The sequence below is a fragment of the Eschscholzia californica genome, unplaced genomic scaffold, assembly GCF_041429995.1.
Source record: "Eschscholzia californica isolate CP2 unplaced genomic scaffold, dmEscCali1.0.p SCAF_5, whole genome shotgun sequence".
NCBI lineage: Eukaryota > Viridiplantae > Streptophyta > Magnoliopsida > Ranunculales > Papaveraceae > Eschscholzia > Eschscholzia californica.
This window is the reverse complement of record NW_028238472.1, coordinates 43,456,166-43,568,507: the sequence shown is the minus strand read 5'-3', so window position 1 is coordinate 43,568,507 and position 112,342 is coordinate 43,456,166. Positions and strand designations below refer to the sequence as shown.

Genomic DNA, 112,342 nt, shown 5'->3' with positions numbered 1-112,342 from the left:
TTTGGATCTCACAATAACTATACTTTCTAAATTAATTTTATTTATAAAACGTTTTTTTATAAATCATCTAATGTTTACTTCTCAGAAAGTCAAATTTTCTGTTGAATGTAAATTTATATAGATCTTTACTTAAGAAGCCTATTATATTTTTATTTGATAATCATATTATGTAAGATAACCTTTAAAACATCAATAACATGTTTCATAAAAAAGTTACTTATGTGGTCTCTCAGTGTTTGATAGAATCTTATTTACGTATTACAAAAGACGCAGATTATTTAGGTAACTATTATATAAAACATGTAACATGTTACATGCTTCATATAGTAGTTGTCCATATACACTTCGCGTATATGTCAGCAATGCAAAAATATCACCTTAAACTTTTTGTATATATTTATAAGTTTATAAAGAATATTAGTAAGATTCTCGCCAAGTGCCAGACCAAGACTACTTAGGTAACTATTATATAAAACACGTTGTTAAAGTTGTTAGAGTTAAAATAATAAAAACATGTACTACGCTTCTTAAAATTAGTTTTTAGTAATAACAACTTTTTAATAAACAAAAATATACAAATAGTTAAGAAAAATATCTAAATAAACATACATTAAAAAAAAAATTAGCGTACAACAGGAATAAAAAGTAAGAAAACCTTTTGAATAAATAAAAAATAAGTTAAAAAAAACTCTTCTGCTACTAGCACTTAAAAGTTTTTATAAATATAAAATATATTAATAGAAAACTTCTTATCCTGTACAATAGGAAGTCAATACAAAACATCCAAGTTTTCTCACTTATATTTGATTAAACAAACTAGGAAATAACTAATTTCACGTTTGTGAACCTTTTCCTATTTACTTGTCGAGGAAGATATATCCATCAATATACAAATTTTTAAACCTAACTAAGTCGTTTTTTAAAGTCGTAGAAAGTATACGAAAAAAAGTTTATAAACATGAAATTTGTCATCTCCTATTTCACATATTTAATATAGGATAGAAAAGATATATAGTGATTGTTATTAGATCATCTTTTTTGTCGACTTTTTGCAACCATTTATAAGATCTCAATACTTGACAAAATGTTTTATAGGTTTAAATGTTTTAAAGATATCTTTGGTGAATGGATATAATTTAACTAGAGGTTAAAAGTTAAAATATCATTATTACCAAATAAGTTATAACTATCTTGTATTCGAAAAATCAAACATAATACAAATCATAAAAAATACAACGGAATACTAATCACAAAAAAAAATCAAACCGAATACTAATCACAAAAAAATCCAACCTAATACTAATCATAAAGTATTAGAAATTTGAAAAACAAATCTCCTTTTTTACTTTGTCAAATAGTTTTTTTTATAGTGAAAATATTGTATGCCCAACAAATTTTTTTTATAGAGAACTAATCCAACAATATTATTTGTTTCTATCCGAACTCAAATGATATAGCAAGATAATCAATCATATAATTTAGATATATAACAAATAACTAATCATTACTAAATACTAATCAACCATTTAAGGAGACATGCCCAACAAATAGGCAATACCTCGTCATCTTGGACTTGTTGACAACCTCAATACCTCTGCCACAGTGTGGTATGCTTGAAATTTTACCCGTAATAGGAGTTCCATATAAAGAAGGATGAGGTAACACGTAAGAAATGATTTTTGTTTAAGCTGAAGGAGAGAGGAAAACGAGAGACTTCGAGAGAATATAACGATTAGAATTGTAATCTAAGTTAAACTAGGGAAGCCATTAGAAAATTCCTCCTTATCTTCTCACTTGTAAGCTTAATGATAACTTTATAAAGAAGAACAAATCAAAAAATAGTTTGAATCCCTATAAAGAGTAATCAATATAGAGAGAGGTTAGTTTAGGCGAATGGTAAGGGGAGCTAAGGATTGTTGTTGGGGAACTATTATGGTTGGGGAGCTGCCAAGATTAGTAAAGGGAGATGTAAGCTTTGAGTTATTATTTTAAAGACCTTCTAAGATTCACAATTTAAGGGACTCAAGTGTAATATATCGAAATATACTAGAATTAAAGAAAGGCAAAAAACGATGCCTTCTTCTTTCACTCTATCTCTCTTCAAATTGTCTCTCCTAATCTCTGTCCAACTTCTCTTCAATCTTTTTCGGTCATCAACTACAAAATCCCGGCTAATTCTATCCAAGTATTTTCTCTAATGAAGAAGACATCAATTAAAATCTTGTGAGTTGTTCTTCCCCTTTTAATTTCTAGGGTTTTTCTAAGTTTTATATCTAGGATTTTAGTGAGTTTTACTTCTAGGGTTTTGCTGAGAATTTGTCATAAGATGATATTAGTAGCTTATTTCCTTTCCCCCTTTTGTTATACTTAAGATTGTTGTGTTAGCTTCAAAACTTTATCTAGGATTTTTGTGGGAATTTATCACAACTTCTATCATGTAATTTCTGTATAATTTCTAGGTTCTTTGATTATCTTCACCTTCATCACTTGTACTATGTTCTTTGATTTTGCTCTGGTACTTAGGCGTTTGGTAAGCTAAATCTTTTATCAACTACTGTAAACAAATGTGAGTACTACAACATGTTATGCACTTAGAATTTTTATGTTTGTATTTTGCAGAACAAGCGAATTAGTAAACTTTTAGATAACATGAAAGCTTGTGGTGGCGGAGACACAAACAAACCGATAAATCCGAAATCGAGGAAGAAAATGCAAGACACCTTCGAAAGCATATATCAAGATTCTGCTGAAAACGGAAATCAAGTCTCAGACGAAGAAGATGAGGGTGATACAATCGATGGCGGCGATTCAAGCGATGGGATGAAGATTATGAGTAATTCTAGCAATAGTATAATTTGATGAATCTTTTTGTGACTATTTTGTAAAGAGAATTGATATGTTATATCTCTAATGTAATCATACTATTCACCAAATTTCAGAAATGGGGAGAAACTTTAGTAATGTAGCTAGTTTTTTCATTTTTTGAGATTCTGTTATTACAATGACGAAATCATGAATATGTGGTTCCCTAGGTGTTTTCACCTTTTTTTTTGTCTAATTTCCCTCAACTGGGGGAAATTTGTTAAAAAAAAAATCATGAATATGTGGTTCCCTGGGGAAAACTTATTGTTTTCACCTTTGTTTGCATAATTTCCCTTAGCTGGGGGGGAAATGTTTCAAAAATTTCCCCACGGTAATATCTGAACGAACCGAACGGTTCTGCCTCTTTTAGGGCAAATTTTTAAAGTTGAAGGAAGAAAGAAAAATAAAATTTAACCGAAAATATTTGTCTTGAGAATTTCTTACATCTTGAGGTAGATCTTGATTTATAATAACACTGTTTGATTGAGTTGGTGGTTGTTGGTTCAATTGAAAATATGTTCTTGCTCCATTAAAGAAGCAACATTATAAATATCGTGAGACATAATAATTGTTGGTATTCAATAGAGAAGAGAGTGAGAATTAATAAACTAGTTGCTTATCAGTAATGGTTCTTGTATAACTTGATTGTGGAGAAGAAAGAGAGGTATAATTGTTTTTTCTAATCCATCTATATTTCATTACTTAGTTTCAGATAAAAAAAAAATAGCTCCTAATACCAAATTGGTATTGGGAGCTGTAATACAAAAAATTGATTTTGTACTACAGCTCCCCAACAACAATCTCCAGCTCCCCTTAGCAATCGCCTTAGTTTAAGGTCTTTGGTACATGGACTCGTCTCTTGTCTACTTACTATTTCTTTTTAGTAAGTAGACATTTTCTGAAAAAACTTATAAATCATCATATATTCACTTTAAATGATTATATTGAAAATACATATATATTTGAAATCAACCCATTACAAGAGAAAACATTTTAAACAGTTGAAGATCTCTTTCTCTATCTAAAAGCTCTGAACAAATGGATGAATATAAAAAAATTTGAAGGAAAGATTTCAGAAAAACTAATATAAATACGTCAAAATTTTGGATAACTATGGTCGAAATATATCAACCACAATGGCCGAAATATTTCGTCTCAACTAATAAAAAGTGGCTGAAATTCTGGCGATAAAGAAAATAAGTAACTATAGAAGTCGAAATTTTCTACTTTTGAGACAAATCTTCACCTACATTTTTATTAATAGGGTGAAATGGTATGAAATTGTAAAGTAGTAAATAATGATTTTTCATGGGTGAAGAAGCATCGTCTTCCATTTAGGAAGCATCATTTTTACACTTAGAAATTATATAGGCAGTGCGTAGGAAAGAGATGAGAAGAACTTAGTGAGTACATAAGATATGGTGTCTATAAGTGGTGGTTGTTTTGAAAAAAGAGGTTAAAAATAGAGCTTATGTTAGAATTTGTGGATCTAAGGAAGAAAAACAAGATCATAACCAAGCTGTTGGCTGAACGTTTCAAACACACCTTAAACCCTATTATCTCTCCCTTTCAAGCAGCTTACGTCCCAGGTCGACAGATAACCGACAACATCATTATGGGACAGGAAATTATCCACTCCTTCAAGAAGATGAAAGGTTCCGCTGGATATTTTGGTCTTAAGTTAGACATGTCCAAAGCGTTCGATAGAATAGAATGGAAAGTTCTAACAGACATCATGAGAAAACTAGGCTACGACGAACATTGGATTAAGATGATCTATACTTGCATCTCGACTTCATCAATGTCAGTGCTTATTAATGGTCGACCAGGTAAAGCTTTTTATCCTTCTAGAGGTATTCGGCAAGGTGACCCGCTTTCACCGTTTCTCTTCACTTTAGCTATGGAAGGCCTAAGTCGTAAGTTGATGTTGAATAATAATCAAGATAGGTATTTGGGTTTTCCTACTTATCATGCAGACTTTGAGATCTCCCACCTCCTATTCGCCGACGATTGCATCATTTTTGGTAAAAACACAATAGACAACATCCACATCCTCAAAAAAATTCTTCAGGACTTCTGTGATAGCTCGGGTCAAATGATTAATTATGCTAAATCCAACATCTTCTACTCTAAGAATTCACACCCCAAGTTCAAAAGACTGATTATGCGCACTCTGAAAGTTAAATATGCCTCCGCCTCAAAGAAATACCTGGGAGCCCAGCTGTTCATCGGAGCACAAAAAACCAAAGTATTCAAGGATATCCTGGAGCACATCAAGAATAAGCTCAACAAGTGGAACCACTCGTTCCTATCCCAAGCTGGTCGCACTGTGGTCATCTCAGCCATAGCGGCGGCCGTACCCCGATACCAGATGCAGTGCTTTGCAATTCCTAAAGGAATAAGCAAAAGCATCAAGGCCGTTCAACGGAGTTTCTGGTGGGGTAAGTCGAAAGGTATTTGCACCAAAGCATGGTCTTATATCTGCACTCCTAAAAAACTTGGAGGGCTAGGGCTTCATCTGCCTGATCTGGATAATACAGCTCTCCTTTTTAAGATGGCATGGCAGCTCAAGACTGAACCAGAAGCAATATGGGTCAAACTCCTTAAAGTCAAGTATTTCCCGCACTCCAACACCCCAGGCCCAGATAAATCTCATCACTCCTGGAATTGGAAGACGATCAGAAAGCACTATAGCCTTCTTGATGATCTATCAACTTGGGAAGTGCAATCGGGTAATGACATAAACATCTGGATTGACAATTGGATCCCTGAAATCAATGGAACTATTCAGAACACCAATCAATCCGATCTTACCAAAGTAGCTCAACTTATCTCGAACAACAACTGGAATAATGAAGTGCTCAGAGCCAACTTCGACGTTAATACTCAGAATCTTATCAAAACTATACCGGTGAACAGCGAAGGTAAGGACCAGCTCAAATGGAAACTTACCAAATCGGGTAAATTCACGGTTGCTTCCATGTATCAGCACCTCAGCAATAATAACAATAATTACAACCCTAACAACCATAACTGGAATTTCATCTGGTCTCTCCCGACCGTTCCGCGCATCAAAATGTTCATCTGGAAAATCTGCACCAAAGCTCTCCCTGTTAGGGAAAGAATCGGAAAATACATCGACAATAATACCACTTGTCCCAACTGCACTAGTATAGAATCTATTGAACATGCTCTTTTACACTGCGCTTTGGCTAAAAACATCTGGTTTAACTACTATATTATATCTGAAAATATTACATCCATATCTGACTGGATCTTCTCTTGGGAAAATCATATTCATCTTTGCTATACCAGAGAAAATATTCACTTTTCGACCATTTTATGGATTTTATGGAAAGTGAGGTGTGACCATTGTTTTCAATATGAAATCAATGACCTGAATAAAATAATCAGAATGATCGAAAACTTCCCAAGAATCAATATGAAACAGGAGAAAATCAAACATACTTCTAGTGAGAAATGGCAACCCCCGCCCCAGAATTTTATTAAGGTGAATGTTGATGCATCTTTTACTAATATAACATCCAATGTGGGAATTAGCTTGATTGTTCACAATGCAGAATCGAAATTCATAGAAGCGAAAGTAAAATCCACTAGAGCCAGAAACAGTGAAGAAGGAGAGGCGATGGCAATCTTACTCATCAAATCAAGAATATAATTGTAGAAAGCGACAATATCAATCTCATCAAACATCTTCATAATAAACATCACATGATACACTGGCAATCTTTAATCCACATCCGGAGAATTCGAGAAAGCAGAAAAGAATTCGAAGTGGTGAAATTCAAGTATATTAAAAGAGAACTCAATTCCAGCGCAGACAAATTAGCTAAATGGGCAAGGAAGAAAAATGCGAGCAAAGAGTGGAAGAATGTACCTTGTATTTTAGTTAATAAGTATTGTAATAACGTTGTTATTTAATCTATGTAAGCTAGTTCAACAAAAAAAAAAAAAGATATTTGTATTATTTTAATTCTTAGTTTTTATGGCAATAAAAGTAAATTTATTCAATTTCAATCTCAACAACATCTATTTTCTACTTAGAGCATCTCCAATGGGACACTCAATCTCTAACACTTAGAGTGCCACATAGACTTTTTGGAGTTTTTGTTAAAAAATCATCTCCAATGGAACACTTTATTAGACACTCTAATATGAGGTGGACACATTTATTATAGAGTGTCTAGAGAGAGAAACTCTAAAATGAGAGTGTCTACTTGAGACTCTCTAAGTGTTACTTTTAATTTTCAACCAATAGAAAATCTTGCTTTTCAACTACTTTTTATCTATTGAATTGAAGAAGGACATGTGTATTAAGTATAAACACTTTAGAGATCTCCATTGGAGACCAACAACAATTAGAGTGTCTCTATATTGACATTTAGGAAAGAGAATCTCTATTGGCCCTTGACAACTAGAATTTTTAGAGTGTTTGTTAGAGTGTCCCATTGGAGATGCTCTTAGTAGAGGGGGCTTCATATCTAAAAAGATGACATGTGGACCATGTCCCGGTACCATTTAGCCGGGTCCCGCTATTAGTGACCTAGTTTTACTTCATGGTATAGACATTGTCTTGATGAGTAACGACACACTACTCATCAACCAAGGACACTAATTTTCTCCGGGTCAAATGGTTAGAGAATCATATGGTTATTAAAGGCCAGCGCTTTGGGGAAAGCTAAATAGTTTCCGGGGTGTGAAGACTTGGTCAAAAATTGGTCAATTTTGTTTGACAATTTCACTCTCTCTCTCTCTCTCTAGAAACTCCGGCGAAGAGGTTTCCCTTCGCCAGATCGGTCTGTTGAAGAACAGACCGGAACTCCGCGAAGGGAAACCCCTTCGCCGGAGTTTCTAGAGAGAGAGAGAGAGTGAATTTTTTTTTTTTTCATGGTTGCCGGCCAGAAAATTTTCCGGCCGGCGACCCAATCAGAGAAGACAGAGAGGTGAGGTGGAGAGAGAGTGAGGTGAGGTGGAGTTTTTTTTTTTTTTATTTCTTCTTAAAATTTAATTCCCCGAAAAATTTCTAAAATTCTACATAGTCCATTTAAAATTTCACACCCCGGAAACTATTTTGCTTTCCCCAAAGCGCTGGCCTTATTAAAGGGATGTCCAAATAGTCACAAATCAAGGGCATGTCTAAATATTCACATTCCAAGTAGAGATAATGAGGTGATACCAGAATCACCGTTGACAATTCAAAAGTCTGGCGCCAAACTTCAAACATGTTGTTTTTGTATAAAAATGTGAGAGTTGAAAAAAATTTAAGTGAAAAATAATAAACAAAAATTTGAAATGATTTAATTATAAAAGAAATATTTAGTGAATTTAAGCTCAATGTATGATGTTAATATGTTATTTATGATTGCAATAACATTTTTCATGTCAAACTTCTCTAGTTTGACTTGTCTTTTACTTTTCCAAAACACTATTTTGGAACTCAAGAAATGAAAGTTAAAGTATGAGAATAAAGAAGTAACACCTCAGTTATGACTCTCAACAAAAAAGAAAACACCTCAGTTATGTTGGTTTTTTCCACGGAGACCAAATTATTTGGGAGATTTTGACATTGACCCCCACTTTTATCTCAATATCAGGACTGCACTCCCGTTTTTAAAAAAATTTTGATTTACACCCCCACGTATACGGAAACTGTCAACTTGGAGTTAAGTTTCAAGTGTGTGAATTGCACATATGAGTTAGGACAAAAATATCCTTATTTGAATTTTTATTTCCATCTCAGATCTATCTTCTTCCTTTTTTGCCATTAATCAGCTTCATCAACCATGGCTACTCTATCTTCACCGACCACCACCGCCACCATCTTCATCTTCTCTACGTAACACAACCACCGCCATCGTCTTCATGAAAGAGATGAAGATCACTCTGATTTTTCTGAAAAGAAACGAAGAGATTGTCTTCTTTTGTTGATGATTCCCATTACTCAAATCAATCAACTATTTCTTTTAGATGGTTGCGTGTTTATTAATTTGTGTTTTCTCTCTTTAATCTCTCAGCTCTCTCTCTCTCTCTGAACCACATAAATAGCAGCAATTCAACAAAACCCCAGACTTCTCCAAAACTATCTACCCACCTTGAAATCAAAGTCATCTTTTGCTTTTCGATTCTACTCCAATTTCACAAATACTCATAAACTCAAAACCAAACTTCAATTTTTTGTTCTGGGTTCTATTTTCTCTCTCTCTCTCTCTCTCTCTCTCTCTCTCTCTCTCTCACTCTCTATCTATCTCTCTCTCTATCTGTCTTTCTGTTTGTGATTAAGGGTTGCTTCAAATACATGTTTATCAACTTCTATTTTAATTGAATAGGACTTTAATTTATTGATTTTGACTCCAGATTAGACCAAATCCTGTTTCAGTATGTTAAGTTCAACTTTAATTTTCATTCCTCATTGTTGTTCTGTATAAACAAATTTTCTAGTGAGAGAAAGTAGTGGTTAGCCATTAAAACTCTGTTTTACCCAAGAATCAGTTTCATCTTTTTAAGTTTTCGAAATAGTTTGGATTTTGTTTTAAAACTCAATATCACGGAAGAAAAGGGTAAAACTCAAAGTAATAATTGTCTTGAAAGTAATCAAATGAAGCCAGTGTTTGAAGAGTCATCCATTTCACCATGAAAACCAGGAAATGAGTACTGGGTATGTACCTTGTGAAAAAGGACTTACAAAAAGTTCTGAATTTGTTTGGGGTGATACGGAGGAAGATTTGTTTAATTCAATTCAAGTTGGTGTGGTCTGACTAGTCCTGTTTGGGATGATATTCTTACAATTCCTCACCCTTTTCAATCAATCAATCTGATCATTCTTAATTTCAAAATTCTCATTTTTAATATTCCGATTTTCATTCTAATCAAGGAAACTCTGGTGAAATTTCTGTTTCTTCTTCTTCCTCCTCTTTTTATCCCATGCAAATGTTTTTTTTGGCATGATTGAGATTAAACATCTTCCAGCTTCACTTTGAATTTTTTTTGGCTCTTACTTAGCCAAATATTAGGTGGGGAAGAAGTCTCTCTCTCTCTCTCTCTCTCGTTAGTTTAGATCACATCCACTGCAGAAAGAAGAGGATGACAGAGTTGGAAATCAAAATTCCAATAAGGGCAAAAATGTCCTAACTCACATGTGTAATTCACACACTTGAAATTTAACTCCAAGTTGGCGGTTTCCGTTTACGTTGGGGTGTAAATCAAAAATTTTAGAAAAATAGAGGTGTAGTCTTAATATTGATATAAAAGTGGTAGTTATGTCAAAATCTATATATATATATATATATATATATACACAGAGGGGAGGGGAGGGGAGGGGAGGGTCAAAAGCAAGAGGAAAAAAACAAATTTTGAAGATAGATATATAAGCTAAAGACTAGAAAGGGATTTGTGATTTGCTGCCCTTCATCCTTATTTGATGTTTAAATGATATACAAACTAAAACAACGATGTTAAATACAATGACTTAAAATAAATGTGGGATAATCAGATAGCATGCATAACAATATTTTCGAATATAAGAAATGAAAATTGAACAATGCGAATAAAAAATTAACATCTTCGCTTTATTGACTTTTTTTCCTGAAGAAGATTTTTTTTGCCGCGATTTTGAGACATAAAGAAAAATCTTCTGAGCATAAAGACTTAGTCAAGCAATATTGACTTTGGGGGCATATCTCTCTTCTACCCCAAAAGTTTATTTGATTGGGAATTTCCTTAATCTTCATCCTCTCCACCTCCAAAATTTCCGACCAATACTTTCATTTCTGACCACCGATCACCTCATACACTTTCTCGCTGATGTGCGTGAAAATGCCACATTTGATTCATTCAACTTCGACGAAGTAGTTTTTTTCGAGTTTTATTTCTAATAATTTATGTGTCTTTCTTGTTAGGTAACTTATTTGAAGTTAGACGCTTAATTCGAAATAAAAAAGAGCAAATCATCACATTTTCATGTCATATGGAAGAGAAGGGAACTAGGGGCATTTTAGTCATTTTCAAAATCAGAGGTCAAATGACAAATACTTTATAGTTTTTCCCACAATACTTTATATTTTTTATTATTTTCAGTCACTGCAGCATGTGTGATTTTGAAAAAACAATGAACAAGTGAAATATCTTCATCTTGTGTACACGGTACCCGCAAAGCTTTTTTAATTGATGTCGTGTCTTCTTGTGCATAAGAATCATCAAAAAAGTCATCAAATATCGAGGGAATGTGTGGTAATGTTTCTTCGGTGTCATCTTTCCCTATTCTAACAGACCGAAAATTAGGAGACAACAATTCCACAAAATTTTGGTTGGACATTTGTTGAACATCTCGGAGTTCCATTATCTGAACAAAGAAATTAGAGAATGATAAACAAATTGAAAGTGGATGGGAGAGATAGAAAGAAATTACGAGAGAATTAGAGAGAATTGAGAGATAAATTGAGAGTGATGAGGAGAAAGAATAGGTTCAACCTCTATTTATAGGGGTTGAACCCATTTATGCCCGTTGGATTTGCTCAAACGACCAAATTTAGTCTCAAACATGACCGTTGGAGAGTCACCCTTGATAAATATTACAGACCTTTTGTAAAGCTATTCATTAAAAAGCATGGCTCAAAGCGACATGCCTCGCAAAAGTATTTGTCACTCATGTTCTCTAGCTAAGAGCAAATCTTAGTCTTTCTCTACTTTAGGTAGCTTTACAAAGACTACTTTGTACCTAATACACTGTGATATGTGGGGTCATGGACCTATACTTAGTCGTTGTCACTCTTGTTCTTTAGCTAAGAGCAAAATCCTCCACAGAGGAAGAGTATAAAGTCATTTCAGTAATTATGGTCGAAATGCTTTGGATTTCTTTCATCCTTGCTGAGCTCAATCAGTATATTACCCATCCTTTTGTTGTATACTGTGACAACACAAACAATATAGTGGCCAACGGTACATGTCATGCTGGAACTAAACACCAGGGGTGGCCCGTGACCAAAGCCACCAAAGCGGTCGATTTGGGCCACAAATAATCAAGGGCCCCATGTTTCACATTTCGTATGTAATTTTCGAAAAACTAATTATATTTTAAATCAATTTCAAACACAATTTAAGTTGTAGCTTGGTGGTAAAGGGTTTAGATCTTAAATGAAAGATCAAGGGTTCGATTCCTACCATTTGCATTGTTTAAATCCCCCGATATACTAGGGCCGGCCCTGCTAAACACATTAAAGTGGATTACCACTTCATTCGTCATTTAGTTGCAGCAGGAAGACTCCAGATTGGTCACATTCTCACAATTAAACAACCATTAGATCTGCTTACTAAGGGACTTCTGAATGACTTGTTCTTAAGACGTGGGGACAAACTTCTGGTCATCTTATGCCCATTAGCTTGAGGGGACATGTAAACTGAAGAAGAAAGTGGGACAAGAGTGTAAATTATAAAATGAAAAACAATTTAATGAGTGTGGTGCCTATAGAGTTGAGGGTGCCTTTAGAGAATAACAAAAAAGTTTTTCAAGTGATGGAATTTTGTTACTCTCTCTCTCTCTATGATTGCCTAACAGTGACTTGTAATTGGGATTGATCAAATGAATAAGAAAATCTTTCTCTCGTTCTAACTTTGACTTCTAACAATTCTGAGCCTTCTTTTATGGTCAAGAGAGGAGAAGATCCAACTCAAATTAAATTTTCTTACGGCAAAGTAAAATGTGTATGGTCTCTTATTTGAGAGGATCACCCCTCAATTCATTACTCTATCGTTCTTTGGTACATATAGCTCGTTGCAACCGATGTTTAGAACACATTATCACCTCGCCATCACAAATAATTCAACAAATATTGACATTTCTGATTATTGGCTCAAGCCTCACTAAAACTTCTAAACATGTATTACCGTCATCGAACCATTGGATACCTGCAGGACATCCTTATATTAAAATCAAAACTGATGTCTCATTTCTTCACAGGGAAACCCAATTGGTATAAGCATAATTGTCCATAAATTTCAGACAACATTCATACCAGTAAAAACAGTTCAAACTAGAGTCAGATCTATAGATGAAAGCCAAATCAAAATAACAGTATCGGCAATTTTATAGGCGAAGTAACACAACTACAAATATGTCAAAGTTGAAAGCAATAACTAAGGAATCACCAGATATCTCCAAAGGATGTCAAATCGAAAAACATTGGCAACAATTCAAACTAGAGTCAGGTCTAAAGATGAAAGTGAAATCAAAACAACAGTATCGACAATTTTATGGGCGAAGTAACACAATTACAAATAGGGGAAATTTGGCCAAAACACCTTGTAGAGCCTTGCAAACACTTTGCAGAGCCTTGCGAACACCTTGCATAATTTTTTTAATCACCTTGCATAGTCTTGTAAACACCTTGCGGAGTCTTGCAAACACCTTGCAAACGCCTTGCAAAGTCTTGTAAACACCTTGCATGGTTTTTGCAAACGCCTTGGATAGTCTTGCAAACACCTTGCACTGCCTTGCATACACCTTGCAGAGCCTTGCAAACACTTTGCAAAGCCTTGCGAACACCTTGCATGACTTTTGCAACCACCTTGCATAGCCTTGCAAACACCTTGCAAACATCTTATAGAGCCTTGCACTTAAGTTGCAGTTGCAGCTTCAGCTGATGCCACAATGGTCTCAAGTTCATCTACTGTCACAATCAATTACGTAAACATAACTCATAAAAAAAATGAAGACAATAGCAAGAGAAGACATAATGAGAACTAACATTTATCAAACAACTTTCTAGCCATTTCAACAAACCCAAATCTTGTATAACCAACTAACATTGCAGTCCAAGCAGCATCTCTTTCAAGCATTTTATCAAACACATTCCTTGCATTAACTATACTTCCACAACTTGTCATTCAAAACTCATGATTATCATTCATAACTCATAATATATTGTTCAATGAAACTAAAGCAATGAAGAAGTTAGATTATACCTTGAAACTGTACCTGATTCTCCTTCCATTGAGAGTATATAAAACTTTTAAAACCCTAGCAAATTATGAATGAAATTGAAACTTTCTCTCTCTAGAATTCTTCACCAAACACTAACTCAAAACCCTTAAAATCATCTTCAAACAATAACCAAGTAGATTAAATCACCAAAACCTAAAATAGATCAACCTATCTTATAGAAAAAAATCGATTTCAAACCCTCGAGATTCAGCTCGGCTTTCTCCAAGTTCCCTAGCTCGTCCATTTCATTCGTTAAGAAAACTTCCTCTTTTTTAAATTGTGTTTCCAGGTATTTTCAATTAATTAAAGGGTAATTTTGACCCTTAAAAAGTGAGTGTCTGTAAAAATGTCCTTCGAGAACATTTTAAAAAGTTATTTGAGCCCTAGCATGTTAAAAAGATATGTTGTCTTTTTAACAAAAAAAAAAAACTGTTACAAATATGTCAAAGTTGAAAGCAATAACTAAGAAATCACCAGATATCTCCCAGGACATCAAATCGAGCAACATTGGCAAGTACCTCCCTATATACGGACCATCAAACTACTAGTTCTATTTTTTTCACAACATCAAGATTTTGTCACATAGGGCGCAACAATAATATTCCAACAAATTCTCTAACTAAATGGACAAAGAAATGAGGGAGATTTGTTGTTTGGACTCCCTTTCATATAATCGACTTGCTGTTTGGACTCCCTTTTTCCAGAGTTGTATTTTGGACTCCCTTTTTCCAGAGTTGTATTTTGGACTCCCTTTTGACGGAATCTCTTAGGAATATTCCGTTTCTAAAGTCATACTTTGAGCAATTCCCACTTTACTCTTATATTATCAATATAGACCCTCCTAATTTATTTAACTCATGATTACTTAGATTTGAATCTTTTTTGTGGTTTCTTTTATTCTCAAAATTATTTGAAATGGTTTTTAATATTAGTAGAAGTAATTAAAATCTATTAACAATTATCATGGGTACTTGTGGGTTACCTACTAAGGTTGGATTAGGTTAACTAGAGGGTAAAAGGATAAATGGTTGTTTAGGTCATTATATTATTAATAATAACTAAAAAAGCATGTAACATTTGCTATTAACTAAAGATTACCTAAATATTGTGGATAATGATGCAAAAGGTTGAACATAATATAGAAAATTATCAATCAGGTCATTTTTGAAAAAAAATCTTCCCGCAACACCCTTACCAATTAAACTCATTTTCTCTCCACAAACACTCATAAGATTTTAGGTTTTTTTCATTCTTCATCTTCTTCCCGATTCATCTTCTTCTAAACAACTTCAAAACCCTAATCACAACTGAGAAACAAGTTCAGAGAGAGAGAAAGAGCTCGACGCTTCTCCGATTCTTCTTCTTCTCCAATTCTTCTTCTCTCCGATTCTTCTTCTTTGATGGTTCCCGCTCTCGGACTTCTTCGTCTTCTTGATTCGACAAAATTTATTCAGGTTCGTGTTATATAATATGCCAGATTCATCTTATAACACATTAAAGAATCCTCAAAATACAAAATTTTGTTAATTTCTTCGTCATCCGGTCACATTCACTAATTCCGGCGGTGGATTTCCATCTCGTCTGGTCCTCTCTTTTCCTAATCAAATTAGGGGATTAGGGTTGTCTTCAGCCGATCAACATGTTCATATGATGAGACCACCCACTTTACCGTCTTCCCGATTTGAATCTCGTTCTGTGGGTGCAGTTGATTCTGGTCCTACAAAGATTATTCATTCAAAGGTTTGATCTTTTTTGTGCCCTACCAATTACTCCTGAGGTTTTTTTTTCTTTAATTTTTAGACAGTCATTGTTAGTCTAAGATTTGGGCTATTGAGGGTTTGTAATAGAATGGTTGCATCCTTTTATTTGTCTGTGAAATGATTGATTTATAATGTTGTGTCATATAATTCAATTATAGCAGCTTATAGTTACCAGCATAATGAAGAAGATGATGAGCTTGTTGTAGGAGATTGAAATCTTTTTACCCAAATGTTGGGTTTGGGATTAAAACCCACCCAGTTTACCTTTGGTAGTCTTTTGTCTTCCTCTTCATTACATGTTATTCAAGGTTTGCAATTGCAATCTTTAATTTTGAAGTCTGGGTTGTTTTTTGTTGGTGCTTCTTATGGTACTGCATTTTTGGGTTTTTTGGGAGGTTGGGAAGATTAAGTGATGCTCAAGTTGTTCGATGAAATGCCAAAAAGAAACTTGATGACTTGGAATTCCTTAATTTCTTCGCTGGGAGAACATGGGTACATGGAGGACTCCGTGAATTTGTTTCGTGCGACTAATCTCATTATAGATAATCGTTTATTATGCTTCTGATCTTATATAGACAGGAAGGACGGTGATAACGACAATTCACCAGCCCTCAAGTAGAATGTTTCACATGTTTGACAAGCTTATGTTATTATCAGAAGGTTACCCAGTTTACTATGGGAAAGCTAGAGAATCCATGGAGTATTTTTCATCTTTAAAGTTCGCACCTGAAATTGCTATGAACCCAGCAGAGTTTCTATTAGATCTAGCAACTGGTCATGTCAATGACATTAGTGTCCATAAAGATTGACGAATATCGCGAGGAACTCCTGAATTCTAACGAGACGTTCTTAAAGTAAGTAATTCTTCACTTACTCAAATTCATTAGTGTTTTCTCATTATAAGCGACTAACGATTTTCTTCTATGAGTTACTTGTCAGTATTTACAGCAAAAATACAAAGTTGTAATCGAACCTAGAGAAAAATAAATCCAACGAACAACAACTACACCAACGAATCTTCAATCAGCTATTCAAGTTAAGAAAGATTGGACCTTATCTTGGTTTGAGCAATTCATGATACTACTAAAAAGAACATATAGAGAGCGGCGAAGAGATTAGTTAGACAAACTAAGACTAGTACAATCACTTGGAGTTGTTGTTTTACTTGGCCTTCTTTGGTGGAAATCTCAAACAGCAACCGAAGCACAACTTAGAGATCAAGTAACTACCCATCTACGTATATATTACACGAAATTGGTCTTCGAATTCATGAAATTTTGGTTTGGGTGCTCTATATATGATTTTGTATGTCTAAAATGCAGGTTGGGTTGTTGTTTTATATTTGCATTTTTTTGGACAACGACATCGATATTTGGGGCAGTATATGTATTCCCATCCGAGAAGGCTTACTTGGTGAAAGAACGAAAAGCCGATATGTATAGGCTAAGCGCTTATTATATATCAAGTACTCTATGTGATATGGTGGTTCATATTTTCTACCCAACTGCATTCATGCTTATTTTGTATTTCATGGTTGGATTTAAGAGGACCGCTCCTTACTTCTTCTTGATATTATCTGCTATACTTTTAATTGTCATTACAAGCCAAGTAAGTCATCTAAAACAAATAAACAAAAAAGTTAATTCAATGGGGTTCATGGGTAGTTCTCGTAATCTCAAACGGTAAAGACGAACGTTGGGCGTATAAGTACGGGCCTAGTTCTCGTAAGTGGATAGGTACAAGACATTATATTGTTTCCCACGAGACTTCTCCTGGCCCATGTGGGACTATTTTCATAGGTAGTTTTCGTTTACCTAAAACATGTATAATCATATTTTTTTCTGCGTTTAGGGAGCAGGAGAACTCTTCGGGGCAGTCGTTTTAAGTATAAAGAGAGCAGGAATGTTGGCTTCTCTTGTACTTATGTTGTTTCTTTTGACTGGAGGATATTATGTGCAGGTATGAACTCGAAGAATATAATTTATGCTTGCATTCAGATGTTCAAAGTCTTTGAAAACTTGCATGTTATCTACCGATAGACGTTCCTAATGGTTATCTTTATGTCGTTTTTCAGCATATACCATTTTTCATGCAATGGTTGAAGTATCTGTCAGTTATATACTATGGATTTCGATTACTTTTGAAAGTGCAATACTCGGGAGATGAATTATAAGAATGTGGAAGTGTTAGAGCATGTCGAAATTTGCAGAGTTCACCTCCCTTCGAAACTGTGAATTTGGGCGGAGGCTTACAAGAAGTATGGGTTATTGCTGGCAATGGCTTTAACTTATAGAATTTGTGCTTAAATTTGTCTTCGAAGAACATTAAGAGTTTGTAATCTTTGATTATTATCGATACTAGTTGCTAAATCGTCTATTATATTGTGTTTATCATTTAAGGAAGTAATTGAAAAAGAAGACGGGTTTCATATTGGAAATCTATCTTGAGTTAATGGCATATGATATTAGTTGCATCTAAAATAGTATAAATAGAAAGTGAAGGTTGTACAATTTTTTTATGCCAAATAAGTGAGTTTGCAATGTCGCAAATGCAAACTCAGTTTGCATTGTCGCACATGCAAACACATATTTGTAGTTTACATTATGCGAACACATGTTTACATAACAGATTGTTGCAAACACGTTTGCATAACAGATTGTTGCAAACACGTTTGCATAACAGATTGTTGCAAACACGTTTGCAGAAAAACGTAAAGGAAAAAAACGTCGTTTTCTTCTGGATTTTTTTTTTTTGAAAAAAAGTATTGAAAGTGGATCTTGTTAGAAAGCTAATGAAAAATCATTTCTAAATATATAATGTTTATAGAAATCCGACATCTCAAACAAAAGTTATATCGATTTAAAATTTAAAGAAAAATAAAAGAATTTAGTTACACAAAATGACAAAAAGGGGTATTTTAGTATTTACACACTTTTTGACCTGAATAATAATTTTCAAATGTTTTGTGTTTTTCTACTTATTTTCAATATTATTTTGAACTTTCTAGAAATTACCCTAGGGTAAAATAATATTTTTCTCTCTTGAAAAGTTAGATTTTAATTTTTTTTTTTTAAAAAGGAGTGAGAGTTTTTTTTTGAAAAAGGGAGTGGGAGTCCAAACAGCAAGTGATTATACGAAAGGAGGTCCAAACAGCAAATCTCAAATGGAAGTGTAATCGCATGGGATCTTACATTAGTCCATCTATCTATCATTTGTCTACTCATCGTACTCTTATTTATTAATTTTAGATCTTCCTTTCGTTTCTCTCAGTTGCTTTCCGTTCTTTTTCTTTCGCACTCCTCCAATGGAACAACAGGCCTTTATAATCTCCAAACTTCCAAATCTCTCACTCAAAAGCTGAAATTTGATGAACTTTTGTTGTTTTCTCTTCCTTATACGATTTGGGTTTGCTTCAAAATCCAATCTTTCCTGTAAAAACAATGTCCTCTAATATATTTTCTATATCTAATTATGTTCTTCCCCCTTTGTCTGGGTTTCCTTCAAAACCTAATCTTCAAATCAATTCTGGATGTACGAGCTCATCAATTCCAATCAGAAGAAGATTGGGTTCTTCTTTAATAGAGAGAAAGATTGTCTCTGCTTGTTTGGCACCATCCAGGAGATTCAGTGACGACCTTTCTGAAACCAAAAGTAATGTAAGTTCATCAAAACCTACCATTATTTCCCTTAATTGCGAAATTCAGCTTCATCTGTAATTATTTCTTGATGGGTAGTCTGTAATTTTGCCGTTTTAATGTAATTCATCACTAATGTGGAACTTGTTCTTGGGAAATTTGGATCAAGATGACAGATTTGAAGAAATAGTATACTACCCTCAAACGAACTGTAATTACTTAGAGAAAAATCATTAAGTTTTGGTTAGACATTGATTAACTTAGATTGATTTTCTGAATGTTAAATACTTGTTAGAATCTAAACCATAGAAGACAGCATTTTTGTTAAGAATTTCTATTTGTTTGGTTTTTGATCAGTTTCACCTTAAGATTTTCGAGTACAAAATAGAAGTTCTTTATAGTTTGATCTCTTTTTGTATAATAAAGCACGAGAAACATCTTTCTTATCGATATTTTTTAGGATTCATCTTTGGCAGAGGATTTGAGCTCGGGTAGAGAGGTAGATGATGATTCTGATGTCCTTATTGAATGTCGAGATGTTTATAAATCATTTGGGGAGAAACATATCTTGAATGGTGTGAGCTTTAAGGTGAATACTTCATCATTTCTCTTTTTGACTAATTTGAGTTAATTTCTTAGCTTTAGGAATTTTCAGTTATTGATTGTGCTAATACTTATTTGGGAAACATATATAAGATCATGGACTTCCATAGATACTTTTACACGGAGCTAAATTTGGTTCTCGGTTTCTCATTTGTCACTGACTCAACTTCTCGATTGAGTCAATGAGAAACGAGGGAATAATGGCTGTATGGGCTACACAGTTGAGAAAAAAGAACCTAGGTTGTTGGAGTTGGACCAAGTTCCAAGAAGAATAAAAGAGAAAGCGGGTTCAGTGGCCACGTATAGTCTGATGAAGAATTCTGCCCCAAGTTGTTGGAGTTAGACATATAATTAACTACCCTTGTGGCCTAAAATATAGTGTTATACTCAAATAAAGATATGCTTTTAATGTGAAATGAGAAACTGGGAGTAAGTGTATCTGACCTTTAACTACAGTAAGACCGTGCATTTCAGTTGAAGCATAGACTCTTCTACAAAACTTGAAGTAAACCTCAATTGAAGCTTCTGAGTTCTGCCAATTAAGTTTTTCTTCAGCTGAAGACTTCCAAATTTTAGCTAGACGGGGCTTCAGTTTTCTCACTCTTTTGATTGTTATCTTTGCCAATTAAACAGATTAGACATGGAGAAGCTGTAGGAATAATTGGGCCTTCTGGCACTGGGAAATCTACAGTGCTGAAGATTATTGCAGGGCTTCTTGCTCCAGACAAGGTATATTATCTGATTCAGTTTTCGTAACGGATTCATCTTTAGTACCAGTCATTGGCAACTTCTTATAGTTCAATAAGTCTTGATCTCTTTTATAAATGGTACCTACTACCCAACAGGGAGAGGTTTTCATTCGGGGAAGAAAGAGGCATGGTTTAATAAGTGATGATGAAATATCTGGTCTTCGGATTGGCTTGGTATGTTCTTTTCCTGTGCCTAGGATATACGGTGAAGGAATAGGGTTTATCTTTTAGTAAACCGTGTCGTTTTTTTTTTCTTTTGATGTTTTGCAGGTATTTCAGAGTGCTGCACTTTTCGATTCCTTGACTGTTCGTGAAAATGTTGGTTTCCTTCTGTGAGTGATATCTTTCTTCATCAAGTTTGATTTACTCTCTTTCATTACCTGGTTAGGAATTGAGACTGTAATCAATTCAAGTATGCATCATTTTTGTGCTTATCTTCATGCAACCTTTTGTCTTACTGCGAAGATATGAGAATTCCAACATGTCTGAGGATCAAATATCAGAGCTTGTGACAGAGAATTTGGCGGCTGTTGGTCTAAAGGTATTGGTATAATTCGATATCGAGAAATTGAAACCAATAAATTGAATATATAGCTTACCAGTTGAGAAAAATTAACACAATTTTCATGCAGGGAGTAGAGGAGCGAATGCCTTCCGAGTTATCTGGTGGAATGAAGAAAAGAGTGGCATTAGCTAGATCCATAATAGTTGACAACACAGAGAAGGCATTAGAACCAGAGGTACTATACATCTAATTCACCACCTCGTATGAGTTGTTAAGGAATAGATCGTTATTTATAGAATCTTCAAATCATGCATAATGCCTAATATATGATACGGTTGTACGCCGTTGCTTCAAGAGCTAAAGATACTAGTTGGTTACCTTTCGTGAATAGTCTTTTTTAGTTAGATAACCAACATTAGTTATATAAGTATTGGATAGGAAGGCGAAAACATGTCTAGGACTCTACGGGCTCAGGTGGATATGGGACTTTTGTTCTTTCGGAGGAAGTATATAAAATAGTATTCGTAGCTAAATTTGTAAATTGAGTTTTCTACTTCTTATAGCAGATTTTGTAGGAAATGTGATGTGACTAGATTTCGATTTGTTAATATAATAACCTTTTCTGGCTAAAAATTTTTGCATGGAATTGGTATTTCATGTGCAAAGTGGTTATACACCCGAGTATTAGGCTATTAGCTATGCCCCGAAAGAGTTATATTGATGCCTTTGGAGGTTTTTATGGTAATCTTCTGAGGATTGGCGATGTATTGCTCAGCACAAACATTCACGATGTATTCCTCAACAGGAACATTCGTGTCCTGGAGTAAAACTCAATTTGGTCATGATTGGTATGAGGAGTTGTGATATCATGGATGTTTTTGCCTCTCAAGAGGAGGTATTGAGTGATTGCGTTTATGCTAATTGGTGGTATGCGTGAAACGATTGACTATCTCCTTGGTTGAAGCTAGAATTCACGAGGCAAACAGCCTCACTCGATCTAATAAAGAAGTTGGACCAACTTATGCACCCATTTGATACACCCCTTGAGTGTTTTATATACCAAAATTCTGATCTCTTCCGTGGTCAGTGGTATTGGATTCGATGTGCAAACTTAGAGATACATGAAGTCATCAGAGTAATTTACTTGAAAAATGGTAAAATGTCGAAATGTTAGTTAGGCGGATTATATTATACCACACTTAACTTGTGCCGCATCTGAAAAGAGTATCCATCTTTTTTGTTTATCCTGAGCAGGTTCTCTTGTATGATGAACCAACTGCGGGACTTGATCCGATTGCTTCAACTGTAGTTGAAGATCTTATCCGCTCTGTCCATCTAAATGGTGAAGATGGATGTGCAAAGCCCGGAAATATTTCCTCTTATATTGTTGTTACTCATCAACATAGTACCATAAGAAGAGCTGTTGACAGGTAACAAATTTATCATCCGTAATGTTCTAATACTCTTAGATTGGCCTTTTTTTCGAACATACTAACCGAGGAACTTCCGATATAGATTGTTGTTTCTCCATGAAGGGAAAATTGTCTGGCAGGGAATGACTAATGAATTCACCTCATCAAAGAATCCCATCGTTAGCCAGGTACTGTTTCGTGTTTGCATATTTTGCCTAATAAACCGATTTCATCGAGAAATAGTTCATTTTCAGTTCAACGGTTTGATAGCAAAATCTTGAATCAACTTATTAGTTTCATTATATATCTGAATCTAATGTTCTTATTTAGTTGAAGATAGATACTTGATACTTCCTTTAAAAGCCAAGAATACTTTTATAGCAAAAAACTCGAATAAATTTGGATATTTGCATCTCAAGTAAGGTTGTTGTTATCTTTGTTACTTACCTTAGTTTGAAGTATTAAAATCTGCAACCACAAAAGGTTGGATCTTTCTAACATATTTACATTTTTATGCAGTTCGCATCGGGGAGCTTAGATGGCCCAATTCAATATATATGATACAGCTCTTCTTGATTGCTTTGAGCAATACGACCGAGGATATACCCATATTCGGCCTTTTTGCCCTCAATTTTAAAAAGTTTTAAGCGATCTTTTCAGCAGAAACCGGGTAACTGATCATCAAGGCGAAAATGGTAGCTAGGCTTAACAGAGATTAGCCTCATCGAGGATATTGTGCAGGAAACGATACTGATGCTCTAACATGATTCTTCTATCGTCAATTTTTTTTCCTTCAATATTTAACTTTTGGGAGGTTTTTTTCGGTAGACCCCAACTGTAGTTATATTATAAAGAAAATCTGTAATAGATGCAATCTCTGTTCTTATATATATCTGCAAGTAACATACTTAAATAAACCTTTCCTGTTCTTTCTTTTTAGTAAATTTTGGTAACATCTCTCCAAATCGAAGATGTTATTCTGCTGCAATGTGTATTCACCACCCACCCCGCAACCCACCACCAAACTAAGCACCACTGCCACCCACCCTCAAACTAAGCACGACCATGACCCACCCTCAAACTCAGCAGTCAGCACCACCACCATCTCCAAGCCAAGCAATTATCGATTAACACACTGCGGTTATTCATGCACACCACCCAAACTCATTTACTATTGATATACACACTTCTTCCCGATTTTGGCGGTAACTGACCAATGAACACAATCTGCTCTTGTTGTGTCTCTTAAATCTCTCCCTAATCATCATATGTAAGACCATAGAAAAACAAAATGAAAAACTAAAAAATACCCCAAACACCAGTACACCACCCACCCCTTTTCTCCGAATCACCTTTTACACTCTTCACTGAAAAACAAGAAACCCAATATATGGACATTGTCTCGACCATGCCCAAGCCAAACGGGTGTGAGGTATTGTTCTGGTGTAGGCTGTACGAGTCCACCTAACAGACCTTGACACTTGAGGTTGTACCTATAAACTGGGCTCCGGACGCTCTCCCAAACCGTGTTGGACTATCATATATCCCCACCCTCGGAGAAGAGCCGTCTTCGGCTCCGATACCCCCTATTTTAACAAGCAGTTATAGATATTCTTCATGGTTTAGACACTCGGGCCCAAGCCAAATAGTATGGGATTTTTTTCTGTGCGAAGACTTAACGAGCACATCAAAAAGCCTCATAAACACTACGCTTGAAATCGCACCTATAGCCCTCGGCGTGGGACTGTTACCTCATTCTGGCACCACCACCCTACTACCTCATCCCCTTTCAATCATTTGATACTTCAAAGTATGAGGATATAATAATATCAAACTCATGATGTTTTAGAGGCTCTTGCCCAAGAAGAATTAGAAGGAACCATTTAAACATGTTAATCTATTTATAATGGAAAAACTCAACACTAGTCCATATGGTACAATAAGATTTCATCTACAAATTATGTTTAGCTTACAACATCAGAGATTCTGACCACATAGGCCGGAAACAAGTTTCCAGTCAGTACTCTAAGGATGACGATGACTTCATTGGCCGTAAAATGAAATTCCTCGATGAAGGAATACAGAAGAGTGCAATCAAACCAGCATAAAAACTAACCAAAGCACTAATTGTATATGCCCAAACTGATATTAACCCTTCTCCTCTATCTCCTTCAAGTAACTCCCCTGGAGTCACAGGAAACTTCGCTTTCCGACACCCGTCCCCTGATACCTCCACACACAAATCAGGGTTCCCGGCAAAAGCTCCTGGAAATTTCCCAAACCTCTGTTTTCCCGGCACGAATCCAGACAAATGGTTGTAAGAAAGATTGAATGACTTCAACTCTTCAAGGCTAGATATGTTAGCCGGAATCTGACCCGATAGAGAATTATGTGATAAATCCAATGATTTCAAACTCCACATCTTCTCTAAACTCGCCGGTATTTGACCCACAAGAAAATTATATGATAAGTTCAAGTACTCTAAGTCATGTAAAGTGAATAACCCTTCTGGGATTCCTCCAGTTAATGAATTCCCTGATAAATCGATTCCAGCAGAAGATAACAGATGGTAATCGAAACCCATTTGATTGTTTCCAAGTAGGCTGAATGAGACCCTAATCTCCCAAGTTCTTGGGATTGATGATGACAGCTTGAAACTACTGCTGCTGATCAATTCTCTATTGTTCAAGCTTGAGCTGATATTGAAATCTCCATCTGGTATGAACCCAGAGAAATTGTTGTAAGAAAGATCAAGTGATTGCATTTGCTTAAATGAGAACAACCAGTTTGGTAGATCGCCATTAAAGTTGTTTTGAGCTAAAGAAAGATATCTTAGGTTCACCCATTTGAGAATCGATTCGTTTATTTGCCCTGTGAGATTATTGAAACTAAGATCGACGATTTCGAGCGACCTGCAACCTGCCAAAGTAAGTGGGATTTCACCATAGAATCTGTTGTTACTAATATCAAAAATCTTCAATCCATCTAAAGCATCGAGCTCAGGTTGAATTACACCAGAGAGATTGTTGTTGTTGAGTTTCAATTCCAGTAGCTGAAAACATGCAACAATGTTCATAGGAATTGAACCTGATAACCAATTATTCGAGAGATCAATTGCTTGAAGATAGGTTAAATTCCCAATCCTAGCAGGGATTTCTCCAGTAAGATGATTGTGAGAAAGAATCAATCCTTGCAAGTTCTTCAACTCCGTGATGCCTAAAGGGATTTCACCCGAGAATTGGTTATGTGAAAGATCAAGAAGAATAAGCCCGGATTTTTCTGGTATTTCAGAAACTATACTTGGGATAGGACCAGAAAGATCATTGTTACTGAAATCCAAAACAAGAAGCTTATCAGAGAAAATCAATCTCGGTGAAATCTTATATCTAAGCTCATTGAAGGACAGATTTAACTGTGTTAAAGCTTTAAGGGAAGAAATGCAGGTGGGTATTCCTCCAGTAATGGAGTTGTTAGCGAGATTGAAGATTGTCAGAGATTTGGCAGCTGCCGAGAAACAAGGAAGAGTACCAGAGAGTTTATTCGAAGCGAGATTGAGAAAAACAATTGGTTGATAGAAATCATGAAGGATTCCTGATAACAAATTGTTAGAAAGATCAAGATATTTCAATGATTTCAAGTAAAACAAACTCTCAGGAATCTCTCCTTCAAACGAGTTATATGAAAGATCAAGCTTTTCAAGATTAAAAGAAAAATTGGGAGGAATTGGACCTCCTAACCCTAGATTATCACGCAGAGTTATCTCTTTTAACTGTGGAAGAATCATTAATTCAAAAGGAACATCACCTTGAAGCCTATTGTTTCCAAGATCTAGGGTTTTTAAATACCTAAACTTACCAAAACAAGATGGAATCAAACCAGAGAGATTATTTTGAGAAATAATTAGGGTTTGGAGCATGGGTAGTTTACATAAACTAGGGTTTATTAATCCAGATAAATTCAAGCTTTTTAATTGGACCGAAACAACTCGACCAGTTCTGTTATTGCAGGTAATTCCAGTCCAATTACTACACTTGGAACTAAAACCCCAACTAGGTAAGATCTGTTGAGAATTATTTAACCAAGATTTAAAGTTCAGAAGTGAATCTCTGTCATTACCATTAAAATCGAGCTCAATTTCTTCAGTAGAAACAGAAGTGAAGAACCACAGTGACAGTAGCAGAAGAAGTAATAAATTCACTGACAAACGAAGTATCTGATTAGGGTTTTTACAGGTTAATGAAGTAAATGAAATCCCTCTAGTTTCCATTAATGAGGTTTAAGTATATCACTAACTAAAGAAGAAGAAAAACCCTAGAATTATAAACTAAGAAAGAGAAAATTAAGAAGATAAAAGAAGGGTATAAAGAAGAACTGAAGAACCTGAAAATGAATACGTCTAGGGCATTAAGACGAGCTTGGAACAGTCTTTCTCTCTCTCTCTCACTACAGAAGAAAATATATTCTCTCTCAAAATTCGCCATTAAAAGTAAAACCCAACGTTCTTTTTTGCTTTTTTCCTTTTTCACTTTAATTTTGGGGTTTTCTTTAAAAAAATCGATTCTCCTTTTTTATCTGACAATAATATCACTGGGATCTAAGATCCTACGGCCTATCTTTGTCTACTGCGTATCTCGAGGAGTACAACTATGTTTGTCTCAACCCAACTTTTAAAGACAACTTGTTGTTTCGGTTGAATAAGAAAACTTTCCGAGAAACAAAATTTTAAGTGTTCTACCTCCTTTTTATGTTTTCATTTCCTTCTTCACCAATCTTCCTTCCCAGCACCATGACCTTCGTCTGGCAGAACCAGACTGCTTCACCTAAATTTATACTTCAGGTCCAGACGAAGGATTTACTGTTGTATGGTTGATTGGCGATTACTAGTGATTCTGGTTTCATGCAGGTGAGTTGTAGCCTGTAATCCGAACTAAGAACAGGTTTTGGGGATTAACTCACCCTCGCGGGATCGCGACCCTTTATCCAGGCCATAATCCTTCTTTCGTCTAATTTTCCAAACAAAGGGTTTCGGCGAAGGGACAATTCCCTTCGCCGAAACTTAGAGATAAAAGAGAGAGCAAGAGAGAATACAATGATATGTTGCCAGCCTCCGTCCGACGACTTTAAAGTGTGTTTGGCGATCTCTTTTGAGTTCTCCATTCTATTCCTCATAAATTTTTCTTGTTTCTCAGAAATTCCAACCTCTATTAATAAGTAAGAAGCAAAATTCAATGGAATAACATGGTTTGTTGAAAAAATGCGAGTTAGTCCAATGAAATCAAGGATATACTAATAAATCGTTTGGTTGACAGTTGTACTTGGGATCAAGAAAGTCTGAAAGATATGATGTACCAGATGGGGTACAAATTGACATGGGAACCGAGCATTGCACTTGTTCTAAGTACAAGTGGGAGCCTGAAGGAGATGTCCTTCGTCCAAAGATGCAATGCGAGTAATTTGTCGGATAAGACAATCGATGAAGAAGATCATCAAGTTTGGACGATTTAGGGATCGTAGTGTTTAGCTCGAAACCAACTACAATCGTCGGCTTACAAAGTAATTTGCGGCTAAGTTCATTCGGATCCTACATCGTGCTACACTAAAGAGTGTCTACTTGATCGAAAGATATGGCTAGAGGGATGAGACATATATACACGGATTAGATCCGGAAATATGTCCAAAAGGCCTAGAGAAAGTCAAGACAAACATAATACGAAGGCCTGAATAAAGGGGTATTTGGGTCGGGGACTTAAAAGAGCTTTAAGCTTTAAGGGCCTATTAGTGGGTCGGCCATCCCTTGCTCTAAGCAGGTGACATGAGCGAAGGCAGGAATGAAATGTATCGACTAAGCAAGTGCTTTGCTCTGAAAAATAATTGAAGACAAACTCGCAGAGCAATGCATCACTTGCTTTGTCCAAGGTATGGCTTACCCCTTTAAGTTTGAATTATTGATAACATGATTAGTGCTGATGACTAACCTTGACTAGAAAAGGAGTTAAGTAATTAACCCGAGAGGCACGTGTGAGATCCCTAAATACGCACGAGCGATGCCTTGACTAAGCCAACATAGAGGTAGGTCTAATAGAGCTCTGCCACCTGAGCCCTGACATATATAGGAAGTCGACACAAGTCTCCTGGGTTCTTTTAGCTCTATCATGACCTAAAGCCTACAGAAGGGTGGACGGATTTAACTCTGCATCCTGGAGTGCTAGAAAAGGAAATCTGCAAAAGTATGTTTGGTTTCTTGATCTCTACTTCCCTGAGAGAAATATCGGTTACGCGGGAGGTCAGATAGCGGCGAAAATTTGCTTGCCTTATCTCAAGATACGACCGCATCCCCTAAAGAAAGATTCTATTAGCGGCCCTCCCACATGGCATCCACAAGGCCGTGCTTGGGCCTGTGCCGGCAGGGGGGCCGCACAGGGCCCCCCACCGACAAGGGCCCATTTGCAATAATATCCTTATAGCTATTATTTATAAAATATAGATATAGGCACATACATAAAACATCTCTTAGCCTTGTTGGTTGGAAGTGGCTGATTCCACCCGTTTGGTGAGGGTTCGAAACCCACTGCTTGCAAATTAACTCTTTATCTCGTTTTGTAATTAAGTTCATGGTACATTGCTAATTGACTCTTTATTTTTTTTACTTTGTTACACTTCTTTTTACCATTTTGTTACGTATTTGGGTTCATTTTTTGAAGTATTTTTAAAAATAGATATCTAAAATTCGTAAAAAAAAAAACTCGAAGGTATGTATGTGAAAATCATGATACAAAAATGCTACATCCAAAAATCCACTTTTAGATTCTATACTATATCTTGTACAAAGAAATAATACATTTTAACAAAGAAAGTATACTTTGTTCAAATTTTGTTTGTAGTCTTTTTTTTCTAAAAGACTCAGATTCAAATTTCGCACAGGGCCCTTAAACTCTCAGTGATGTAGAGGAATTGGCTGAGAAATACATGGATGAGATCGAAGCGGCCAAATACAAGGGTGACAGACTAAAACGGCCAAAATCGAAGCTATGGGTGTCGGAATTGGACGAAATTTTGAGGGATGGTGCGAAATAGCGTTCCGGTCATTCGTTGTCGCTTCGCCACCCTTTTAATGCTTTAATTATACTTTGATAATCAAATGGATCCGATTGAAAAACTCTCAAATTCTTATTTTCACAATTCAGTCGCTTCGCCACAACGGGCCCACTTTGAGGGGCAAATTCCATCGTTTAGGGCTTCAAAACAGACTTTTACTAGTTTTTTTCTATTTTTGGTAATTGTTTTCAGTTTAGGATTTCTACTATTCTAGTATTTTATTTTATTTTTAGGAGTTTCTATTGGAGTTTGACCAAGATTAGGAAACCCTAAGTCTATATAATAAGGGCTTCGAAGTTGTTTCAGTCATTCATTCAATCAATAAAATTCAGTATTTTAGTATTCTTGTTATCAATTTCGGTTCAATAGTCTTTAGACGGAGTTCTAAGGCTTTTTTATCAGTTTTCCGCTGCGTCACTCAGGCACGGTCCTGGGCATCCATTAAGCCGGTTATTCACCACTACCATGCAAACATATATAAAACAACACAGTTTTGCTCTGAAAAGGAATCTGATATTGCCCTTTGATCACTTGATTTTCCAACCTGCAACACTGAGCGTCAGAGTGGGGGAGGGGGGTTGCAAAGACACTCCGACACTCATTGTTGCAGGTTGGAAAATCAAGTTATCGAATGATAACTAGTTGTTGTTGGGGTCAGCATAAGTTTGCCATATGTAAAGGGAATATCAAAAATTGATGCCTGCTACCAACTTAAGAATACGAAAAAACAAGGTGGATTAAACTCAAGATGATTGATTTCAATGGTTTACCAACTCAAGTGACCTTCGTTATATTCTATACTTACGATATTTAAAGAATAAACCCGAATTCTTAATCTGCTCATCAAAAAAAATTTATTTGAAACCTAAAACTGCCCCTTTAGTGATTTGAGCCTGAGTTTCAGTTTTGTTGTAGTTTGCTATTGTCTAAGTCTTGATACAGGTAGCAAATTTGTACATACTTTTTCTAATTCTCTTTGTGCACATGTGAGACAGAAAACCCTTATATTGGACATATGACTCGGATACTATATCTTAATTGGCTTAATTAATGGTTGAAGTTATTTTATTGCTAGTTGGTGATACCTAGGACTAAATATTTAAACAAAATCCAGCCAAGTGACATTTATGTATTAGCCACATAAACTAATATGCAAGTCATGGAGGAAGCATACCCTGTCATTTTACTTCATAATCAATTGACCTTTCGAGGCTAGTTACTACTCAACAATGAAAGAGGAAAAACCTAATTGACTCCCATTTGTTCGATCCGATTTAAGGTTGAGTGAGCCATAATCCCATTTTCGTAGTTAGACCTTAAGAGGACTCTAAATTGAAAAATCCAAACTGCGAATTTCATTTGTTTTAAGTAAAATACATAAAATAAATATACAATCGGACCAACCCATAAAGTTACTAGTCAAGATTAATTTTTGTCGATGGATTAAGGTAACTGCTTAGAGTTTCTCATTGAGCAGAGGAGAGAAACCTTAAAGTGTGAGAGGTCCCATCTGTAATTCGAAAACCTACGACATTTTTACCGAGAGCCTCCCAATCTTAAATTGGAGTCTCCTTTGGTGGCAGCCACCAAGACTTGTTCATGTTGAAAAGTATTAGTACTAGATAGTATTTGTTTTTATTATGTAGGTGGGAACACTAAATGTAGGTCTAAATACTGACAGACGTGCTGTAAACTCAATAATTAAAAAGAGTCCGTGGTAATAATACTATAAAAAAAAATTGACTCTAAACTCTCCATGTAACTGGATAAAGATGTCAACTCTCTCCCTATATAAATTAGGGTTTGGGAGATTTTATAGGGCCTCCCTATTTTTGTTAAAAGGCCCCCCCTCAATGATTATTTCTCAAGTGAAATAGTTCATGGGGAGGCCTTTTAACAAAAATGGGGAGGCCCTATAAAACTTCCCTTAGGGTTTTTAAGAGTTGCTGACATGATAAGATGAGGTAGAAGTTGATTGAATCAATGGATGGTATCTCTTGTCAAAACCTCGTGGTCAAATTTGTTCTTCTGTTTCACAAATGGACTCAAATATTGTATTGTATTTTTTATTTGGATTTTAAATTTAACTTAGAAGTATATATGAGATTCATCGATCAAGGAAATTTTAAAAACTACAAAATTTATTTAAAAACGAACAGATAAAAGATCGTATCTTAAAGTTTCTTGGGATATTCAAGACTAGCGAGATTTTCGCTTAAGGTCTGTATTGTAACAACAAAATAGAAGCTAAACCCTAATTAGTTATTTCTTGGTTAAATAGAATAATCTTTTGTGGATGAGCTTTAGCTTTACCAAGGATTAAGACATAAATACATGGTCCCAAGTCTTACATATCCAAGTAATTAATAATTCTTAATCTGCCCCTTCGAGGGATTAGAAGCTTAGACATCCCTATCATTTGGAGTATGAAGTAAATAAAACAAAATTGAAAAAGAAATGGATATGTCAATCTCGACCCTTAACCGTTGGATATTTGTTGATATCGTGTTCTTTGACGCGGCTGAGAGTCAAAATAGTTGGACCAACCCTAGATTCCTAATCCGACGTGTTCTTTGAAGCTGAGTGAAGGTCAAATAAAGTGCCAAATGACTAAATTCATTGTACCATATTATTTTATAAAAATGATTGTCGTGACAAAGATCTAGTCGACTGTCTAAAGATCCTGACCATCCAATCTGATTTCGACCCTGCCACTATTATTGTATATTATAGTGTTTAAGGTTACTATCAATGTTTAAGTCAGAAAATTATTTATGTATTGCTCACCTTTTATAATGGAAACATAGTACAGATAGTACTATTGGAAAGTGGTAGAAATAATAAAAACATATAAAGAAAGACTTGCCAAAAAGACTATTACATGACTAACTTCATTGTTGAAATTGAAAAAGTAAGTTGTGGTAACAACTTTTTTCCCTTTAAATACTAGGTTTCCTTTTTGTCCTACGAATGCGGCATATCCCTCTTTGCTAACGCCGTAACATTCTCAAATTCTTTGTACAAATTAACAACTTCAATAATAATTTTAGAGAAGAGAGAGTTGTAGAGAACAGATGAGAGAGAGAAATATAATCGTATGTCTCTGGTTGAGGGCAAGTGATTTATGTAGTTTAGGATTATTATAACTGATTTAGTGGAGATATCCTAACAGACTAATTTAGTAGGAAGATTTGTTGAAGAAACCGTGAGAGAAAAAAGTTGACTGAGAAGAAAGTGGTGCAATAGTTACAATAACCAATTTTAGAGAAAAGTAGAAAGACAATATTACCTTTCTCTTTTGTAATAGATTGTCTCAATCTTTTCATACATGAGCCTAAATTCTATTGTTGGGGAAGGTAGTCCACAACTTGTCTAAAAAAAACCTTGGCATTTACTACTTTGAATTCGCAGATATAATCTGCAAACTAATATTCATATCATCTCTCAAAACAATATATGACTACAGTTATTACAGTTTTTCTTTGAGAAATCGATTACAATCTATGTTAGCCATTCAGACATTGATACATCATCAAGATATGATAAGCACGATAATCGTCTAAGTTAAACCAATAATTAAAGGGGCCTAAATTCCAACGACATAAAGCCTAAAGTTCAACAGACTTATTATTATTATTATTTATACCTTTAGTAATCTAATTTCAATAACCATGGATTCCACTTCCTGTAAGGATCGAACCTGAAACCTCCAGAATTTTAGAGTTTATGTCAACGCTATGAACCACCTGGAAGACTAAGCCTAGACAACGGTTATTATAATCGAGGATCAAAATTTCTGAAAAATAGTAATGAAAGAGCTTGTAACTGGAAATGCATGTTATGTATGTTTCAACAGTTATATGTTATGTATCTATTCAAATACAGTACAATAACATTAGTTGGATGAGTTGAATTCGACGTCAAACTGAAAGGATTGAGCAGATGACCTCGAATTTAAAATGTTATTGTGTATATAGATGTGCATCAACCTATTAGAGTCGTCGGGATCTAAGAGCATCTCCAATGCAACACTCAAACTCTAAATCTTAGAGTGCCACATAAGATTTTTTCGAGTTTTTCTCCAAAATCCATCTCCAATGCAAAACTCAACATGAATCTCTAAAGTGATGTGTCAAGATTCATTTTAGAGATCCTTAAGAGGACATTCTAAGTTTAGAGTGTCCTCTTGAGTTTCACTAAGTGCCACATAAGCAAATCAATTAGTTTTAAACTAAGATATAGGTTTTTAGAATTTCTCTTAAGTGTTGCATTGGAGATGGTTTTGAAATAGAGTGTCTCTAAATGGCCAAATAGGAAAGAGACCATTTAGAGATTCATTTTTCACACTTGACACATGGAATTTTTAGAGTTTTCTTGAGTCTTGCATTGGAGATGCTCTAAGGGATACTAACAAAATTATTCTGTCTTTTTTAATATCATGAACTCTAAACGATTGGATAATATGTTTTGAATGGCATTTGACTCGAATCTTAAAACCATAATTACAGTATTAACCTATTGGGTGGACTAATTAATTGATGAGTGTAATTGAAGGAAATAGTCTCTTAGGATACTAGATTAATACCCCTAACTTGAGCTATAGAGATCTTTGGATTAAAGTAAAATTGGACTGCTTGGTTTTTCGTAAAACATTTCTGTCTCTGTAACGATTTTCTCAGTCCTCAAAACATCAAATTTCTCCTTTCCTCTAATGTCTCGATCTTACTCTTATAAATCATCTGAATTTGATTTGTTTTGGTTAAGAGCATCTCCAGTGCAAAACTCAAGAAAAACTCTAAAAATTCTACGCGTCAAGTGTGAAAAGTGTATCTCTAAATGATCTCTTTCCTATTTGGTCATTTCTATTGGAAAGCCTTCTCCAATGCAACAATCAAGAGAAACTTTAAAAACCTATATTTTGGTATAAAATTGTTTATGTGACACTTAGAGATCCTCAAGAAGACACTCTAAATTCTAAAATAAATCTTGGCAGATCACTTAAAGATTCATGTTGAGTTTTGCATTAGAGATGGATAAAAAAAAAATTCAAAAAATTTCTATATAACACTCTAAAATTTAGAGTTTGAGTGTTGCACTGGAGATGCTCTAAGGATACGACAGTCAAATGACTCAAAATTATATTAGACCACAACAATTTAACTCGTATAGTCGTATGTGTTTTAATTATGGAGAAAGGTCCAACTTCAATGGCTAATTATCTGTTTAGTCAGACATCACAAGGTCAGTAAAAACTAGTCCTCTAAAATTCAACTCAGATTTCATATTTGACAAAAACAAACACCTTCATAAATCATTTACAAAAAGTCAGATATCCAAATAGGAAGGGTATAATAGGAATAAAAACTGGATAAAATAGCATATGTTCTATCCATATTTGTGGGACAGACCAACTGAATTCTACACCTATTAAATATTCCCACTCATTTTCCACTTTTACCCTTCCCTCCTCTTCTTCTCTCCCTCTATATATCTGTCTCCCTCTCTCATTCTCTTCAACCATCTTCTCCTCTTTTTCTCCTTCAATCCCACAACTAAGAGTTACTAAAATCATGGATTCTTCTTTAAATCACAGACAGGGTCAATCCGGGTTGACTCGGTATGAATCAGCACCAGGTTCACTTCTAGCTAGAATTGCCGATTCAGTGATCGAATCCCATGATGAATTCTCAAACGTCGGATCACAATCTCTAATGGGTCATCATCATAACAATAGTAATACTACTACATATTTCTCTGGCGATTCATCTTCACTCAACTCCGATTCGGGTTATAAACGATCTAATAACAACGGGTTGCCCGATTTTAAACAGGTTTATCAAAATCAAAATGAACTAGTTGGTAATGGTTCTGCTCCGTCACTCCAGAGATCCTCCTATGGGTTGAATCAGACACCGCCTCGTGAGTTTCCGACGGCAAGTAGTCTGAGATGCAACGGCGGTGGTGGCGCCGCCGTTGGTGGTGGTGGAACGTCGTTGACTCGTCATAGTAGCTCTCCTGCTGGGTTTTTTGACCATCTCATGATTGACAGTGGTTAGTTATCTTTCTCTTTTTTTTATTTTTATACCCCTAAATATTTCATTCTTTTCAATTAAATTGAAATGGTGAAATTTGTCTTTATGTAACTTAAGTTGGGTAATTTTGTCCTTTTCTTTTCTTCTCATCGTGAACTTTTCTTTGGGAAATAATTGGACATTTTTTCAAAACACTTTTTCTTTTTCTTTTTGGTATGCACCAATCAGGCTTCCCTCTTTTTAGAAATTGAAATTCTAAATACAGTGTCTGTACATACAATCATCAGAAGACCATCGACAGGTTAACTCCGGATTCGCACTTGTGAACGACCCATCAGAAACCCTATTATGTGAGAGAGTCGTATGTACAGATATGCGACCTATTTGTTATATTATTAACATCACTTAGTAAGTAGTCTGGTTGTACCATTAATAGTTTGTTTGTGACCGCTCTATCGGAACGAGTTTGGGCAACCTGTATAGTAAGCGAGCTGAGAAACAACTTTTCATAGAACTCCCCGTTAGCTCCTCAACGACTTCATCTAGAACTATGAATTTAAAAACTTCGTCCGAATCAACTCCATGAATGTTTCATTAAAAAAAAAAAAGACAGGCTCTCTGAGTTGGTAAGAATGAATTTGGAATTTTAAGGGGTTGATTTGATGATTTGTAACAGGAGGTTTTTCTATTACAAATGGAATGGGAGGCCAGAACTCCAAACCAGGAAATACAAATGTTGTTGGCAAAGGAAGGTTGCATTCTCAATTGAGTTTCACAGGACAAGACTCTCTTTCTCAAATCTCCGAACTCACCGAGAACTTCAGCGGAGTTAGCAGTTCTGATGAAGGGTTTACGATGGGATCTTGGGAAGATACAAAAACGATAACATTTTCCAATCGGCCAAATAAACGATTTAAGAACGACAGTGATTCTGAACTCCTAAACTGTCTAAATGACATGGAATCTCAATCTATGGTACTTTATTATTTATCTTATATTTATGCACTTATATGTTGCTAGTTACAAGTGACATTAGCCATATTTGACCTGATTTTACAGTTTGGTATGCCTAAGAATTCAGCAGAGATGGATAATAATAATACAGTCCGTTGCAAACTCCGTGCTAAGCGTGGTTTTGCTACTCATCCACGAAGTATCGCTGAGAGGGTAAATTTATTCGTCAATTAAAAATAAACATAAGATTCTAGTCGCAAAACTATCTCTCTATTCCGACTTCCCCAGAGCCTCCGGATTCTCTACCCCTGCGGGATGGAGCGACAGAAGTTTTGAAAATCCAAGAGAAGTTTATGAATGTGATTCATGGGTATAAATTGTTTTTTTTTTCATTTTTATTTTGGGCAGGAGAGAAGAGGAAGGATAACAAATAATTTGGGGAAACTATTGGAGGTTACCCCTAATGTGGATAAGGTAATCCTTGTCACATTATTCCTAGGTGTTTGATGTTTCTTACCATATTGGGTGGAAATATTCAATTTTTATCAAATGTGTATTCAAACCCTGAACTTTTATTGAATCAATGGAGCAGCAAACAAGTACTTCTGACATGATAGAGATGGCAGTACAACACATGATAGCCCTCCAAAATGAAGTTGAGGTATGTTCCAAAAGGAAAAATGTTGAATAATTTGGATTTCCAACTCATGAGTTTTCTAGTTATTAATTTTGTTTTTGACATTGTAGAAATTGAAGAGAGATGCTGCGAGTTGCACTTGTGGATGTAGCATCGAAGCAAGTACATCAAATAAACAAGAACGAAGCGGATAAAAAGTAGGGAGAAAGAATGTTACATGTACAACTAAATTTTGTACAACTAGGAAGTTGTGTGTATGATGAAATCTAGGGAGTTGCATAAGTTGGACTAGGTTTGTGCTTTTCTAAATAGGTCACCTTTAAATGTAGGCAACTTTTGTGCTCAATTTGATTGTATTAATAGGCTTTCTATGTATATAGATCAACTTTTAATAGTACACCCAGAGTTGATAGAAGCTGTTATTTGGTCTCAGATTCCTTCTTTATTGAAAATTTGGGACTTGCGATCACAATATCATAATATCGATAACTGTTGAGGTTTGGGACGTTACAAATGGCATCAAAGCCAAGGACGAGTCTCGGCTCTCTTCGCTGAGAATGGGAGATTATGATAGTCTCACATCGCTCACGAGAGTGTCCGGAGCCTAAGCTGTAGGTGTACGCTCAAGCTTGGTAAGTGTCGAGGCATCCCGTTGTGGAACGAAACCTCACACCACAATGGGTGGTGGCTAAGTGAGGACAAAATCGTACATGTGGGTGGGCCACGGTGTCCCTGCACACTCTGATGGTAGGGCTAATCGTGTATCTTCGTCAATGTCGAGGCCTTTTTGGGGGTTCGTGGAGCCTTCGCCAAGAACAAAACCCCGATGGGTTGGGGTGTCACATAGAAGCTATTATTTGGTCTCAGATTCGTTCTTTATTGAAAATTTGGGACTTCGCGATCCCCATTTACATCTAATTTTTTCTCTATCGGATGCCTTTTTCCTATCAGATGGGAATGGTTATTGCACAAAATGTACTTCTAAATAATTACCCCACCTTCTAAACAATTTGTATGAATCTCTATATGAAGAAGAAATAATGTAAGCAACGACATTCTTGTTTGTACAAATGGTTCTTCGGCTCCGAACAAGCATACCTCTTTTCACACGATATTATTTGAAAATTTAAATACAATTAGGTTCTAAATTAGGTATCACATGGAGAGGTGCACATTTTACAACCAAATATGACTGAGCGAGGACAGCCTTCCCTTGAAGGAGAAGGCTTAAATTATTTTTGTTAACAATCTTTTCGAATGAATCTAAACGGAGAAGATGCAAAAACTGGCGAAAACGAAGTAATCTGCAACAGGCCCAAAATGTATTTTATTATTTGTAAAAGAATAGAATGTCATAATTACAAGGAATTATACAAAAATAATGGGAGAATTCTCAACTTAGCTAAATCTGCAATAAAGTTAAAAAACCATATTTCTAAACCAACTCCCACAAAAATTATCTAATCCAGTATATGATCTTTCTTCGTATATTTTTGTATACCAACCTTTCACCTAGTAAATGGTTCCGCTTTGATTACTATGTTTTCGTATAATCTGGCTTGGCGGGCTGTGGATACGGGTCGATCCAACACTTATCCTCACTCACAGCTTTTTTCCATCTCTTCTTGAAGATCTCCAATTCAATAAATGACTGCTTCCTCACCTGCAGAATAGAAATAGAACCGGAAAAAAAAAATCGTTATGATATATCCAGAGAAATCAATTGTTTAACGTATACAAACCAAGGGATTCCTAAGTCTTGGCTTCGGCCTACAGGATTAAAACCAATATTTTGATATATTTCTTTTTCTAGATAGTTTTCTCAAGAAATACAAAAATGTGGATTAATGAAGTTTTTGGAAAAACGAAACACAGTGCTATTTTTGTTCACCAACATCAACAACGGTAACTAGAATGGAATTCTTATTACGAAATCACGATTCCATGCTAAGGATAAGAAACGAGACACTACCATCTCAACGGGAGTGATTTTATGAAGTCGTGTTTAATGGTAATATATAGCAACTATAAATGATTGATCAAATTTTGTTAAGATAGCGTTGAGACACTTACATAAGATCGAGCATCATAATATCCATGAACCACATTTGGAGTCTGCATTTTTAAAGATTACGATGGTTACAGTTGAACAAATAGGAACATAATATGTGATAGGAAGAAATGATGGGTTCAGAATCCTACCACTGATCCCACGTTTGACAAGCTCTTTTCTGCAGCGAGGGAATTTGCCTGTACAAATAGGAAGAAAGTACCAATGAGTATCTACTAAGTGCAAAAGTCTCAACAGACAAAGAGGACAGATTAATGTGTTCTTGAAGAAATTTCAACTCCAGGAATTTCTAAATGATGTTTCAAGTAAATTTTAAGTGAGGCTAAGGAAATATCTCAAAGTCATCCACGTAAAAATTCGTACAGATTATTAAACAGTCAAGATCAATAAGTTTTATATCCTTATAAACTGGCTAAGCCAATCAAACGACCAAGATGAAACTAGTGTCGACGGATCAAAAAAATGACAAGCCTTAGAGTTGAACTCGGGGTCTCCTTCTAAGAGTGATAGAAAGAGAGTTACCTTCTTTTCATCCACTCTTCCAAGTGTAGGGAGACCGTGATGAACAATGTATTCAGAATCGACCACCCCGATATTTTTGGTTCGATCACCCTGACAACAAAATTCTTTAAATATCGCAAAATGTGACTTAGATCTGTGGAAAAAATGGGTTTGAGGAGTTGAAATTTACCTGAGCACAGTAACCTAGCTGGATGTCCAGGCCCCACGCATGTATCAAATCATTCTGCAAGAAGAACCGGGAAGCGATTAGTGTAATACCTACAAACTAGGGAAACTGATTGGATGGAATAAGAACACAAGAACTTTATCAGACATTGTTATTTTATCAATAACTACAATGCCACAAGGACAATTTAGAAGGTATGTATAAATATATACAAGTCCAAATGGTACAATAGTGTAAATATGGATTGATATTTAACCCGCAAAAGCGACCCGAAAAACCGTTTATTCGTCCGCCCCCGGGCCAAAATTTTGGTCCGACCTGTTTACTTATGTTTTCCCTAGTCTTATGAAGGGCAGTTATCGACGGAAGGGGCTTCTCTTTCAGAGAGTGAAAGGAAGCAGAGTGCTAGAGTTTTAGTGAGCTACAATACTAGAAACCTTCCAGAAATCTCTGTAATATTGTTCTTCATTAATAGTGAAAATTATTGCGCCATTGTTCACCGTAGAGTAAGTCTCGCCAACATTTACTTTCACTGTTGCTTTCCTCAGTTTGCTTGTTGTTAATCCAAAGAGCCTTACTAGGTTTGCCTTACTAGGGTTTGTGTTAGAACGAATATCGCTATAACCTCTACGTTAATATATTGTCCGTGTAAACAGAGTAAATTTCATGAGAAGTAATTATGTGTGTGTTGGCGCATCTCCATGTCCTTTTTCATCTCATCAAGTCCCACGCCGACTTACATACCCATAACATTGTTACGTTATCAGACTATTTTCGACTCTAATGACATAATTACATAACTCCTCAGATCCACAGAAGCTTGAGTTTATTGGGACCAAATATACATGGATTACAAAATTAATCCTCAAAAGTATTTTGCACGGATCAGATAGTGATAGTCTGGAGAAGTTTGTACCTGGATCATATACCAAGCACAACGCCAAGCTGCTCTTGAGAATACAGGTGCCATCATCTCGATCCATCTGATAACATATAAAAATTTATGAAATTCTCCTTTGGTTGCGAGTGATACATTGTTAACAACTCAAACATAATAATAAACAGGACTAGCTGATGATTACTTCATACCCCGTGCATGGAGGAGCTTTACTGTTTTCATCACACTTGTTCCCGCCACTTGACTTGTAAATCCTTCTGTTTACCGCAACAACAAAAGAAATGAGTGGAAGTACTAAGTACTAACTTCCAACATGCACATTTACAGTTTAGTTAACCAGTAAAGGAAGTCAACGAACAGAATATCTTGTATATATATATATATATATATATATATATATATATATATATATATATATATATGTGTGTAGGTGTATGGACATTGAAACCATCTTTTTATCAACATAGACGAAATGTTGCAAGAGCCCAAGGTTAGCCCCTGGGAGATCAAATATTGGACTCGTTCCGACAGTAAAGAAGTATCACTCAGGTAGTTAAATCATCTGATCATGTTAATTTCCCAGCCAGAATCTCTGGTCAGTGGACATGTTGAGCGATGGATGAGTTTTAACATCAAAGCAACATAAGTTTTCGTACAATATTTCAAGATATTCTTTCGGTCTCCATAAAACCAAAACAAACATTGCATATCCATACACGAGAACAAAATAACCTGTGCACTTTTCTTCTCCTCCCACGTGCAGTGATTTGATGATGCACCTCTGACTTCGCAGTATCCAGTGCCGGCTGAGATATTTCTAATCCTTCTTCTTTAACAATTGTAAGGTAACTGTACCATTCAAATTACCAGCCAACATAAATGTTAAACAAGCTAGTGGCAATACTAATAGAAAATTGTTATGTATCCTCATCATCTATTCGACTCCATGCAAATTTTATTATGCTCCTATATTAGCTATGATCGTTATTCCACTTGGAAAAAAAGCATTTACTACGACATTGCTCCACACTTTTTTTTTAGCCCTATTCCGGTCAACCATACACGTCATTGCCAATACCTTATTAGTACGTCCACAACCCCAAAAAATCCCTAGTCTATCATTTCTTACTCGTATGTTTCACGCCTATACATGGCAAGCCTAGGCTACATCAGACCAATTTATATTTCTACCTTTCGTGATGCGTCATTACCCCTTAAACTCTACAAAGTTATGCTTGCTAAGGTTGGTATCTAATCTGACATTTATCATGGAAAGTTTAATTGTTAAATCACCTATCATTTTCATGACCATAGCTCAAATGTTTTTCTCAAGAATCTCAACAATTATCTAATTAGGGAAAACTAGAAGAACAAAATTCAAGATGCACAAAAGATTTAATATGTGATGCTAACTTTCGAAGTAAAAAAGATGCCCAATTTGTACATACCGTCCAGGATGAAAATGTTCAACTCCAAGGTCCTCATCCCAGAGAAAAATATAATTGTAGTCTGCAACTATATCTGGGTGTAAGAAACGTTTGGCGAACCACCTGCACCACATGAAGTCGTTTTTGTTTAACTTTGCCATATCTAACAGAAGTCAAACAGTATATTATGGAACTATACGGTTAGAACTTAAACCATTACCACTTTGTCTGATTTGCTGCAGAGACATGTATTGCTCGTTCATTCCAATGCAAATCACTCCACTGATCAACAATTCCATCATAATGGAAGAGCATAATTGCAAAATCACGTAAAGGAAACTGTAATATGCAACGAAAACAGCAAAATCAACCACAGCCACAAAGCCGAAATTATATGCAGGAAACGCTAACATGTCAAGCAATTACCTTTTTAACCATTTGGTTAACATTTTCCTTTTGCTTTATTCCTACTGCAATTGCCAACAGGCTAAGTGATCTCCCGGGCTTCTGGTTAAGAAAAACAGGAAACAAATGCACATTGAGACGAGCTAAGCAATCATACAATATAACAGGATTTGCTAATCTGGGTGATTAAGAAATTTCTTTTCTGTACAGCAGCGTCGTTATAGAATGCTTCTACTTTTTGTTTCTTGAAGTACTCGTATACGGTATGGAATACATTACTTCTTCAACATTTCTCTTCAAGAACTTTTTCCAAAACATTCTTCTTTAACACAATTTCCTTTTAAATATTCTCTTAAATACTATTTCTTCAAATGGTACATACCTAGAATTTAAAATTTTGTGGATTCCAATATGTCATACACTAGAAAGAGAGTCTATCCCGGGAACTGTTTCAAAGTGAGCAGAAATCTTCTCTTTTATGCATCAGTAACTGGGGTGAACGGAATTTCCAAAACAACGAGCAGAAGTGAGAGGATAAATGAGGGGCAATCCTTTAAATTCTATAAAGATTAAATTTTCTTGAAATTTGGACCACTTTACCAGTTAAGAATGCCAGATTAATCATGTTTAGCACCGCCGAAATTAAACTCGTATGCTTTAATACTTCAGAATCTAGATTGAGGGGAAATTTCCCAAAAAAAATTGTCGGAAGAGCACCAATAACATAACTAGCAAATGGAAGTGGAAGAGAACTTAGGTTCAAATACCTTTTGCTTCGGGGAACCCCATAATGGTCGCATTTCCAAATTAGAAGTCTCGGAAATAATACCTCTGGGTAATGCTTCGGTCCCATTAGATTTGTATTGATTCTAGAAACAAAAGAGTAATTAACAGAGGCTCCGAGTTAGATATATGAGAAGAACTAGGATAAAGCACAAATTTGCTGCTAAGAATCTTGTGAAGTACCGAGCAATTATTTGTTTGGCTACTCTCAAAGGAATCAGGCCTTTCCCATCTTGAAAGTCTCTGCAACAAGACAGGAAAAAGTGAATGGCCTTGTTATTTTTGCAACAAGACATGGTTAAAGAATGCAAAAGGAGTAAGCAGATACTCACGTCTTCATAATCTGTAGCTACAAATGCACTCCCAATGAAGAACACCAAAATAAGCAAACAAGCAGTTGGAATTAGACTGCAGAGACATGATCTCCTACTTTTAGGGTCGGATAGTAGAGAAACCTGTGGAAAAAAGGAGAAGAGCATGAGACACAATTCAAGTGGGTTGAGGGATGCTTCTCATATGCAAATTGAAAACCACATAATGCAAAGAAGATAGAAATCGCAACTGAGTTTGACCAACTTCACCAAATTAAAAAAAAAATTAATAATAATATATTTTTCACAGAAGCAGGCAAAGGATATTGGATGATTTACTAATTTAAAATATAAATTACCAACAACCCTCAAGGTTGTAGCTTGCAGCCTTGAAATGATATAACTGGGGATGTTAATTTGAGACTTACGCAGTAATGCTTAAATAATAACACTGGGGATGTTAATTTCCCTATTAATGCCTATGCAGTATCTGCTACTAGTGATCGTCTATCAATCTTGTATTGCCACAAAAACCTAACCTATCGGTTCTTATCCCCCGTACAGCCAAATTTAATCTCGATGCTTTTATACGAGATTGAACACGGTAGACTTTGAGACATACTCTGAAAGGAAGTTACTACTAGAGACAGATTCATAATGGATTGAACAAACATAGTTTTGCAACTCACTATTGCATGACCTAGACAACTACATCAATCTTTGAATTAATCAATGCTCTTCCATTTTGACCAACTGAGCAAAGTCGAACGGTACTAAGTTTATTTGGAATCATGTACAATTGACAGTTCTATGCAGTTCGGCGTGATCATGCAAGCGCCAACCACCTTGGGCTCAACTCAATCCGTAATTTGTTCAACCAAGGTTTATGTTTAGATCTTGAATCAAATTTCAAACACCAACCTCTAAACAACAATACCCTAATCCAAAATCATATACTTATATTCAAAATCTACCCTTTCGCAGTTGCATTTCAGGTCTCTCTCTCTTCCTCTAGTCAAGTTTTTCCATAATAAATCATTAGATCATCATATTTGCAATACTTTCAAACCATAACAATACCATCAAACTCAAACTAAGTAAAAGTAATAAGTACCTTAAAATTACTCACAGATTTAAGATCAAATTATTCAAAAGGCCATAGGAACATCTAATTAAACAATCGAACGGATAAAACATGAGTAAATAGTAAAGTTACAGTGAGAGAGAGAGAGAGAGTCACGATTGACCTAATTAAAACAGAAATATCAACATCCAAGTCATGAAAGAGGAAGACAAATAAATAATATAGAGGCAGTGAAAATGGTGATTGAATCTTACAAAACTTGATAGATTCATCTTTCACAAAATATAAAAGCATCAATAGAGTAAACTCATCGCCATCGCCATTAAACCTGCAAAAACAAAAAAAACATGAAATTTAAAATTCCTCTTTTACAACATCACTTTAAAATAACAGCGAAAAATTAGAGAAGAAATCAAAAAATGCAAATCACCAGAGAGAAAGTTGAAGTTGAAACCGAAGAGAGAATCCAAAAAAGAGAGAAACGACGAACGAACTATTCAAGTAGAGAGCAGTTTGTATCAGAAAACTGATATATCCGTTTCAGGATAAGTATTCTTCGATTTCAACTTTCCTCTTTGATCGTCAATCCGAATTCAGATGAATCACATGAGAGAGATAGAGAGAGAGAGAGAGTTCAGAAGGCGGAAAGTAAAGAGAGAAGATGAAGACTAGAGAGAGAAAGATTACTGATAGAGAGATTTAGAGAGAGAAAGTTAAAAATCGTGGGGGGGTTTTAGAACTTCGTACTTGAGGGATTAAACACTGGTGTTGATTTTGAGGTCTCGTAATCGTTAATGATAAATGGCTGAGATCATGTTTAGTACTTGACTTGACACGTGTTGGTTGGATGAAGTGAAAACACAGTTTATAGGTATTAGTGTTGATATATTAAAAAGATACTAACAACCTTAGGCGTTATTCGATAAAACATAGCAGAGATCTTGCAACCCTTAAAAACCGCCTTGTGCTTCAAATTTCGGATGCTATGTGAATTTATAGAATTGCCCCGTCCAAGCATGTGCTCTTCTTTTTTTTATTTGTTCATTGAATCAACCTTGACCAAGACACCAAGTAGTTGAAAGTGCTCCATTAACTTCAAAATCAGAGGAGTCTCCGGTTCGATTTCAAGAGGAAGTGGAATTCATGGTTTATTAAACTTGATTATGTATAAATAATGTAATTAGATGGTTTTTAGGCTGTGTATTTCGTTGGACTTTAGGCCAGTAGTTTAATTGAACTTTAAGTGTGTTTGTTTTTCAAGGTTTAACTCGGCATTTTATCGTGTTTGTTACATTTTTGGTGTATCAAGTGTCATTGTAATGACTTCCATAGTCTTTTTTTTTTTGTTGAAATTAATGACTTCCGTAGTCACTTTTCAAAAACAAAAAATATGGTCCATTTCCAACCTAAACAAATAAAACAACCAAATGGTCTATTATTAATCTCAACCGTTGGAGATAAAGTTGGGCCATTTAATCTTAGCCATTAATACTAAGAGCATCTCTAATGCAAGACTCAATAAAAACTCTAAAAATCCTATGTGTCAAGTGTGAAAAATGGATCTCTAAATGGTCTCTTTCTTATTTGTCCATTTAGAGACACTCTATGCAAAACCTTCTCCAATGCAACACTCAAGAGAAACTCTAAAAGCCTTTATTTTAGTTGAAAACTAATTGATTTGCTTATGTGGCACTTAGAGTTCCTGAAGGGGACACTCTAAATTTAGAGTGTCTTCTTAAGGATCTCTAAAATAAATCTTGACACATTACTTTAGAGATTCATGTTGAGTTTTGCATTGGAGATGAATTTTAAGGAAAAACTCTAAAATATCCTATGTGACACTCTAAGATTTAGAGTTTGAGTGTTGCATTGGAGATGCTCTAAGTTAAGAAGGTATGATCTAAACCTTTGAAGATAAGTTTGCCAGTTTGGGAGGTGTAATCATAGTCATTGAAGATGAAGGTGTATCGTAAAGAAAGATACTCCCCTCCCTTATTATATAAATAAATTAACATTCTTTAGAAAAATATTGATTCAAATGGTATGCACTCATTTAAAAACCTAAGAGTTTATGGACCTACATGGAGACTACCGTTGGATTAGGGAGTCTCCTAATGTTCGAAGCAGAATTTCAAATGTCTAATAGGTCTAACACTAGCTTCTCAGGATCTCATGCATAAACTAATAATGAACTAGTTCTGTTAGAATTATACCTGAAACACTTTCTCGCGAAGTAAACTGATTACTTTATCCGAAGATGAAGAGCTTCAAATTGCAGTTCCTCTACTTGAGACAACCGAGCAATCGGCTTTATCTCCCTCTTTTGGAGCCAGCTAGGGTCTTATTCAGAGGTTAAGACGAGTAATAATTTTTTTTAGACTAGATAGATAACTTGGGAGCTTTTCCTCTCTCTCTCTCTCTCTCTCTCTCTCTCTCTCTCTCTCTCTTTCTCTCTACTTAATGCGGCAGAGATAGAAATTCTCTTAAGAAAAAGTCACATTTTTTATGTTCTAATAAGCTCCTTATTTAGAAACTCTAAAGTCAGAATCTCAGTCGAAATAAGATTCAATAAAGATTATAGAAAATTAAGACTCTAAGTCCCACTTTAAGAAGAATTCCCAGACTTAAGACCAGATCGGTCTGTTCAAGAATAGACCGACTCCGGCGAAGGGAAACCCCTTTCGCCGGAGTGTTTAGAGAGAGAGAGAGATCAGAGAAAAAAAGATTGTTTGAAGGTCGCCGGCCGGAAAATTTCCGGCCGGCGGCTTTCGTCGGAAAACACAATGGTGAGTCGGAGAGAGAGAGAGGGGTGAGTTGGAGAGAGAGAGGTGAGTTGGGAAGAGAGGTGACGTGGAGAGAGATGTGTGGTGGAGAGGAAAGTGGGGTGGAATTCATGTTTTATTTTTAATTTTATTTTGAAAAAAATATTTAAAGTAAGGGTAGTTAGGACACTTACATAAAAAAAGGGGTCATATTTGAATTTACAGAAAATAGGGGGTCATATTTGAATTTATAGAAAATATGGGTCATAAAGGAAGCTAGTCACAAAGTAGGGGCCAAATAGGAATTAACTCTATTGATAATCTCAACCGTTGGAGATGTAATCTTTGAATTTAATCTTAGCCATTTAACTTAAGTTAAGGAACTATAATCTCAACCTTTCAAGATAAGTTTGGGAGGTGTAATCTTAGTCATTGAAGATGAAGATGTATCGTAAAAAGAAAGATATTATCTTCCTTTTTTATATAAATAAATAAACATTTATCAGAAAAATATTGATCCAAATGGTACACACTCATTTAAAACCTAAGAGTTTATGGACCTACATGGAGACTACTGTTGGATTATGGAGTCTCCTATTGTTCAAACCAGAATCAAATGGATGATACGTCTAACACTAGTTTCTCAGGATCTCATGCATAAACTAATAATGAACTAGTTCGGTTTGAATTATACCAGAAACGTTTTCCCGCGAACTAAATTGATTACTTTATCTAAAGATGAAGAGCTCCAAATTGCAGCTCCTCTAGTTGAGACACCCCGAGCAATCGACTTGATCTGGCTCATTTGGAGTCAATTATGGTCTTCTTCAGAGGTTAAAACGAATAACAATATTTTTAGACTAGATAGATAGCTTGGGAGCATTTCTTCTCTCTCTCTCTGCTTAACGTGACAGAGATATAAATTATTTTGAGAAAAATCCACACTTTTTATGTTCTAATAAAGTCCTTATTTAAAAACTCTAAAGTCAAAATCTCGGTCGAAATAAGATTCAATAAGGACCATCGAAATTAAGACTTAAAGTCCTACTCTGAGAAGAATTCCCAGACTTTGTCCCATCTGGGATTCCTTAGGTCTGGCTGACCAGGCCACCCTATGGGCCGACATGCTCTGGTTCTGGCCTTTTATAAGGTTGACCTTAGCGTGGCCCAGGCCATGGGCCCGACCAGCTTTTTGGCACTTTTGTCTATCTTTTGCTTTCGTTGTTCGGGCTTCTTCTGAATCTTTTTGGACACTTTTAGGCGCATCTAGTTAGAGCCCTTTCACCGTATTCTCTCTAGTCATATCTTTCAGATCAAGACGTCACTCTTTGGTGTAACCCGTTGTAGGGACCGGTCGAAATTAGCAGCAAATCATAAATGTGATTCGACGATCGTAGTTCGCTTCTAGCTAAGCATTATGATCCCTAAATCAACTTAAGTCGATGATTTTCTGTATAAGGCCATCATTTGTACTACTCGAAAAATTGAGCATTGTCATCTTTATCGAAGGACATTTCCTTCGACTGCAACTTCTCCTCGAGCAATATTCTATGTAATATGGAAGTAGAAGGATGTAACATATGTTTGTCGGGCACAGACAGTTTTATCAAATGCGTTTAGAGATAAATTTAGGAGGAGTTGATGTGGCGTTAAAATACCACATTGAGATCACTTAACTTAGATGAGTTAGTTCGTTTCGGGTTTTATTTCTAATAATTTATGTATTTTTCTTGTTAGGAAGCTTATTTGGAGTTTGACATTACATCCGGAATAAAACGAAGCAATTCGTCACATTTTCATCTCATGTGGAAGAGATCGGAAGGAAAGAGAGACCAGGGGTATTTTGGTCATTTTGGCAGAGATCAGAGGTTAAGTGGCAAGTGGAGTCGATGGTGAATTCGACGGCGAAAACGGAAGTCTGATCGGAATTCGTACGAAGAAGTTATGAAATAAAGAAGCCAAGGAGCATTAGAGAAATCTATAGGCACCCCTTTGTTTTCTTAATGAGAAGCAACAGCCCAAACCCAAGTCCATGAGTCTAAAGAAGAAGGACCAAGTAAAAATTCTGTGAGCACCTCCTCTCTAAAGGGTTTGTAGTTGGGGGTCCATGAGAAAAGAAAGAAATCTGATTGGGGGGACCATCATCTTCTCAATTGTGATTTAGGGTTGGTAAAAAAAAGTTGAGAGAGAGAGTGGGAGAAAGAAGCCGGCCAGCAGCTCGGCCGGCACGGCAGAGAGAGCACACACCAGCTCGGGTTCTCCATTGGAGTAGCTCGGGAACAGCAGCAGCCACGGGAAGCACGGGACTGAGGCAGCACGGTATAGCCGAGAAGAAGTATCAGCTCGGGATCTCCATCGGAGTTAGGGCACGAGAAGAACAGCAGCTGTTAGGGTCTTGGCCGGCTCGAGTTGCTTCAAGCGAAGACAGGGGTTGTATTTCCGTAGGCCGACAGCAGCTCGGGACTTACAGATTTGGCCGGAATCTTCACCTTTGTTCGGCCGGCGTTTGAAGCTTTCTTTGTGCCGGATTTTGGAGCAATTTTTGAAGAAGATGATACTGACCGATAAGGGGAGGTCAAGTTTTGCTGAGAGGACACCCATTGTATACTGTTAAGGGGACCCCTGCATTCTTTTACAGGGAGATCGACAACACTTCAAGACATATATTTCTCGTCGATCTTAGTCTCGCGCCTCATCGAATAGGGAGATTCTCATCTTAACTCGTGTCTTTCTTTATTTTCTTCTCGTTTGTTATGTGCTCTACCATGCCTAGCTAGCTTTTGTGGTCGGATACTCGTGATACATGTTTTGATGTGACAAGAGTTTATTGCTTTTAATGATAAAATCTTCCGGATTTTCAGACCGTTCATGGACTGGAATCTGAGTTAAACCAAGAGTTCCCATCCAAGTAAATGGGTGAAGTTAACTAACTTTTCATGCTTATAGATCATTAGTACTAGTCACTATCGACTTTGTGGATCGAAGTATCCTCCTCACTTTATTCTTGGTCGACCATTTTTCCCCAATCTCTCTCACCTCTCACTTTTAGATTAGATCGTTTTATTTGTTTATTTATTATAAATCAATCAAAAATCCCAATTATCACCTTTTATTTAGTCTAAGATAGTGAGTGACACCTAGACCGGTGGCTAGACTCTCTCGATATCCGAATTACCTCTCTATCCTTGAGGATCGATCCCGGTCTTACCGGGTTATTACTTGACGCCCGTATACTTGCGGGTGGAGACCTATTTAGGAAACTTTTTAGGCCCATCAAGTTTTTGGCGCCGCTGCCGGGGATAGGTTTAGTAGTTTGGATATTGTTTGTTCGTTTTGTTCATTAGTTTAGTGTTATTTGTTAACTTAGACGTTTTTGTTTATTTTCGTAGTTTCTGACTCTTTCTTATTTTCAGGAACTACTCTAAGGAAAAAGCCGAAAAAAAAAGAACATAGGAGCGAAGGAAAAGAAAGGAATCAGAAGGAAGAACGAAACGAGAGGAGCATTCGCTAGTATCGTATTCTATCTATTTCTTTCTACTTGTGTGTAATTGGTTGGTAGTTTACATTTATAGCTTGTGTGTTGTTCCTTGAACATTGTGAGATCATGGCACGGTATTCTAACGGTTGGTCATTCCATGATGATGATGATGACCTTGAGCAGAAGAGTTCCATCATTACCCGACCTGATATGACCTTAAGAGAATACCAACAGTTGCGTAGAGCTGAGCTTAACCAACGTGGTATGACCCTAGGAGAATACCGACGGGTTAATGAGGGGAATAGGTCAATTGAGCCTAATCGACCTGGTATGACCTTCGGAGATTATCAACGAATGTGTAGAGATGATCCGATTAGTGAGAGGAATAGACCATCTGAACCTGATCGATCTCGTATGACACTAGCAGAATACCGACAGATGTATAAAGATGGTCAGATTAGTGATGGATATCGTCCGACACCAAATATGTATGAGAGACCTTATATTCCACACTATTCTGAGACCAATGACTTTAGAGGCAGGTATGATCCTAGTATATACGGAGGGAGTTATTATCAAGAGTCTTCATTTTATTACACTGGTGAGCCTTGTTATGAGGAGACTCTTGAAGATAGATCTCGATCAGAGTCCGAGAGTCGTCTTATTGAGATGATGTCACAATTTGCTACTCAAACGAAGCAGAGGATTGAGTCCTTAACTCAAAAGATAGAGACGCTCGAGTCACAGTCATTTGTCGACGAGGAAGGGGTTTCACCACCCCAAACTCAAGAGGGTACTAGGTACGATGACGAGGGTAATACGTCTAACCCTAGTACTAAGTTAAATGTCGATAAATCTACTGAGAGGACCCAAGAGCCCGAAAATATTGATGACCTTGTTTCGTCTTTACCTCAACTTTTATCGTCTCATTATGATAGGACTATACCAGACTTTGATGTTCAGGATGATGGCTCTATGAGCAAGTTTGAGGATGACATGATTATGAACTATCCGATTTTTGACACATGTAAGGAGTCAGTCTTAGATGCAATGCTAGGAAGGCCTGATATTATAACTGACTGCGAGGCTCCAGATGCCTTTGAGGATGTTGATGACATAGTAGTTAGAGACATGTTGGATAGTTTGTCAGACTATTTACCTAAGGAAACCATGGACCTTGACTTGGTCCCCGAGCATACTGCCTTACCCTTAGAGTCTAGTTCGACTTTCCACATGATCTCAAACTCGGTTGTTGATCCCTTTTGGGACATTTCAGACGTCTTTCCAAAGACGTCTATGGACATAGTGGATATTCTGTCCACTAAGCTTCCAGATGATTTTTTGCCTTCGACTGATATTTTGACCCTTCACGTGTACGTCGATCCTTTTGATGATTTCTTTGTTGTCGTTCCTTCTATTTATACCTACTTAGTGGACTGTGCACCCACTAAGTTTGGGGATGGCTTGTTTTCTTGTATCGTCTCACGTGCACTTCGTATTCTTTATCTTTTTGTGAGACGATTAGCACCGGCATATAGCTTCCTTTGGGTTGACCCCCAAAATTTCCGTCTCTTATTGTATGATCTTTGACTGATTGAGATGGGTCTTGATGTTTGTGGGTATCATCTCTGGAAACCCTCCACGAGACAGAACTCGTGCTCTTGCGAAAGCAAGAGAATCAACGGCTAATTGCATAGCTCAATGCAATCGTGTGTACCCGCGTTAGTGGTCATTTTTATGGTCATGATCTCATGTGCTTCATTCTAATATTGCTTGTTGATCATAGGAGCATTTCTTACTTGTTTTGCTTCTGAGGCATAGTTTGTTCCAAGTTTGGGGATGGCGATGAGCTCGACATCAACTTGGAACCTGTTCATACACGAGTCTCGGTAGTAGTATCTTTTATCTCCTCCGGCTATGGTAATATCTTTCCATTCTTCTCTTTAAATTAATATGTCTTATCTTTTGGTGAGTATATGGTTGAAACATTGAGGACAATGTTAGTTTTAAGTTTGGGGATGGGGTATGACTTTCAGCCATGACCATGGGGTTTCAAAAGACAAGAGGGTTCAATAATTCGACCAAATTTGAAAAAAATTTGGGTAGATTTGATATGACTTTAGTGGTATGCTTAAGTATGTTGATGCATATGTTTCAATTTTGGTGAATGTTATGCATGTTCTTAGTCTTTTTCATGAATGTTAAGTCCTTTAGTGTTTGTTTTCTGATCATATGAGTAGCATCCTAAGGAAAAAGAAACATTTCTGAGGGACCTATACTAGTCATTAGTGGAGACTTAAACCCATGTGAGATATCTGAGCCTTTATATTGTTTTCGAGTGTACTCTTCTGCGCTAACTCTGAGTAGAATGAAGAGCTACTCAACCTCGTAACTTTTAAAAGAGCTTAGACGATCTCATGAGCTCAACTTTCTTAGCCACTAGGAGTGACATCAGGATTGCAACCTTACTCTTGTAGTCCATGAAACCCGATAATAGTGTCAACTTTAGGTAGACGGATACTCCACCATCTATTCATCATTTTACTCTCGAGAATGAAGACATGATAGTTGTAGAAAGAAGAATGCGAAACAAAGTGAGAATGAAAAAAAAGTTGTTTGTTGAGAATACCAGTGTTAGTGTTCTTGTTTTGTTATGAAAAAAAAAAAAAAAAAGAAAAAAAAAAAAAGAAAAAAACAAATGAGTTTATGTGTTATTTTGTGCTTTTATGTGTGAGTGTTATGAGAAATAATGTATTCAAAGCAGAAAACTAAGTTCAGAAGTTGTTTGAGCGTTCGCCTTATTGAAGACGTCGACATTCTCGGGATCTCATCACTTCCATCTCATTACTTGTATCTGTTGACCTTTAGGAAGCATTGTTAGAGGGTAGAGTGGGTGAGAAGGGTGAGTGAACTTCCCCATTCCATTTTAGTGGTTATTTCTATTCTTTAGAGATCATGTCGTTCTTAAACTTGTTATCCTCATTTGTTTTGTATGTGTTGAGTTTCTCTTTATTCCATGCTCACACATTAGAGTGAACCGTATTATCTATTTTTGAGTGATTTCATGTTTAAGAGTGTATGACCGTGAGGCTAAAGTCGAGGCGAAATGTACTAAGATAGGAATCGAAGTTTTGTGACTTTGGACTTAGATGATGCTCATTATGATTGGACGCTTACATTTTAGGATGAGACTACTAGTGAGGAGACTTTTAGCATATATATGCGTTTATCGATTTTGATTCGCTTGTTTAGCATGCTTGGGTGTGTCATTGGTTGTCATTATCTTATTTACATCGATGTTGAACTCTTTTATCTCTTTGAAACTGGAATTTTGTGGGTATATTCACTGGAAACCCTCACGAGACGACACTCGTCCACTAGGGGTAACCTAGGGGTTTAACGGCTTGTTGCATATGCTAAATGCAACCGGGATTCCTCCGAAAGTGAGTTAGGATTTTACTTTATTGTTTTGTTTTGTTTATTTGCTCGAGGACTCGCAAATTCTAAGTTTGGGGATGTTTGATGTGGCGTTAAAATACCACATTGAGATCACTTAACTTAGATGAGTTAGTTCGTTTCGGGTTTTATTTCTAATAATTTATGTATTTTTCTTGTTAGGAAGCTTATTTGGAGTTTGGCATTACATCCGGAATAAAACGAAGCAATTCGTCACATTTTCATCTCATGTGGAAGAGATCGGAAGGAAAGAGAGACCAGGGGTATTTTGGTCATTTTGGCAGAGATCAGAGGTTAAGTGGCAAGTGGAGTCAATGGTGAATTCGACGGCGAAAACGGAAGTCTGATCGGAATTCGTACGAAGAAGTTATGAAATAAAGAAGCCAAGGAGCATTAGAGAAATCTATAGGCACCCCTTTGTTTTCTTAATGAGAAGCAACAGCCCAAACCCAAGTCCATGAGTCTAAAGAAGAAGGACCAAGTAAAAATTCTGTGAGCACCTCCTCTCTAAAGGGTTTGTAGTTGGGGGTCCATGAGAAAAGAAAGAAATCTGATTGGGGGGACCATCATCTTCTCAATTGTGATTTAGGGTTGGTAAAAAAAAGTTGAGAGAGAGAGTGGGAGAAAGAAGCCGGCCAGCAGCTCGGCCGGCACGGCAGAGAGAGCACACACCAGCTCGGGTTCTCCATTGGAGTAGCTCGGGAACAGCAGCAGCCACGGGAAGCACGGGACTGAGGCAGCACGGTATAGCCGAGAAGAAGTATCAGCTCGGGATCTCCATCGGAGTTAGGGCACGAGAAGAACAGCAGCTGTTAGGGTCTTGGCCGGCTCGAGTTGCTTCAAGCGAAGACAGGGGTTGTATTTCCGTAGGCCGACAGCAGCTCGGGACTTACAGATTTGGCCGGAATCTTCACCTTTGTTCGGCCGGCGTTTGAAGCTTTCTTTGTGCCGGATTTTGGAGCAATTTTTGAAGAAGATGATACTGACCGATAAGGGGAGGTCAAGTTTTGCTGAGAGGACACCCATTGTATACTGTTAAGGGGACCCCTGCATTCTTTTACAGGGAGATCGACAACACTTCAAGACATATATTTCTCGTCGATCTTAGTCTCGCGCCTCATCGAATAGGGAGATTCTCATCTTAACTCGTGTCTTTCTTTATTTTCTTCTCGTTTGTTATGTGCTCTACCATGCCTAGCTAGCTTTTGTGGTCGGATACTCGTGATACATGTTTTGATGTGACAAGAGTTTATTGCTTTTAATGATAAAATCTTCCGGATTTTCAGACCGTTCATGGACTGGAATCTGAGTTAAACCAAGAGTTCCCATCCAAGTAAATGGGTGAAGTTAACTAACTTTTCATGCTTATAGATCATTAGTACTAGTCACTATCGACTTTGTGGATCGAAGTATCCTCCTCACTTTATTCTTGGTCGACCATTTTTCCCCAATCTCTCTCACCTCTCACTTTTAGATTAGATCGTTTTATTTGTTTATTTATTATAAATCAATCAAAAATCCCAATTATCACCTTTTATTTAGTCTAAGATAGTGAGTGACACCTAGACCGGTGGCTAGACTCTCTCGATATCCGAATTACCTCTCTATCCTTGAGGATCGATCCCGGTCTTACCGGGTTATTACTTGACGCCCGTATACTTGCGGGTGGAGACCTATTTAGGAAACTTTTTAGGCCCATCAGGAGTAATCTCAGCTATTGAAGAGCGCTTAAAAGATAAATTTTGGAATTATAATATCAACCCTTTGAGATAAATTTGTGAGGTGTATTGTAACCTTAACCAACAAAGAGGATTTGAAGATAAATTTAAGAAATATAATCTCAACCATTGGAAATAAGTTTGGAACCGGTAACCTTAGTCGTTGAAGAGGAGGGTATTTTCTAAGAAAGATGCCCTCGTCTCTTGTTATAGCGTTCGAGTTTTATCTTAGAGGTAGGGTCTATTTGAGCCAAAATCATATCAAGAAGTAAACATTTTACACTAGAAAATAGTTTAAAGTCAATTCGGACATTTTTTTTTTTAATACGCATAGTCCACAGCAATACTTTTTAAGGTATTTAGTCAGTATCAGTATAGACCTCTTCAAAATAATTTTGTAATGAGTAAAACATTTTGTAATGAGTATAAAGATCTCATCGTCCCCGTCATGAAAGAAGATCTTTAGATTGGTCATCAATTTTTTTGATTATCTTCTTCGCACCATGTTTCATACCTAAACACGGGTACTTGAATCACATGTAAAACGGATTTTCTTGTTCTCATCATCTTCATTGATTTAAATACAATAAGTTTGATTTTCTTTTTTATTGTGTGCATCGACAGCGATTATGGTTTTGATTCATATCGGTTTCACATCTTCATTTCATGGTCGAAACGATAAGATTTATTTTAAGGAATGTCTTAATGTTCTTATGATTAATTACTTTCAATTTATGGACATTTACAGGAAGAGATCTGAACTAGAAATGGAACTACAAATGAAGATGGAAGCTCGTGGGAGAGACGGATTTGTTTGTTGCGCAAAAGAGAAGAAAACGATTTTCATTAGCCACCGATATTTTTGGGCGAGAAGACAGAAACTATCCTAGAAAAGAATTAACATATTATTTCAAACATGAATAACAATTACATTGTTACTACATTTTTGTTATTCGAAAAGATAAATAATAGTTTACTTATTACGTAAAATATTTTGATCACTTAACTATTTCCTATAGTTTCAACTAACTTCAGAGTTGGTCCAAATAAAACATCAAGTGAAATTTGACCCAAATTTAAATGTAGCTTTTAACTTCTAATAACATGTTGTAACTCACTCATTCTAACGTCATCTAATGACATATTTTAATCTAACTTCGCATAAAGTGATCTAAATTTTCACCTACAAAAATTTGTTTTTATAACCTACAATTCAGCTATCTTGGAGATACTATTGGTGGTTTTTCTTTTTTGTTGAAAGATCCTATTGGTAGTTGAGCACATAATTAGTATAGAAAGTTTGTTCATTGAAATGAATGGGTTGATTATGACTTATTAGTCTCAATGCCCCAATAGGAAAGAATTATAGGTTGTTGGTGGAGAGAACTTTATAAATATCATTCTATTTTTTTTTTTGATGAAGAAATATCATTCTATTTAAAATTAGATTGTTGTCAATCTAGCCAAAACTTTAAAAATACGGGTAAATGACACTTTATTAGCTCATTTCTTCAATTATGGTTTTCCTTAAAACTAAAATAATGTTCTAAAGCTGCATAAAAGTTCCCATCAATTTTAGTTTAATTTTAAAAAGCTTCCCACTTTCTGCAAAAGGCCGGAAAAGAGAGTTTTTTTTTTTTTTTGTTGAAATACCGGAAAAGAGAGTTAATAAAATAAAAGTCCGAAAGTCCTAAAATAATGCATTTTACATAATATATACAAGTCAGTAATTCTTCTTGCTTGTCCAAACACTTCATTTGTTCATAAAAACGGATACAAAATGCATACAAACGGATTCAAAATGCATACTTAAATCTTGTTTTACTGCATCTTAGAACCTGATTTTATCCCATTTCAAAGAAAAAAAATATCTGAATTGAAATCTTTTCACATTAGAGATGTCATTTTTGGACTGATAGCTTCTTGCTTCCCACTTTTTTCAAAATATTAGATAGTTTTACCGTTTCAATCCATCTCCCCAGTGTGAAATAAATAATTTTGATGAAAATGGATGAACTTGAAAGAAGAGAGACAGAAAGACGAACAGAAGTGATAGAATGGAAGACCGGAAAGAAAATAAAAACAGACAATTGGAACGTAAGCCAGACAGACAACTTGGACAAACTAGTAGCCTGTAAGGTATACTAATCACAAATTTGGTACAAGTTTTCAAATTTTCACACTAAGAACTTCTTTTTTGAAAGCACATACTATGAGCTTGTTGAAATTTCAAGATAAGTATTTGAAGACAATTTGGAAATTTAATCTACTACACTACAGATCCTATTTAGTTAAAGAGAAAATTTTCCACGACAAAATCGCGTGCTTGCACATTCAAGTAAGGTGAAATATAGGACTTATTAACTAAGAGTCTAAGACGGCAAAACACGTTATAATCATATATACCCGTACTGGCTTTTCCACTCGCCATATCAAACACGGCGCCTATAATATAAGAATTTTGATACTGATAGCAATCTTAATCTCGCCCTCAGATATGGTAACCTTTGATCATCTTATATTCAAGTTCAATTCCATCACCAAATATGTCATAGAAAAGTAGTACCTGTAGTGCCTTGGTTCCATTAATGCCCCTAGAAGTGGCTTCCTGTGCTGGTCCAAAGAAGTGAAATCAAGAATTAAGAGAAATCAAGAAGATTTCATACGATTTAACAACACTATCTAGGCTCATGATTTCTTCAACTTGCCCATCTCAGTATGTCGAAATGTTCCTCGACAGTAAATTGATTGAATTGGTGATTGTTCGTTTCTTATCTGTGGGTTATTAGATAATCATCTGACTTTTATAATCATATCGCCAAGTCTCTAGAATATTTGTTTCATCGTACTATAGCCAGTCCGCTTAGTATTCATCAGTAACTAAAGTTTATAAATCAACATTAAAAATAATTGGTTATCAAAAATACAGAAAACATTTGGCAGGAGTTTAATAGTAGGAAGCCGAGTACTAATAATACCTGAATGAACTTGCACCAAGTAAAAGATCCAAGGTAGAAAACTATCAGAAATCTCCATTAGAACACCTATAGTAAGAGAAGAAGAAATAATGTGAAATGTGCAGCTTGAATGACAGTTTCAATTATTTCAATAGCTTGCATAAGACTAGAAAGATGTAGAAGTATAGCTGATTAACTGAAGTTGTGCTTTCGAGCTTTTCAGTTTTATGGATCCAGCATCGGTCATTGCTACAAAGCTAGTGTAATAGTCACGGCACTTGAATGAGAATATAATTTTTGGAGAACCTGAAACAACAAATTCAGTTTCAGTAATATCACCAGTTATTGATCAGGCAAAGTTCTATTCAGTATGAAGATAACAAATAACAACTATGATAGTTAGTACCTACCACAATGTCTTCATTTGTTTCACAAATAATATCTTTCACTAAATTACGAGTTCTGAAATACTAAAATCTGACCAAATGACCACTCTAGACAAAGTTAATCAAGGTATTAGTGTATTCATTACCTAGAAAATAAACAAAGATGACCTCTGAGAACATAAGTGTTGAAAGACTTCGTGCTGTGCTAATGAGAGGAGCCTCCCTATTGTGCTGCTATCGATCCGAAGTCAGCAATGAAGGCAGACCTGTCTAAAGCTTAAAATGTAAAGCTACCAAAAGAGGAAAAAAAATCAAGTAAATTCTGTAAGACAGGAGAGAAGTAACATTAAGCAGGAGGCCTACCCACAAATTTCTTCTGGGATAATATAACATCAAGCTGCAACTATATAGGCACAGTTCGCGGGGTGAACTTAATGTGAAATCACGATTTCGAAGAGATAGCACAAGAGCAATCAATGTCATCAGATATAACAGGGCGACATTCAAACAAAGAAGAAAGATATGTTAAACACTCATTCCTAGCCTTCTAAGAAAAGGTAATTCTCATAAATAAGAAATGATTTGATAAGATTGAGATGTTCACATTGGTTTTGCTCGAATGTGACTTTATGCACGAATTTACAAGATGCAGCAACATAAATTTAGAGGCGTTGAGTTTTCTGTCACATAACGCATATTCAGATTAACAGATTCAACTCAACATTAAATTCTGTACATTTCAAGCAATGGGTACTCAATTTGGAGAAACTCTTCTTTTTCCTCCAAAGCATCAAGGATAAGAAGCAACTGGACCAATGCTCGAGGTTGTCTGTGATACCTCTGCATCAATGTTTTCTTCAGCCGACGACGGCAACTGGCGTGTCTCTGACAAAGAAAGACGGCGGGGCTTTCCTGAGCCGGATTCTAACGATCCTTCGGATGACAATGCTAATGCAGCAGGCCCTGACGAGGCTCCTAACAAACGTCGAACAATTGGGGCATTGACAGAAGATGAAGCAGAGAGACCATACATTAAGGTTCTCATAGGATGGTCAAATTTGCAGTTTGGACCAAATTTGCAGATACCATAACGAGAATAAAAGATGCACAAGGGCTCGCCCTGAAGAAAAATGAATCAGTATTCAGTACAGTGACTACAGTCAGTATTAACGGGCGTTAATGCAGAAAATGCTTCAAAGTTATGGTCCCAACTACAAGTAATGTCCACAAGAAGCAATTATTTCAGTACACAAGTAAAAAAATAAGCACGCCGATCAAGAGAGCGAAAACTTTCTTTTCACAATTAAAAATTAGGAAAAACACAGAACAAAAGACCGTGATTAAAAGAGCGAGCAGTTAAATATCAAAGAATTAATCCTACAAAAAAGATGAAACAAAGAGTCGGGGAATTACTCCTCAATCTTACTTCTAAGTCTCTGAATGCAAAATTACAAATACACAGCTGGAAGTCAGTGTGAAGCCATTTCATAAGGGTAGTGATTATATAATTTACTGCAAATGGCTAGTAAAAGTCAGATTTTCTTTTCTTTGGGTAAGACTGAGTGGGTGGGGAATTGATTGCTAGATAAGCTTTTCTGTTACTGTAAGGAAAAGAACCTTGGAACAAGAGGGAGAAGCATCATCTGCTCATTTCCAAGAAAGCACGCCACCTCATAGAAAATAATAATAGATGAAAAAAATCCAATTGCTAGGGAAAACTAAACTCAAAAAGTTTATCCATTGAGACAATAGATCATTATGCAATTACAACTCACCGGACGTAATGGAAGGCCCAATGGACTCAGCGAACAGTCAGGAATTGGAATTAGTCTCTCTCTAGGATGATGAAACCTGCAAACAGCACCAAACTTACAATCTCCAGTTTTCATGTAAAACTGGCATTCTGGCTGGTCAGGTCTCTCAGGGAACACGTTCTCCCTTTGCAACCCATAAATCCCTGTAGGAGCAGAACCAGAGAGGTAGGGTGAAAATGTCCCTCGAACCCCTGTATTTGTTGTTTCACCAGGCCTGGCAGCCCCATAAAACTGATTGTTTCCTGATGTGTGCTGCTGGTTCTCTGAAGATGAAACCGATTGTAGCTGACCCTGAAGGAAAGACATTCATGACATGAACACGTTGGCAACAGTAAAAACTTACAAAAAAAATGTCTCTCACAACAGACACCTCAACATCAAACTTAAGGTCTAACTTGTCGATCTGGAAAGCTAAAATACAGAAAAACAAAAACAAAAAAATAAGTAGTACATAGTGAAGTCTATACTCTACTGTCACCTTAATGAAAGAAAGCAATAGTAAGAAACAAAAGAAGGCCAAGAAAGTCTTACAGCATACGTATTCCAGCTGGGAACTGATACCATCCCCTGAGGTAGAATTAATGGAGCATAACTTGAAGGACCTTGCCAACGTGGACTAGGAATAAAAGAGGCCCTTGAAACCCAATTTGTGATACCTCCTGGGTAAGACTGCTGTTCAGGTGTTGTAGATGACTGTACAGGAGGATAAACAGAGGGCCCACGCAAAGAGACCATAGCACTAGATGGTTGTGGGTGGTGGAATTTACAAGTATTCCCGAACTTGCACTGTCCAGTTCTTAAATAATATGTGCATTCCGTCTCATTCTGCAATGAAGGGGAACATATAGAAAATTAAGCTAGCAAGTTAAACAAAAGGGAGCAAAAAGTAGACCAGCTTGATAGACTAATCAGATACCCAGAACACTAAACAGTTGCGTGAAAGTAAAGAGACAAATTGAAGCAAAAGAATCTCTGAAAGTAATGGCAAGGACAAACCGGTCGGAGTGGATAGCCTAAAATATTTAATAAAACTCTTCCAGCAATTCCCGCCTTTTCTCTAGGATGATGAAACTTGCAAGTGACACCAAATTTGCATGTTCCAGTCTTTAAGTAATACTGCGAAAGATTCAAAACTATGATGTTATGTCCTTGATTTAAGAGAAAAACATACAAAACTAGGATGTTATGTCCTTCATTGCGAAGCTGGAAATCACTTCGACCCAACAACAAAAATTGACTAACAAAGAAAAGGAAAACTAAATTTAAATAGCTCCAAGTATGTCACATAGGATATCAAAGCATTGTAAAAGGATAGGTTACTCCAAAAAGCAAATACAGAATCTAAGGCAGATAATGATATTTCCTTTAATGAATAGAAATCAACATGAACTATCTGCGGTTGTACATTTATGAGTCCCATGTCAAAGATGAAAAAGGGAAATAATGGATACCTCACATTCCGGTTGCCCAATCCTTTCAGGGTAGCCTCCCTTAATCCCTGCGGCAGCAATTGCCTGAAATAACAGAATTTACTTAATTTAGCAATTCTAACATATTCAGTGTCATCAAAGTGCAAAGAACCACTGAAAGTCTTAAACTATAGCAGTAGATAAAGTCGAAGAAGTCAGCTTCTCAAACAAACTTAAACACAGGAAGAGTAGAAATTGGACACATCAATTATCCATTGTTCGTTGGAGCCCAGAGCCCGTTTCAGATCTATACCTTGGTTAATATGCAGTAAAAGCTCTATTAATATGGATACTCATTTTCAGTACTTTTTAATTTTTATACTGTAACCTTGTTCCAGTCACTTCAATGTGTAATTGAGATTCGTACTCACATCTTGTGTGAAATTGTACACAACCATGTTAATACATTAGAATACCACTCGAGTTTGACATCTTAAGCGCATAACAGTGGTTTGTTCAAAAGTAAAAGAAACATAATGAAAATGAAGGACCTAATACGTCTATGAAGGTTTTGGTTTTTATTTAGCTTAACTCTTGCTATTGCATAGTTATCTTTTAATAGAAATATTATTTTCTTGTTAGAAGAATATATTGAGACACTAGTAACTATTTCAAAACAAGTCATGTGTGTAAATGCACGACACAACAGGATTAATATCAACAAAAAACTTGAGGAGTCCAACATTTACCCATACCAGCTTTCTATTTGGAGGATGATTGAATCGACAAGTCATCCCAAATCTGCAGAGTCCAGTCCTCAGATAATAAGGACAGTCCTGCTCTCCAGGACGCTCCGGATAGGGTCCGTATTCCATAGTTTCATTACGTCCTAAGTTCAAATGCCATATTGTTCCTGCTACCAAATAAGAGGATACAACCAAATAAGAAGTTTAACAACTAACAACCAACAAAATAGATTTAGGAAATTGTTAGGTAACTTGAGCATAAGACAATAAGATCATAACATTTCATTTGTCACAATGAAAGTGTGTATTAGAGCCAAAACTATAAAAGAGATACTACTGTTCCATCAAAGATCATCCTCAAAACAGAAGAAGTAATACCAAATTCTAACACCATCAAATGGATCAGAAGCTTAAAACTCAAACCACTTCCATTCAGCCCTAACCAGACTGAATTTGCCACAGGGTTGGAAAACTCTGGAGCTAATAATTATATGGCATACACAAGAAACAGTTAAAGGAGGTCATGTTACCACATTTCAACAAATTTTAGCCGCAATGAGCAAACAATTCAGATCTTAAAAACAGTACCGATGGATAACAAAAAGAATTAGTCGCATGGTTTTGGTTGAATAAGATTAATATCTATGGAACTTGAGCCGTGAGCCCCTTTTATGGACTGGTGCAGTAATATTTGAAAGCTTGCTAATGAACCCAGAGGAGAAAGTTTCATCATACAGTAGCTTTGGTTACTATCACGATTTTAGATAATCTGTTCGTTAATTTTTTTAAATAAAGTTGTTTTTGTAGCTTCCTTGAAACATTGTGTTACTAAGGATTTATAAGGATGACAAACCCTCGTCTGCATCAATATCTAGCGTATTGGATGCTTTTCATTGCTGATTAAAATAGGCCCAAACTTGCTTTGGAAACAAGAACATCTGTCACCAAACGATTTTCCAGAACATCTTTTACCCAACGATTATAAAATATGGCTATTCCTATGGTAATCCACTCAAAGGAACATATCTATGTTTAGGCTGGGATGAGCATGGCAACCGCTACCCTTGGAACATCCTTTATGCATATAATCCCAACTTCTAAATTTGTTATGTTTGACAAGATGATTTACATTTATACATTATTCATCTTCTTTTTTCAGCTAGTATCTATTGCTATCATTGTTGATACTAGTATACTACTATGCAGTACATAAATGTGGAGGTGATTTAATAGCTAATGATAACCACTAATGATTTTTTGTCATGAAGAGCATTTTTACTCAAAATGCCATTTTTTCCAAATCTAGCATATTGATGTTCATACTAGAAAGAACGCCATAACCAAATTACCAATTAATTTTCGAATAATCATGCCATCATGGCACTACATTAAAGTTTGGGGGTGCTTTGTTGGTCTAAAACGCATTTCAAATGGTTGCACCATAATGAAAAAAGTACATCCTAATTGACGCACAATTAACTTGGTATTTGAATACTCAAAAAATCTAAGACATGAAGCAAATTAGTCTTAATCATAAAAGTTCCTTTACTTTTTGGCCACCCCTAAGAAAAAAAATCCTGACTACTTCCCTTTTTGCCTAAATAAATTATATATTTGAAAGATTCATTGACAAAAACAAAAAGACAAACAAGAAAAATTAATTTCGAAGTAAATACAATGACTTATCAGAATAAAAATTAAACTCAGAAAACCAGAAAAAAAAAACATTGATCAAAAGCAACAAAATTTCATTTGAGACCAAGGGTATAATTGTACAGAAAAACATAAAATTGTGCTTAATTCTAACAAAATTGAGGAAAACACAACTTTCATTTCATATCCTAATGATCTCAACCTAACAAATAGCGACCAAACTCGTTTCTCCATCCATAATGACTCGACCTAACATGAAAACCCTAACACTCGCTACATTGCGAGAACAAACCCCAATATAAAATCGAATAACTGTGTAACATAAACAACAAACCACGAGAAATAGAAATAACAATGACAAGTCATTACGAAGAAAACAACAATTAACCTTCATCTAGTGGCGGAGAAAGAGAAGATCCTTCCGTTACGATCGTCCCTCTGGACATCTGAATTCCGCCATCATACTCCATCGTAACACTAGAATCAGTCAAAATTAATCAATTTTGTAGCCGGAATTGGCATTCTTAGTCTCCTTCCTTCTTCCAAAGGTTAAATTTCAGGTATATGGTTTTGATCGGACGATATTGAAGCGTAGAGAGAGAGAGAGACGAAAGAGAGGAGAGAGAGAGGAGAGAGAGGAGAGAGAGTGGAAGAGTTCGTTTTCTCCCCTCCACAAACAAGGAGATGAATAGAAACCAGTCATCCACCAGACTACCCAGTCATTTGTTCCTTTTTCATCGTTCATGTACAAAAACCGGAAACCGCCTCTTACACAAGTGGAACACTATTTTAATGGGTTTTTTGGGCTTACCCCCTCGTCACTAACTGGTAACTGAGTTTACCCCCTTCGATAATGGGTAATTGAGCTTACCCCTTGGACTTACTATTAGTGACAAAAACACAAAGGCTATGTTTGGCGTACGTGAAATAATTGCCACTACCAAGAACAACTATTCTTCGATATGATTCATATTAGGGATTTTATCTCATTTTATTGTTTGATTTGGTCAGGAATATGATTAGTAAAGATAGATTTTGTTTATATATTATTTACTTTCTGATTTTATTATTACATACCAAACATATCCTTAGTAGTTTTAACAAAAAATCTAAATTCAAGGGGGTAAGCTCAATTACCAATTACTGAAGGGGGTAAACTCAATTACCAATTAGTTTTGAAGGGGTAAGTTCAAAAAACCTTATTTTAATCTAGTGTTGGTAAAACTAGTTGGGTCCGGCTAAAAGCACCCAATAAAAAGACTGTTGGCACCAATAGAGAAGATTGACCGTGGTCAATCTATATTGACCCAAAACACCTCTTGGCACCCAAACACGAATTGACACGTGAGCGAGCCAGAGCAAGGGCACGTACTAAGACCAATCCGGAGGTCTCGGACTAGGACCAATCCGAGAGGTCTCGGACTAGGACCAATCCGAGAAGTCTCGGACTGGCCAACCTGAGACATCAAGTGAACCCTCAGACTGGACAACCGAGGGTTTTTTGAAACAATGAGTGAAATTTCAAAAAAATCGGTCGAGATGACCGAAATTTTTCGAAAAATGACTCAAGCGAGACAAAATCAACATACAAATATTTTGTGTAAGATTCGTCACGGAATCTCGAAATTTTGTTGAGATATCAAAATCAAATGATCATTTCGTACCTTCCCCCTTTTCTTCCTCTATTCTTTTCATTTCTTGAGTATTTCTTCTCTGGTATAGTCTTCTTCAAGAGATTTTACTCTTATATAACTGATTTTTATTTCCAATCTTCTATTTTAGGGTTTTCATTAGAGATTTCAAAGAAAATCTAAAGAAAGAGGAGGGAGGGGCCAGTTTCTGTCTTTAGAGTTTGGGCTGAGAATTTGGAATTTAGGGATACAAGAGTCTTTTATGGGGAGATAAGTTTTACTACAGAACAGGTAAATCATGTTTTATTTTAAATTAGCCCCTTAACTATTAATATTTATTGCAGATTAGCCCCTAACTGTTTTTGGATTATTATGGTTAAGTAATTCAGTTTAGCCCCCTAACTTAACTATGTTATTGCATATTAGGCCCCTAATCTAACTGGTTTACAGTTATTAGGGTTAAAAAAATCAATTTACCCCTTCAAATAATTGTTTTCATTTCCGTAGATTTGTAAATTTCCACATAGACCGATATATTTCCATGAAACGTTTTCACTTTTGGACCTATTGAAATGTCCACCAAAATCGACATTTCATTCCTTGTGTTTGAAGTGATTTTGCCTAACTTTGCTTTGTTATCAATCTGTCCTTAATTTTACTTCAAGACAGTTACCCTCAACTTGTTGCTAAACAGGTCAGACAAATTCTTAACCAAAATTATCTTTCAATACTAGACTCAAATATGATTTGTGTGTTAGGGTTCGATGAATTGAAATGACTTGTTTTGAGGCTTTCTATTTCAAATCTTCATCACTATTTCATGGTGGTTCCTTAGTGTGATCATGATAATGATGATACGAAGAATAAGAGAAGAAGAATGCACGAAGAAGAAGAAGAAGAAAGAAAGAACGGCAGTCAAAGGGGGTTGGGTCATGAGTGTGCTTGGGTGTCTGGTTTGTTCCATATCGGGTGCCAATAGAGGTTGGGTACTAAACCTTCTCATTCGGCGATTTTAGCTGGACTCAAGCTAGTTTAGCTTTATATAATCATAAACTCTAGAGTTTGATTTTTGTTCACCTACACTATTTTTGGGTAACTAAGACCTTCATCATCTGTCGAAGATTCTAAACGGCATCACAATACACGGGTGGAAAGAAGGAAATCGATTGAGTCGAACCACTAAACTAAATCGGCATTGCTGATTGAAATATTTAAAGGGCGCAACGACAAATTGGGGCAAAAAAATTGGTAATATGGGAAATACCACCTGATATCATAATGAGGAAAGACCACCGGAATATCATATTGGCGAAAAACACAGTGCGGTGGAAATCGCGTAAAAGGAAATAAGAAATTTAGAATGACCGGTGAGTTTTGCATATAAACTCTAGTTGTTTCGTCTTTAACCCTCTTCGACTCAAACAATGTTATTTACTCTTTCTAGATTTTAGTTCCGACAAACAAACTACTATTTGTTTTCGTTATTGTCCTAAATATATGTGTGGTTACTGTCAACTTTTGTTTGTCTCAAACAAACTGTTAATTTGTCTTAAACAAACCGTTAATCTGTCTTCAACAAACTGATGTTTATTTTGAACAAACGGTAGTTTATCGTGACTAAATTGTTGATTGGTCAGAGGTGGAGGTGGTTAGAGGTGGTGGATGATGGTCGGGTGTGGAAGATGAAGATCAGGGTGTAAAAAATAAAAAAAGCTGAATGAAACAAGGTTTCTCCTCAAGTCAAATCAGATTAACCGTAGTGTTTATTCTTTGAAGACTATTTTAAATGTCCCAAACCGCGCCCTATAAGGAAACCCTAAAACTAATCTTCCGTTTCCCTTCCTTGTTCTTGTCAACTTGCGTGAGGGTGCGCATATACTATGAGCAACGCCGTTAGTTCAATATTTTCCCTTAGACAATTTAAATGGTGCAGATATTTATGTGCCTCATATGAATTTTAAATAAAAAGATTACATGATAAAATAATTTGATATTTTCAGATTTGTTGGATTGCCCATCCATTCAGAAATTTATAATTGGTTCACTTTAATTTAAAATGGGTGAGAACTGCCTATAATCATGCTTGAAAATATAAAACAATCGAGGATTGGATGAACTAAACTAACACATTTGTAAGGTGTGGTGTTAGTTGGTTACGAACCAATTTTTACTCAACTAAAGCCAAACCTTCAATTCAACTAAAGCCAAACCTTCAATTCATTTGGTTTAGTTCAGTTCGGTTTGACTTTGTTCCTTTAATCGGTTCAATGGATTACAAAATATTACACACAAAGAGAGAGGGAGAGAGATGGAAATCAACTTTTGCTTTAACATCTGAGAGACAAAGATAGTTAATTCTAGTCGTCAATTAGAAAACGTTCTAACGTTTACCGGATCACCACACCAGAAAGAATGTAAAAGAATGTAAATTGTCGTGCTCGTGTGATGATCAAAAAGTCGTGCTCGTGTGTCTCATGTAAAAGAATGTAAATTATAATTCTAAATCTTCGTATGAAAAGGAATTTAGTCTTATTTGTTTATTTATGCCTTTAACTAGTTCATATTAGTTTGTGCATGCGATCCTAAGTAATTAATGTTTGATGTTAGACATTTGAAATTCTGGTAATAGTATAAGACTACATCAAAATCCAACATGAATTAGAATCATCAAAAGTACAAGTACCTAGAATTGGGATGAAATTTGATATTGTTGAACACAAATACGACTATTGTCTTAGTTATGTGAAAAAGTTGTATATTCTGTGAAAAAACATCGATGACAATATTTCTTAGAGTTTTTCGATATGTTACCGTAGCATGTGGTAAGAGTAGAACATATAAACCCGCCAGAAGAAAATAATTTGGTTGTCTCCAACGCAGTGGTATAAATAAATGCAAAGCTAAAGTTACTGCTAAATTACAACCTGACGAAAACTTGGACACTTTTATTAGCAATCTAGAGCATAATCATATCCTGAGAAACTCGTCATTATAAATCTAATGGAAAATCAATCCACATGTGGCTAGACAACTAACAAATTTATGATATGACATTTATTAAACCGAGTCGAAGTAATAGACAACAAGTGGTGGCAACTTATCACATAAAAATGCAAGGGTGTTACGTCTTGCGGAAGGAGATAGTGTGGTTGTTTAGGAGTATTTCTTGGCCTAGCAAAAAAAAATAATGGTTTTGTTATTATGAATTTAGACGTAAAACATCGCTTACGTAATGTATTTTAGGCAAAAAGGAGGATGGATGTTACTTTTTTCTCTCTCTGTTCATTTTGTTAAAGATAGGCTTACTCTTTTTTACAAGGAGTGTTTTTTATGAGGAAAAAGAAAACGAGAGTGAATTTGGGTCAAAGAGTTTCCCGATTTAGACATAGACAGTTTATGAAACCAACGGTTCAGAGTGTTCCACGCGGGGAGACTAAAGTGCAAGTCAATTTTTGAAGGACTATTTTCAGATACGAATTGGAACCCCCAAACATGAGAGCGACTAAAAGCACTGGAAAATTGCTATTAGCACTCGGGGAGGAAATTGATCAAGGGCAATATCTTTTGACCAAAATCAATCTCTTTTGACCAAAAACATTTGTTGGCACCCGATTATAAAATACACGGATCACCCCGTCCGAAAACAAGGAGCAGTTTCAGACTGACCAATGACAATGGAGAAGAAAACTGCCGACACTCCCCCCAAACATAGGTGCCAGTTGAACGAAAAATCCAACGTGACAAGCAACGTTAGAAATCTACCTGAGAACTCGATGTGTGTATCATTACGGTGGTAACGAGAGAGAAAATGTAAAAGGAAATTATAAGTTCCCAATTTTTAGGTTGATCACATTAAGTCTCAACCGTTGATATTTCTTGAAATAACATCATCAAGTTGATACGTTCAGCCACCGGGAATGTATTCAGTCTCAGTTACTGATCTCTATACCGGGAATAGGTAGAGAAGTCAAGAGAGAGGAGAGAGAAAAAGAATAACCGTCGAGGGTTTCGTCGCATGTGCCAAAGGCTCACGCATTTGATCCTGCCACTCTAATTCAACCTCTCTCTCATAACAATCAGTACTATTGGAACCTAATGGTTTACTTAAGAAACCCGAGAAAAGTGAATCTAATGGTCCTTCAGAATACACCTATCCCAAGAATCACAAAATCCGTCCACTACAGGCCGCACGATTAATACGACGGGTTCTTAACGGGATTTGGGTGCGTACGATTAATTTTATTGATATTAACCAGTATCGAATCGCCTGCTTCAGAGAGTGACAGACGTAGTACACACAACTAGAGAGAGAAAGAAGAAGGCAGGTCTAGAGAGAGAAAGCGTTTTAGAGAGAGAAAGAAAGTTGAAACGCAAAGGAGGAGTTTTTCTCAGAAAGTTTCAGAACTGAGCTCTGTGAGAGATTCTTTCTCTTTTCTGTTTTCCTTTTTGTTTTTTTCTTTCTTCTCCATTGAAAAACTGATATTAACCTACATTTTTCTTCTTCATCATCATTTTGCTCAGTACTCATCGATTTCGTAACGCATTTGAAGTTTTGGATCATTGAAAGCTTGTTTTGCGGAAAAATACTTCATTTTCAGGTAGATTCATATATAATCTGTGCTTTTCTGGAGTAGAAAACGGTTAACGATTAGAAATTTTCTTAGTTAAGTCTGTGTTTGCCTTGATTATACTCTTAATATGAATGTGTTTGATTTTCTGGATATTAAGAGATCTCTTCGTATTTATTAGTAATTGTTTTTGTTTAAATCCTTTAATTACCTTTAGAGTTGCAGAAATCATCTTCATCTTCTTCATCTACTTAAGTTTTTAACATATCTGATAGTTTAATGGAGATGATTCTAGGAGGTGTTTGGATTTCTAAGAAGAAAATGACTTTTTGAAGTGAAGATATTTTTCTACTGGAGTAAAGTTCACGGAATCCAAACAGACAACTATTTTATAGGGTTTTAGCTTCTCAAAATGGTACTTTTGTTTTCCACCATTGAAATTTCTGGTTTACTTTAGACTTCAGTAAAAATTCTATTAGAGATCTTTTGGTTTTCTTCCTTTTTTTAATCCTATAAAGAAAATAGCTAGATGATTCTAAGCTAATAATTTAAAAAAATTAGTTAGTGCGCCGATTAGAACCTAAAACACCCATTCGATTCCACTTCTTTTTGTGTAAGTCGAAATGTCTAATGCCCTTTTTAAAAAACATAAAAATACGGATTTTCTGGGGTTATTGTCCCACGAAGATACATATCTTGTTGTCTTTTCATTTTCAAGAGCTTTTATTCAATCTTCTTCAACATCTCTATTTTGGTTTCTCTCTCTCTAAACTTTAGTTTCTAGGGGTAGTGTGTGAAAGTTCACTAGTTCAGTTTCACAAAAGGAGTTTTTATCTGGTAATTTGTGTATAAAATGAAGAGTTTTGGATTGGGTTGTTGTAGTTGAACTCTCTGTATTTTCTTGTGTTAGCTTAAGTTGCTTTAAATGATTTTGTCTTTTAATGGGGGTTTTGTTGTTTGGTGGTGGTAGGGTTTCTACTAAAGATTAGCTAATGAATGAAGGTGATTCTTCTTTATTGCTTCATTAACTCCTTCGTAATGTTTGCCTCCGAAATTTACTAGGTGAGTCCCTGTCTAAAACCCTGTGTATCTTGCCATTTCTGTGTTACAAACAGTTCCAATTTTATCTTTCTTTTGTTGGTTCTTGCACTGACCCACCCTCCTCCCTTCTCTCTCTATCCTCTCTCTGTTGTTTTCCAAATACTATATATCTTGAAGTTTTTTTTTTTTTTTTTTTTGTTGAAATACTATATCTTGAAGGTTGAGTTAATAAAGTTTTTTTTTTTTTTTTTTTTTTTTTGAATGGTCAGCGTGCCTCGAACCCTTGACCTCTGAAGTGGAAGATTATACCTCTTACCACTCCAACCAAAGGTTGTTGGCTTGAGTTAATAAAGTTATTTCTCTTTGACTTGTGCTAAAAATATTGTGTATTTGAAAAACACAAGAAAGAGATTTTGGTAATACCCAATTTTAACTGGATGGAAGAGAGATCAGCCCATGTATTGGGAAACTAAAGAAAGGGTTTTTGGCATTACCTAAAAAAGAAAGGATTTTTGGTATTAACCCCTTCTTACCTGGATGGAAGAGAATACTCGGGGTATATTGATAAGTCCCTTGGATATATCTTCTCATCTTGACCATCTTTGACTGTTAAATGGAAACTTATTCTCGCACCCGTTTCTTTTTTGAGGGTCTGGGGTGGAACTTTTTGAAAAAATTGGTTTTTGTTGCGAGGGTAATTTAGAGGACAAAGAAAACATCTTAGACAAGAAATCAACCTTTGGATCAACTTCTTCAAGGGAAACTAGAGGAATGATCCAAGTGTTGATTGGAGATTTTCCTGGACAGAGACCAGTGTCGAGTATTACTCTGTTCCAAAAAAAAGATAAGAAAAAGTGATGTCCCCGCTCCCCTGCTGATGTTCTATTTACGACGTGGATCATGATCATAGAAAATCGAATTCTAAAACTTTTTAAACACATAAATAACTGATCATGATTTTAAGGTTTTTAGGTACTTTGTCCAATAGAACATCGGTTGATGGAGTTTTAGAACCATGTTTTACTTTAGGATGACTCTTAGCGGTACATTTCATCCTCCTGTAAAACAATGCAACTGGGACCTACCAATGGGGTGCTAGTGAGATGTAAGACGGTTGCAAGTTAAGAGTTAAAAGTCTGCTCGAGCTTTATGCATTAAGAGTATGCTTCTTGCCAGTTGCCACAATTTAACAGTCTGACCTGTAAAGACTGCACATTTATACTATCTATTGATAATCAATTAATAGTGTTCCACATTTCTCTAATATAACTCGGATTAATTTATATAATTCAAGGTAAAAATGATTTCTCACCTTTCGCCTTCCTTGATTATTTTCTACAGAGAAGCTGGTGATTTATGGTGTATACGTTGCTTAAGCATGAGTTACGTTCGAAGAACATTTAGTTAATCCCCTGAACTTTCAGGTAAAATCCTTGAACCAAAAAACTAAAAAGATAAAGAAAGGGTTAGTGCATGAAGGATATTCTATTTCGGATTCTCAAATTATTATTTTTATTTAAGTACAGATATGCATTCTACAAGTTATTACTTCTCCAGTTTTTATGAACCATATAAGATAATTTCTTGTGCATCATGAACACGTCTGCAGTATATTTATGTATATATTGAAAGTTGGAACACATTGATGAGCTTAATATGCACCTTTATTGGATAGGAATTAGGAAGGTTGTTCCCTTTGTTGGAAATTTCATTTTGTGGAATCTCCCGAACTCCATTCTTCTGAATGTCATTTCCTAAATCAAATTCAGTATCATGGTGCGGGAGTGTTTTTTGTGTGTGTTCTTTCTTTTCAAAACTAGCATTTCCTTGGTACTCCCATTACCTTCTTGGGAGTTAAAACATTCGTATGTTTGATACATACTTGGTGTTTTACCTTTTCTTGGGAGTTCAAACATTCATATGTTTGATACATACTTGGTGTTTTTACCTTTTCTTTTTATATCCTTCAAATTTTTTCCGTCGAGCAACTACAAGACCTTATCTCTTATTTATCATTTAGTTCGTCATATGGACAAAGTTTTCTTCTTAAAAAAAAATTCATATGGAAAAAGCATTTCATTTATTACCACTATAAGATTCGTTTAAGCAGTTTGCCGAGTCACACTACAAGCGTGTTTGGGTGCACATAAAATTCAACTTCAATGGCCCCTAATGAACTTGTTACTAGTAAAGGATGTCTTGGTTGCTAATATTATTTCACCAGATTCTCAAAAAAAAGAAAATATTATTTCACCAGATGCCGAGTAAAATTTTTATTTTGTTATGGTTACTTGGTTTTTACGTTTCATCTTCAAGTAGCACTTTTGTTCTTTTCCATCTTATTCTTGTTGGGTATATGACTTTCTCTGCAGCGAATTATTTTTCAAGAGAACTTTTTCTCTGAGCTCATTCATGATTGAAACACTAGATGACATTAATTTTGATTTGCAAAGACAAGCTAATAGCCTAAGTAGAAAAACATAACTAAGTGTTACAAATACTTCAAATTATAATCTAGCATTTTCATGTTTTATTGCCACAGTTCTTCATTCAGTTCCCGAGGCGGGATTTTATCAACTCTGCAAGTCGTGTCTGTTCAAAGTACTCTCTGTGTGTTGTTCTTCGTGTACTTAACGAGCGGCAGAATGTCTCTAATAACTCGAAGTTATTATATCAGTTTAATCATTGCCTGCTTCATCCATTCATCCTTCTCTGAGGCTAATAATTCAAGTGACATTGCATTATTAATCTCCCTCAGAAATTCACTTGTCGAAAGAAGAGATCGCATCCCGAGCTGGTTCAACACAAAAATCTCACCATGCAACTGGTCAGGCATAACATGTGTTAAGTCCAAAGTTCGCGAGGTAGACTTATCATGCACAGAGTTTCCGCTGCAACTTTCATTTCCAAGCCTCCTTGGGGAATTCGGAGAGTTGAAGCGTCTTAACCTTAGCAATTGTGCCCTCACTGGTCGTGTTTCTTCGAATATATGGAACTTAAAGAATTTAGAATCTCTGGACTTGGGTGGTAACAGATTGTTGGGAACTTTACCTCCACTTGTATCCAACCTTAGAATGCTCAGGGAACTAATACTTGATGACAACAGTTTTTCTGGCAGCCTGCCTTCTACTATTGGAGAACTCAGAAGCCTTACTGAACTGTCAGTACATGGGAATTCATTTTCTGGAAATATCCCCCCTGAGCTTGGTGATCTTCACAACTTGGTATCAGTTGACCTTAGCATGAATGTTTTCTCTGGGCATCTACCTTCTCACTTGGGAAATCTGACAAGCCTTTTGTACTTGGATGCTAGTCGGAACAGATTCAAAGGAGTAATATTTCGTGAAATTGGAAATTTGAGACAACTGAGGAAACTAGATCTTTCCTGGAACTCACTGGAGGGACCTATACCTTCAGAAATTGGCAAATTGACTAGCTTGCAATCTTTGACTTTAGAAAGTAATAATCTATTCGGGGAAATACCAACATCAATTGGGAACTTGAGAAATCTTCAAGTACTTGATATCGGGAGTTGCGAGCTTACAGGAACGCTTCCAAAAGAAATCTCCTACCTGAGAAGCCTTACATTGTTAAATATAGCACAGAACAGTTTTGAAGGGGAACTTCCAGAGAGTTTTGGTAACTTGACTAATCTAATTTACCTTATTGCAACCAGCTCAGGGATTAGTGGAAGAATTCCAGGGGAATTGGGGAAGTGCAAGAAGCTCAAGATACTGAATCTTTCTTTCAACTCTTTATCTGGACCTTTATCAGAGGGTCTAAAAGGGCTAGAGTCAATCAGCTCACTAGTGCTTGATTCGAACTGTCTATCAGGACCAATTCCAGTCTGGATCTCTGACTGGAAAGGAGTGAACTCAATAATGTTGAGTAAGAACACCTTCAATGGGTCTTTGCCACCGTTAAATATGAAGTCCTTGACCATATTCGATGCTACTTCAAACAAGCTTTCTGGTGAAATCCCACAGGAAATATGCAATGCCGTCTCGTTAACTACTCTTACTCTTTCAGAGAACCAACTCAGTGGTACTATTGAGAGTACTTTCCGGAAATGTCTAGCCTTAACTGATTTGCAGCTAATGGGGAACAACCTCGGTGGTGAAATCTCGGGTTACCTAGGGGCACTACCGTTGGTCACATTGGAATTATCACAAAACAAATTTTCAGGTGAACTTCCTGATGAGCTGTTTAATTCACTCACTCTTATGGAGATATCTGTCAGCAGCAATCTTCTTGTGGGTCAGATTCCGAGTTCAATTGGTAGATTAACTAATCTGCAGAGGCTGCAACTGGATAAGAATCTTTTTGAGGGTGTAATTCCGCGGTCTATTGGACTACTAAAAAACCTGACCAATTTGTCATTGCATGGTAACAAGCTAACTGGTGGGATCCCATTGGAGCTTTTCGATTGTACACATTTGGTGTCGCTGGATCTTGGTGACAACAGGCTAACAGGTTCAATACCTAAATCTATTTCTCGTCTGTTGTTGCTTGATAATTTGGTACTAAGTCAGAATCACCTCACTGGTTCAATCCCTGATGAGATATGCTCGGGATTTCAGAAGGCGCCTTTACCAGATTCTGAGTTCACACAGCATTATGGTATGCTTGATTTATCCTATAACGAGCTTGTGGGTCCTATTCCTACAACAATTCAGCAATGCACAATCGTATCTGAGTTGTTATTGCAAGGAAACAAACTCAACGGAACCATCCCTAAAGAGCTTTCAGGTTTGACCAACTTAACTATCCTTGATTTATCTTTCAATCATTTGACAGGCCCAGCTTTACCTCAGTTTTTTTCGTCAAAAAAACTCCAAGGTCTTTTCCTTTCTCACAATCATCTAAATGGATCAATCCCTGATCAACTTGGTTCAATGATGCCAAGTTTGGCAAAATTCAATCTCTCAAGTAACTTTATAACTGGTGTGTTACCATCATCTATCTTCAATATTAGAAGTTTAAGTTACATAGACATTAGCTCAAATTCTCTATCGGGGTCCATCTCGTTCACGATAAGTAGTTCTGACATCAGTCCTGTTTTGCTCCTTAATGCGAGCAACAACCTTTTCTCCGGCACCTTATCTGATTCTCTTTCAAATCTGACAACCCTCTCTTTTCTGGATCTTCACAACAACAGTCTCACAGGTAGCTTACCTTTGTCACTCTCTACTATCTCATCTTTAGAATACCTTGATGTTTCGAATAACAATTTCCACTATATTCCTTGCCGTATCTGTACTACCCTCAATCTCGCATTTGTCAATTTCTCCGGCAATAAACTTCAAGGGCATGAAAACTGTGACGTATCTAGTAAGTGCCCGTCAAAAGACTCGTTTACTATGCAACCTTACCCTTCATCGCCAACTCTTACTAGAGCTTGCGTATGGGGAATTACACTTGGTGCAACTGTCAGTTTCCTATTCCTACTATTTGGCCTCCTTAGGTGGAGCATGTTAAGGCAGGAATCTGGAGCTATTTCTCTTGGAAAATCAAAGCCAACAACGATAAACGAATCAGCATCGACAGACGGGCTTCTGATGAAGAAGCCTAAGGAGCCATTGAGCATAAATATTGCAACTTTTGAGCATTCTCTATTACGGGTAAGCCCGGCCGATATCTTAACAGCAACTGAAAATTTTAGTAAGACTCGCATTATCGGTGATGGAGGGTTTGGCACTGTATATAAAGGCTTGCTATCTGAAGGTAAAATTATTGCTGTTAAAAGATTACATGGGGGACAATTTCAGGGTGATCGAGAATTCTTGGCTGAGATGGAAACAATTGGAAAGGTTAGGCACGAAAACCTTGTTCCACTTCATGGTTATTGTGTCTTTGGCGACGAAAGATTTCTAATTTACGAGTACATGAAAAATGGGAGCTTAGATATATGGTTGAGAAATCGTATTGACTCAGTTGATGCTCTAGATTGGCCAACCAGGTTTAAAATCTGTTTGGGTTCAGCCAGAGGGATCGCATTTTTACATCACGGGTTTGTTCCTCACATTATTCACAGGGATATCAAATCGAGCAATATACTTTTAGATGAAAATTTTGAGTCTCGAGTGGCTGATTTTGGTTTAGCACGTATAATAAGTGCATGCGAGAGTCACGTAAGTACTATTCTTGCTGGGACATTCGGGTATATACCTCCTGAGTACGGACAAATTATGGTGGCAACGACGAAGGGTGACGTGTACAGTTTTGGGGTGGTGATGCTGGAACTTTTGACAGGTAGGTCGCCAACTGGACAAGCTGATATTGAGGGTGGAAATCTGGTTGGTTGGGTGAGATGGATGATGGAGATGGGAATGGATGATGACGTATTTGATCCATGTTTTATGTTAAGTGATGGGGTGTCTAGGGAACAAATGAGACGAGTCCTTGATGTTGCAAGGGAATGTACCTTCGATGAACCATGGAGGAGACCAACGATGCTGGAGGTAGTCAAGCTATTGAAGGAGATAAAAATGGAAGATTCGAGCAGCGATTAAGATCAAAGCTGAATTCAACACTTGTGAGAGGTAAGTGTTCATCGATATCATCCAAATTATACTAGACCTAAATATAATAAATGAATCTGATACATTAAATTTCATGCAGTGGATGGTTTGATAAAAAGACTCGAGTTCGAGTGGAGCAAAGAGCCAAGGTATCTAAGAAGTAACTGTTTTAACTGTTTAACTGTTCGAAATGGAACCAGAATAGGTTATCCTAGTTCTGGTTCCAATTATCTCACAACCAGAAACCTGGATTTGTTAATATTGTATCTCATGCTATTTGGAATGAAATCGAATTGAATTTTCTGTTGATTGACTAGTAACAGTTGCCTCTTTCTTTTCTATTATTTGATCCCCAGTTTCCGTTCTTTGTTCATTAGCTCGTTTTCAAAACCCTAATGATCATATTTAGTTCATAATATATGGCCACCAGGCACCAGCCCAGGATGATTACAATTCGAAGCAACTGAAAACTGGAGAAGATAAATGACGTTAAAAATAGAATAGATTTAAATGATTTTATATTGAGTGGTTATTTAATGCCCATAATAGGTTGTGACAAAGTACTGCTTCATAGCGTAGCCAAGTAATGCTTTGAGCCTTTGTGTATTGCAGTGGATTGAGTATGGCAGTTGATTAAAGATATTGCAATAAAAGATGAATCTTTTTCAAGTGGGTTTTAAGTCTTCAAAACTCTTCTTTATCAAAAAGTAAAAATTTGTTTTGAAGCTTCCGTTCATAATAACACTTGTTACCTCCAGAGGTAGGCAAACATGCAATGAAAATAATTTGCCTGGAAAATGAGCCTATGCTAGGCTACTATGCCAACTGAATCTCTGGATGTATAGCCGGACATGATTGAGAGAGAAAAACTGACTAACTTTTTCTCTTTGAATCTTGTCGACAAGGATCTAGAGAGAAAAAGAGCTTAATTTTCTCTCGCTAAATCTTGTCGGCCACTTATGGCGGCTAGAATTCTGTTGAAATAGTGACCAGACATATTATCAGGATTAAATTAGCTTTTCATCAAAACATAGCTGCCCAAAAGAAGAAAAAAAATAGTTGTCACAAACAAAACTTAAAATTTTTTGTCATGGTTATTGACATCTTTTCTTTGTTTTCCCTTTGAGAGCATATAGATTATTTAATTTCAAAAAACATATATGAGAAAAGGCTCTCATATTTAAGTCACAGAGTTTTGCCTTTTGGGAAAGCAAAATCACAAGTTTAATACATAATTATAACCAAACTGTCCACCACTTTTTGGTGTAGTGGTTGGACATTCTCCCTTAAGGCCATGAGGTATTGGAATCAAGTCTCAGTGAAAGTAATTTATCATCAAGATTTATCTTATTTCATTTAGGCAACAAATAACCTAAAAGTAGAACAAAAGGGCTTTGAAACCCTCTGAGAATCTTTATATGCTCTTCAGAGTCCAAGATGTCGTGATTGACGCTAATATTCATGATGTATCAATGTCATTCAAATGTAATGACTCTTAGAGTCCAATCTCACAAAAAAGAAATTATAACCAAACTGAGGAATATTTATTGGCCTCAGGTTATAATTTAGAATTTGATGTAAAAATTAATGACTAAAAGCTTTCATCAAGTATTTTTCGAAAGCTCACTTTAGAAAAACTCAGCCCTTTTGGGCATCCACCTTTGAGTATGGGGTATGTAGATTTTGATCAATCAAATTTAACTATAGTAAAAAAGCCAACTTGTTTGTGTTTCACCGTCTAATCTTCATCTTCACCAACACCTCCGACAACTGTTTCTCGGCCGAACCGACCCCAACATTCTTCCATCCGACCTAAATACAATTCAGTTCAGTTGGACCAAATTCGGCCTAGTCAGTTCCATCGACAGTTGCTCACCCCTAGTGGTGGTTCTGATGAGAGAGATGTTTGTGGTGATAGTTGAAAATAGTGGCCGTAAAGGGAGGTGGTAGTGAAAATGCTGACAAATGAAACAAAAAGATGGTGATGGTGGGTAAAATGGAGTCAACTCCAATTGACTGTAGTGTCCTGGAAAAGAAAGTGAATTGCCCCAAAACCAGAACCATGGGGTTTGGAAAATGGTGAAACTTAAAATCTTCCTCCATTGGTCCTTTGGTCAACTAGAGAAATAACGTGAAAAGATATCAAGAGGAGCACTGAGAGACTCTGAGAGTGGAGTTCCTCTCTCTCTCTCTCTCTCCCAATTCCACATTCCTTTTATTTGATTCTAGGTCTCTCTCTCTCTCTCTCACTAGGACATTTTGAATTTAGTGTGAAATTTTCATGGATTCACGTATAAGCCTTAGTTACATTATTCTCTTCATCTTCCTCTTCGTTTCTCATGATCCAGTATCTGTTTTTGCTCAGGTAACCCCTTTTATTTTGTTTGATTTTTCTTCGAATTATTATTGTTCAATCCAACCATTGATTGTTCTTTAATACTAACTACTATAATAATCTGTTCAATTTTGTAGGATCTTGAAGTTGAACAAAACAAGGAATTACCTAATGGATCTGTTAAAGACCTAGGTCGTCGAAGTAAAGTAAGTATTTTCATAAGATTAAGGACTGTTTTAGTTGGAATTTTCTTTTTTCAGATTTGGGTAAGCAACAATTTTCAACTCTTTTTCTGGTTTTTAATTCTGAATTTATTGGGGATCAGATAGTTCTAGACCCCCTTGACAATGATGATTCTGCTGGTGACAAGAATGATCCTGATTCAGTTCTTATGGACACTGTGCTTGGTGAAATTCCAGAAGTTGGTCTTGGTGTTCTTGACGCTTTCTTCGCCAGTTTATCGATTATCTTGGTTAGCGAGGTTTGTCCCTCACTCAATATAATTTATTCATGAGTTTAATCCCCTTTTATTCTTTTTTTTTGTTGAATTGAGTATATATATTAAAATTAAGAGTCATTACATGGGATTAAAAACTTATTACAGTACATTTTGACAAGAAAGTAAGGAACATTCTGCCAGGTCTTGGAAATATTCTTTTTTCTTGCCCATTTGGCTAACTTGTCGGCTTGAGTGTTGAGTTTCCTGTTGGTGTATTGGAAAAGAACTGTTTCAAACCTGTGTTTCATTTCATTTATTTTCTGTATATGTATTTTAGATTGCCACTGTATTTCATGAGTTTTGTCACTTTCAATAATGATATTCTGAAAATTTTGAGATTCATCCCATAAGAGGCCATTAAGGATAGCTACCGTTATCCCCTTTTATTCTGTTTGTGAGAAAATGTAGTAAATTGGTAGCTATTATAACCTGGGCAAGTGAATTTTATGCAGAACTTCATTGGTTATTTCAAATTTAGTGTCAAGTTTTTGTTAGATAAATCTAATGTTACATGATCATTTCCTTAGTCTTAGGTCAAATTGTTTCTCTTAGGGATTCCCGGCGATTCAAATTATTGAGTCAGTTCAATTCTATGTTGCTTATGATACATATTTGGCTATATGAAAGATAAAACATTGATGCATTGTTTTATCTGTTATAGTGAGAAGGGAATATGATACAGTTTGTGACTTGCCTTTTCATGCCTTTCTTCATATGATATACTTTTATTTGATCTGATATTGTTCTATTGTCTACTAGATTGGAGATGAAACATTTATAATCGCAGCCCTCATGGCAATGCGCCACCCCAAGTCAATTGTTTTATCTGGTGCACTTTCTGCCTTGGTAGTGATGACAGTAAGTTATATTTTTTTTTAACAAGATTTGTTTCCTTTTCTTTTTCCAATTTCCTGGTAAAATCTATCTTCTGGTATATATCTAGCAATTCATTTCTGAACTATTGCTTTTACACGGTGATATGTGACTTGTTTCATCAAACTACTTGATTCTGACCTTACACTGAAGTTTATCGACTTCCTCTCTATTCATGAAGCTTAAACCTTTTTCACTATCAAATTAGGTACTCTCCACCGGACTTGGCAGGATTGTGCCTAATTTGATATCAAGGAAACACACAAACAGTGCAGCTACAGGTATGGTCTTAATCATTACAACTGAGTGTTTTTCTATGTACAACAAGCTATATTTTTTCTCTTCGACTGCCCAGTTTATCTTTGCGAAAGAAGTCATTCGATTTTCGTTTTGATGCAAAGAGTGAAACAACACATTTGAATATGTTAAGATTGCGTAGTTGAAGGAAGTATCTCATGACTTGAGGTGCTTCATTCTATTCTAGTAGGTATAGAGGAATAACCAAACCTTAGTGGCATGTGTGATGTTATAGCTCCAGAGTCCAGCTTAGATACCCTTCTTTTCTTTGATTACTAGTTTATCATTGTTCTCTATTTGGGGTCATATGCAGTTCTTTATGCATTCTTTGGATTGCGTCTGCTGTATATTGCTTGGAGATCAACAGATTCAAAAGCTTCCCAGAAAAAGGAGATAGAGGAGGTATGTCGTATCATAAACCTGTTGCATATCATAAGTCTTTGGAGTTGTAGAAATTAATTTTGGTTATCTGTCTGTAATTTTTTGTCCTTCTATTGCATCTCACACTCTTGTTTTTCGTAATTTGAAAGCGAAAATGGCGTGCATCAAAACAATAGGACATTCATATTAAAAAAAAAGAACAGCAAATATAAGTCTTGGCTACTTTATTGAATGGCGATTTCTTTTTATATGCGGGATGTACATCTCTACTTCTTAATCCCTGTAATTGACTTAATTTGCAGGTAGAAGAGAAACTGGAATCAGGTCATAGAGTAACTACTTATCGACGCATATTATCAAGATTTTTTACTCCCATCTTTCTGGAGGTACGAACTTGCTATTTGTTTATCTAAGATCTCGGATCATGCATTGTGGTCAACTACACGGATTACCTTGATGAAAAATTCATCACGTAATTTTCTTTAGCAGTGAATCTGATTTTTTTTTTTTTTTTCTGTGGAATGTTTTTCAACTACTGTTGTTACTTTCTTGTGCAGTCGTTTGTTTTGACGTTTCTAGCAGAATGGGGAGATCGTAGCCAGATAGCAACAATTGCTGTATGAATTCTTTCCCTTTGATTTCTTCTGTGATACTAAAATTACATATAACTGCAACTTTAATACGTCGTACCACTTTCTCGATGAAGTTTTGGGTTTTCTCTTTATGGTTTTCTGTTAAGTCATAGTAGCTTAATAGATGTTCCGAACTATTCTTACTTGGTATTCTGCAAAGGTTCGAACAGGTAGGCCAAACCTAAAAAATATTGACATGTCTTTTTAACCAATATCAACATGAAATTGTATCTGAGGCTCAATTTCTTGTTTTTTTTCAACTTACATAAAAGGTCCCAATATTAACTTTCGCTTTCAGCACCCCAAATGCTTGGCCTTACATGAATGCATAACTGCCCATAATACGTCCTTGCTAATGTTCAACAAACGTTTCTGTTCCATGTTTATCTTCTTCTACAATCGTCAAATACATGAGGTTTGAATTTCTTGATCCCGCAGTTAGCCACCCACAAAGATGCAGTTGGAGTTGCTATAGGAGCTACATTAGGGCACACAATTTGTACATCGATTGCAGTAGTGGGAGGAAGCCTTTTAGCTTCAAAGATCTCCCAAAGAACAGTCGCTACAGTCGGAGGTTTGCTTTTTCTCGGTTTTTCCTTATCATCATACTTCTATCCTCCACTATAATATTCGCCACAACTATAGACTACTACAATTCAATGAACAAGCTCTTACGTCTTCACTTCCTGTTTCTTTTTCAAGGTTTTGTTGTATTATCACATCCTTTGATAGTTCTACATCTGTTTTTGTTCCACATTTATGACAGTCCCAATTTTTTCAATGAAATAGTATCACTTCTCAGACTCTTGTCTAGGCACCAAGCCCAAAAATGCAGAAAATTTTCGTAAATATTTTCTGCGATCAGCAGAACTGGAAACTTGTTAACTGACTGGAATTTGTTGGTTATTTTGATTATGGAAGGATAGGTAAGAGGAATCTCTTCTCCAATATCTTTAATATTTTACCATTGTTTTTTTTCAAAAATGGTGACAATTCGCGTAAGCTTGGATACACTTTTTTGACTAATGCACCGAGACCTTAAAAGTGTAGGTTCACACTTTAGTGATCCTGAAAAGAATCGAATTGGTGACGGTGTAAATTCATGATCGGACAAGCCCTACTTCTTAAAGTTGATTGTCGTATACTAACAAGGAAAATGCAGAAAAAAATAAAATTGTTGTTATATATCATGGTCATGAATATAGGTACAAAAAGATAAGGTTTTACTAACATGTTCAACAATAAGTTATTGAAATCATTTTGGGGATTGAACTTATTTCTCAAGTTATGGACTTATGGCAAAACAAAGAAAATCATCGTGCCACTTTGTAAATTGCATAAAGATATGTGAAAAACGAATCAAGAATTCACCAAGCCGCCACTAGGGCGGATCTTGGGCCAAGCGAGCAATGCCTCCCTTTGGGTCAAAGGGCCTCAAGGGAAGAGTATTATGAAGAAAGAAGTAAGTCACGCCACCACATTACAAAAAAAAAGACGAATTTTAATCTCGTAGAAATATCTCCCTTTTTGTTTACGATGTTGTGACCTCAGTAAATGACAGTACATGGAAATATTATTATGGGTATGTTACATTCTCTGTTAAATTATAATCTCGTCCGTGAAATTTCTTTGTGAGTGTGTTACCTTCTCTGTCGAATTTTAATCTCGTTCGTAGTTCGCCAAGATGTCGTGCATACATTTTGGGCGTGGGATGTTACAGGGTAGGTGGGGTTGTGTTTAGATATGAGTTAATCACGGAAACAAAGTTTAAGCAACTTCTTGTGGTGCAGCTTCACTATTCCTCTATTTTCTAGCAATGAATTAGGTCACAATCTAATTGAATAATGAAATCATTTATAGAAATTTCAGCAAGTACATAAAAAAGACTCAAGAAAAGGGAAGTTTGCATCAAGCTTGAAGTAGTTCCTACTTTTTTAATGTCTTTTAGACAAGATAAAGTTATTGGTTTTGTCTTGGTTTGGACATTTTATTTGGAGACACTAGTACAAGAATAGCTAGATCCCCAACCTACTCAACCCAAATGTGCGAAAAACAACCGTTATAAAAGAAACAACAGTTAAATTTTGTTAACTGTTCTTCTCAGTTACCGCTTTTGCCTTTCAGATAAGAAATGTTCTTTTTCTATGTAACCACTGTAACGCCTGTTTTTTCTATAATAATTACTTCCACCGAGAAATATAAATTGCTATAGCAATTAACAATTATTATTTTTGACATTCTCTCATTTTTTTTGGAGATAACTGTAATGGTTGGGAAGGTAACTCCTGCATTTTCCGATATTGTTAAATATTTGACTCAAATTCTTCAACTATTGTTAAATATATGAATTTCCCTTGGGATTTACTCTACCACACTCCACAAGTATTGTTCCATGGAGGAGTTAAAGTTAAGAAAGAAGTAAGGAAAAGGTGTGAGAGAAGGGTTAAGTGGTTTGGTGTAGAAAACAAAAGTAAGTACAATAAGGAGCCCACATTAGAGTTAGATGGAGATCTAGAAATAGAGAAGCTACTTGTGGGCTCCAATTGACATAGGAAAAGGTACTTGTGAGCTCTAATAGAGACATAGGTAGTGATTGTATTTTTCTATATATTAGATTAGATATGAAATCTAGCTCTAAATTTGAATTGGATCAAACTAAATTTTAAAATGTTTGTTTTGGTTTGACTTTTGATATCCTCTGAATGGTTGGTTCGGTTAGATTTTGGATCATTCGAGTCAGACGAATCATAATAATTAGATTGCCAATGAGAGAAAAAACAAACAAACAAACACCAATCTAAGATATAAGTTAGACTTGTGATCAGCACTAAGTAGGTTGAGAGCAGTTTAACCAACTAACTGGTCTTCAATCCTCTTCTTAACACACACATACACTCTCTCTCTCTCTGTAGAAAACATATCACAAACACACACCAAACTTTAAGGTGGCTCAGACATTTTCTCTTTTCAAGTCATTCTAACTTGATAACAAAGCCAAAGAACTCTCCAATAGAGTTTACTACATTTACATCCATGATTGTCCTAATACCCTAAACATCTATTACCATCACTACCTTCTCATCATATGTTTCTCTTCATCTCTTTCATGTTCAATTGTTCATCATCATCCTCATCAAGAGATTAATAATATGGAAAGATTTGTTGTCCTTCCTTTCTCCATTGGCTGCACTTCTCAATCAAGCATTGACGTTATCGGGAACCCATCTTCCGCAAAGAAATCCAAACATGAGGCATATCCATCTTCAATAACTAGTACTCTCTCTCTCTCTCAGCTTGTTTGTTATAAGAACAACACATATGAGTGAGATTGTATGTACTTTTGTTTTGGCTTCTCTATTCATTTCCATGGCTTAGTGGGTTTTCCTTTTATGATGAATTTGTTTAGGAGTACAAGGAGAAGGAGGAGGAGATAACTCATCTGGTATAAAAGTTAAGAACTCCTTAACAAGGTTGATCAAGAGCATCAAGACTATCTCCCAATTATTTGGTAAGTTGTTAAGCTAATTGTATTGTTTGTGGATTAATTTCTTATATATATTTATGTATTATATACTTATGTACCTACATCCGTTTAAAACTACTAGATCGTTCGTTCTAAACATAGATCCTCGGACGATAAATGAGTAATCTTGCAATTCTAGCCATTTAAACAAATGTATGTCTTATGGTGCACGACAAAAGTCTGTAAGATGTATTGACATGTCATGTCTGTACATATAGTCGACTTATCAAACTTAATCCTCGAGACTAGCTAGCGTTGCAGAACTATTTACCCTTAGTATAGTATATTATAGAGCTATGGGGTAGGTTGGTTAGACATTTTTAAATAAGCGGTCGAGATGGAGTGTGAACATTTATCTCCCATTACTATGAGTTTGATATATACATCGATGTATGTTAGTCGACTTAGAACTTTTTGTTACTAAAACATACAAAGTACATTAATTATAATGTTTTTGTGTGTTTGTAGTTTACAGAGATGATGAAGAGGAAGAGGAAGAAGAAGAAGAAGAAGAGATAACAATAGAGATAGGGTTTCCAACTGATGTGATACACGTGACACACATTGGGTGGGATGGATCTACTACAACTACTAATACTAATAACAACAATGCAACAACCACCAACCTTTTCTCTTCTCAAACTAATTCTCTCTCTCTCAATCAATTTGAGTTTGCCATGGCTAGACCTAGACATGCTGACCATGTTGGTTCATCAAGAGCCCCTTCTCTTGTCTTTGGTCCTTCAACTAATAACCCAAAGTCTACTAGTAGTTGAATAATGTTTCTTTTGATTATATATGTATATATTGGATATGATGGGGTTTTTTTTTGGAAGTCGACTACGATCTACGTTAGTTGTTACATTTGGCATTGATACATCATAGATTTGATAAGCTCGATAACCACCTACTCAAACTCAAACAAGACCGGGCCTATAGCCCAACTAGACAATGACGTAAAGCCCAACAACATTATTTATATCCTAATAATCCCAATTCAAATAACCAAAGATTCCACCTTCTCCGGGATTCGTATCTGGGACCTCCAGGGCTTTCTGGAGTTTATGTCAACACCTTGGAACCACTTGGGCTACCAACTGTTGACGGATATGATGGGTTATGTTGCTAGGTTTTATGGACACAAGACACCTCTATTTTTTCGGTTTTCTTTTTTTCTTTCGGCTTGGGCCGAAGTGCTCGGTTGTGGGAAAAGAAAAGAGGAGCAACAAAGGGCTAAACAAACATGGTACCTTGTATAGTATGGCTCTTAATAACATGTTTTAACGAAGTAACGAATAATATCCATATATAAGAGACAAAATTCACCGTTGAGGCCAATGGCCGGAACTATGCAAATTCGAGTAACAGAAGGATAGGAGGGAAGGATAGGTAGATTTGATGGAGAGGCATATTTCGAAGACTGCAAATACCACGTCTGGAGAAACCCAACATATGAATGATTTTATAGTGATGACTGTCCAAGCTTTCTCCCATCCACGACTTCTACGGAAATACTAATATGTCTTGTTGTTTTGGGTCAGCCAACATCACCCATGATGTTATTATTGAAGTATCTTCGGGGAATGAGAGGTTATACCGAGTGAATAGTTTTTTTTTAATTGTCCGCGTGCGTTGAACCCTTGACATTGTAAGTGGAAGACTAAACTTCTTACCACTTCAATCAAGGGTTGTTGACATGACCTCTAGTTGTTTTTTTTTTCTTCAAGATAAAAAAATTTGGAGAAAGGAGGAAACCTAAATTGGGCAAATGGTACTTGGGGAGGATGGGTGAGGGATACTAGTATCAGGTATAAAACGAAAATCCCTTTATGATTTAAGAGAACGATTCAATCGTTTTAGTGGTGTGGTCCAACTAGTGGAATTTTGTGAGGCCATTGAGATCATTTGTAATTTATTGATAAGATGAATGGAAAATATATTATAATCTCATTGGCATAATTATTCTGGAGATGATTTGTCTAACACTGTCCAGGTAAAAAAGACTAGTAGGTAAGGTCTTTGAGAAATTCTATTCATCCCTCAATTTTGGTCCCTCCCTCAACCCTCCGCCGATGCGGCAACATGTCACTTGAGTGTGGAGCAATTGGAGAGAGAATTGTGAGAAAATATACTCAAATGATATGTTGCCACATCGGCGGAGGGCTGGGGGAGGGACCAAAATGGAGGGATAAATAAAAATTTTGAAAGTAAAGTTTTGATACGAAGGATTGGGTTTTCTACGATATTTTCTTGGATTGAGGTATCTTAATCTTGTGGAGGAATATCTTTAGAATTTTTGGGCTTATATAGCCCAAAAAACGGGTCCTAATAGCAGATATAGTCCTCAATAATCATGTAAAGGGTTTCAAAACCAAAAAACAATATAAATGGATATCTAGTCCATTTGGTCTCATCTAGAGAGAAAACACAGATCCCTAGATTACATTCTAAAATCCAAAATATCTTTTTTCCATTTTTATCTCCACAATCTCTCTCAAATCACGTTTAAATTCAAAGTAACCACTATCTTCAATATCTTCTGTAACTGATATCTGAAAACTTTCTCTCTCTCTAAAAACGAAAGCTCCAATAAACCTCCATTAAACTCACCAGCAGCAGTACAAACGTCCATTGTTTCATCTTCATTACAGCAGCAGTCTAAAAACCTCCATTGTTTATCAGGTTTTAAACTGTGAAACTCTTTGTTCAAACCATTGATAAGATCTAATATTGCTTCTCAGGTTAAAGAATCATATTCTCTCTCTCTAAAAACATCAAATTTTGACAGAATTCTTGTTTGAATTTGTTTAACTTTGATTACTATTTTCATTAACATACTCGATTTGCTGTTTATTTGCTCTCTAAGATATTCATAACTGTTTATGATTTTTATGTTTAATCCTTCTTTACTGATTCCTTCAAATCGATTATGTTTTGTTTTCATCCGATTATTATACTCCCTCCGTCCCAAATTAAGAGTCCACTATTCCTTTTTTGGATGTCCCAAATTAAGAGTCTCATTCCTAATATATCATATAAAATCCCTTACTTTTCCATGAATACCCTTTCTTTGATACTTTTAATATATGGTGCATTAATTAAGCTAATTAAGATATTTAACATTTTCCAATACAAAAGTTGGTTTTTCTTTGGAATATTTCAATTACTTTAAGAAAAGTTAATTACTTCAAGAAAAGTTACATGTATTTCTAGAATGGAAATTATAATTCTTGTATTGCTTCAAGAAAAGTTGTCAAATAAATAAGGGTAAATTTGGAAGAAGAAAAAATATGAAAATAAATTGGATTACCAATATGGGACTCTTAATTTGGGACGGAGGGAGTATCATTTTTCATTAGATTTAGGTTTAAGATTCTTGATTTTCTGATATTTCTTCACCTCAGATCTTTGGTTTCGTACAATTTTATAAACCAGGTGTTATTTCGTACCTTTATCATAACAAAATATACAATATAGGTAATTTAGAGTAAATTTTCATACTTTCTAGTACATTACGCAAACATCTTCCGAACTACGTTTTTATGAGATTATGTAAAATACGCGTAATTTGTTATACATTATAGATAATTTATAATAAATTCTAAAACATCGTATAAGTGCACATAAATTATGTATTATTTATTTACCATTACGCGTACTTTTCACACAAAACAGTAGCCTTGTTAAGCTTACCAAACTACTCAAAACCTTCAAATATTGTCAAAATGTGACAAACATTATACATGGTTTACAGAACTGTACATGTAGTTTATAATACAATATATGATTTTTTTTAATGTATTTGTATTTATGTGTGTAGATTTGATATAACAGATGGAATTTCAAACAAAATCATCAAATCAAAGTAAGTCAACGAAACTAAAACCTGATGGCTCGAATAAAATATTTACTGAAGTTGGTCAGTTGTTTCCTGGTGGTGCAAAAGCATTTGGATATGCTCTTCGACAATATAGTGTAACTGTTGTTTGTCCTGCTCAAGACTACAAATGGAGAGTACATGGATGAGCACCATCTTTGAACCAGAGAAGATTTTGTAAGTTTTTTTAGTAACAGAATGTAAACGATGTGTAATGTAAAAGAAATTATGTGTAATTTATTGAACAAGACCCACATACATTTGATAAATTACGTTGTATACATGACAAATGATGGTTTCTTTGTCATAAATAACACATAATTTACGTATTTGTTTCATAATTTGTATTCGATGTGTATTTATGTATGAGTAAAAACGAAAACAAATATTGCTTTAATGTCCCCAGAAAAACATACTATTTCCAAATCTGAAAGTTGAGTGAGAGAAAGTGATATATATGGTTTGTATATTAACCCCAAATCATGCTAAAGTGATCCCAGAAAATATACTCTTTCCAAATCTGAAAGTTAAGTGAGAGAAAATTGATTTGAATCGAAAAAAAATTTACATAGTAAGATAGAGAAAATTGATTTGGTTTCCAAATCTGTGAAGAAGAGAGAGAAAATTGATTTGGAAATATCCGTGGTGATGGCGTTTTGTTTTGGTTAGAATTTTGATTTTTGATCGATTCGGATAATAGGAAAGAGAAAATTTGATTTCCAAATCTGTTTAGAGAAGAGAGAAATTATGATTAGTTTCAATCTATTTTTTCCTAAGAAATCCCCCAAATCAAGCCCAAATCTATCTTTCCAAAACGCGCGAAATTTGAGCGTGGGACATTGACGGTTCTGTGTTTAGAAAGTGAGGGTTTTTATGTCCATAATGTAAAAGGACTAAATATCCATATTTTGGGAAGATTGGATCATAAACCGTTTTTTAACATTATTTTGGTCTATATACCCATGGACCCATATCTTTACCTCAATTTGAAGATGGTCTTAATCTCCTTTAGGTTACAAGTACACTAGAATCTCCATAAATTAATACTCATGGGACCATCAAAATTTATTAATTGAAATAGTTATTAATTAATCAATAGATTAACGATTATTAATTTATAATGAAATATCCAAATTTTTTTTGTTAAGTTACTTGAAATATCCAATTTACAAACACCTTTTACATTTCTACTTAATTATTGTACGATATTTTAGGTACATGTATCAAATGAAGGGCCTAATTTGAAAGACCCATCAATCTGTCACCTTATTCTACTTCTTGCGGCTTTCCATCTTAAAGTTGTTGACTGATGAAGAAAGTATTTAGAGCGTTATTGGAACTGATAAAGATGATGAAGATGACAATAAAAGTTTTACCATAGTGATGTAGAACGCAGCGGAATTTAAGAATAAAATAAACTAATACGAAGAACGATAAAATACGATAAAGTAACGATTAAATAACTCTAAATAACTGTAAACTCGATTAAACTTGATTGGGTTTTCTCTTCAACATGAGAATAATGGACAAACTAGATATCCTTTTATAAGATTCTGGACTTTCCTAGATAGACTTGAATTAGACTTTCCTAAATAATTAAAATACTGCAACTTCCTAAATAACTAGACTCAAATCTGGACCTTTCCAATTATTGGAAATACTAAAATAACATAATTTCCTAAACCTAAATTCTCTAATAATCATACTAAAATTGGGACTTCCTAAAACTATTCTCCATGGCCGGTTGGCCCATGGTCCGGTTTGGTCATGGAAAAAGCCTCCACGCCGGGTGCCCCTGCATCAGCTTCCCCTTCTCCCACGAGGTTCGTCCCGAACCGTTTCGACGAAGAAAATAATGTGAGCCGCCCGTATATGCTGAATTCTGCCATGGCGATTCGTAATTCCCACTTCGAACGATTTTTACATTGAATCTGAAGGAGACGAATTTGGCAAAAAGCGTCAACTTCAATTCCAATCTCATGTGCCACTGAATCAATTATAGTTGGAAGAGCTACACGTCGGTCTACTTCCAATAAATCAACATACGGAAAAGGGGGACGTTGGCGTTCATGTGTAGCTACATCCTTACCATATTCTCTAGGCTGAAGTATGAAATTATGGATTGAAATAGTTCTGAACTTCTCACTTCCAACATCAAATGCAATTATACATGCACGTCGATCATTTGCACCCAAAAGAAGTGCTCTAGTGCTCCAATATATAGAACCACTAACATAAACCGAAGGACAGCCAGCAGCCACAAAATAAGGTGTCACTTCATTGATCCTTCTCCATCTACTAAGCTTATTACAATTGTCTTCTCTCCCGACTCTAGCGACTAAAACTGTCAACACCTCACAAACACTATATGATATACTCTTATCTAAGGTATAAAATTGATGTAAACCAACCAACTTGTATTCACTGCAAGCAGGATCGTATCCAAATTGATAGTTTGATTGTGAGATGAGTAAATTGTTACTATATGTTTCTTTGTTTACTACCATTGGTTTAACCAGTGGTGATTCTTCTCGAGTACTGATATTGTACAAACAAGGAGTACAGCCAAACCTTGAGTCAATAAAACAAATCAGGCCATTAATGGAGTTTGTTATTATTTGAGGATAGAATGACATTGCTTTCCTTATGTTGTAAAATTGAATGGAGGCCGCTGTTGCTGCTCTTGTTTTTCCTTCTTTATAAAAATCTTCAAATAAGTCACATGTCAAGAAGATGTCCCCATCATATTCTGGTTTATAATTTTGATTTGGTAGTGTAGCGATTAAATAAGGATTAGGTTTACGTGATTTTGATCTGGAAAGGTGTAAATCAATGAAGTTTTCATCTTTTTGAATAATAGAGTTCCAACTTTTCTGGACAGATTTGAAACGAAGAAGGGATTTGACTGGTAATCTGGTTAGTATCTCATATACAATTGTATCTTCATGAACAATAACATCACTGCCACTACTGTTAATAGGAGAAAGATATGGAATAATAACAATACCTTCACTGTTCTTCTTCTTCTTGAATTTGTTGTTGTCGTCTTTGTTGTTGATAGTGGAAGAAACTGCATTCATCATCGTGTTGGGAGGTGCCATTCGTAAAGATGGAGCAGAATGATGGAAGAAAATTAGGGTTTCCTTCTTTATTGATGGAAAAAGAGAACGATTCACCATTGTTAATGGGATGGAAGATGAGGGTTCAATGTTGGACTGAAATTGTTTAGGGTTTCCTTCTAGGTTTTGTGTTGGAGCTGACGTATTGGTTGTCGGTTGAAAAGTAGACAACGATGAGGTTTGTTCAGATATGGTTATATGAGGAAGTGTTTGGTCTCTAGTATCCTCGAGTTCAACGTGTGGACCTTCTTCATCTAGATAGTCATCTTCTGTTTCTTCATGTTCTTCTTCTTCTTCTTTAACTTCAACTTCTTCTTGAGCATCTTCTTTAACTTCTTCATACTTTTCTTTTTCTTTTTCCTGAGGAAAAGATATAATCGACGAGGAAGATGGTTGACGTATTGTTTTGACGTCGTTACAATTATGTAGTATCTTATCCAAATCGGACTTTAGGGATAGAACCTTCTCTGAAAAACACGGTTGTGGTGGAGGTGGTGAGTAGTAAAGAAAAGATGATTGTGTTGGTGGTGGCGGTGCCGAAGATGGTAGAGGCGGTGAACACGGTTGTGAATAATAAGAGTACGGAGTTGGTGTATAAGAAGAATATGGATGTGAAGCTGTATAAGACAATGGTGGGGGTGTTGACGGTGATGATGAATACGGTGGTGAATTCGGCGGTGGTGAATGATTAGAGTACGGAGGTGGTGTAGAAGAAGAATATGTATGTGAAGCTGTATAAGACAATGGTGGGGGTGGTGACGGTGATGATGAATACGGTTGTGGAGGGGTTTCTCGTTCGATTTCTCCCGGATTCCAATGATAATTGTACGAGTCGTTATTCGCATATAAACATGAAGAACATGAGCATTGATTCGTTATCTCTTGATGAGTATAATTTGATTGAATATAATCATCTTGACGAATATAATACGATTGATACTGATGTAACTGGTCTGGAAAAAAATTTCCAGAATCATTAACCAAAAACTTTGGTGGCTCTGAATACCACATGATGTAGAACGCAGCGGAATTTAAGAATAAAATAAACTAATACGAAGAACGATAAAATACGATAAAGTAACGATTAAATAACTCTAAATAACTGCAAACTCGATTAAACTTGATTGGGTTTTCTCTTCAACATGAGAATAATGGACAAACTAGATATCCTTTTATAGGATTCTGGACTTTCCTAGATAGACTTGAATTAGACTTTCCTAAATAATTAAAATACTGCAACTTCCTAAATAACTAGACTCAAATCTGGACCTTTCCAATTATTGGAAATACTAAAATAACATAATTTCCTAAACCTAAATTCTCTAATAATCATACTAAAATTGGGACTTCCTAAAACTATTCTCCATGGCCGGTTGGCCCATGGTCCGGTTTGGTCATGGAAAAAGCCTCCACGCCGGGTGCCCCTGCATCACATAGTGTGACCCTCAAGAAAGGAGGCTATCAAAACGACAATCACATTGAATGATTTCTTGTTTTTTTTTTTATTTCTTGTTTTTTTTTTTTTTTTTTTTTTTTTTTGATGAAGTTTTATTTCTTGTTGAGATATGAGAAAACAACACCAGAAGTTCTTACACTAATAAGAAAAAGGGTTTTTTGAGCTTACCCCCTCACAATTAATTGGTAATTGAGTTTACCCCCTTCAGTAATTGGTAATTGAGCTTACCCCCTTGAATTTAGAATTTTTGTCAAAACTAGTAAGGATATGTTTGGTATGTGATAATAAAATCAGAAAGTAAATAATATATAAACAAAATCAATCTTTACTAATTATATTCTTGACCAAATCAAACAATAAAATGAGGTAGAATCCCTAATATGAATCATATTGAAGAACAATTTTTCTTGGTAGTGACAATTATTTCACGTACGCCAAACATAACCTTTGTGTTTTTGTCACAAATAGTAAGTCCAAGGGGTAAGCTCAATTACCAATTACAGAAGGGGGTAAACTCAATTACCAATTAATTGTGAGGGGGTAAGCCCAAAAAACCCTAAGAAAAATTAGAGATGAATGCAAAGTGAGATTGATTTCAACAAAAAACAAACGACAACTGAGTCATTTTTCAAGAAACCTTCGTAACAGTAATTCATTCATCTAATAGTATATAAGGAATTACTAATTTATATTTTATACGGGGTCTATAGAAATTATAAAAAAATATATAATATCTTAAAATTTCAGGGAACTATTAATCTAGCACCCTATCTTCGAATCGGGACCGGCCAAAAATATTATCTTAGAGGGTTTATTAAACAATCAAGTACAAGTTTATAGAATTTCTACTGTGTGCTTGGGTCTACCTCTACTCCTATGGGCTCAAACCCTTACATTGACTTCAATGTAACGAGAGTTATTACCAGACCCATCACAGTATCAGTAGAATATACATATTTGTAGTGTTTTTCCGACATCGCTAGATAAAAATATAACTCAAGTTGATTATAATTCCCTTCGTTTCTGGAGGTTGACTTCCAACAACTTCATTATTAGACTCTAATTATGCATTCATAGATTTGTTCCTAATATTTTCCTCATCAAGTCGACACATAAATCACTCTCACTCGAAATAACTAAACTTTCAAACATGTCATTTTAAATGCTAAGGCCTAAGAGTGCATAAAAGTACACATACACAAATTAAAGTCATCAAGTAATCAATTCATAGTTAATTACAAATATCATGTGTTTTTAACTTAAAAGGAGAATCACATTATATTATACAATTCAAAAGACATGTCAATTTACTTAACATAGTAAGGTAGGTTTAGGCCATAGAGAAGGAAGTAAGCCCAGATAACACCTGAAATCCCTCCAAAAAAGAACCCTCCTGTGAATTTAGCCCATCCATCTGCTGTTTGCAACTGATCTGGTTCCTTCTTCCTCCCTGTTAAAGTTAACGAAGGAGCCGTCGATGGCTCACCCTCTTTAAATGAGGCCACACCATAAATTGTTAAACACATACTAAGGATGACAACAAGCCCGCCAGCCGCTAGAGATCCAGCTCCACCAGCATATGGTGTGTTCCTCAATGGACCGGCTTTAACAAATGGGCCTACTAGGAGAAACCCATGGGCCAAACCCACTTCAATACCTCTGAGAAGTGGGCTAACTGCCGTCCGGTAAGCGGGGAGGTTCGAGAGGTACCAAGCCACTAAAGGACTAGATGTCACTGGTGTTTCGAGACTTCCGATGAATGGATCTCCATTAATGGGTTGAACCACTTGATAAGTTGGCTGTAAAATTAGGCCCAACAAAATAACATCAATTTTCCTAGAGTTTACATATTTATAGACAAGTTTATGTATGTGTAAGCTCACCAAAATTACTATATCTACTATCAAAATGAAAAAAAAATCATCGCCAAACACGACACTAAATTGGTCGAAAAATACTGACAACTTAATTAAAAAAAATATGAACAAGATTATATCAATCTAAACTTCTAAACGGTAAACGTATGTCATCTCACCTTATCAGTTTGAACAGCTTTGATGGTAAAACTAGGGTTTCTCCTAGGAGAAGAAGGTAAGAGCCTTAATGGTGAACTAGAGATGCCTTTTGGAGAAACCAATCCCTTTGTAATGTTTGATGAAGTAAAATTGGTCCTAAGCTGACTTGCCATGGCTGAAGCTGCCATTCTCACTTGATGTTCTCAAAATATTGATCTTTTTTTTTTCTTTGGGTTTCTTCCAAATAGGACCTAAACTAATATTGCCCATAGATTGAGGTGTTAAATTTATGCACTTTCATTGGTTCACTGGTTTTTGTGACCTTATCTCTTATCCAACAAAATTGTTAAACAACCAGTAATAACGTGCCACGTGGCTTTACCTATAGCCACTCCAAGAGTTGATTTCTTGCTTGTAAGTTGTATCTTTGTGCAGGGGTGGAATTAGAATTTTTAGTTAGAGAGGGCAAGCCTAACGAGACTATAAAGGAAACGCAGAGCACATCAAATATTAGGGAGAACAAATTAAAGAGGAAGGAATTATATATTGTTTTTGTTAAGATAATAGAAGGAAACTAAACTGTACTGGAAATAAAAGTAGGCAAGGCGTCCCAAATCTTCCTCTGGCGATTCTTCTTCCCCCATTTAGCCAATGCATCCATTATTACGTTGTAATCTCTAGGAATGTGGGAGAATTTCGACTCGGTGAATCTGTCCTTCAGTTGTAATATTTCGAACAGATGTTTCCTGGATTGTCATTGGGTGGTGAAAATTTTGATCCTCCAGAAATGAGATGATATGCAGATTATCACTTTCTATATGCACGTGAGATATCTTGAGATTTATCATCCACATAAGTGCATGTTTGATTGCCAAACATTCACATTCTTCCGCATTTTGACCTCTGGTAGTATCTGCAAGAGCTGAAATGAAGTTGGCATCTGAATCATAAATAACACATCCAATCCTACTGGCTCAGATAAATCAGTAAAAGAGGCGTCAGTGTTGATTTTTAGAAATGGTGTCGATGGAGGGCTCCATTTTTTATGCTTTGGTTCTTTGATCTTCGTGGATACTTTTAATGGTTCTATTATCGAAGCTTGGGTCATTTGTATAACCTGCGTTGAAGATTGTTTTCAGGATGTGAAGCAAGCCTCACATCTCGCTTTCCAGATAAACCATAATAATTTAGCATACAAATTTGTAAGATCCTCATCCAGATCCTTCCAAAGAAGGATCCATAGTTTAACCGACTGTATATGATCCGTCCGGACCTGAAAATAGAACCAAACCGCTTTGGCATAATGACATTGTAGCAACACATGATCTATAGTTTCGTTAGTATCGCAATTTATACAAGAGCATATATTACCAATAAATTCACCTATTTTATTTCTCACTGATAAACTATTGGTGCAACATTTCCATAGAACGATTTTAACCGTGGTATAATATTCATGTTCCATATATGATTCCATTCCACCGTATCGTTACTATGCTCATTGCCATTGGTTCGAATATGATGATACATCGATTTAACAGTGTAATTACCTGATTTGGTTAAAGGCCATCTAGTTGTGTCCTCTGCATCTGCCTGCAAGTTAATACTCATAATAGCATTTTTAATTTTAGTGGTAAATTAATTATTAATAATGTTTAGATTCCAGGCATTATTCGTAGTTAACTGACTAACCCACACTACATTAGCATTTCTAACATCTGAATAGGAGGCGGGTGATTGGGAATCCAGTTGTCTAGCCAGATGTTAACCCGAGTCCCTTTGTTAACGCCCCAAAATATAATACTATCCACTTGATCATAATGCTTACGAATGGACTTCCAAGGCCAAAAATGGTTAGATTTAGGGAGGTTAGGTTTTGGGGATTTGGGGAAATATTTGGCTTACAGAATTCTGGCCCAAAGATCATGGGGATTTTTTATCATCCGCCACACTAGTTTACTAAGAAATGCTTGATTATCAATGTGAGGAAATCGAAATCCTAGACCCCCCATTTTACGCGGTTTGCAGATCGCCGCCCAGTTGATGGTATGAATATTTTTGGTTTTTCCCCACCAGAAGGCCCTTTGCAGGGTCTCGATGCTATTACTTATGCCTTTTAAAATGACAAAGCATTGCATTTGGTATCGGAGAACAACTGCTACTATAGAGGAAATTACTATATGAGTGCCTAAATATTTTTCCAGGGAAGAGGATTGATGGACTTTAAGATTATGAATGGTCATTCTTTTGAATTTCGGATGGGAATTCTTGGAGAAAAAGATTGTTGATTTGACATAGTTAATCATTTGTCCCGAAGCAAGGCTGAATTCCGCGAGAATTTGCTTAAGATTGTGAATGTTCTCCAATGTGTTAGGACCGAAGATAATACAATCGTCAGCGAAGAACAGATGTTTGATGTTAATATCAGAGTTGGGAATCGGAAACCCATCAAACTGATTAGGGTTGTTATTCCTTTCTAGCATTCGACTAAGCCCTTCCATGGCCAAGGCAAAAAGAAAAGGGTCACCCTAACGAATGCCTCTGCTGACCTCGAAAGTGGAGCCAGGGTGACCATTAATTAAAATAGCCATAGAAGAGGAGCTCAGGAAGCTCTTAATGAGCTGGATCCATTGATTGGAGAAGTTCATTTGGGACATGATGTTTTCTAGGTAGCTCAATTCGGTTCGATCAAACGCTTTGGACATGTCGAGTTTGAGACTGAAATAGCTTTTGGAACCTCGACATTTCTTAAAGGAGTAGATAATATCTTGGCTGATCAGAATGTTGTCCATGATTTCTCTTCCAGGGACATAGACTGCCTGAAAAGGGGAAATAAGCTCTGGAAGGAGGTTTTTAAGCCTGTTAGCTAAGATTTTGGTGATGATTTTGTAAATGGTGTTCAACAGGCTAATGGGCCTGAAATCTCCAAGGATTTGGGGTGTCTTGGTTTTGGGACGAAGACAGATGTGAGTGTGGTTGGATTGAGAGGGAAGACAAGCTGATTGGAAGAAATTTATGACCATGGCAGAGAGATCAGATTTGATAGTGTCCTAGTTGGATTGGCAAAAGAAAGGAGGGTATCCATCCGGACCAGGGGCCACATCAGGTTTAAGAGAGAAACAGCTTTAGGAATTTCTTCTTCCGGAGGAATTGCGACAAGAGTGAGGTTTTGAGAACTGTCAATCTGGGAATGAAAGCAGTTGAGAAGATTTTTAGAAATAGAGGACCCTACAGAAGTATAAATATTGGATAAGTGATGGGCAAAGATATTAACAATCTCTGCCTCATCATTAGTCCAAGTATTATCCTCTCTCGTGATGGAGCTAATGTTGTTTTTTCTGTTTCTCGCAATAGCTTTAGCATGGAAGTACTTGATGTTGCGATCACCCAAATTTATTTTGGAAAATGCGGGATTTTTCTTTCTAGAGGCTTTCTTGCTGAAGGAATAGTTTCTCAAGCTGAGTATTGATTTCATTAAAGGTATCATGATCTTTGACATTTTGGATGTCGCTGGTAAGTTGTTTAATTTTCGATTCCAGGTGCACAAAAACAGTTTTGTTCCATTTGAAGAGTTGGATGGCTAGAAAATTAAGCTTATGCTGGATTTGATTAGGAATTTGATTCCAGTTGTTTCTGATAAATTTGGCACACCCTTGATGGGACATCCAGGTACGAATGAATTTGAAAGGCTTTTTACCTAGATTGGATTTAGTTTTAGTAGTGAGGAGAATGAGATTATGATCCGATCCAAGATTGGGGAGATGAGTAACTTGAGAGGCCGGGAAGTCTAGAAGCCAATTATGGTTGGTTAAAGTCCTATCTAACCTTTCCTGTATGAGATTGCCCTTAAATTGCTTGTTAGACCACGTGAAAGGAGGGCCTGAAAAACCAATATCTTGCAGGCCCAAATTGTTAATGGTTTGATTAATTTTGGTCAACTGGACCGGTTGCGCTACATTCCCTCCCACTTTCTCAGAGGGGTGTAAAATACAGTTCAGGTCTCCTATCACCACCCAAGGAGTGGTGTAATTAGGAATATGATGGACCAGAGTATTCCAGGGATGCATTTTGTTATTATTATAGGGGCACCCGTAAAATTCAGTGATGTAGAAATTAAATTGGGTCTGAGTTTGAGTGCGCGTAGCGTGGAGAATGTTATTATCTAACAGCACAAAGTCTAAGGATGACTTTAGACCAGAACATGGCTAGACCCCCTGCTTTGTTTATGGGGTCTACAGCCTTGTGGTCATAAATGTTGCTCAAGTTGAGAAGCTTGTTAAGGTTCACATTCATACATTTGGTATCGGAAAGAAAAATAATGTCAGGTTTATGCTCATTTATCAAGTTCCAAAGATGCTTACGATTCGTGTAATTTTCACATCCTCTCACGCTCCACGTCAGGATAGAGATGTCATTAGGAGGAGGAGTATTATGATGCATGATGACACTAGCAGAGACAACCAAAAAAGACAAGAAAGAACACAAGACAAAGAAGAGGAATAACAGAGAATCGAAAAAAGGCTCCACCAGAACAGAACACTGAATTAAACTAAAAAAGGACCAACCGACATAATCATCCAAAAGATGAAACTATAACAGAGATCGGATGATCCCAGCAACAAAGAAGCTAATTAGCAAGAAAATAATAAAAACACCTGCACAAAACCAACTAAACCGACTACACAGAAGGACAACAAGTGGGAGGGCAACTAAACTGAGATAACCTAAATAACAACAAACCAAGAAACAAGAGTTATCCAACAAAGACAGAAAATAGAAGGGAAATAGAGGTAAACTAAAACCAAAACAGTGATAGGTCTAATTGAAAAGCTGGTAAAAACCAAAAACTAGTAACTAATAGAGAGAAAGGGAAAGAAGAAGACACTCAGGCTGCTCTACTACCAACAAGCACAAAAAACCCTCTAGAAAAGATACAAAAGAAATCCCCTAATACACCTAATAAAACTTAAAGCAGATTAAAATCAACTTAATTAAAAGAAGGGTCGGTAATTCTAAGGCCCAAAATATGAGGTTAATAGAGACTGAGGCCCAATCTTAAATATTAGTGAGAAAAAAACCCCACTTTGTAAAAGTACAATATTACCCTCATTTACATAAACAAGAGACAATACTATCTTGATCCTTTTTTCCTCCCAAATTTCCAGCCCAAAAAATGAGCAATTTCATCAAGTCAGATTGGGTTATTAACCCAAGACTCAAAACCCACCAACCCTTTACTCTTTTAGTCGAAAGAAGACGCATCATTTTCTCACTCTCTCTCTCTAAATAAACCATCTTCTCTCTCTCCCTGCAAATTGATTTTAAGCTCAAGCTCCATCTTCTCTCTCAAAGTTTCGGCTGAAATAGAGAGAAACTTAGGTTATCTAAGAAATTTTGTTAGGGTTCCGTTTCGAAAAGGAAAACTTCAACGGTTCTGTCTTGAAAAAATTAGGGTTGTGTCGGTTCCGGTGAGAAACACCTCTTAACTTGCCACCGGTTGAGAAGCAACTCTCTGAAAGGTATAAAAGAGTTGTTTATGTTGAAACTAAAAGTATTTTTGTTCGCATTTAAACCCCCAAATGTTTCATTTCTTGTAAGTGACATAATAGTTAGGGTTTTCTTACTCGATTTTTAGGAGAAAAATAAAGATTTATTGTTGAATACACAACAATCTTATTTGGTGGTGGTGGTTGTGGTATGGTTTGTGGTGGTGGCGGTTTGGTTTATGGTAGTGATGGGTAGGTTTGTGATGGTGGCTAGGTTTGGGGTGGTGCTGATTCGTTGTGGGAATTGCGATCTGCTTCGTTTTGGTGGTGGTGTTTTAATAGTGGTGGTGGTGGTTTCTAACAGTGGTGGTATTACGTGGTAGTATTCTGGGGACGGTGGTGGTTTTGGACGATGGTGTGGTGGTTTGGACGGTGGTGGTGGTGGTTTTAGGGTTATGAAATCTGAATAAGAGACATAATTTTTGTAAATTACAGGGGGATAAAAGGTCATTTCACACATTTCAGAATTTTGATATTTAATTCAGACTTGTTTTGAAGTCTGAAACAAGTGGCCTCCTTTTAAGCCGATTCAGACGGGAACCAAATTAATCCGAATTTTCAGATTTTCTTAAATTTCAAAACAAACATCTGAAATCTGAATAAAGTCCTAATTCAAATTTCAGATCTAAAAAAAAATAAAAAAAACAAACAACAACTAACTCAAAAACATGCATGATTTCTTATGTCGCAGAATCACTAGAGACATCAATTCGTTGATCCAATATATCCTTCAACATTATGTCCTGTCCAACCAAAAAACTTGAAGACTATGATGAGATCGAGTGGAGACATGATATGAATTCACCCTGATGCCTTCCGATTAATACTTCCAATATCACCACCCAAAACAAAATACATCACATTCTCTGTGACCTTCATGATGTAGGTAAGTTCAAAATCCTCAATTGCTTCAATGATATCTTCAAACACTACTTTCCATCATATCGAAAATAAATCTCTTCCTCTATTTTCAGGATCACTTTGTTAAGTGGATTCTAAATTTCTGGCTAATCATTTTTATAGTGAAAAAAGATAGTGGGAAACAAGTAAAATTACTACCAAGATAAATATTTAACCACCTCTAGGCTCTAGCTAGCTTTGTTTTAGTCGAATAATTGATGCACAATTTTAAGCCTCTAAAATTATTGGAAGCCTTCACGTTTGGAACGGGACCATTCGATTCATTGTAAGAAGTATGTTAGATGTAAGAAATAGAGAAATGTATTGATTTGTATTGATTTCCTAAGCTATTACATAAGTCTTTATAAGGAGTTACATAGGAGAGAAGTTTTATCTATTGGGCAATGTGGTACTAAATATTCTAACACTCATATATTCTAACATTCCCCCTCAAACTAATGACTTTTGCTAGTGAAAAATTCATGAGTTTGCTAAATAAGTTGTAGATGTTGGACTTGATTTGAACATGGAGGAGTCATGTGAGGTAGCTAAAGGCACCATTGCCAGGTATTATCTCTTATTTAAAGAGAAAGTGGTCCATGGTGGTTGTAATAGCTCCACACATGGATATTACACCATATAAAAACAATCCTTTAATCTTGTGATTTTATCCTCTTTCAAACACTAGCAATCACCATTCTTGAGCTTGCCCACTTCAATTCTTCTCTATAATCTTCTTTTAGCACCTCTTCATTTGATCTTATGAAAGCTAAGGAACAATAGCTTGAGAGTTCTCAACTTGTATTCAAGAAGTATGAGCAAATCAACTAAGAGAATGAACTCTTTTGCCAAAAAGAACCCACAAACATGTTTTCAAAATATAAAAAAAGAAAACCATCTTTGAGAATAAGCATGATTCCTTTGATACATTCTATCAAACACTTCATGTGCATCATATTGGAAATCAAGATTTTGGACAACTATAAGTATAGTTTCAAGATAAACATGGGGTATATAACTATTCTAACAAGAAATCCATGAATTCTTTTCCCCCTCTCTAATAGCTTTCCAATTTCTCTCAAAATATAACTTCATGGACCATGGATACACATAGATTTGATGTTGTGGAGGACTTGACATTTGAATTGTTTGAGATCATTGAAGTGTATATCATGTGATTTCTTCAACAAATCACTCTTGTTTGGATCTTTCATCTTCTTGTTAATCTTCATCATCTTCAAATACTATTGAGAAAAGTATTGAAGAATGATTAGATTTCAACAATAGAAAAGAACTACTCTTATTGGAAAGGAAAAAAAAAAAACACTAAACTTGAACTAAAAACCGATAAAAGCCCGGCGGACGGTAGCCATTAATGGGACTACCGCCGCCGGCAAGCGGAAGACTCTATTGACTAACCCAAGAAAGAAACCTAGAAGCTCTTATACCATGTAAGAAATAGAGAAATGTATTGATTTGTATTGATTTCCTAAGCTATTACATAAGTCTTTATAAGGAGTTACATAGGAGAGAAGTTTTATCTATTGGGCAATGTGGTACTAAATATTCTAACACTCATATATTCTGAATGAATGTTAAACACTATCTCAAATTGATGGGAGGTGTTTAATTTTTCATTTGAGTTAGCGGTGTCTTTTTGTTGGGTGGTATTAGGCCGCTCTCACCCCAAAAGCTAGCTCAAGAGGTAAGGCTTCTCCACACTCATTTACACACTTTCTGTCCCTTCTACAACTAATGTAAGATTATCCTAACAATCTCCCCCTCACACATTGGCTCTTAACTTCAATAGTTATTGGGCCGAGATTTATTATGATCTGGGCTTTGATACCAGTGTTAGGTCGTCTTGAGACTCTCACACCAAAAGTTAGCTCGAGAGGTATGGCTTCTTACAGACTCATTAACAAAATTTATGTCCTTCCACAACCAATGTGGGATATCTTAACATTTTTCTCTATCTTAAAAATTCTAAATTTATAGGAAGGGCGAAAGGTTTGATTCAAAATATTTATGAAAACTTTCAACAAATTTATTATGGAGGTTTTTGGTTATCGGATGGATGACGATTTCTTTTTTAGGCGTTTCGCCTTTTGTTATAAAAATGAGGTTTCCATCTTTTTTATTCAAATCTATTTTTTCTCTTCACGCGTCACAGACTAGACAAATACGAGGGTATCTAAACTGGGCTGAATCCGTGTTGGGATTGAACAACATGAATTGAGACCAATCGAATGGTATGCTATCGGATTACTTAATACATAGGCCTTAGACTATTGAGTTCGAGACCCAAATAAAATACCAAAAGTGAAGTCTGAGTCTGAATAAAAAGATTGGGTGTCACTAAAGTCATCCTTATGGACAGGGGCGGATCCAGGATTAAAACTCAAGGTATGCCGAAAATATTATAGAACGAAAAACAAATAAAAATATCTGAGTATTACATAATCAAATATTCTAATGTTTTAATTACAACTCAAAATAAAAATCTCTTTCTAGTCCAAGTGTAAATTCATTCTCCTTTTACACATTCCTTGAAAGCGCTTGATAATATCTTGATCGTCGATTGTAGCAAACACATCTTTCTCCACAAATGTCACTAAACAATCATTAAGCCACGGGTTAGACATTCGATTTCTCAACTCATTCTTCACATATCTCATAACAGAAAATACTCGTTCAAGACTTGCGGTAGCCACCGGTAATGACAAAGCTAGCTTCAAAAGAGTGTACACCAATCTAAATGTCTTGTGGTTTTTTGTACGAACAAGAGTCCTACATAGATCTAAAATACCTTTCAAGTTCAAAAAATTATCGTCCGTCTTGACACACTCAGTGTAAGTCTCAAGTTGGCTAGATAACTCCTTATCACTAACATCCTTAAAGTCATTTGGGTAGAATCTTGCCAACCCCAAAAGTGAATTAAAGTCAAAATCTTGAAATGAAGAACAAGGATTCGAACATGCCACACAATTCAAAAACTCAACATTTTGCAGTGTAAATCGATCACCCAACTCTTTCATTACAAAACCTATGACAAACAAACAATATAAGAACATGAATTATTCAATTCTAAATTCGAATTATTCAATTCCTATTCTCAACTATTTAATTATTCAACTCTAAATTCGAATTAGAGAATTCTAATTCAAACAACTATCAAAACAATTATTCCTTTTTTGGAGATCGGGATTTAAATGTTGGAGAAAATTAAAAATATTATTACCTGTGGCAATTTGGAAAGGGAAATTGTCAGATGGAGATGAGATTTTGGAGAGGGATGGAGATGAGATTTTGGAGAGGGAGAAATAATAGAGGGTTTAATTTGTTTTAGAAAGAAATAGAGGGAATACTAGGGTTTTGGGGTGTGGAGATAAGTAGGATTTTGGGGGAAAAATTAGAGAGAAAAAAATAGAAGAGGAAAAAGTGACTTTAAGTGTAAGAGATGGGTTTCGAACTCAAGACCTGTCGCATAAATTTCGGCACCCTTACCACTAGACCAAGTCTGTGTTTGGATTTTAGGGTTGTCCATGGCATATATGGCAGCCCTCTAAATCCGCCCCTGCTTATGGAAATGAAGTTTCCTTTTTTTTTTGGGATCGTAGAAATACAAATGCTACCGGCACAAAAAACATTACTCGAAAAGACATAAATTAAAAACATAAAACGCATTCATTAAATAATAGCTAATTGTTACTAATAGTAAGAGAGACATAATGACCTACTTTGAATTAAAACATGTAACTTTATTATTGTAACTGGTAGAAATCATAACCTACTAAAAAAACTCCGAGGAGTCTAGTTTCCTTGTGAGGTTTTATGACAATGACAAGGAGAGGGAACATCCTTGATTAGAATCACCAGAGGAATCACCAGAATATGTGAGATCAACAACGAAATTGTTTGGCGTACCATTCGCATCGTTATTTGGTAATAAACCCTCATTATTTGGTAAACCCTCAGTTCTAATTTCAACTACGGTTTTACGTTTTGGTTCTTTTGCTTCTTCCCTCTCCTTACTTTGAAGAAACTCGTAGAATTCTGTTATCTTGGTGGGTTGAGAAGCCATTGATTGATTGACTGATTGATCTTTCTTCTTTGTTACTTTTTCTCTTAATAGAATTAATAAATGGATTTACTTGTTTATATAGTGATAGATTTGTGTTTAATATTTATGGAATTTTATTAAAAATAAGAAATATTCTCTTATGGATATATATATGTTATTTTATCATAGGAAACATCTACTTAATTAAGAAAGTTCGATTTCACAGAATTTGACAGTTGGGGTTTGGGTCTTTTATACTATGACTAGCATAAATATATTTTGTATATTTTATATCTGCGATTGGAATCAAGAATATAGAGTACTCAAGAATATAACCTAAAACTGGAAAGTCTATCTTGACTTATTTTGAACGGATGAATTGAGGAAATTATATGGGTGCCTTCATTGTTTTATTATTGATCCACCTTTGGGTAAAAAGAAAGTTATATAAGCACACAAGCTTTCTTTCATGTCAACAACACATCTTCGTCATCGCCACTATTGTCGTTACCAACCACCGCACTCACCATCTTCTCGTTCACAGTCTCATCTTCTTCTCTACTCTCTATCTTTATCACCACCAACACCATCTTTCTTTAGAGAAATCGTCTCTTTCGGAGGGGATACCTAACCATTTCTAAGTGGAATTCTAAAAGCGACTTCACAAAGTGCTATTAATGCTTCTTACCCCTTCGACTCGCATGCTAAGACCACTCGACTCTATTAACATTTCCTCGCCTTTTTTAAAGCAGCGGGTGCTTAGACCACTTGTCGCAATTAACACTCTCTCGCCTTTTTGGAAGTAGCGGGGTTTTGGTTCACATAATCGGTTCCCCGCTTCTATAAATCAAAATTCCTTCCATATAATCAAACCTTTCACCTAATGTTAGCTTCTCCCAATCTATTTTTTTGTAACCTGGTGGAACTAGATTCTCTTTGACACCAGAGCTATTTCCTGGTTCTTCACAAACTTTTTGCTCCAAATATTCTTCATTGTTAGCATTACCTGAATCCTCAACCACCTGGACTCCCGCAGATTCCGAGGGCTCCTTCTCTTTTGAAGTCTTTATCTTTCTCTGAGCCACTCGTAGTCGTCGTGTCGACTTCTTCTCTAATAGAGCCATAATTTGAGGCCCATCTTCTCTTGAGGATTGGATCTACATTTGGTACTTCTTTAACAACCCTTTGATCTGCTCTGTCCTTTTCCAAAATTGTTGGAACCTCTGAAACTGTTAGAGGTCCATCCTTCGAACCTTCCACTTTTTTTTTTAAGTTCCCCGTCATGTTCTCTTCTCTTTAACACGGACAACAATTTTCGGTTCTTCACAAACCTTTGAAGCTAATTCCGAACTTTCGGGAGATTTCTGTACCACTACTAGGGATGTTACTGTAAGATGGGGGAGACAGAACAGATGATCTTCCATAATGTGCTTTCTTTGATTAATATTCTTCCTTAGCTTCCTCCAGCCAGGTCACAAATGGCTCCAGAGCTTTCACAAAGTTTTGCCTGCAAAATCATTCATTTATCAAAACATGAACTCAAGTAGTCAAACCTATCAAGTAGTTGTACACAAATAGGTTCAGAACTAATGAAACCCAGATTAAGCCCAGGAAGATAATGTCGTTTACATCATCAGGACGCGTAAAAATCCAACGGGCCATTAAACAAAATCCGCATATACTCTCACCACTCTTCACATATCCATCAATGAACCCCATATCAACTTATTGAGTCTCTCTGCAAACATTCCACAAGCTTCTAAAGAAGCATATGCCGTCAACCATAAAACATGAGAATACAAGATGCATGGGATGATTTATATATATGATGACACTAGTTCAATAGTCTCAATTCCATACCTGCCCTTAGAATTTTGATCCCTTGCGGAACCAGAGGAGAATGGTGTCTTCTGCGAGCACATCCTGATCGTATAGAGATCTTACGATTTCAGGGAATAACTCCATCAGTTTTGCGTCTTCCTAGCACAAAAAAAGTCGGAGACAAAAAAAAATACCAAGAGCGAAGGCGGGTCTGAGTAAAAAGAAAAGGATATGATTGACATTTGACGTATGATTGACATTATGGCTCAGAGAAAGATAAAGACTTCAAAAGAGAAAGATAAAGACTTCGTGACATCTGACGTATTTGTGTGGCGTACGATTGACATCTGACGTATGATTGACATTATTATTTACGTTTTTGTTCTTTCGCCTCTTCCCTCTCCTTACTTTGAAGGAACTCGAAGAATTTAACTTTCTTGGTGGGGTGAGAAGCCATTGATTGATTGATTGATCCTTTTTTTTTATTACTTCTCTTCATGAATTAATAAATGGGATTTACTTGTTTATATAGTGATAGATTTGTGTTTAATATATATGGAATGTTAATAAAATTAGGAATTTCGTATTCTATTATGGGTATATATAAAATTTTGTCATTAAAAACATCTACTTAATCAAGAAAGCTCGATTTCACAGAATTTGAAAGTTGGGATTTGGTGTCTTTAATATGTTTGTGTTTTGATCATAAAGAAAGATATTTTAAGTTTGCAATTGGAAACAAGAATATAACCTAAAACTGGAAACATGAGTTATTTAAAAAGTAAGGAAATGGTCTATTTTGACTTATTCCGAACGGTATTAACTTAGGGAGATTCTATGGGCGCTTTCATATATTTTATTATTGATCTAGATTAGAGATGGAGTAATCCACCTTTAGGAAATATGAAAGTTATATAGGCCTCACAAGCTTTCTGCAATGTCAACACATCTTCGCCATCGTCGCCAGGGGTGGCCCGGGTCCAAAGCCACCAAAGCGGTCGCTTTGGGCCCCGACTTTATGATGGGCCTCTAATTTTGGGTTTCGATGTCTATTTTTAAATAAGAATTACATTCTAAACAAAATTTATTACATAATGTAATTGCAGCTTAGCGGTTAAGAGGTTAGTTTATGTGCAAAAACTCAAGGGTTTGATCCTTTTGTAGTCACATTAAAACAGTTTTTTTTTTATTTACTTTTTTCTAACATGGGGCCCCAAAATTTAATTTCGCTTTGGGCCTCCTAAATGTTGGGCCGGCCCTGATCGTCACTATCGTCACCAACCACCACACTCACCATCTTCTCGTGCACTATTTCATCTCCCTTTCTGCTCTCTGGCTTCATCACCATCAACCCATCTTCCTTTAGAGAAATCGCCTCTTTTTGGAGGATATATCTAACCATTTCTAAGTGGAAAATTCTAAAAGCGCCTTCCCTCGCCTTTTTTGAAGGTAGTTGGTGCTTAGACCACTTGACTCTATTGACATTCCCTCGCCTTTTCGGAAGTAGTTGGGTTTTGGTTCACATAATCGGTTCCACACAGAATTCAGCTCCAGTAACTTAGAGAAGGTTTGGAAATTAAATGGACGAGGTTGACTCGATTATGTAAACTAAAAATTCCGTTCGAATCCACTGATTTTGCTATTGGTGTTATCTAGATGAAATTTTAGAGAGACTCCTCATGGTGAAATTTTAGCAAGAACTGATCAAGAACTTGAATTGATAAAGAACTAACCTATTAGATTTCCAGTAAGAGTGCGTTTGTTACGTGGGAAAATGGGTTTGGAAATTCGATTTTCGTGTGAATGTTGGTTTTTAACTATTTGGTTGAACCAATAGGATGAGTGAGGAAATGGTTGGAGTGTCCCCCATTCTCTCCTACATTCTTCTTACCCCACACAAACATATTATAGAGAGAAAAAATAGCTGAACTTGTTTTTGGTAGCTTAAAGAAATGGAA

The 112,342-nt window shown here is 35.9% G+C and overlaps 9 protein-coding genes, 1 long non-coding RNA gene and 1 pseudogene across 19 annotated transcripts; 6 read left to right on the top strand and 5 right to left on the bottom strand.

The window, feature by feature from the left end:
• Positions 1–15,508: 15,508 nt before the first annotated feature.
• On the top strand, positions 15,509–18,055 carry LOC147539468 (ABC transporter G family member 26-like; annotated as a pseudogene). The gene is made up of 7 exons (XR_015225901.1): positions 15,509–15,598; positions 16,051–16,110; positions 16,194–16,472; positions 16,558–16,839; positions 16,941–17,226; positions 17,470–17,577; positions 17,693–18,055. The product of XR_015225901.1 is annotated as an ABC transporter G family member 26-like (transcript).
• Positions 18,056–18,713: 658 nt separating this feature from the next.
• Positions 18,714–23,439, top strand: LOC147539467 (protein TRIGALACTOSYLDIACYLGLYCEROL 3, chloroplastic-like). The gene is made up of 10 exons (XM_086640358.1): positions 18,714–19,274; positions 19,714–19,842; positions 20,490–20,585; positions 20,702–20,779; positions 20,876–20,937; positions 21,071–21,146; positions 21,238–21,345; positions 22,365–22,540; positions 22,626–22,710; positions 23,042–23,439. Exons 1-10 carry the CDS (start codon positions 19,059–19,061, stop codon positions 23,081–23,083), a joined length of 1,068 nt encoding a protein of 355 aa, XP_086496484.1. The 5' UTR covers positions 18,714–19,058; the 3' UTR covers positions 23,084–23,439.
• A 952-nt stretch (positions 23,440–24,391) lies between these two features.
• On the bottom strand, positions 24,392–27,063 carry CLV2 (Leucine-rich repeat (LRR) family protein). The gene has a single exon (XM_086640357.1). The coding sequence runs from the start codon at positions 26,787–26,789 to the stop codon at positions 24,540–24,542; it is 2,250 nt and encodes a 749-aa protein (XP_086496483.1). The 5' UTR covers positions 26,790–27,063; the 3' UTR covers positions 24,392–24,539.
• A 7,957-nt stretch (positions 27,064–35,020) lies between these two features.
• Positions 35,021–37,672, top strand: LOC147539465 (transcription factor bHLH128-like). The gene is made up of 6 exons (XM_086642115.1): positions 35,021–35,668; positions 36,326–36,624; positions 36,709–36,816; positions 37,012–37,077; positions 37,196–37,264; positions 37,351–37,672. The coding sequence occupies exons 1-6, from the start codon at positions 35,188–35,190 to the stop codon at positions 37,432–37,434; spliced, it is 1,107 nt and encodes a 368-aa protein (XP_086498241.1). The 5' UTR covers positions 35,021–35,187; the 3' UTR covers positions 37,435–37,672.
• An 880-nt stretch (positions 37,673–38,552) lies between these two features.
• Positions 38,553–45,671, bottom strand: LOC147539464 (uncharacterized). The gene is made up of 16 exons (XM_086642114.1): positions 45,338–45,671; positions 45,162–45,235; positions 43,845–43,967; positions 43,696–43,755; positions 43,497–43,598; positions 42,751–42,831; positions 42,545–42,663; positions 42,346–42,447; positions 41,630–41,746; positions 41,089–41,154; positions 40,916–40,982; positions 40,003–40,056; positions 39,834–39,923; positions 39,443–39,490; positions 39,314–39,355; positions 38,553–38,903 (listed from the first exon to the last, which is right to left on the bottom strand). The coding sequence occupies exons 2-16, from the start codon at positions 45,177–45,179 to the stop codon at positions 38,778–38,780; spliced, it is 1,215 nt and encodes a 404-aa protein (XP_086498240.1). The 5' UTR covers positions 45,180–45,235; positions 45,338–45,671; the 3' UTR covers positions 38,553–38,777.
• A 12,824-nt stretch (positions 45,672–58,495) lies between these two features.
• On the bottom strand, positions 58,496–59,954 carry LOC147539463 (uncharacterized). Its single transcript, XR_015225329.1, has 4 exons — positions 59,811–59,954; positions 59,476–59,584; positions 59,300–59,365; positions 58,496–58,934 (listed from the first exon to the last, which is right to left on the bottom strand). It is a non-coding gene; the product is annotated as an uncharacterized LOC147539463 (long non-coding RNA).
• A 271-nt stretch (positions 59,955–60,225) lies between these two features.
• On the bottom strand, positions 60,226–66,062 carry LOC147539462 (zinc finger CCCH domain-containing protein ZFN-like). 2 transcript variants are annotated; one of them, XM_086640871.1, is made up of 7 exons: positions 65,675–66,062; positions 63,643–63,800; positions 62,930–62,992; positions 62,475–62,594; positions 62,010–62,303; positions 61,440–61,769; positions 60,226–60,784 (listed from the first exon to the last, which is right to left on the bottom strand). In XM_086640871.1, exons 1-7 carry the CDS (start codon positions 65,754–65,756, stop codon positions 60,455–60,457), a joined length of 1,377 nt encoding a protein of 458 aa, XP_086496997.1. In that variant the 5' UTR covers positions 65,757–66,062; the 3' UTR covers positions 60,226–60,454. The 2 variants fall into 2 exon arrangements, with proteins under 2 accessions (XP_086496997.1, XP_086496999.1); XM_086640873.1 differs by having other exon boundaries at positions 63,643–63,803; positions 63,954–66,003.
• A 4,665-nt stretch (positions 66,063–70,727) lies between these two features.
• LOC147539461 (leucine-rich repeat receptor protein kinase MSP1-like) lies at positions 70,728–79,363 on the top strand. Of its 8 annotated transcripts, none has more exons than XM_086644015.1 (6): positions 70,728–71,330; positions 71,439–71,515; positions 72,456–72,547; positions 73,868–73,950; positions 75,069–79,068; positions 79,148–79,363. In XM_086644015.1, the coding sequence occupies exon 5, from the start codon at positions 75,172–75,174 to the stop codon at positions 79,036–79,038; it is 3,867 nt and encodes a 1,288-aa protein (XP_086500141.1). In that variant the 5' UTR covers positions 70,728–71,330; positions 71,439–71,515; positions 72,456–72,547; positions 73,868–73,950; positions 75,069–75,171; the 3' UTR covers positions 79,039–79,068; positions 79,148–79,363. The 8 variants fall into 8 exon arrangements, with proteins under 8 accessions (XP_086500141.1, XP_086500146.1, XP_086500147.1 ...); XM_086644020.1 differs by having other exon boundaries at positions 70,818–71,330; positions 72,456–72,487; XM_086644021.1 differs by lacking the exon at positions 70,728–71,330 and having other exon boundaries at positions 71,331–71,515; positions 72,456–72,487.
• Positions 79,364–80,621: 1,258 nt separating this feature from the next.
• LOC147539460 (GDT1-like protein 4) lies at positions 80,622–84,865 on the top strand. Its single transcript, XM_086641134.1, has 9 exons — positions 80,622–81,412; positions 81,520–81,588; positions 81,708–81,863; positions 82,641–82,739; positions 82,963–83,035; positions 83,365–83,453; positions 83,735–83,818; positions 83,990–84,049; positions 84,503–84,865. The coding sequence occupies exons 1-9, from the start codon at positions 81,329–81,331 to the stop codon at positions 84,689–84,691; spliced, it is 903 nt and encodes a 300-aa protein (XP_086497260.1). The 5' UTR covers positions 80,622–81,328; the 3' UTR covers positions 84,692–84,865.
• A 2,032-nt stretch (positions 84,866–86,897) lies between these two features.
• On the top strand, positions 86,898–88,401 carry LOC147539459 (CRIB domain-containing protein RIC4-like). Its single transcript, XM_086641135.1, has 3 exons — positions 86,898–87,337; positions 87,471–87,572; positions 88,056–88,401. The coding sequence occupies exons 1-3, from the start codon at positions 87,214–87,216 to the stop codon at positions 88,361–88,363; spliced, it is 534 nt and encodes a 177-aa protein (XP_086497261.1). The 5' UTR covers positions 86,898–87,213; the 3' UTR covers positions 88,364–88,401.
• An 8,841-nt stretch (positions 88,402–97,242) lies between these two features.
• Positions 97,243–98,356, bottom strand: LOC147539458 (photosystem I reaction center subunit XI, chloroplastic-like). Its single transcript, XM_086644011.1, has 2 exons — positions 98,075–98,356; positions 97,243–97,838 (listed from the first exon to the last, which is right to left on the bottom strand). The coding sequence occupies exons 1-2, from the start codon at positions 98,240–98,242 to the stop codon at positions 97,347–97,349; spliced, it is 660 nt and encodes a 219-aa protein (XP_086500137.1). The 5' UTR covers positions 98,243–98,356; the 3' UTR covers positions 97,243–97,346.
• Between the last annotated feature and the right edge of the window lie 13,986 nt (positions 98,357–112,342).

What these genes read in the sequence shown, in the direction of transcription:
- LOC147539462 (XM_086640871.1), bottom strand. Translation starts at nt 65,756, where the DNA reads ATGGAGTATGATGGCGGAATTCAGATGTCCAGAGGGACGATCGTAACG. An exon ending in TAGGCTATCCACTCCGACCG is followed by an intron (nt 62,304 to 62,474) that starts GTTTGTCCTTGC and finishes CCTTCATTGCAG; the next exon opens with AATGAGACGGAATGCACATA. An exon ending in TGGGCCTTCCATTACGTCCG is followed by an intron (nt 60,785 to 61,439) that starts GTGAGTTGTAAT and finishes ATTTTTCTTCAG; the next exon opens with GGCGAGCCCTTGTGCATCTT.
- LOC147539458 (XM_086644011.1), bottom strand. Translation starts at nt 98,242, where the DNA reads ATGGCAGCTTCAGCCATGGCAAGTCAGCTTAGGACCAATTTTACTTCA. An exon ending in AAGCTGTTCAAACTGATAAG is followed by an intron (nt 97,839 to 98,074) that starts GTGAGATGACAT and finishes CTAATTTTACAG; the next exon opens with CCAACTTATCAAGTGGTTCA.
- LOC147539461 (XM_086644015.1), top strand. Translation starts at nt 75,172, where the DNA reads ATGTCTCTAATAACTCGAAGTTATTATATCAGTTTAATCATTGCCTGC.
- LOC147539465 (XM_086642115.1), top strand. Translation starts at nt 35,188, where the DNA reads ATGGATTCTTCTTTAAATCACAGACAGGGTCAATCCGGGTTGACTCGG. An exon ending in CACGAAGTATCGCTGAGAGG is followed by an intron (nt 36,817 to 37,011) that starts GTAAATTTATTC and finishes TATTTTGGGCAG; the next exon opens with GAGAGAAGAGGAAGGATAAC. An exon ending in CCCTCCAAAATGAAGTTGAG is followed by an intron (nt 37,265 to 37,350) that starts GTATGTTCCAAA and finishes TTGACATTGTAG; the next exon opens with AAATTGAAGAGAGATGCTGC.
- CLV2 (XM_086640357.1), bottom strand. Translation starts at nt 26,789, where the DNA reads ATGGAAACTAGAGGGATTTCATTTACTTCATTAACCTGTAAAAACCCT.
- LOC147539467 (XM_086640358.1), top strand. Translation starts at nt 19,059, where the DNA reads ATGTCCTCTAATATATTTTCTATATCTAATTATGTTCTTCCCCCTTTG. An exon ending in GAAAATGTTGGTTTCCTTCT is followed by an intron (nt 20,938 to 21,070) that starts GTGAGTGATATC and finishes CTTACTGCGAAG; the next exon opens with ATATGAGAATTCCAACATGT. An exon ending in AGAATCCCATCGTTAGCCAG is followed by an intron (nt 22,711 to 23,041) that starts GTACTGTTTCGT and finishes ATTTTTATGCAG; the next exon opens with TTCGCATCGGGGAGCTTAGA.
- LOC147539464 (XM_086642114.1), bottom strand. An exon ending in AGGAGAAGAAAAGTGCACAG is followed by an intron (nt 41,155 to 41,629) that starts GTTATTTTGTTC and finishes TGCGGTAAACAG; the next exon opens with AAGGATTTACAAGTCAAGTG. An exon ending in ATTATGATGCTCGATCTTAT is followed by an intron (nt 38,904 to 39,313) that starts GTAAGTGTCTCA and finishes TCTATTCTGCAG; the next exon opens with GTGAGGAAGCAGTCATTTAT.
- LOC147539459 (XM_086641135.1), top strand. Translation starts at nt 87,214, where the DNA reads ATGGAAAGATTTGTTGTCCTTCCTTTCTCCATTGGCTGCACTTCTCAA. An exon ending in ATATCCATCTTCAATAACTA is followed by an intron (nt 87,338 to 87,470) that starts GTACTCTCTCTC and finishes GAATTTGTTTAG; the next exon opens with GAGTACAAGGAGAAGGAGGA. An exon ending in GACTATCTCCCAATTATTTG is followed by an intron (nt 87,573 to 88,055) that starts GTAAGTTGTTAA and finishes GTGTGTTTGTAG; the next exon opens with TTTACAGAGATGATGAAGAG.
- LOC147539460 (XM_086641134.1), top strand. Translation starts at nt 81,329, where the DNA reads ATGGATTCACGTATAAGCCTTAGTTACATTATTCTCTTCATCTTCCTC. An exon ending in CAGTATCTGTTTTTGCTCAG is followed by an intron (nt 81,413 to 81,519) that starts GTAACCCCTTTT and finishes TCAATTTTGTAG; the next exon opens with GATCTTGAAGTTGAACAAAA. An exon ending in CGATTATCTTGGTTAGCGAG is followed by an intron (nt 81,864 to 82,640) that starts GTTTGTCCCTCA and finishes ATTGTCTACTAG; the next exon opens with ATTGGAGATGAAACATTTAT.